The sequence below is a fragment of the Myotis daubentonii genome, chromosome 8, assembly GCF_963259705.1.
Source record: "Myotis daubentonii chromosome 8, mMyoDau2.1, whole genome shotgun sequence".
NCBI classification, from domain to species: Eukaryota; Metazoa; Chordata; class Mammalia; order Chiroptera; family Vespertilionidae; genus Myotis; species Myotis daubentonii.
In genome coordinates this window covers 36,909,453-37,036,801 of record NC_081847.1, presented here as the reverse complement: position 1 = coordinate 37,036,801, position 127,349 = coordinate 36,909,453, and the positions used below count along the sequence as shown (strand labels likewise).

Genomic DNA, 127,349 nt, shown 5'->3' with positions numbered 1-127,349 from the left:
CTATCACCCACAGAGCAGGGCCCGTGGGGGGCGGGGGGTTGGGGCCCTGCCCCCTGTCACACACAGAGCTGCAGGGCGATCAGGGGGTTTGGGCGCTGCCCCCTGTCACACTGATCCCGGTGCCGGGAGGCATATTACCCTTTTACTATATAGAATAGAGGCCTGGTGCATGGGTGGGGCTGGCTGGTTTGCCCTGAAGGGTGTCCTGGATCAGGGTGGGGGTCGCCACTGTGGTGCCTGGCCAGTCTGGCTGAGGGGATGATGGCTGTTTGCAGCTGGTCACACACCCTTCAGGGTGGGGGTCCCCACTGGGGTGCCTGACCAGTCTGGCTGAGGGGCTGAGGGCTGTTTTCAGGCTGGGACTGAAGCTCCCAACCGCTCCGTTTTTTCTTTTTTTTATTTTTATTCTGGGCCAGCTTTAGCTCTGAGGCCTCGGCTGCTGAAAACAGGTTTCTGGCCTTTGTTTACGTCTGTATTTGATACAATGTTGCGGTCTGGCTGGCTGAAGCCCCGCTGAGTAAAGCAGGTTTCTGGGGTTTTTTTAGCTTCTTTATTCGCAACATAGTTGCTTAGAGTTGCAGCTGAGAGGCCGGCAAGTCAGGCGGGGAACGTTGGAGTTCTCCGTCACTGAAGCAAGCAAGCCTCCCTGTTCGCATCAGCTGCCTGGTTGCCGGCCGCCATCTTGGCTGCCAGTTAATTTGCATATCTCGGCCCTACTCTGTGAGTGACGGGGATTAGCCAATGGGAAGGGTAGCGGAGTGACACTAATTACCATGTTTCTCTTTTATCAGTGTAGAAGATTAGATTTCTTGTGTGTGATGGTATCATGGTTATTAGGAGCATATCCTTGTTCTTAGGAGATACATGCTGACTTTTCGGTAGATTTGAAAAAATTTCCTCATAAAAGCTGAGGGAAAATAAGACAATGAAATTAAGTGCTTGGCCAGTGGTAAGTGCAGTGAAGTTTGGGTCCTAAACAGGCATATAAACTCCAGGAGGGCAGGGGTTTTGTTTAGCCCTGTATCCCTAACACCTGCAGCAGTGCCACGTAAGATGATACTCAACGAACACTTTGAAACAAATCATTGAGAGGTTGTACATTAGAAATATCATGTGAAAAATCTAATTGTACAAAGTAACACCACAGAATGATACACAGTTACATGAGACAGTTGTTTCTATGGTCTGAATATAACTGTGACGTTTGCTTTTATTAAAATGGCGTTTCTATGATTAAAAAAGTGATTTAAAAATTTGCACTTGGTAATCCATCTGCCCAACTAAGATGAGTTTAGCAAGTCATTTACAAGAAGCAATATACCAACATCATACTCAACGGGCAAAAACTAAAACCATTTCCCCTAAGAACAGGAACAAGAAAGGGATACCCACTCTCACCACTCCTGTTCGACATAGTACTGGAAGTACTAGCCATTGTGATCAGACAAGAAGAAGAAATAAAAGGCATCCAAATTGGAAAAGAAGAAGTAAAACTGTCCTTATTCGCAGATGACATGATACTGTACATAGAAAACCCTAAAGACTTCATAAAAAAATTATTATACTTAATGAATGAATTCAGCAATGTAGCAGGATACAAAATTAACGCCAAGAAATCTATGGCATTTCTATACACCAATAATGAACTTACAGAAAGAGAGACTAAAACAGCAATCCCATTTACCATCACACCAAAAAAAATTAAGATACCTAGGAATAAACTTGACTAAGGAGGTAAAAGACCTCTACTCAGAAAACTACAGGACACTGAGAAAGGAGATAGAGGAAGACATAAACATATGGAAGAACATACCGTGTTCATGGATTAGTAGAATCAAGATGTCCATACTACCCAAAGCAATCTATAGATTCAATGCACTCCCCATTAAAATACCAATGGCATATTTCACAGACCTAGAACAAACTTTCCAAAAATTCATCTGGAATAAAAAAAGACCCCAAGTAGCTGCAGCAATCCTGAGAAAGAAGAACAAAGTAGGTGGGATCTCAACACCAGATATCAAGCTGTATTACAAAGCCACTGTTCTCAAAACTGCCTGGTACTGGCACAAGAACAGACATATAGATCAGTGGAATAGAATAGAGACCCCAGAAATCGACCCAAACCACTATGTTCAGTTAATATTCGACAAAGGAGGCAAGAACATACAATGGAGTCAAGACAGTCTCTTCAATAAATGGTGTTGGGAAAACACCATGGACAGATACATGCAAAAAAACTGAAACTAGACCACCAACTTACACCATACACAAAAATAAACTCAAAATGGATAAAAGACTTAAACATAAGATGGGAAACCACAGGCAGCAAAATCTCAGACATATGCCGAAGCAATTTCTTCACTAATACTGCTCCTAGGGCAGTGGAAACTAAAGAGAAAATAAGCAAATGGGACTACATAAAAAAAAAAAAAAAAAAAAAAGCTTTTGCACAGCAAAGGAAACCATCAACAAAACAACAAGAAAGCCCACCGCATGGGAGAACATATTTGCAAATGTTATCACTGATAAGGGTTTAATCTCGAACATTTACAGGGAATTCATACAACTTAACAAAAGAAAGATAAAAACCCAATCAAAAATGGGCACGGACCTAAATAGATACTTTTTGTTTTTGTTTTTTTTGATTATCATTGTTTTTATTATTATTTTTTCCTAAATATACATTGTTTTTTCTGTTTTTGTTTATTTTATACATATTTTTGGTTGATTTTTCTTTGTTAAATGGCATTTAAATACATAAAATAAATATCAAAAATATAAATCTTTTTTTTACTATGGTTGCAAATATATAAAAAAATTATGAATATTTCTATATGTGACACGGCAACAGAGTTAAATTAGGGTTTTTCAAAATTTTGACACATGCCGGAACCGGTTTGGTTCAGTGGATAGAGCGTCGGCCTGCGGACTGAAGGGTCCCAGGCTCGATTCCTGTCAAGGGCATGCACCTGGGCCGCGGGCACATCCCCGGTGGGAGACGTGCAGGAGGCGGCCGATCGACGCCTCTCTCTCATCGATGTTTCTTTTCTTTCTTTTTTTTTTTTATTGCTTAAAGTATTACAAAGGGTATTACATATGTGTCCATTTTTTCCCCCCGCCCTAGACAGTCCCCTAGCCTCCCCTATCCCCCGGTGTCTTATGTCCATTGGTTATGCTTATATGCATGCATACAAGTCCTTTGGCTGATCTCTTACCCCCTACCTCCTGCACCCCCACCCTCCCCGGCCTTCCCGCTGCAGTTTGACAATCTGTTTGAGGCAGCTCTGCCTCTGAATAGATACTTTTTGAAAGAAGACAGAAGAAAGGCCAAGAGACATATGAAAACATGTTCAAAGTCACTAATCACCCGAGAGATGCAAATCAAAACAACAATGTGGTACCATCTCACACCTGTCAGAATGGCTGTCATCAACAAATCAACAAATGACAAGTGCTGGAGAGGATGTGGAGAAAAAGGAACCCTCGTGCACTGCTGGTGGGAATGCAGACTGGTGCAGTCACTGTGGAGAACAGTATGGAGTTTCCTCAAAAAACTAAAAATGGAACTCCCATTTGACCCTGTGATCCCACTTCTAGGAATATATCCCAAGAAACTAGAAACACCAATTAGAACAGATATATGCACCCCTATGTTCATAGCAGAACAATTCACCATAGCTAAGATTTGGAAACAGCCTAAGTGCCCATCAATAGATGAGTGGATTAAAAAACAGTGGTACATCTACACAATGGAATACTATGCTGCTGTAAAAAAGAAGGAATTCTTACCATTTGCAACTGAATGGATGGACCTGGAGAGCATTATGCTAAGCAAAATAAGCGAGTCAGAGAAAGATAAATATCACATGATCTCACTCATTTGTGGAATATAATGAACAACATAAACTGATGAACAAAAACAGATCCAGAGAAGCATCAATCAGACCTTCAAACCTCAGAGAGAAGGTAGGGGAGGGTGGGGGTAAGGGGGAGAGATCAACCAAAGGACTTGTATGCTAGCATATAGGACTAACCAATGTGTTGGGGTCCAACCCCAACAGGTCCAGGGGTTCCCAAAGGTGTGGACGGAGTCGGCGAAGAAGGAATGACACGGAGGCAGCGTTCAGTTGATCAGCATAGCAAGGTTCTCTTGTCAGGTTCTCCAGGCAGGTTCTGTCTTTATCCTCCTGTTACATCTGTATTTATGCCATTTGATTTTAATCCTATCCATTCTATTCCAAAGGTTAGGGCATTTGTTATCTCTATTCCAAGGTCACTACTCTATTGTTCTGTTAAACTACATGGAAGTAACTGAAGGAGATTATCCTAAGTAAAGATTATGTAGCTTAGGCATGATTGTTCTTTTTTTTTTTTTAAATATATTTTATTGATTTTTTACAGAGAGGAAGGGAGAGAGATAGAGAGTTAGAAACATCGATGAGAGAGAAACATCGATCAGCCGCCTCCTGCACATCTCCTACTGGGGATATGCCCGCAACCCAGGTACATGCCCCTGACCGGAATCGAACCTGGGACCCTTCAGTCCGCAGGCCGACGCTCTATCCACTGAGCCAAACCGGTTTCGGCGGCATGATTGTTCTTGTTAAAGTGATTAACTACCCGCCTGGCACTTAGTTAAGGGGTTTTACTGATTTATTCCCTTCCTTAGTCCTGTTAATCCCTAACTCCAGGGAAAAATCCCCACCTGAGGAAACAACCTTTCTCAGAGAGGTGACCTTGGTTAAAACACATAGCACTAAGAAGGGGAGCAAACATATTAAGAACAGTATGCCATATACGCCAGGTCCCTTGAAACATATGCTGTGCAGATGTTTCTTCCCTGCAGCAAGAATGGACCGGCTTCCGGCACCAATGGACACAGACAACAAGGGGGTGAGGGCATGAGTGGGGGGTGGGGTGGGGGGTAATGTGGGGATAAGGACACATCTGTAATAACTTAATCAATAAAGAAAATAAAGTATAAAATGCAAAAAAAAAAAATTCAGGAAACCTAGGCCATGGCCAAAGAAGGAATTGTCTTAACCATTAAGGTTAACTAAAATAAATAGATTAGATAGATAGATAGATAGATAGATAGATAGATAGATAGATAGATAAATAGATAGATAAATAAACAAACAAACAAAAGAAGCAATATACTCTCACATCAGTGTGTTTGGTTTAGCCATTTGGGATTATTGAAGGGGAAAATATTTGACAGTTGAGGAGCTTCATTCTTTCACTGTTGCTGACCCAAATTGACATCAACTGGCCTCTTATGGGAGGGGTACTGTGCCCTCTGGTGGTGAGAGACACTCATCTTATTTCTCTGGAGAAGGTCTACAGGACAGAGATGAAGTGGAAAAGAGGTTTCTGGGTATCTATTTCCTTATTTGCTAGTCACATTAGTGACCTTAATGACTGAATTTGACGTAAAAATTTTTGACTCAGTGAATAGTCAGCTTTGGGGAAATGTCTGGGCCAGACTGGACTGAGGAAGTTATAAATTTAGGAATGGAAAGTGGTATCTGTAATTGGGTCAAAGCTGAGATGGGAAGACTTGTCCCCAGCATGAGTCCCAAGACATACATAGGGGCCATATGAACTGTGAAATTTGTCAGGATCCTGTCTCCTGCTGTGACAAGGATGAAGGTATACTCCACCATATGCCACAGGACGAGCTCCGATCGGAATCCTGGGGCTGCAATTGCCCAGAGAAGGCTGGCTGCTGGCCAGACAGCTCGCCAATGATCAGCTTTGTATTCCTGGAAACACTTTATTTTCCTTTCTTTTTTCTTAATTTCTAACATTAAAAGACCCTTTTCCTGAGTGTAAAAATGATAGGTGGCCTGTATAAAAGATATGAAAAATATTAATGAGGTAAAAATCACCTGAAATATGTTTACATCATGCATGTCAAACTCAAAGGCTAATACGGGCCAGATAAACAAGGTTTAAGTTTATGTGGGCTGCAAAAAAAGTAAAGCTTCAGTTTTCATAGAAATGTAGGTTTATTTTGATAGAGACGTGCTGAATATAAATGAGTAATCGTTAACATAAAATAATAGAAAATTTAAATAAAAATTAGTATTTTTTCTTGAACATTAACTTACCAGATACTGAATAACTGCACAAATTAATAAGCGTAATGCAAATAAACCTATTTTTCTTGTTCTCCAAAAGCGAAATATTTCCTGTTGCACACACCAAACAAGTCAGTATAAGACTAATGACGTGGCAATGGGCTGCTAAAATATTCGCTGCTAGTGTTAGTGGAGAGAAATGGTGCGCCTGCACATAAGGTGAGTAAGGGAAATGAATGCAACACAATTATAGTGATCGGTCATTACCAAACACTGTAGTTCGTTATTAATCATTATGTACAACAGGATATTGTAAAAATTAAGTTATGAAACTTTTATTAAAACATTTCTTACATACTGTTATATTGGTTGGGCCACAAAAATATTTGTTGTGGGCCACATGCGGCTCGTGAGTTTGATATGCTTGGTGTACATTGTGATAACTACAGTTGACATTTTGATGAGTTTTCTTTCAGGTAATTCTGTGCATATAACCACATAGGGTAAGAATGTCTAATTACACATTAATGGGGTCATAATATACTTATTCCTTTATAACTTGCTGTATTTTTATTTCATGTGTGGTGAGCATCTTTCTATCTAGGTATAGATAATTTATATTTTTTTAATTTTAAATTATTAAAGTTATATATGCTTATAGTAAAATGCAAATAGTAGTGTACAAGTTAGGAAACGAATATTTCCCCCACCTCCTAATTCCATTCCTCAAGAGTAATTGCTTTAACTATTTTGTGCATAATTTCCAGATTTTGTAATGTACATATAAATTTATATAAGTAGAGTCTGGCTGGTGTGGCTCAACGGTTGAACACTGAGCTATGAACCAAGAGGTCATGGTTCTATTCTTGGTCAGGGCACATGCCTGGGTTACGGCTGGATCCCCAGTAGAGGGTGTGCATGAGGCAGTCAATCAATGATTCTCTCTCATCATTGATGTTTCTCTTTCTCCCTCTCCCTTCTTCTCTCTGAAATCAATAAAAAGATATTTTTTAAAAATTTATGTAAGTAGATAATTTTTATACAAATTGGATCATATGACACATATTGGTCTTCCATGAGCTTATTTTAACTGTGTCATGAACATTTTCCTATATAAGAGTGTGTGTGCATAATATTTCTTTTAGTGACTGCATAGTATTCTACTGTATAAATGAACCATGGTTCATTTAACCAGTCACCTGTTGATGAATATTTAGGTTATTTTCAGGATATGGTAGATAAAAACCTCGCTGAATAGTCAAGTTTCCTCTGACAGAATATGACATCGCAATTTACCAATCCCTTTTCCTTCCATTATTTCCTTTAACTTCACTGCAACCTACCCAGTTTCACAATTTACCCAGTTATTGTGCGTTTATTTATGTATGGACTTGCCGTCTTCCCGTGAAACCTGCATTCCCAATCAGGATATCTAGTCTGTTCTGCGCACCACTGTATTGCCAGTGACCTGCTCAATGCCAGGTGCAAAGCAGGCCCCCAAGAACTATTTATTGGCTGAATAGGCTCCCAATAACTGCTGACTGAATGAACTAACAAGGCAATTGCGCAGGGAGTCGAGGTCGGCGGAGAGTCCAGGGCGGAAAGACAGTGAGGAATTACAAGAGGCTTGATTCCTGGCCTGGAGCCCAGGATCTTTCCCAGGCCAGTTGGCTGTAACGCCCCCAAACAGACAAGAAATGGGAGAGTGCGCAAGCAGGACTCGTCCTAGACCTGGGGGACCTCGCCGCCGAAATGGCGCACCCAGGGTCCCGAAAAGCAACCGAGGCAGCAAAGTTCTCAACGCACCTGCCCCGTCTGGAACCAAGACTACATTTCCCAGCAGGCTCCGCGGCGCACACAGTCCCTGCCACGCGGCTTGTGCCTCCACCGACGGCCTGCTGGGGGCGCTGCGGCGACCCCTCTGCCGCCCCGTAGAAATCTCCGCGGCCCCGGGGCCGCTTGCTTCCTGTTTGTCCGACGAGGAGACATGGCGGCGGCGCCGGCGGCTGCTGGGTCTGGGGCCAGCCGAGGGCGACGGGCGGCGGCAACGGTGGCGGCTTGGGGCGGATGGGGCGGCCGGCCGCGGCCCGCTAACATTCTGCTGCAGCTGCGGCAGGGCCAGCTGACCGGCCGGGGCCTGGTCCGGGCCGTGCAGGTACGAAGCCGGCCCGGAGGGGCGGGGCGGGGCGGACCAGGCGGGAGCTGGCGGGGGACCGGGGAAAGAGGCCTTTCCGGCCGCCGCAGGACGGGCCCGACCCCCCTCGGCCGGCCACGGGGTCTCCCCGTGGGTGGCGCGCACGCTGTCAGCCGCGGCGGGTGGCGGGCACCGGCCGTCTCCAGGCCCCGGGTTGGGGGCCGAGCGGGGCCGGGCTGCATCCCGCACTGATGGCGTGTGCGAGCCCGGGGCCTGCGTCTGGGTCCTGCCTTCCCTGCGCCACGTCCGCACGTCTGGGGACTCCGGCGAGTCTGCTTCGGTCCTGCGCGCCTCGCGTTTCCGCCTCGTCCAGTGACCGGGGCGGGCGGTCATCGTTCCAGCCCCTCCGTGTCCTAAGTTTATCGTTATGTCATTCTCTCACAGAGGCCTTTCCTGGACCCCCGGCCCCAGGGAGGCCTCATTGTTGTGCAGTCACAGTCCTGAGTGTGTTCGTCCGCATTACTTTCGCACGGTGTAATTACATATTTCTTTGTTGTCTACCCCGTTTTTCTCGCCGGTATCTCATGGTAGGCTTCGCTCCAGCGGGTGCGGGGACTGGATCTGTTTGCCGATGCAGTGTCCTGGTTAAGAGTGGTGTCGGGCCCGGATGCAAAGCCTTGCTCTCGCTTGCGTGGGCAAGTGACCTCCTCTGCCTCGGTTTCCCCCATGTGTAAAATGGAGATAATAATTAGTAACCTGCCTCAGGGTGTTGTGGGGGGTCAGAGGAGTGTATTGTGTAAAGCAGTAAATGCGTTTCCGGTGCATAGTAAGGGCAGAAGGGTAATCAGTTAATATTAATGCTATATTTGATATCTGGTTTATAATAGGCGCCCAACGTATGATTATTTTTTTTAACCAACGAAGGCCATTGCATTAGGGTAAAGCAGAATGACTTAAGCTCCTTGCTCCTTCCTATCCCCCTCCATGTTCCCAGAACTTGAATTGTAAACACACCAGTAAAACATTAATTTAAAGACAGCTTTTGCATAAAGAAACTTTTAAAAATATATATATATTTATTGATTTCAGAGAGGAAGGGAGAGATAGAAACATCAGTGATGAGAATCATTGATCAGCTGCTTCCTGCACACCCCCCACTGGGGATCAAGCTGCCACCTGGCATGTGCCCTTGACTGGAATTGAACCTGGGACCCTTCAGTCCGCAGGCCGACGCTCTATCCACTGAGCCAAACCAGCTGGGGGCATAAAGAAACTTTAAGGATACACAACAAAGTAATAAAGTGGTTGGTGGGAGTGTTGTGGCAATTGTGTAGATGGAGAGAAGATGGGAGTGAGACTTTCTACAGTGTAACTTCGTGTATGTGTGTTAATCTTGAGCCATTTTGTAGTGTTTTCTCATGATTAGAAGGACAGAATAACATAAAGACTAGATGGTCACTTTGTATGGAGGTTTACAGATGAAGCCGTCTGGGTGAGCAGTATTTTCCTGGACATAGGGATAGCCATAGATGAGCAACTTTTTCCCGCTGGCGTTCTTCTCTGCCTTAAGAAGATCCTGGAAATACTTGCTCTATCCTTCTTTAAACCAAAGTGCCTTACTGAGTTGGGTATTAGGACACGCAGAAAGGGAGCTAACTCCGTTACTGATCAGATACTTTGGCTCAAGCATTGTGCAAGGTATACAATGTTTTTATTTAATCCTCAGGTTTTTTTTTAATTTAATGTCAGGACTCATTCCTTAACACAGATGAGATAACTAAGGCACTGAAAGGTTAGATAATTTGCTCCTAAACACCATCTTGATAATCCTGTATGTTCTGAGGGCAGTGGAGAGGCACAAGAGTTCTTAAGCATAGTGAATGGAGCAATTTAGGACACTTAATTTGTTTTCAGTGTTGGATTATTTGGAATGGGAGGAGACTGGAGTTCACCAGATAGAAGGCTCCTGCCAGTGGTTCTCAACCTGTAGGTCGCGACCCCTTTGGCGGTCGAACGACCCTTTCACAGGGGTCGCCTAAGACCATCCTGCATATCAGATATTTACATTACGATTCACAACAGTAGCAACATTGCAGTTATGAAGTAGCAACGAAAATAATTTTTTGGTTGGGTCACAACATGAGGAACTGTATTTAAAGGGCCAGAAGGTTGAGAACCACTGGTTTAGGCTGATGGTTGTGATGATACAGTATACCGGTGTAGGAACTATTTCAGAGGTGGAGATGGAGACACCTTTGCAGAACTGTAGTGAAGATAAAGTGGGGACCTTCATCTTTCAAATATATCCTTTCCTGGTAACTTTCCTTGATTTCTTATTTGCCACACCTCCCACCCTCTCTCTCCATATTGCAGAATAAATTAGTTCTGCAAAGGTATTTCTTTTTTAAATCTTCACCAGAGGATATGTTTTTCATTGATTCTAAAGAGAGAGAAAAGGAGGGAGGGAGGGAAGGAGAGAGAGAGAACCATCTATGTGAGAGAGAAACCTCAATTGGTTGCCTCCCTGTATTCACCCCAACCTCGCCCTGACTGGGGATCTAACTGCAACCTGGGTATATGCTCTGACTGGGAATCAAACCCAAGACCCTTCAGTGCACAGGATGATGCTCTAACCAACTGAGCCACACTGGTCAGGGCTTCACAGGTATTTCTATAGCACCGTAAGCATATCCATTATGGTATGAGCTATAATGGGAAAGACCAGATTTAAAAAAAAATTTTTTAACTGTGATATAAAAAACATAGCATGTACGATCTTAACCATTTTTAGGTGTACAGTTCAGTAGTGTTAAGTATATTCACATTGTTGTGAAACAGGTTGCCAGAATTTTTTCATCTTGAAAATCTGAAATTCTAACCCTAGATCAGCGGTTCTCAACCTGTGGGTCGCAACCCCTTTGGCGGTTGAACGACCCTTTCACAGGGGTCGCCTAAGACGATCAGAAAACATATATAATTACATATTGTTTTTGTGATTAATCACTATGCTTTAATTATGTTAAATTTGTAACAATGAAATTGGGGGTCACCACAACATGAGGAACTGTATTAAAGGGTCGGGGCATTAGGAAGGTTGAGAACCACTGCCCTAGATGGTTTCGCTCAGTGGATAGAACATCAGCCTGTGGGACTGAAGGGTCCCGGTTCTATTCTGGTCAAGGGCACATGCCCTGGTTGCAGGCTCAATACCCAGTAGGGGGCGTGCAGGAGGCAGCCAATCAATGATTCTCTCTCATCATTGATGTTTCTGTCTCTCCCTCTCCTTCTCTGAAATCAATAAAAATATATGAAAAAAAAATGGAAATCTGAAATTCTATACCCAGTAGGCAACCCTCCCCCTTACCCTTCAGCCTCTGGTAACTACCACTCAACTTTCTGTTTCTGTGAATTTGAATACTTTAAATAATTCATATGAGTGGAATCATTCACTTAGAATAATGTCCTTAATGTTCACCCATGTTGTAACATGTAACAGGAAATCTTTGGAAAAGACCAGATTTTCAAGGTGGACCTAGATTGAACCCTAGTTCTGTCATTCACTAGTTGAGTGACCTATGTTGTATTATTTAACCTCAGTTTCCTTATTTCTAAAATGGCAATAACATCTACCTCATAGCGTTGTTAGGAGGATTAAGTGAAATGATACGTCTAAAATGCTTGGCAAGTGTGTGGCACATAACAGATGTTCATCAACCTGCAGCTATTAGGGACATTATCTTCTTGAGGGACTTTTTCTTATTTTTCTTTACATCTGCAGAGACTGAAATGGTGCCAGACACTTGATAAGAACTCAGGTCTCAGTAAATCGTTTGAAATGAAATACTTTGAGGGCACAGTCTTCCTCCTCCTCAGTCATGTTCTATCTACTCCCAAACAGTCCAGTGGCTTTAAAGAATTCTGGAATCAGATTACCTAGGCTTGAATCCCAGCTCTGGCCCATGCTTGCTATGTGTCTCTGGGCAAGCTACTTAATTTCTTTATATCTCATTTCATTTGTAAAATAGGGACAGTCATGGGGGCTAATCTGTTAAGGTTAGGAACAAGTGAGTTAATAAATATAAGCACCTAAATAGTGTCTGAAACACAATAAGCATGCTGTAAAGGTTAGTGAGTATTGTTTTTAATAAGTACTCTATATTCTGATGGATCCTAAATCTATATTTCCATCCTGATATCTTCCCTTTTACTCCGGATGGGTATACCCAAATACCTTCTCATCACCTCCAGTTAGATATCTAATGGACATCTCAAACTGAATATGTCAAAAATAATATTCCTGATTCCTCTTCCACCAAAGGTGATCTTCTTTCCCCAAGTCTTGCCCATTTCCCTAAATGGAACTTAAGAGAAGTCTTGGAGAAGATTCCTGGCCACATGGTTTAGAACAGGCCTGTCCCACTTAGATTTTAGCGTGCCTTATTTCCGTCTCCCTTTCAGTTTGTCCTGTTCAGGTAAGAAAATATGCTGGTAGGATGCTTTAGCACTTACAGAGCTTATTCACACTTCTCAACACATTTGTTCCGTAAAGCAAATCAGACCTTCCAGTGCCATCTCATTGCAGTTAGAATCAAATCCATATTTCTTACCTACAACACCTAGAGATACTGCTTCAGATACTCCTGGGTTATGACATCCTTGTCCTGTTTTCCAAATGCCAGTCATTGTTTTTTAATGATTATTGCCATATCAAAATTCCTGTTTTCCCGAGTGTTAATTACTTGATATTTTTTATTTAGATGGACTCCTCCCTTAAAAAAAACATTAAGTAGGTGCTACTTGTTTTACCGTTATTCTAATAAGCATTAGTATTTGTGAAACCTTAGGGGTTTAAGTCAAATATAGTCTTCCCCTGCCGGTTAAGGTAATTTGATACTGAAAAACCCCTGGATAGGATAAATTCTCAAATTAAAAATATAAATAAATATCATTAATCTTAATAGGAAGTTTTTGTATTCACAGGCCATAAATTTCATTTCCAATTATATTGAAACAAAACAAATCCTATTAAAGTGGACACAAGTAATCATTGGTTCCCATTTGTTAGCAGAATAACGTAAGGTATTTAATCTTCATTAATTATCCTTTAAGATGGCTATTTCCTTGCACTTAATATGATATTTTGAGGTATAGATATCTTACACTTAGGATTAAACAATGTACATTGGTGTATATAGAATTCAGCCTTTAATTATTTAAAAAGAAAAGTGCAATAAAGACAAAATAAGTCCATGAAAACTATAAATGTCACATTCACTAAACAGGTTGATAGCCTTAGTAGCATGATGTAAGAGATTATCACATATAAACTGTTAAACCACAAGTGCTCCAAGAGAAAAACCCATACAGCACCTGCCAAAAATTCAAACTTTGAAGATGACTGGATGTTGGCTCTTTCATCAGTACTCAGCTGTTCATAAGGAAAACAAAATCCAAATGATTATTTTAAAATGAGAGTAGATGCCTTGTGACGTTGAATACCTAGAATATGATCGTGAAGACCTCTCAGTATCATGAGCCTTATAACAAAAAACAGCAGTGCCCTGCCCTGCCCTGCCCTGCCAGCGTGGCTCAGCGATTGAGCTTCTACCTGTGAATCAGGAGGTCACTGTTTGATACCCAGTCAGAGCACATGCCTCAGCTGTGGGTTCGATACCCAGTGTGGGGCGCGCAGGAGGCAGCCGATCAATGATCCTCTCTCATCATTGATGTTTCTATCTCCCTTTCCCTTCCTCTCTGAAATCAATAAAAATATATTCAAAACAAAACAAAAAACCCCAGCAGTGCCCTGCCTTGTTTTTCACTCCCATGTCCCCATCCCCCCCTCTCCCCACCCCCCAGGCAACCAGTATCTACTCTACACTGTAACTATTTCTTTTGCAAGGAAGGGTCCAGGAAACAGGAGAGCCAGCATTTCTAAATAGCATGCTTATAAGGCTGTTTACTGACTTTTAAATTTTAGACATCTATTTTCCTCTTGTAGAAGATTAAAATTTAATTCACAGCCACCTGTGCCACATGTTTTGTGTCCATCATTCTCCTGTTGTAGTTCTATCATAGTTTGGGGTGTTGGTGTTAAGTATTTTTATTACAGTGGTGATGATGATATTATTTACAGCAATTGTATTCAACAATTATTTTTGTTTCATAATTTTTTAATTTTTCTTAGAGTTAAAAGCCACCCTTTCCCCCCTATTTCTTAAATCGAGATATAAATATAAACAGTAAAATTCACCATTTTTAGTATGTTTTTCTATGTATACATTTTGATAGATGTGTACAGTCCTGTGACCACCACTAGTTAGGATATAGAAAATTCCCACATAGTAGTCAAATCCTTTCCAACCCCAACCTCTGGCAACTACTCTTCTGTTTTCTCTCCTATTCTAATGCCCTTGTATAGACTGTCCTAGAAATGGAATCATATCCATATGTAGCCTTTTGAATCTGGCTTTTAAAATTAATAATCTTTTAAAAATTTCCTTGGCTTTTTGTGTTCTTACAATTTATTCCTCAATTCTAAAACTCTCCTCCCCGCCCCGCCCCCCCCCCCTTTTTGTTAAAAGAAATCCTTCTTAGCCCTGGCCAGTGTGGCTCAGTTGGTTGGGTGTCAGCCTTGCACCAAAAGGTTGCCAGTTCTATTCCCAGTCAGTGCACATGCCCAGGTTTTGGGGTTTTGGACTTGATCTTGGTAGGGGGCATGCAGGAGGCAGCCGATTGATGTTTCTCTCTCTCCCTCTCCCTAAAAATCAATAAAAAATATTTTTTAAAAAGAGAAATCATTAGAATTCTCCACCCTTCTGCTCCAGTTTGAACAAGTTCCTTGCTTGGACAGCTAAACAGCTGAATTCTTGGGATTTCCTGTCACCAAATTCAGAGCATTTTATTTTTCTCATGTTTAGATTCTGTTTCCTGAATCCTGTCACCCTTTTTCTCAGGTAGTGCATTCTCTAGTAGCCTCCTAAGAAAGAATACATGGGAGATAACTTTTTCTTTTCTTCTTTTTTTTTTTAAAAAAATATATTTTATTGATTTTTTACAGAGGGGAAGGGAGAGGGCTAGAGAGTTAGAAACATGGATGAGAGAGAAACAGCGATCAGCTGCCTCCTGCACACCCCCTACTGGGGATGTGCCTGCAACCAAGGTACATGGCCTTGACTGGAATTGAACCTGGGACCCTTTAGTCCGCAGGCCGACGCTCTATCCAGTGAGCCAAACCAGTTAGGGTAACTTTTTCTTAAAAGCTTGTGTGTCTGAAAAGGTCTTTCATTCTTACACTTGTCTATTTAGTTTAGCTGAGTAAAGATTTTAATTTGGAAGTCTTTTTCCTTTACATTTTTAAGGTGTTATTCCACTATATTTAAGCATTTGGTATAACTTTGGGAGATTCTGTTCTGATTTCTGGTCCTTTGTATATGACCTATTTCCCCATACCTCAGCCCCTGAAAGCTTTTTAGGATACTCTCTCCCCCATCTCTTCTCCTCCTCCCACCTCCCCCCCTTTAGTATTCTGAAATTTAGCCATAATATGCATTGATGAAAGTCTTTCTATTCATTGCGCCCGATATGCACTATGTAGATAAACATTAAAATACTAGAGGCCGGGTGCACGTCGCTCGGCCTGGCCTGCACCCTCTCGCAATACGGGACCCCTCGGGAGATGTTGGCCTTCTTTCAATCAACATTGTTAGGTTCATCCCTGCTGATGGTGAAGCTGTAGTTCATTTTCTGTATGGTATTCTGTTGTATTAACAAACCACAATTTATTCTATTTTTGATGAGTATTTGGGAGTTTTCCAGTTTGGGGCTATTATAAATGATGTTTATAAGTACATTCTTGTATATGTTTCTTGATGTGTATATGCACAATTTCGGTTGGATGTATACTTAGAATTGCTGGGTTATAGGATATGCATAGGTTCAGCATCAATAGCCATTACAGAACAGTTTACCAAGTGGTTGTACTAATTTACATTCCCACTAGCAGTGTATGGGTTGCTGTTGTTCCATGTCCTTGCGAATGCACGGTGTTGTCAGTCTTAACTTGAACCATTCTTATGTGTGTGCAATGGTCTCATGATCTTAATTTGTGTTTCCCTATTGGCTAAGGAGGTTAAGCACCTTCTCATGTTTATTGGACATTTGGACACCCTGTTTGGTGGATTGCCTGTTTAAATCTTTTGCACATTTTTTGGTGTGTGTGTGTGTGTGTGTGTGTGTGTGGTTCTTTTCATTGACTTTAATTTTTTTTTTTTTATTGCTTACAGTCTTACAAAGGGTATTACATATGTCCCTTTTTTTCCCCTGCCCTTGACAATCCCCTGGCCTCCCCTACCCCCCAGTGTCTTATGTCCATTGGTTATGCTTATATGCATGCATATAAGTCCTTTGGTTGATCTCTTACCCCCCTCCCCTTTTGCCCCCCTACCCTCCCCGGCCTTCCCTCTGCAGTTTGACAGTCTGTCTTAGGCAGCTCTGCCTCTGTACCTATTTTTGTTCATAAGTTTATAATGGTCTTTATTGTCCATGAATGAGTGAGATCATGTGGTATTTTTCCTTCATTGACTGGCTTATTTCACTTAACATAATGCTCTCCAGTTCCATCCATGCCGTTGCAAATGGTAAGCGTTCCTTCTTTTTTACAGCAGCATAGTATTCCATCATGTAGATGTACCAGTTTTCTAATCCATTCATCTACTGATGGGCACTTAGGCTGTTTCCAGATCTTAGCTATGGTGAATTGTGCTGCCATGAACATTTGGGTGCATATATCCTTTCTGATTGGTGTTTCTGGTTTCTTGGGATATGTTCCTCGAAGTGGGATCACAGGGTCAAATGGGAGTTCCATTTTCAGTTTTTTTGAGGAAACTCCATACTGTCTTCCATAGTGGCTGTACCAGTCTGCATTCCCACCAGCAGTGCACTAGGGTTCCTTTTTCTCCACATCCTCTCCAGCACTTGTCCTTTGTTGATTTGTTGGTGAAAGCCATTCTGACAGGTGTGAGATGGTACCTCATTGTTGTTTTGATTTGCATCTCTCGATGATTAGTGACTTTGAGCATGTTTTCATATGTCTCTTGGCTTTCTGAATGTCCTCTTTTGAAAGGTGTGTATTTAGATCCTTTGCCCATTTTTTAATTGGATTGTTTATCTTCCTTTTGTTAAGTTGTATGAGTTCCCTATACATCTTGGAGATTAGGCCCTTATCAGATATGACATTGGCAAATATGTTTTCCCAGGCAGTGGGCTTTTTTGTTGTTTTGTTGATGGTTTCTTTTGCTGTGCAGAAGCTTTTTATTTTGATGTAGTCCCATTTGTTTATTTTCTCTTTAGTTTCCAATGCCCTAGGATCTGTATCGGTGAAGAAATTGCTTTGGCATATGTCTGAGATTTTGTTGCCTTTGGATTCTTCTAGTATTTTTATGGTTTCCCGTTGTATATTTAAGTCCTTTATCCATTTTGAGTTTATTTTTGTGTATGGTGTAAGTTGGTGGTCTAGTTTCATTTTCTTGCATGTATTTGTCCAATTTTCCCAACATCATTTATTGAAGAGACTATCTTGACTCCATTGTATTTTCTTGCCTCTTTTGTCAAATATTAATTGAGCATATTGGTTCGGGCCGATTTCTGGGCTCTCTATTCTATTCCATTGATCTATATGTCTGTTCTTGTGCCAGTACCAGGCAGTTTTGAGAACAGTGGCTTTGTAACACAGCTTGATATCTGGTATTGAGATCCCACCTACGTTGTTCTTTCTCAGGATCGCTGGAGCTATTCGGGGTCTTTTTTTATTCCAGATGAATTTTTGGAGAGTTCGTTCTAGGTCTGTGAAATATGTTGTTGGTATTTTGATGGGAAGTGCGTTGAATTTATAGATTGCTTTGGGTAGTATGGACATTTTGATGATGTTGATTCTACCAATCCAAGAACATGGTATGTTCTTCCATCTGTTTATGTCTTCCTCTATCTCTTTTTTCAACGTCCCGTAGTTTTCTGAGTAGAGGTCTTTTACCTCTTTAGTTAAGTTTATTCCTAGGTAGCTTAATTTTTTTGGTGTGATGGTAAATGGGATTTTTTTTTAGTCTCTCTTTCTGCAGGTTCACTATTGGTGTATAGAAATGCCATAGATTTCTTGGCGTTAATTTTGTATCCTGCTACACTGCCAAATTCTTTTATTAAATCTAATAGTTTATTGATGGAGTCTTTAGGGTTTTTTATGTATAATATCATGTCATCTGCAAATAAGGACAGTTTTACTTCTTCTTTTCCAATTTGGATGCCTTTTATTTCTTCTTCTTGCCTAATTGCAATGGCTAACACTTCCAGAACTATGTCGAACAGGAGTGGTGAGAGTGGGCATCCCTGTCTTGTTCCTGTTCTTAGGGGAAATGGTGTTAGTTTTTGTCCATTGAGTATGATGTTGGCTGTGGGTTTGTCATATATGGCTTTTATTATGTTGAGGTATGATCCTTCTATTCCCACTTGCTGAGAGTTTTTATCAAAAATGGGTGTTGAATTTTGTCAAACGCATTTTCTGCATCAATTGATATGACTATGTGGTTTTTTTCTTTCAATTTGTTTATGTGATGTATCACATTTATTGATTTGCGGATATTGTACCATCCTTGCATCCCTGGGATAAATCCTACTTGGTCATGGTGTATGATCTTTCTGATGTACTGCTGGATCCGATTTGCTAAGATTTTGTTGAGGATTTTGGCATCTATGTTCATGAGGGATATTGGCCTGTAATTCTCTTCCATGGTGTATTCTTTATCTGGTTTTGGTATTAGGGTGATGCTGGCTTCATAGAATGAGCTTGGAAGTGTTCCTTCCTCTTGAATTTTTTGTAGTAGTCTGAGGAGGATAGGTTTTAGTTCTTCCTTGAATGTTTGGTAAAACTCCCCTGTGAAGCCATCTGGTCCTGGGCTTTTGTTTGCTGGAAGCTTTTTGATGACTGCTTCAATTTCTTCCTTAGTTATTGGCCTGTTGAGATTTTTAGATTCTTCCTGATTAAGTTTTGTAATGTTCTATTTTTGTAGGAATTTGTCCATTTCCTCCAGGTTGTCTAGTTTGTTGGAGTAGAGTTGTCCATAGTATTTTTTAACAATCATTTGTATTTCTGTGGGGTCTGTTGTTATTTCGCCTCTATCATTTCTGATTTTGTTGACTTTAATTTTTTTCATTTCCTATTAGCTTGGCAGATACTTTTTCTCATTTGGTGGCTTGTCTTTTCAGTCTCTAAAAAGATCTTTTGCTGAACAGAAGTGCTTAATTTTAATACAACTCATGGTATCACTATCTTCCTTATGTTAGTGCAGGTTGTATTTGCCTAGTTCAAGGTCATGAAGATATTGTTTGTCTTTTAGAAGCATTGTTGTTTCATCTTTTATATTTAAATATTCACTCTACTTGGAATTGATTTTGGGATGTGGTGTGAGCTTTTCTATATAGATATCTAGTGTGACCCACTGTTATTTATTGAAAAGTCTCTTTTATCCCCCCTTACTTTTTAGTGCCACCTTTGTGTGTCTCATGTTATTATGATTCACTAATCTGTCTATTTATCCTGGTAGTGACACATTGTCTTATTTTCTGTAACTTTGTGTTGATTTTGTCTATAGTATATTGAAAAGGAGTAGCTTTTTCTACTTAGTTGTCTTTAAGATTCCTTGGCTCTTCTTGGCCCTTTGCCATTTTCATACACATTTTATAATGAGCCTTACAGTTTTACAACAATATTTTGATTGAGATTGTATTCAGATTGCATTTCATCTATTAAATATAATACTTTTATTCTCTTTTCCCCTGTTCCCTACTCCCCGTTTCCTTTCCTCTTCTTGTTTTCTTTGGTTTGATCTTAATTTCTTTTGATAATTTTTTTCTAGTTTTCTTGCCTAACTTATGTTACATTTATTCCTTAGCATTTGACTTTTTTTTATGATATTGTAAATAGTGTTTTTAAAATTGCATTTTCTAACTGTAGGTATAATAGAAAAACCGATGGATTTTTTAAATTGCTCTTCTATTTATATTGCTCCTATATTTTAATACATTACCTTCAAATTCTTCTGGATTGTGTATGTGTTCAATCATCTGTGAATATCACATTTGCAAATGAAGTTTTTATTTTATCCTTTCCAATCTTATATCTTTGATTTCTTTATCCTGCCTAACTGTGCTGCCTGTGCAGGGAATTGAAATGGTATGTTCCTGATCTAAGAGGAAAAGCCTCAAGCATTTCACCATTCTGTATATGTTTGCTGAAGGTTTTCTGTAGATACTGTTATTAGTTCACTTCTTTTCTGAGCTTATGAGTTTATTATGAATGAATGTTGAATTTAAAATGCTTTTCTGCATCAATTGAGATGTTCACATAATCGTTCTCCTTTGTTATTAATGTGATGAATTAAATTGAGTAAAATTTTCAAATATTAAATCAAATCTGAATTTCTGATACAAATTTTCAACCTTTTAAGATTTGTTGTTGTTAATCTTTAACCGAGGATATGTTTTCTATTGATTTTTAGAGACAATGGGAGGGAGAGAGAGAGAGAAAGAGAGAGAGAGAAACGTTGATGTGAGAGAGACACATTGATTGGTTGCCTCTTGCATTTGCCCTAGCCGGGGCCAGGAATCGAACCTGCAACCCAGGTACACCCTGCCTATGACTGGGAATTGAACCTGCAACCCTTTAGTGCGCTGGCTGACGCTCTAACCACTGAGCACACAGGCCAGGGTTTAAGGTGTGTTTTTATTTTTTTATTTTTATTGATTTTGGGCAAGAGAGGAAGACAGGGAGAGGGAGAGAAACATTGATGTGAGAGCAAAACATCAATCAGCTGCCTCCTGCACACCCGCTATTGGAGACTGAGCCTGCAACCTCGGCATGTGCCCTGACTGGGAATCAGACTGGCACCTTTGGTGCACAGGAATATGCCCAACCTATTGAGCCACACTGGTCAGGGCTAGATTGCTAAATTTGATCCAATTTTTTTTTATTAGGATTTTCTTTTTCTTTGTTCGTGATTGAAAATGGCTTATAATTTTCCTTTGAACAAGTTTTGGAATCAGGTTTATGCTGGCCACCAATGATGGCTTTAGTTGCAGCCCACAAGTTTTGATACATAGTATTTTTCACTATCATTTATTTCAGAATATTTTCAGATTTCATCTTCTTTGACCCATGCATTTTTTAGAAGTGTATATCTTAATTTTTAAACATTGGATTTTATAGTTACCTTTCTGTTGCAGATTTTAGATTAATTGTACAGCAGTCAGAGAACATAGTCTGTATTTTGATTCTTATTTAAATGTCTTGGCATTTGTTCTATGGCTTAGGAACTGATCATTTTGTAAATGCTCTCTGTGTACTTGCAAATAAGTGTAGAGAGCAGTTATTAGGTGTAGTGCTATACATTGTCAATTTTGTTTATCTTTAATATCCTTACTACTTTTGTATCTACATATATCAATTTCTGAGAGAAATTATAACAATCTCCACTATGATTGTGGATTTGCCTATTTTTCTTTTTAGCCTCTGTCAATTTTTGTGTTGTTGTTTTTTTTTAAAAATCTTTATTATTGAAAGTATTACATATGTCCTCTTTTTTTCCCCATTGACCCCTTCCAGCCCTCCCCTCCTCCCCCCATCTCGGCCCAGATTGTCTGTGTCTATGGGATATGTATATATGCATACAAGTTCTTTGGTTGATCTCTTCCCACCCACCCCCACCTTCCCTCTGAGATTTGACAATCTGTCCCATGCTTCTATGTCTCTGGATCTACTTTATTCATCAGCTTATTTTGTTCATTAGATTCCACATATGAGTGAGATAATGTGATACTTTGTCTTTCTCTGACTGGCTTATTTCATTTAGCATAATAACTCAACAGGTCCCTCCATGCTGTCTCAAAAGGTAGTCCTTCTTTTTTCCTGCTGGAGCTATTTATTAGGTACATTGTAGAACTGCTACATCGTCTTGGTTGACTTTTTATTCTTACAAAGTATTTCTAGCCCTGGCCCATATGGCTCAGTTGGTTGAGTGTCACCCTATGCACTGATAGGCCGGTGGTTCGATTCCTAGTTGGGGCCCATGCCTGAGTTTGCGGTTAGATCCCCATCTGGGTGCATGCGGGAGGCAGCAGATCAATGTTTTTCTTTCATACTGATGTTTCCCTCTGTCTTCCTCTCCCTTCCTCTCTCTTTCTCAAATCAATACAAGTATATATATTTTTAAAAAACAAAGTATCGTTAGCTCTGGTAATGCTTTTTGCCTTAAGTCTTATATACTGATTTTAAAACACTCATACCACCTTTCTTTTGGTGTGGGTTTACATTGTATATTGTTTCCCATTCATTTACTTTCAACTTTTATAAAAGAATAGTGGCCCAGTGCACAGATTCGTGCACATTGAAAGGAAATTAGAAGAAATATTTTAATATCACTATTTGCCCTTTCTCTATAATAGAAGTGTCAACCAAATTCACAATTGACAATGACAGATCGAAACACACATGTGCGATTGGCGCCAATGAGAGCTTTATATGTATCATGCATGTGTGAGTCAACTTAGCCTTTTATAGATATAGAATAAACTTGCTTAATTAGACCTGCTTTCTGGTTTAACTAAACTTTTTCCAGTCCAGTGAAGCCCCCTAACTTCTCTCTCAGGTAATTGTCAGCAACACAGCAGTAAATATCAACACGAAGCAGATCATTATTGCAGATCATGCAGGGAGAACAAAGGGTACAATATTTAACTGCAGCAGTGTTTGACTATATTCTGCACAGTGAGAAAACCTGAAGTCGTTTTCAAGGTCCACCATTTCTTTTCAGTCGAGTCAAGTTTCTAAGCTTTCTAAATCTCTGTTTTCCAGCTAATGAAAAGAATATAGGATTCCACTAAGTCTCCTATCTACCTCTTCCAGGACTTCTGTGAGGATCAAATGAGATGAGGCATGGGAAAACGCTTCACAGACATTTGGTTAAAGTGTGAAATGTTTCTACCTGGCTATAAAACAAACTGTGTTCCTGGGCTGAAGAAACTGCAGGGAGGCTAGTTGCTAGGAAGAGGAAGCCGGACATTGCTATGTGATGTCATTACCTGGACATACACTTAGCATATTAGCCTTTTATATATATAGATGTTTCACTGGAAAACAGCATAACATTGTCTTTTAATTGGAGCATTTAGTACATTTACATTTAATGTAATAACAAAGGTTTGGGGATTTAAATATGCCTATTTAATATGGTAATTGCTTTTAAATGGCCCATGTTATATCTATCCCTTTTTCTCTTCTTTTTTTTAATGTTGCTTTTAAATAAAACAGTTTTATGGAGGTATAATTTATATACTATAAAATGTACCCATTGTAAATATTCAACTTGATGCTTTTTAGCAAATTAGACAGCCATCACCACAGTTATTTTAGAACATTTCCATTACTCCAAAAAGTTCCATTATGCTCATAATTTATATTATTATTATTTTTAAATCTTTATTTTTCATTTACAGTTGACATACATCATTACATCAGTTTCAGGTGCACACACCAGTGATTAGACATTACATAACTTACTAAGTGGTCATCTTGATAAATCTTGCACCCATTTCACACCATACATAGTTATTATAATACTAGAGGCCCGGTGCACAAATTTGTGCACCAGTGGGGTCCCTCAGCCTGGCCTGCGGGATTGGGCTGAAACCGGCTCTTCGACATCCCCTGAGAGGTCCTGGATTGTGAGAGGGCACAGGCCAGGCCAGTGGTCGGCAAACTCATTAGTCAACAGAGCCAAATATCAGCAGTACAACAATTGAAATTTTTTTTGAGAGCCAAATTTTTTAAACTTAAACTATATAGGTAGGTACATTGTTATTAACTTAATTAGGGTACTCCTAAGCTGGCCTTTGCTAAAAACATCCTCAGTCTGATTGAGGTAAGTTCGCTGAGGTCGACCCCTTCCAACTCTCCCATCCACACTTGTTTTGTATACTTGTTTCGTCTATCTTTTGTCACCCGCGCGGGATTTGCGGATGCGGCTAGCACTAACCACTGCACCTGAGACTTTTGACTGACTGGCTCACTCAACTCGTGCATGAATCACATGTGCCTCCCCTGCGCTGCATATCCTGTGGCCCGCCTGCGCCGCGTCTACCGTCGCCCGACCGACCGACACCCCCCACATCTTCTAACGCCACTTCTTCAAAATAGACTCACCCAGGCCGAAAACCGACTTCTGTGCATGGGCCACGAAGTTTCAATCGCAGTGTACGTGCGCTCCCGCACGTGGTATTTTGTGGAAGAGTCACACTCAAGGAGCCAAAGAGCCGCATGTGGATTGTGAGCCACGGTTTGCCGACCACTGGGCCAGGCCAAGGGTTCCTACTGGTGCACAGTCAGGGCCGGGGAGGGACTCTGGAGGTTGGCCAGCCGGGGAGGGACTGCAGGAGGGCTCCGGGGCATGTCCAGCCCGTCTTACTCAGTCCTGATCGGCCAGACCCCAGGAGCAAGCTAACCTACCAGTCGGAGCATCTACCTCCTGGTGGTCAGTACATGTCATAGCTTCTGGTCGACCAGTCGACTGTCTGCCCCCTCGTGGTCAGTGCACGTCATAATGAGTGGTTGAGTGGCCTTAGAATATCATTAGCATATTATGCTTTGATTGGTTGAATGGATGACTGGACACTTAGCATATTAGGCTTTTACTATATATAGGATTATTAACTATATTCCCTATACTGTACTTTATACCCAAGTGACCATATTGTAACTACCAATTTGTACTTCTTAATCACTTTACCTTCTTCACTCATCTCCACAGCCCCCCTCCCATCTGGCAGCCATCAAAATGTTCTCTGTATCTATGAATCTGTGTTCTGCTTTATTTTTTTTTTTAGATTCAGTTATTGATAGGTGTGTATTTATTGCCATTTTATTGTTCATATTTTTTATTTCTCCTCCTCCTCCTCCTCCTCCTCCTTCTTTTCCTTCTTAAAGAAGATCCTTTAACATTTCATATAATACTGGCTTGGTGGTGATAAACTCCTTTAATTTTTTTTGTATGTGAAGCTCTTTATCTGTCCTTGATTTTACATGATAGCTTGGCTGAGTAGAGAGCAACCTTGGTTGTAGGTCCTTGTGGTTCATCAGTTTGACTATTTCTTGCCACTCTCTTTGGCCTGCAAATTTTCTGTTGAGAAATCAGCTGACAGTCTTATGGGAGCTTCCTTGTAAGTAACTAACTGCTTTTCTCTTGCTGCTTTTAATATTCTCTCTTTGTCCTTAACCTTTTGCATTTTAATTATGATGTGTCTTGGTGTGGGCCTCTTTCAGTTCATCTTGTTTGGGACTGTCTGTGCTTCCCAGACTTGTATGTCTATTTCTTTCAGCAAGTTAGGGAAATTTTCTGTCATTATTTTTTCAAGTAGTCTTTATTTTTATTTTTATTTTTTTAATTCAACCTGTACTTGATCTTTATTATCTATTTTTAAAAAATCTTTATTGTTGAAAGTATTACAGATGTCCCCCTTTTTTCCCCCATTGCCCCCTCCATCTGGTTCCCACCCCAGGCCTTCACCACCCTGTAGTCTGTGTCCATAGGTAGTGCATATATGCATATAAGTTCTTTGGTTAATCTCTCTGCCCCCCCCTCCCTTCCCTCTGAGATTTGTCAGTCTGTTCCATGTTTCCATGCCTCTGGTTCTATATTATTCATCAGTTTATTTTGTTCATTAGATTCCATGTTCGTTTATTTTGATTTTTTAGGTTCAGTTGTTGATATATATATATATATATTTTTTTTTTTTATGGACATTTTCGTGTTCATATTTTTTATCTTTTTATTTTCTTCTTATCCTTCCTCCTCCTCCTCTTCCTCTCCTTCCTCCTCCACTTCTTAAAGAATATCCTTCAACATTTCATGTAGTACTGTTTTAGTAGTGATGAACTCCTTTAGCTTTTTCTTGTCTGTGAAGCTCTTTATCTGACATTCAATTATAAATGATAGCTTTGATGGATAGAGTAATTTTGTGTGTAGGTCCTTGCTGTTCATCACTTTGACTATTTTTTGCCACACCCTCTGGCCTACAAAGTTTCTGTTTTGGAATTAGCTGACGGTTGTATGGGAGCTCCCTTGTAGGTAACTAACTGCTTTTCTCTTGCTGCCTTTAAGATACTTTCTTTGGCCCAGCTGGTATGGCTCTGTGGTTGAGTGTCGACCTATGAACCAGGAGGTCAGGGTTCGATTCCCCGTCAGGGCACATGCCCGGGTTGCAGGCTCAATCCCCAGTGGGGGGAGCATGCAGGAGGCAGCCGATCCATGATTCTCTCTCATCATGGATGTTTCTCTCTCTTCCTCTCCCTCTCCCTTCCTCTCTGAAATCAATAAAAACATTATATATATGATTCTCTCTTTGTCCTTAACACTTGGCATTTTAATTATGAAGTGTCTAGATGTGGGCCTCTTTGGGTTCCTCTTGTTTGGGACTCTGCACTTTCTGGACTTGTAAGTCTATTTCTTTCACCAGATAGGGGAATTTTTCTGTCATTATTTCTTCAAATAGGTTTTCCATTTCTTGCTCTCTTCTCCTTCTGGCACCCCCATAATGTGAATGTTGGTATGCTTGAAGTTGTCCCAGAGGCTCCTTACACTGTCTTTATACTTTTGGATTCTTTTTGCTCTTTTGATTGGGTGTTTTTGCTTCCTCATTTTCCAAATCATTGATTTGATTCTTGGAACCCTCTACTCTACTGTTGAATCCCTGTAAGTTATTCTTTATTTCAGTTAGTATATGCTTAATTTCTGACCGGTCCTTTTTCATTTATTTGAAATTTTCACTAAGTCCCTTGAAACTCTCATTAAGATCCTTGGGCATCCTTATAACCATTGTTTTGAACTCTGGATCTAGTAGTTTGTTTCCTTCCATTTCATTTAGTTCTTTTTCTGGAGATTTCTTCTGTTCTCTCATTTGTACACGTTTCTTTGTCTCTGCATTTTGGCTGCTTCCTTGTGTTTATTTCTATGTATTAGGTAGAGCTACTATGTCTATTGGAATTGGTAGAGTGGCCTTGTATAGTAGATGTTTTGTAGGGCTTAGTGGCTCAGCCTCCCCAGTCACCTGAGCTGGTCACTCTAGGTGTGCTTCTGTGTGGGTTGTGTGCACAGTCTTGTAGTTGAGCCTTGACTGTTATTGGCGTTACTGGAGGAATTGACCTCCAGGCCAGTTGGCTGTGAAGGCCAGTTGTGAAGAGCTGCTGTGCAGGAGACACCCATATAGAGCAGGACTTGCTTCAGTGGGGTTTTGGTGTTCATTGAGTCTGCCTCTTGAGTGTGTTGCTCCTGGATGTGTAGAGTTGTAATCTGGTATGGTCTGAAGCTGGCCACCTGGCCAGAGCTACAGAGAGATCTGCAGATGGCTGCAACTTGTGTTGGGCTTGGAAATGTCCAGATGATGCCCAGCGGTGAAGCAATGCAGGCCGGTGCTAGTGGCAGGTCTTGAGCCTCTTATTGATAGGTATGGGGTACTCTAACTCCAGCTGCTGGTTGTTTAAGAGATTTTAGGAAAGTCTGAAACCTGAGTCAGGACAGGCCATTAGTACAAAAAAGCTACTGCAAATAGCTTGGGTGGAGCTGCAAATTGGATGGGGCAGGGTCTCACTAGGGCTGAGTAAACAGTGTGAGCCAGGCTGATGGAAGTTCTGCAACAGGGGAGGTCTCAGCATAGGAACAATGACCCCTACGAGGACCCCTGTCTGGGAGAAAGCAGCCCCTGAGTTCTTGCTCCAATGCCAGATAATGCAATTCCTCTCTCTATGTCTCTGGATCCACCCAAGCTGCTGCCCCAGCACTGGAGCTCAGAGGGAGCCAGTCTGTGTAAGTTCATGTGCTGGCCCTTTAAGAGGAACTCCCCGGGTCTCCAGCAGCCTATGTGTCACATAGCCACAATCCCCACTGTTTTTTACAGCCTGAAGTTACCAGGACTTCTCTTCCCAGCTCTGTGCTGAAGGATCTGGTGTGGGGCTAGGATCCCTTGCTCCTCATGTGAGGCCTCTGCAGCCAAGATATCCCTCCCAATTAAAATCACCACATGTAGTTGTGGGACCAGCCATTCTGTGCCCCCACCCTTTCTACCAGTCTCAATGTGCTTTCTTCTTTTTTTATTTTATCTTTTAAAATATTTTTTTTTTATTGATTTCAAAGAGGAAGGGAGAGGGAGAGAGAGAGAGAAACATCAGTGGTGAGAGAGAATCATTGATCGGCTGCCTCCTGCATGCCCCCCACTGGGGTTCAAGCCCGCAACCCATGCATGTGTCCAGACTGGGATTGAACTGTGACCTTCTGGTTCCTAGGTTGATGCTCAATCACTGAGCCACACCACCCAGGCAGTGCTTCTTCTTCTCTAGTTGTAGGACTTCCATTCAGCCAGATTTTCATGAAGTTCCGAATTATGGTGGTTCTGTATTTTAGTTGTAATTTTGATGTAGTTGTGGGAGGCGGGGAGTACCCAAGTTTACCTATGCCACCATATTGGTTCTCTCCCAAATAGGTTTTCAGTTTATTTCTCTCTTCTCCTTCCTGCACCTCCATGATGTGACTGTTGGTGTGCTTGAAGTTGTCTCAAAGGCTCCTTATACTATCGTCATCTTTTTGGATTCTCTTTTCCTTTTGCTGTTCTAATTAGGTGTTTTCCTTTTCCTTATCTTCCAAATCTCTGGTTTGATCCTCTGCTTTTTCTTTTTTTTTTTTTTTCTTTTTTTTTTTTATTTTATTTTATTTTATTTTTTTAAAAAATATATTTTATTGATTTTTCACAGAGAGGAAGGGAGAGAGATAGAGAGAGTTAGAAACATCGATGAGAGAGAAACATCGACCAGCCGCCTCTTGCACATCCCCACCGGGGATGTGCCCGCAACCCAGGTACATGCCCTTGACCGGAATCGAACCCGGGACCTCTCAGTCCGCAGGCTGACGCTCTATCCACCGAGCCAAACCGGCCTCGGCGATCCTCTGCTTTTTCTATTCCACTGTTTATTCTCTCTAATGTATACTTCATTTCAGTTAGTTTATTCTTTATTTCTGACTGTTTTTTTTTTGCTGTTCTATTTTTTATATTTCCTATATCTTTGTTGAAGTTATAACACTTTTATTGAGATGTAATTTACGTGCTATACAAGTAAGCCATCTATAATAATAAAAGCGTAATATGCTAATTAGACCGGACAGCCAAATGACCTTCCAGACGTTATTCTGGACACCCTTCCGGACAATGCCGCGGCAGCAGGGGCTGAGGCAGAGGCGGTTAGGGGCGATCAGGCAGGCAGGTGAGCAGTTGGGTGATCAGGCAGGCAGGCAGGCAAGCAGTTAGGGGCGATTAGTCAGGCAGGCTAGTGGTTAGGGGCTATCAGGCAGGCAGGCAGAGGTGGTTAGGGGCAATCAGGCAGGCAGGTGAGTGGTTAGGAGCCAGCGATTCCAGATTGCGATAGGGTGCAGGCCGGGCTGAGGGGCCACCCTCCCCCTTCGTGCACCGGGCCTCTAGTTTAAATGTACAAGTCAGTGTTTTACCATATACATGAGTTATGCATCTATCACCACAATCAATTTTAGGATATTTCATTACCCCAAAAGAAACACTATAATCAGTTGGTAATCATTCCCCATCCCCCCCCCCCCCCCCCATCATCTCTCAGGCCCTAGGCAACCACTAATTTACTTTGTGTCTTTTTGGGCATTCACGTTATTTGAATCAAACAATATGTGGCTCATTGTGGCTGGCCTCTTTCACGTAGTATAATGTTCTCAAGATTTGTCCATGTTGTAGCAAATATCAGTACTTCCATTTCTTTTTATGTTCCATTATATATGTGTATTATATTTTTTAAATCCATTCATCAGTTGGTAGACTTGTTTTCCTCCCACTTTTGGGTTATTATGAATAATGCTGCTATGAATATTTGTGTACAAGATTTTGCATGGATATCTGTTTTCATTTCTTTTGGCTCAGTATGGTAATTCTATATTTACAAACTGCCAAACTCTTTATCTAAAGTGGTTGTGCCATTTACATTCCCACCAGTAATTTATGAGGGTTCCAATTTCTCCACACCCTTATCAACACTTGTTATTATCTGTCTTTTTATTTTATTTATTTATTTATTTAAAAATATATTTTATTGATTTTTTACAGAGAAGAAGGGAGAGAGATAGAGAGTTAGAAACATCGATGAGAGAGAGAAACATTGATCAGCTGCCTCCTGCACATCTCCCACTGGGGATGTGCCCGCAACCAAGGTACATGCCCTTGACCGGAATCGAACCTGGGACCTTTCAGTCTGCAGGCCGACGCTTTATCCACTGAGCCAAACCGGTTTCGGCTGTCTTTTTAATTATAGCCATTCTAATAGGTATAAAGTTGTATCTCATTTTGGATTTGATTTTCCTGATGACTAGTGATGTTGAGCATCTTTTCCTGTGCTTATTGGCCATCTGTATATCTACTTGGTGTGCCACAGAATTTTATTAATTACTTTGTGTGTTCCATGAGATGAAAAAGGTTGAAAATTGCTGATCTAGGTAATCAAATTTGTGGGCATGTTATTCATAGTATTCCTTATTATCCTTTTCATGTCCAAGGGATCAGTAATGATGACCCCTCTTATATTTACTTTTATTAAAAACTAGAGGCCCCCCAGAGGGCCTGTCTCTCTCACAGTCTGGGACCCCTTGGGGGATGTCCACCTGCTGGCTTAGGCCCGCTCCCCAGGGGAATCGGGCCTAAGCTGGCTGTCAGACATCCCTCTGGCAGCCCAGGAGCCCTTGGGGGATGTCCACTGGCCAGCGGGGAGCAGGCCTAAGCTGCAGTCAGACATCCTTAGCGCTGCTGAGGAGGCAGGAGAGGCTCCTGCCACCACCGCTGTGCTGGCAGCCATCAGCCTGGCTTGTGGCTGAGCAGAGCTCCCCCTGTGGGAATGCACTGACCACCAGGGGGCAGCTTCTGCATTGAGCATCTGCCCCTTAGTGGTCAGTGTGTGTCATAGTGACCAGTCATTCCCAGTGGTTCTGCTGTTAGGGTCAATTTGCATATTACCCTTTTATTGTATAGGATAGAGACCTGGTGCACGGGTGCACAGGCTGGCTGGTTTACCCTGAAGGGTGTCCTGGATTAGGGTGGGGGTCCCACTGGGGTGTCTGGCCAGCCTCGGTGAGGGGCTGATGGCTGTTTGCAGGCTGGCCACACCCCCTTCAGGGTGGAGGTCCCCACTGGGGTGCCTGGCCAGCCTGAGTGAGGGGCAGATGGCCGTTTTCAGGCTGGCCACGGCCGTGGGCTGGAAGCAGGTATCTGGGATTTATCTTCTATAATTGAAACTTTGTAGCCTTGAGCGGAGCTCAGGGCTGGCCAGGGCAGGCGGGAAGCTTGGCTTCCTCCATCGCCAGGGGCAACCCAAGTATCCTGCTCGCTCCAACTCCATGGCCACTGCCATCTTAGTTGCGTTAATTTGCATATTTGCTCCTGATTGGCTGGTGGGGTGTGGCTTGTGGATGTGGCAGAGGTACTGTCAATTTGCATGTTTCTCCTTTATTAGATTAGACTAGAGGCCCAGTGCACGAATTCGTGCACAGGTGGTGTCCCTCGGCCTGGCCAGTGATTGGTCCGATTGAGGGGGCTGGCCGGCTGGGGAGGGACCGCGGGAGGTTGGCTGGCCACAAGAGGTTGGCTGTGGGAGCACACTGACCACCAGGGGGCAGCTCATGCATTGAGTGTCTTCCCCCTGGTGGTCATAGCAACCGGTCGACCTGTCATTCAGTTGCTTAGGCTTTTATATATATAGACTAGAGGCTCAGTGCATGAAATTTTGTGCACTGGGGGGGGGGGTCCCAGCTTCGTCCGGAAGATTGTCCGGAAGGATGTCTGGTCTAATTACCATATTACGCTTTTATTATTATATATTATGTTCTATTAAGATACAGCTTTAGTTCAGAGGAGTACGTATGGTATTTCATTTATATACTCCAGAAATGGCATGTCCAAGTTAATTAGTTATGATTCTGGGCATTGTTCTGGATGCATTGATATTCTTGGAGAAGGAATGCATGTTTTTCCACTGTTTTCTCACTACTGATGGACCAGAAGTCATTTAGAGTCATCTTGGTTTTTCTAATAATTATATCTGAAGAGAACAATTCAGTGTTGTGCAGTTATATCACTAACAAGTGAAGTTTTTCTTCTATTATAAGATCTATTGTCTGAAGAAAAGATAATTAAATTACCATTGACTCCATCTCATTTTATCTTTTGTCACATTTTTGTTGATTATTTACATCAATAATGACAAGAAAACAATTTTTTACATGTAGAATTTGTCATTATTTCCATGTAAAGTGGAGCCTGATTGCCAGAATACTATTGGTAGCAGCAATTACCATGGTTCCTTGGCTTACAAAAGATTTTATGTGAGAGATCATCACAGCAAATCTATGATAAACCTTCATATCCAGAAAGACAACCCCAAGATAGCACACGGTTTTGACCTGGAGGATCTGGAGAGATAAAGCTGTGTACTTGCTTTTGGAGGTCAAAAGATTTTATTCTGTGATGGATCTCACACAAAACACAATAAAGCTCAGTCATCTTTATTTTAAACTAGAGGCCCGGTGCACAAAAATTTGTGCATTCGGGGGGGTCCCTCAGCCAGCCTGTGCCCTCTCTCAGTCTGGGACTACTCGGGAGATAATGACCTGCTGGCTTAGGCCTGCTCCCGGGTGGCAGAGGGCAGGCCCAATCCCTAGGTGCAGCCCCTGGTCGGGCTTAGAGCAGGGTCGATTGGGGAGTTGGGGCGCCGCCCCCTGTCATGCACAGAGCAGGGCGGATTGGGAGGTTGCGATGCCACCTTCCGTCACGCTCAGGGTAGGGCCGATTGGGGGGTTGGGGCACCGCCCCCTGGCACACTCAAGGCAGGGTCGATGGGGAGGTTGCGGCGCCACCCCCTGTCATGCACAGAGCCGCAGGGCGATCAGGGGGTTTGGGTGCTGCCCCCTGTCACGCTGATCCCGATGCCGGGAGGCCTCTCGGCTCCGCTGATCCCGGTGCTGGGAAGCATATTACCCTTTTACTATATAGCATAGAGGCCCGGTGCACGGGTGGGGGCTGGCTGGTTTGCCCTGAAGGGTGTCCTGGATCAGGGTGGGGGTCCCCACTGGGGTGCCTGGCCAGCCTGGGTGAGGGGATGATGGCTGTTTGCAGCTGGTCACACATCCTTCAGGGTGGGGGTCCCCACTGGGGTGCCTGGCCAGCCTGGGTGAGGGAATGATGGCTGTTTGCAGCTGGTCACACACCCTTCAGGGTGGGGGTCCCCACTGGGGTGCCTGGCCAGTCTGGCTGAGGGGCTGAGGGCTGTTTTCAGGCTGGGGGTGACTGAAGCTCCCAACCGCTCCTTTTTTCCTTTTTTTATTTTTTTTATTCTGGGCCAGCTTTAGCTTGAGGCTTGGCTCCAGCTCTTAGGCCTCCGTTGCTGAAAGTAGGTTTCTGGCCTTTGCATACAATGTTGCGATCCTGCTGGCTGAAGTCCGGCGGGAGCCGCAGGCGGGGAACGTTGGTTTTCTCCGTCACTGAGGCAAGCAAGCCTCATATTAGTTTCAAGCTGCCTGGCTGCCGGCTGCCATCTTGGCTGACAGTTAATTTGCATATCTCGCTGATTAGCCAATGAAAAGGGTAGCGGTCGTATGCCAATTACCATGTTTCTCTTTTATTAGTGTAGATATTTTTTTCTGGTATTCCAATTATACGTATATTATACTCTGTATAATTGTCTCACAATTCTTAGATATTATGTTCTGTTTTTTGTTTTCCATTATTTTTTTTCCTCTCTGTATTTCAGTTTGGGAAGTTCTTATCTTGAAGATATTCTTTCCTTGGCCATGTCCAGTCTGCTGATGAGCCTGTCAAAGGAATTCTTTATTTCTCATAGTATTGTTGTTTTTTAATTTTTAGCCTATTGTTTATATTTTAATTTGGTTATTGGTCTTTATTATTAAGTTGTAAGAATTCTTTATACTGTCTAGACATTAGACCCCTATCAGGCCCTTATATGATTTACAAATGTTTTCTCCCATTCTGTGGATTGTCTTTTCACTTTCTTGGTAGTGTCCTTTAAAGCACAAGCTTTTTTAATATTAAAGAAGTTCAGTTTATTTTTATTTTTCCTTTGGCTGCATATGTTTTAGGTGTCATATCCATGAAACCGTTGCTTAATCTCAGGTCATGAAATGTATACTTATGTTCTCTTCTTGCAGTTTTAGCCCTTATATTTAGGTCCTTGATTTTGAGTTCATTTTTTAATATGATGTGAAGAATTGTCTTGATATTATTGTCAAGTGGCCATAAATCAGGTGGCCATAAATGTTAAGTGTTTATTTTTGCAGTCTCAGTCCTATTACGTTGATCTAAATGTCTACCATGGGGCCAGTCACAGACTTATTATAGACTTGTAATAATTTAGAATGGGAAGTATAATTTTTTTTCCAACTTCATTCTTCTTTTTCAAGATTATTTTGCCTATCCTGAATCCCTTACATTTCCATATGAATTTTAGAATTAGTTTGTCAATTTCTTCTGTGGAGTCAACTTGGATTTTGATAGGAACTACATTGAATCAATATGGGAAGTATTTGCATGTTAGCAATATTTAATCTTCCAATCCGTGAACATTAATGTCTTTGCATTTATTTAGGTATTTTTAAATTTCTGATGTTTTAATTTCATTGTACAAGTTTTGTATTCCTTTTGTTAAAATTACTCCTGAGTATTTTGGGGTTTTTTGATGATATTATAAATGGAATTATTTTCTTAATTTTGGTTTTGGGTTGTTCATTGGAAGTGTATAGAAATTCATCTGGTTTTTGTATATTGATTTTGTATCCTACAATCTTGCTGAACTTACTAGCTTTAATAGTTTGTGTGTGTTCCTTAATATGCAGGAGGGGACGAAAGTAGATTTACAGCTGTGAGTACACGTAACACAGAGTATATTCTGGTATTATTATTTAATTACTGTATTTTCCATATGAACAACTCTAAACCTACTTTTGCCCCACCCTGTATTTTATGTACAAGATCATGTCATCTGAAAATATAGTTTTGCTTTTCCTTTGCAATCTGGAAGCTTTTATTTCTTTTTCTTGTCTAATTGCTCTGACTAGAATTTCTAGTACAATGTTAAATAGATGTGGTGAGAGTTAGCATCCTTGTCTTTTTCCTGATCTTAGTGGGAAAGCATTCAGCTTTCACCATTAATTATGGTGACAGCTGTGGATTTTTGGTAAATGACCTTTATCAGATTGATTACATTGATTGTACATTGAACCAACTTTCCATTCCTGGAGTACTTGCGTGGTCTTGGTGTATAATTCTTTTTATATATTGCTGGGTTTGCTTTACTAGTATTTTTCTGAGGATTTTTATGTCTATTCTCATAAGAGATATTAGTTTGTAGTTTTTGTGTGATGTCCTTCTTTGTCTGATTTTTGGTATCAGAGTAATACTGGCCTCATAGAATGAGTTGGGAGATGTTCCTTTGTACTTAATAGAAGCATCTCTATTTGAGCTTTTCTTTGAGGATAGTTTTCTTTCTTTTTTACTAAATTGCTAACTTGATCTCTTTTAGGGCCATCACATGTTCTGTGTGTGTTTTTCTTGAGTCAGTTTCTTTTGGTTGCATCTTTCCAAGAACTTGTTTATTTCACAGCAGTTTTCTAATTTGTTGGCATACTGTTGTTCCTAGTATTCCTTTATAAACTTTATTTTGGTAAGGTTGCTAGTAATGTTTCCTCTTTCATTCCTGAATTTAGTAATTTGAGTTCGTGTAAGTTGGTCAGTGGAAGTAAAGTTTTCACTCTTTTTCAAAGAACCAGCTTTTGATTTTGTTGATTTTTCTCTATTATTTTTCTGTTCTCTATCATTAAATTTACAATAATATTTTTTATCTGCTTGTGCTTGGTTTGTGTTTGGTTCAATCCTTATTTTCTAGTTTCTTTTGGTAGAAGTTTGAATAAGTGATTTGAGATCACTTCTTTTAAAGATATAAATGTTTACAGCTATAAATTTGTAAACACTACTTTTTCTAAGTTCTATAAAATCATGGTGTATGTTTTTTGTTTTCCTTTCAAGGAAAGGAAAAGTGTTTTTCCATTGTTTTTGGATTTGCATTGATTTCAGCTTTAGAATGATGAAATTCCTAATATTTGATCATTTTTTACCTACAGAAATGGTAATTTCCTATGGTTTATCTTTATCCTAATACATTACTCTCACAAACATTACCTCCCATTATCCCAGTATTATCTTATTTTTACAATTAAAATATGCTCTGGAAGGATAATGGCACTTGTCTAGGTATTAGGACCAACATGTATCAGGATAGACTAAGACATTATTGAAGACTTGCATGTCCTATACTAGTAATAACAGTTACCAGGAGCTTTTACCAGATTGAGGGACAGGTGTACATGAAAATAATTCACATCCGGCCCCTGATAGTGGTTTGTCCCACTAGTGTTAGTGGAAATTGCCATAATTGATTAATGTACCTATCATTAAGCCAGTACCTGGCATTCTTTGAGAGAAGGTATGCATGACAAACAGCAGCTTGGTACCTACTCTAAAGGAGTTTGTAGGTCATAGGAGGAGGTGAACACATGAGCTATTAATTATGATACAGTAGGATAAATGTTAGATACGGGCCCAGCAGAAGGGCACCTACTCTTTTAGAAAAGAGAGGCAAAGGCCAGTCAAAGAAATTTTCTGGCTGTTTGGTTTGCATTTTGAACATGGAGAAGAAGCATCCAGGTAAAAAAAGACAGGGAGAGGACATTTTAGGGGAAGAACCTGTGCAGAGGGGCAAAGAGAAAGAACGTGTGTATTTGGACTCCAGAGTGTGCATTGGGAAGGAGATGAGGCTAGAAAGGAAAGTAGGTGATAGAATATGAAGGGTGTTGTATCACCAGGCAAGAGTTAACTTTTAACTTATAGGCTACTGAGGAGCTTTTGAAGGTTTCTAGAAAGAGGTCTTTGAATTATTTGTCCGGGAGGGAGGGTGGGGGTTGGGGAGGCAGTTGCTCTTCTTTGCCCTATATGCTAATACAGTTGTCCCTTAGTATCTATCTAACGGGGATTGGTTCCAGGATCCCTGCAGATAACAAACAGATACTCAAGTCCCTTTTATAAAATGTCAGAGAACAATGCATATAGTTGCCCCTCCACATCTGTGGACTCCCAGCCACAGTTTGAAAATATGATACTATTTTCAATCCTAGGATAGTTGGATCTGGGGGTGCAAAACCTGGGTATACAGAGGGCCGACTGTGTATTTACTGAAAAAATTCACATATAGGTGGACACACACAGTCCAAACCTATGTTGTTCAAGGTCAACTGCAGTTCTTTCCTCACCAGTAAAATGTGTATTTTTTTTTTTTTTAATCACAGTTCACTGAGACATTTTTGACGGAGAGGGACAGACCGTCCAAATGGAGTGGAATTCCTCAGCTGCTCCTTAAGCTCTATGCAACCAGCCACCTTCACAGTGACTTCGTTGAGTGTCAAAACATCCTCAAGGTAATTCTTTTGGGCCTTAGAGGAGCTGTATTCAGGGCCTCCAAGTGACACAAGATATCTGCTTTTTAAAAAAAAAAACTCAATCTACTTTTAAAAAGTGTCTGTTTTTATTTTGTAAGCTATAGAAAATTTGGGAAGTTCAGAAAAAGTGCAAAGAAGAAAATAAAACCCCCAACACCAAAAGTTCCCTGTGGATGTCCTTCTGGACTTTGTCAGTGCTTGCTTAATTTGGGAGGTCAACACTGTGCCCTGGGATTGAGATGGCATTCTTTTTGAATAGGGTTTAAAAGATGTTGGTAAATTTAAAGGGTGTATTAAAATTATCATTTATCATAATGTGAATCTTAAATCTTAATTAAACTGTTATCCTTTCAAAAAAGAAAAAGATCCCACATTTCATGGAAGTGGCCTTGTGGTTATTGACAATTATCCTATCCTATATAAAAAAAGCCTAATATGCTAAGTTTCCGGTTGTCTGTTCAACCAATCAAAGTGTAATATGATAATGATATGCTAAGGCCGCTCAACCGCTCGCTATGACATGCACTCACCACCAGAAGGCAGACAGTTGACTGGTCGACCAGTCACTATGATGTGCACTGATCACCAGGGGGCAGACGCTCCGACCAGTGGGTTAGCTTGCTGCTGGGGTTCAGCCAATTGGGACTGAGCAAGATGGGCCAGACACACCCTGGAGCCCTCCTGCGGTCCCTCCCTGGATGGCCAACTTCCCATGTCCCTCTCTGGCCCCGATCATGCACCAGTGGGGTCTCTTGGCCTGGCCTGCACCCTCTCGAAATCTGGGCTGAGGGAACACCCCTCCCTTCCCCCGAGTGCACAAATTTCATGCACTGAGCCTCTCCCTCCCCGGCTGGCCAACCTCCCATCTCTCTCCCTGGCCCCGATCTTGCACCAGTGGGGTCCCTCAGCCTGGCCTGCGCCCTCTCGCAATCTGGAACCCCTCGGGGGATGTCAGAGAGCCGGTTTTGGCCCGATCCCGCAGGACAGGCAAGGGACCCCACTGGTGCACAAATTCATGTACTGGGCCTCTAGTGACTAACATAAGAAGATTGAAGGGACTCGGCTTGGTGTTTGGAAGAGAGATGGAAAGAATGCAGAGAGCTATAGTAAGACCATTCTCAAACTTAAGTGTGTGTTAGAATAACCTGGAAGGTTTGTTAAAACATAGTGCTGGGCCCCATTCTCTTGAGTTTCTTTTTTTTTTTTTAAATATATTTTATTGAGTTTTTAAAGAGAGGAAAGGAGAGAGATAGAGAGTCAGAAACATCGATGAGAGAGAAACATCGACCAGCTGCCTCCTGCACACTCCCCACTGGGGATGTGCCCGCAACCCAGGTACATGCCCTTGACCGGAATCGAACCTGGGACCTTTCAGTCCGCAGGATGACGCTCCATCCACTGAGCCAAACCGGTTTCGGCTGTTGAGTTTCTGATTTAGTAGGTCTGGGGTTACTATATCTAAACTTTAACTTGGGGGGATGAGAAGGGTGGGTCCAAATTTGAATTTAGAGCACCAGCTTTAGCTGCAGTTAAAACCCATGCAAATTACATTTGGTCATAATGAAACTTAATGATACACTGTTCTTCAGAGGTGAAGTTTTGATTATTATATCACACTAGTGACCAGGCACGTGAAATCACGCAAATCCCGGAATCTCTCCCCGCGCATGCCTTCCCACACATGCAGCCCCGCCATCCCACACAGAAAGGGTCCCACTGCTGCCGCCCCCACCACCGCCCCGGGAGGTGGGACCCAGAAAGAGTCCCGCGACCACTGCTGCTGCCACGGGAGGCAGGACCCAGAAACCAACCCACCGCCCCGGCGGGACCCAGAAACCCACCCGCGCCTTCAGTCAAGTCCTCCAGAGTCAAGTCCCTGCCCACCCGCACACACCTGCTGTGTGCACAGCCTCTTGCTGATCAGTCGTTACAGTGTGAGGGCGTCATGACCATTAGCATATTAGCTCTTTATTACATAGGATAAGTCATTCTAAAATATAATAGGTTCCAGAATAAGCTTAATCTTTACCTTTAAGAAGAGGTATTTTGAGCTGAATCCACTGTGAGAATGAAGACCATTCTGAGCAATCACAGTCGACATTTCAGAAAATGTGGACATTGCTCTGAAGGGACACACAGTTATTGTGAAGGACCCCAGAGGCACCCTGCTAAGGGACTTCAATCACATTGATGTAGAACTCAAATCTCCTTGGAAAGAAAAAGGAGAGGCTACAGGTTGAAAAGTGGTGGGGAAATTGAAAGGAACTGGTGACCGTTTGTACCATCTGTAGTTATGTACAGGACATGATCACGGGTGTTACACTGTGCTTCCATTACACAGTGAAGGCTGTGTGTGCGCTCACTTCCCCATCAATGTCGTTATTCAGGAGAATGGTTCTCTTGTTGAAATTAGAAATTTCTTGGGCAAGAAATACATCCACAGGATTCAGATGAGGTCAGGTGTTGCTTGTTCAGTATCTCAAGCCCAGAAAGATGAGTTAATTCTTGAAGGAAACGGCCTTGAATTTGTATCAAATTCAGCTGCTTTGATTCAGCAAGCCAAAACAGTTAAAAAACAAGGATATCAGGAAAAATGTGGATGGTATCTATGTTTCTGAAAAAGGAACAGTTCACCAGGCTGATGAATCAGATCTACGTTTTTCAGCTATAGAAACAAAATGCTGGATGGTTCCTTACACTTATATAAGACATTTTAAAGATGCAATAAAAGTCGTGTATTGATTTGAGAGGGAATAAAAGAAATGTTTTGTATTTTTTATCTTCTCATAGTCTGACTAGGGTAGAAATAATTACAGTCTTTTACACTTGTTTAAAAACACTTTGTAAAGAGTTATATATTATTTCATTTGATTCCTGCAAAATTTGAAATATGAAGGAGGAAGAAAAAGAAGTAGAATGAGGGAAATTAATAGTGAGTGCTTGCTGTGTGATCATCATTTCTTTATTCATCCAGCAAATGCTTATTTGAAATTTACTGTGTACCAGGCATATTTAATTCTTAGGGTAACTCTGTGAGATGGGTGGCTTTTCCTTTATAGTAGTCTAGAACAGTGGTTCTCAACCTGTGGGTCGCGACCTCTTTGGCGTCAAACGACCCTTTCACAGGGGTCGCCTAAGACCATCCTGCATATCAGATATTTACATTACGATTCATAACAATAGCAACATTACAGTTATGAAGTAGCAACGAAAATAATTTTATGGTTGGGTCACAACATGAGGAACTGTATTTAAAGGGCCAGAAGGTTGAGAACCATTGGTCTAGAATATTTTGATTGTAGGTGACAGTAACTCAGAATAGCAAAAAAGAAAAAAAAACCCCTTTATTGTATTACATAATTGACAAGGCACAGATGTGAATTCAGGAACTGAACAGTTAGACTGTCCATTTCTTTTTTTATAATTCTTTATTTTTGAAAGTATTACATATGTCCCCCTTTTTCCCCCATTGACCCCCTCCAGCTCACCCCCAACCCCCGCCTCAGGGCCTCACCGCCCCATTGTTTGTGTCCATGGAGGCTGTCCATTTATTATCTTGACATCTTTGTGTGACCTCAGGTTCCTCCATGTAATCATAGGTCTTGGGTGACATTTCTGTAACATGGGTTAGCCACTCAGGTGAGGGGAATGAGAGACTGTTGGCTAGGGGCTGGGACTGAGTTGCTTGTTGACAACCTTAGCAGAACTATGTAGAAAGTGGGGAGGGGCATTTCCTCTAAGGAAATGCAGTTGTTACCTGATGAGAGAAAGCTGCTGGGCAGACAAAATCCAGCTGTTTTTTATATTCTCTTTTTCAGTTGAAAAAACCGAGACTCAATAGTAACCTGCCCAAAACCTTGTGGCTACTATATGATGAGCCCAGATTTGTCTTATACAAAGACCAGCTTCCACTGTACCAGGTTGCCAGCAGGAAGTACTTCCTGGTTTTATGGATGAGAAAAATAAGATCCAGAAAAAGTGCTTCAGTCACTTACTAATTATGTGACCCTAGGCAACTTTGTGATTTGAGTTTTTTGCCTCTAAAATGAGTAAAACTATACTTATTTCATTGAATTATTTTAAGGATTAAATGAACTAAAGTGTAAAAGCCCAGTACCTGGCATATAGCAGGTGATCTGTAAAAGTGAGTTCTGCTTTTTCTTGATGTGTGGTGCTTGGACCAGCAGCATCAGCATCACTTGGGAACTTGTTATAAATGCACATTCTCAGGCCTCTCTCAGACCCATTACAACTCTGCAGGTGGACCCAGTAGTCTGAATTTTAAGAAGCCCTTCTGATGATTCTGATGCTCACCAGTGTTTGAGCATACAATGATTGCTCTTGCCTATTGTGTCCATTTTCCCTCACAGGTTCCTGAGGGGAGGACATAATGAGTAGGGTCCTGGATTCTTCCTACTCTCTCCCCTATTTCACCCAAAATAGTTCTGCTTTACAAGCACAGACTCTGGAGCCAGATTTCCTACACTTAAATCCTGTCTCTACCACTGTGTGACATTGACAACTTCTTCATGCCTCAGCTTCCTTATCTGTAAAATTTTGGGATAAGTTACTATTATCCTTTACAGGGTTGTGAGGATTGAAAGAGGTAATACATGAAGTACTGAGACCCAAGCATTAAATAAATTAGCTATTACTACTATTATTACAACTTTTATTATATCAACTTTTCTGTAAGTTATCATTTTTTTCTATTAGCTCTGTTCCATATGAACAAAGGATTCTTTGGCCCCTCCAAATTTGAGAACCTCTACACTGTATTGACTGTATTGAATACCTGCAATGTCATGAGACCTAGGGAGAATACAAAGAGGAATCTGTTTATCTTATCTTCATGGAATATTTAGTCTAGGGAAGAAGTAACATACGTTTGTAAAGAGGTACAAAGTAAAATGCTAAAGGCCACAATGAATTACAGATTTCTTTGGGGGTTCAGAGGTGCATCAGAATGCTTCTGCTGAAGGGAATCAGAGAAGACTTCCTGGAAGAGGAGACACTTGAGCAATGTTTTGGATACCTATTGCTGCAGAACCAGCCACCCCAAAACTTGAGATAATAATTACTGTATATCTATAACAATCTTTTTGGGTAAGGAAACTTACCCAAGAAACCACTTATCCAAATACATATATTTTTTACTTGTTTGGAGGTGTTGATGTAAGTAGTTGTTTATCATTTCTACTACTATTATTATTGCATAATGGTTTGATTGAGTGGTTCTTTTGCTCCTTGTGTTGGCTAGGTATTGAATTATCTGGAAGGTCCAAGGTTGGTGCTATCAGCTGAAGATCAGCTAAGGCTATCAGTCCTTAGCCTCAGTTCTCCTCATGGCCTCTCTAGGTATCTATGTTAGACTTCTCACAACATGGTGGTTGGGTTGCAAGATAGCAAAAGCCAGCTTTGCCAGTCTTTCTTAAGAATTAGGCCAGGATTGCATAGTGTCACTTCTGCCACATTCTATTTGTTGAAGTGAGTCACACCAGCCCAGATTCAGTGTGGGAGAGGATTCTATAGGGCAGTGATGGCGAACCTATGACACGCGTGTCAGAGGTGACACGCGAACTCATTTTTTTGGTTGATTTTTCTTTGTTAAATGGCATTTAAATATATAAAATAAATATCAAAAATATAAATCTTTGTTTTACTATGGTTGCAAATATCAAAAAATTTCTACATGTGACACGGCACCAGAGTTAAGTTAGGGTTTTTCAAAATGCTGACACGCCATGCTCAGAAGGTTCGCCATCACTGCTATAGGGAGTCTGAATATGAGCAAGTGTGGTTTATTGGGGTTATCTCATGGGGATTTAAGTTGGGATTAAAATGCAGACTGATGCTTTGGTGTCTGGTTGTGTTAGATACAAAAACTGAATGTCTCTCTGCATACTGTTTTTAAACTAGGAAATTTCTCCTCTTCTCTCCATGGAGGCTATGGCATTTGTTACTGAAGAGAGGAAACTTACCCAAGAAACCACTTATCCAAATACATATATTTTTGACTTGTTTGGAGGTGTTGATGTAAGTAGTTGTTTATTATTTCTACTACTATTACTACTGCTTAATGGTTCGAGAAGTTAACTCTTAAAATGGGAGTCAGGAAACTTTTCAGAATATATAGCAAACATTTGAGAATTTTAATCTTTAAAAGCTCATTAGCACTCACCTGTTTTGAAGCAGCATAGCTTTTACTTTAGAAGAATTTATTTATTTGAATTGATAATGTAGCCACCTTTTTTTGTGTGGTGTTTTTTTTTTTGGAAAGCACAAAGTTAAAGAGGTATGTGTTGTACTTTCTCACTTTCCCAGTATCCTTTCTTCAGAGGCAGCTCTGATTACCAGTTTCTTCTATGTCCTTCCAGAGATGTTTTGTGTGTGTGTGTAAATAACCCCACTTCCCCACCTTAGGTTTATTTTCTCCAAATATAGAGGTGACACGTGATATATACAGGTGTATTGCTTTGTATCTTGCTTTTTCCATGTCATTCTCTAGCTAGGGGATAGTTTCATTTGAGTACATGTAAATCTACCTCATTATTTTAAACAGCTCTGTAGTATTCCCTGATATAATTGTACCATAATTTATTTACCCAGGCCTCAGTTGATGGGCATTTATAGTTTTCTCATACCTTTGCTATTACAAACAAAATTGAAGTAAAGGTTTTTGTACTTACTCTGTGTACATGTGAATATATACCTTTGGGATCAAAGCATCTGTGTCTTTTATTGTTTATAAACTTGTCAGTTTACATACGTAAGAGGTTTTTTCAACTTACATCCCTAGTAACAAAGTATGAGTGTCTGCTTACTCACTTCATCACCAAAATAGTATGTATATGTGCTTTTTTTATGGACTTTGTTATTGAAGTGTAACTAGCATAAAGAAAAGCACACAAATAATAATCCCAAAATAAGTTTATGTTTGTCATTTGTGTACAAGTTTCTGTGCAGGCTTGGAGTTTCAATAATTTGGGGTATATGCCTACTAGTGGGATTACTGGGTCATGCCGTAACTCTTATGTTTAATCCTTTGAAGAACCGTCAGATTGTTTTCCAAAGCAACTGCACCATGCCCACCAGCAGCGTATGAGGGTTCCATTTTTTCCACATCCTCATCATAACGTGTTATATGTGTTTTTGAATATAGCCATCCTAGTGGGTGTGAAGTGGTATCTTATTGTGGTTTTGACTTGTATTGGCTAATGGTTTTCAACATCTTTTTATGTGTTTATGTGTCATTTGTATATTTTCCTTAGAAAAATGTATTGTCTCCTTGTCTCATTTTTTTAATTGGGTTGTCTTTTTATTATGAGTTTTAAAAGCTCTTATTTTCTTGATAGTTTTTAAAATTTGCATTCTTCTTGAATATCTTTCTGTTTCTTTTCTGCCAGTTGTCTGTTAGTGGCTTTTGCATCCTTTCTATCTGGTTATTAGACTTTTCTCTTATTGATTTTCTATCTCAGTTCTTTCAGGTTACTATAATGTTACAAACTGTGTAGGTTATAAACAACAAAATTAATTTTCACACTTCGGGAGGCAGGACAGTATAAGATCATGGCAAGGGCAGATTTGGTGTCTGGTGAAGGCCCTCTTTCAGGTTACAGATTCCCAGCTTTTTTCTATTTCCTCATATGGGAAGGGGCTAGGGATCTCTCTGAAGCCTCTTTTATAAGGGTATAATCTCATTCATGAGGTCTCTGGCCTCATGACCTAATCATCCCCAGAAGCCCTACCTCCTAATGCCATCACATATTGGATTTAACATGAATTTTGGGTGGTCACACACATTCAGATTGTATCAATTTGTAGCTACTCCTAATTTCTTAAAGTCCATTATCTTATGTGTTGTATTCTTTTTCCTAGTTAGAGAATTAAATTTTGACTTTGTTTGTGGTACTTTAAAATGGAGAAAGTTTGCCCTGGCAGGCATTGCTCGGTGGTTAGAGTGTTGGCCTATGCACTGAAAGGTCTCAGGTTCAATTCCTGGTCGAGGGCACATACCTGGGTTGCAGGTTCATCCCTGGCCCCTAGTCAGGGCACATGTGGGAGGTAACCACTCCGTGTGTCTGTCACATTGATGTTTCTCTCTCTCCCTCCCCTCTCCCCCCCTTCCACTCTCTAAAAATCAGTGGAGCCTTTAGCCAGTTTGGCTGAGTAGATAGAGCGTTGGCCTGTGGACCAAAGGGTCCCAGGTTTGATTCTAGGTCAAGGGCACATACATACCTTGGTTGCAGGCTCCTCCCCAAACCGTGTCTTGATCAGGGCTTGTGCAGGAGGCAACCAATCTATGTCTTTTTCTCATATCGATGTTTCTCTCTGTCTTTCCCTCTCTCTGTCACTCTCCCTAAAAATCAGTGGAAAAATATCCTTGGGTGAGGATTAACAAAGAAAATAAGTAAATAAAAATAAAAATCAGTGGAAAAAGTATCCTCAGGTGAGGATTAACAACAAAAGAAAGGTAGAAAGGTTTACTTTTTAGTTATGGCTTCAGAATTTTGTTTCTTGCTTTTCTGTTTCCTTCTAATATTTTAAAGTTTTTATCACATATGTTTAAATTTTTGCACCATTCTGAATTTATTTTGCTGTAATGAGTGAGGGACTGGGATCCTACTTTCCCCCCTAGATATCTGTCCCTTACATCCGTCACTTGGATAGAGCATGAGGGAGGCTTTCATGTGGTTATTCTGTGTCTTGGTCTGGGTGTTGATTGTATAGGAATGATACTTGGTAAAAACTGGGGCTGTATCCTTAATATTTCTACTCTTTGCTGTATCATACTTCAGATTTTTTAAAGTTTTCTTATATTATTTTGATTTTATTTTTTATCTTTTTAATTTAAATTCTTTATTGTTGAAAGTCTTACATATGTCTCCTTCCACCCCCTTCCCCCAAAAAAGTTTTCTTCCCTTAGAGATGCCATTTTCTACAAAAGTAAAGCTTGAACATTAAACATTTGTATATACATCATTTGCCATAAACTTTATTCTTTAATTTCTACTCCTCAGGAGTCCCATTGGCTCTATACTGTTTACTTACTAGTCAGTTCAAGGGACCCCCCCTTCACTTCTGTATCATTCATCAAGGAATTTACTTAATAGACACCAATGTGTTTATGAGAGGAAAAAGAACAATGTGGATCTCTAGCCTCATGTCTATTTTTAGTGAAAATGTGTCTTTCTATAGCAGGTGTCTGTGTCACCTTAGGACATCTTTGGATCAATGATTCTTGATTTTATGGGGTTTTCCTCTTCTGCGTTCTCCAGGAATCCCAGTTTGTTCATAAATATGGGCTTTTGCCTGGGTCATTTGCCCATTCACTGACCTTTAGTAGGGTGCTTTTTTCTTGCCAAACCCCCTGTTATTGGTTTATTGTGTTTAAGTCTTCTGTTTCTTCGCTGTTGCCCGGTTGTCTGTTATTGAAAGTGGGGTATTGAAGTGTTCAACAATTATTTTTGAATTGTCTGTTTCCTTCAATTCTGTCAGCTTTTGCTTCATTTATTTTGAGGCTCTGTTATTAAGTGCATCTTTGTTTATAATTGTTATATCCTCCTGCTGGATTGACCCTTTTATAGTTGTAAATTTCCTTCTTTGTCTCAATAGAATGGGTTTTTTAATGCATACCTATTGTAAATAGTTTAAACAAAATTATGTGTTGTATTTAAAGTATATAAAATGAAAAATGAATGCATATCATTCTTACCCCCTGTAGAAATAAGTATTAACAGTTTATGGTATATCCTTGAGATTATTTTTATGTTTATAAGAGAAAACAAATAATTCTTTAAGCAAAAGAAGAATCGTGGTGATATTCTGTAGCTTTTTAAAAATTAAAGCCACATTGGATCTCATAGATTACCTAATCTAATATGCCTATTTTTTTTAAATGAGAAAACAGAGGCTATGTTGGGGCATTGACCTGCCCAAGTGTACATGGGGAATAGGTGGTTAAGCTGGGACTAAAACCCAAGCTTTCATTTCAGACTCTTGGTATAGAGCTCATTTCCCTGAACCTCACTGCCATCTGCCTATATTGGGAATAAGAGGCTCTTGGAATACTGTTATAGATATTTGGGCCATGAGTTAGCATAGCAAAGATTGTTTTATAAGTTATGCTTTGAATTAATTTTGAAGATTTTATCTAAAAATATATTTTTTATAGCTCCTTGTAGAAATTCTTATGAGGCCTACAGTCTCTCTCCGGGGACAGAAACTGAAAAGTAAGTATGTTTGTCAACCACTTCCCCTTTTTCCAACCTGCTGAGATGATGGTGGTTTCCAGGAGTTTCTCTTCTTCTCTTTCTAACTCTAATGGTGAGGACATGCCTTAGATTCAACTGCAGGGTACTCTCTCCAATCCTAACTAAGCAGCTGTATTTATACATTTTATATTAGGTAGAAATACAGGCTGGTGCTTTAAAAGAAAAAGTGTGAAAACCACTGGGCTAAAAGAATTATATCTAATAATCCTTGGGTCCAGTTTTTATGTTCTATTTGGTAATTCTTACTTCTCATATACAGTTAAGTGAGAAAGTAAGCAATAACCTAACCTAGTAAGATCACTGTGTGTGTTATGTCTTAAACTATTTTTTATTGTTATAAAGGTGATATACGCTCTGTGTAAAAAGTTCAGTCATTATCAGAGTGCATATAGTAAAAAGTAAAAATGTTTTTGGTGGTGCATTATTTCTTAAGTTCGGTAGTGGGTATATGGGTATTAGTCTTATTCTTCCTCATAATTTATTCATATTACAAATATTTTGGGGGTATCAAATATTTAATTTATAAAAAGAATAAGTGTACTTTTCTTGGCATTAAAAGCCAGAGATCACTTAATATTTGATGAATGCTCATCTACAAACATCACTTTATTTTTTTAATTAAAAAGTGTTTCCTCCCTAATATCAACATGACATACTATATAAGACCTCATTTTGTAGGTATAGTGATGGTTAAGAGGATTCATATTCATCTTTGAATATCCATATTCAGATTTTCTTTCTATCTAAATTGGTTCTTCTGTTCTGTATATACTGGTCTGGGTATTCCAACCTGCTTTAAAGTCATAAAATAAAAAAACCAAAAAGCCTCAGTAGGTTGAAAGGTAGTGATAAGGGATACAGGACACTTGCATTATCTCAGGATTATATCAGATAACCCATCTGGTCCAGCTACCTTGGTAGGACTGCCCATTGGGATCTCAGAAGGAGACCCACATTTTTAGAGGTATTGTAGCAGCATAAGATTAAGTGGAAATAGTTTTTGAAAATAAAACTATGCCAAACAAAACACTTTGTCCATGGTTCATATTCAGTTTTATCACCTCCTAGTTTTAGTTTTCCTTTTTATGCTGCTTTCTGTTCCTACTGACAGAGAAGTAAGTAGCTAGTTCTTTATTAGGCTTGATAAACCAGGCATTAAAAGCCATTTTCCTAATATAAATAACCAAATTTATAATAAGAGGCATCGATATTCTTATACTTTGGATTCTAGTAGTTCAGGTTTTGGAAATGTTTCTTGAGAACCCAATTCAACACAAGCATCAAAAGGTTTAAATTGTTTATTTTTTGTCTATTTAAATAGCTATAAAAACAAACTAAAACTAAAAGCTTGGATATATTCTAAGCAAGCTACAAAGTGAATATGGCTTATTTTAAATAATGATATCAACATAGACTGAAATTATGAAGACTGTGGAGCATAATGAAAATGGCTACTGTATCAAACCAAAAGCAGTCTACAAATTGATTTGTGGGTTCTGAAGGGCACCATGAAAATCTTTGGTAAATAAAAATTGAAGGGAGATATGCTTATAGGAAAATAATCATCTTGGAGGAGATTATGAGAAATTGTTTTTATTTTCAAAAAATTTAATACAGTTATACTGTCTTTTCAATGAGAAAAATAGCCAATTACTTCCCTTTTGCTTTCAGTAAGTGATGAAATGTCCAAGGACTGTTTGAGCATCCTGTATAATACCTGTGTGTGTGTAAGTACCCTGCCTTTGGTGCTGCATTTATCTCCCCACCACATCTGCAGTCCTTGAGAAAGGACGATTCAAGGGAGGGGGTGGGCCTGAGAGCTATCTTCAGACATTGAAGGAATTGGCCTTATTTTATGTGTGTCTGAGAACCAGAACCAACAGGTGGAAATTATGGGGAGGCAGAGTTTCATAGTATTGTTGACCTTAACATGGGCTGCACAGATTCACTTTCATATGACCCATGCAGTTCAAACCCGTGTTGTTCAAGACTCAACTATATTTTCAACCTGCTGTTGGGAATTTGTGGATGTAGAAGGCTGACTGTAATTACAGGTTTTTGACTGTACATAACTCCTGTGTTGTTTAATGGTCAACTGTAATTGTTAAGAGCCATGGTTACTTCAGCAGGTACTGAACTCCTTTAACCCTAGAGGTATCCAAGCAGAGACTGAACAATTGGCAGAAGGGGACAAGCATTGGAAGAGTGTCTATGACCTCTAAGATACATTTTAACCTCCTTATGCCCATTCCTTCATTTTCCTTGTTAGAAGACAAAGTAAGAACCAGAAGCCTCACCCACGATTTAGCAGGACACTACTACATCGAGCAGTGAGTGAAAAAGGATGGTGAATAAAGAAAGCAGTTCAGTAGAAAGGAAAGAGCATAGCACTTAGTACTAGAACTTGATTTTGAGTTCTGGTCTTTGGCTTAGTGCTTATTAGTTCACCTCCTGAGCTTTAGTTTCTTATCGGTAGAGTGCAGTTAGTAATCATACTAACATCATAGGGTTGTTGTGAAGACTAAATGAGATGATAGATGTGAAAGTACTTTGTAAAGCAGTATACAAATGTAGTTTTTATGAGACACAGTACCTGTCTTTAGGAACTTATTTGGTAAACTTTAAACAGTGAATCATAATACATAGCAGGATGAAACAAGTGCTGTTGGAGATGTGAAACCTGCATGCTAGGAAAATGCAAAGGAAAATTTAATTTTATTTCTTGCCTCATTCAAAAAAGACTTCAGGCATCTTACAGGAGTATGTAAAATCTATCAAAATCATAAATTTAATTCTTTTTAAAAATATATTTTATTGATTTTTACAGAGAGGAAGGGAGGGAGATAGAGAGTCAGAAACATCGATAAGAGAGAAACATCGATCAGCTGCCTCCTGCACACCCCTCACTGGGGATGTGCCCACAACCAAGGTACATGCCCTTGACCAGAAACGAACCTGGGACCTTTCAGTCCGCAGGCCGACGCTCTATCCACTGAGCCAAACCGGTTACGGCAAAATCATAAATTTAGAAGTATGAATTTAGAAGAATGAAAGGATAACTAAGTTAAGGGTATAACATACATCTAAGAAATGGGCTAATATAAAAATGTAGAGCATAAAATCATCTGTATTATGGATGGTGCACAAATTTGGGTTTAAACTTCTTAGCAGCCAACACAAATAGGGAGATATGTTTTAACATTTACACAGCTCAGCATCTGTAATAGTGCTGTGCACTAGAAATACAATGTAAGCCACTTAGGTTACTTTAAATTTCCTTGTAGCAATATTTTTTAATAAGAAAAAAATAGGGATAAGTGAAGTTCATTTTAATACGCTTAAAATTAAATATCAAGTTTTTTTTTGTACTGATCTTTCAAAATCTGGTGTTTTTTACTCAGCACACCTCAGTTCAGACTAGCCACATTTCAAGTGCTTAATAGCCACATGAAGCTAGTGGCACAAATAGGCACAGACAGAGCTATAAGTAAAAATAAACTAATTTTCAGGAAACATACAATTATTCTTGGAGCTGAGGCCACTAAGAAATTGTCCTTATTAAAAAAATGACTGTATGATGTTATTAACTCCATCATTGATTGGCTTTTAGAGTTGAAAATACCAGTACTTCAGGGACTGGGCAGAAAACAAGAAATGTTTGAAGTTGCTGGTTTTTGGAGTGGGGACTTGTACAAATTGTGACAATCCTGGAGTAGGCACGTCTTTGCCTGAAAAATATTTACATTCAAAATTTTAAAAGTACTGCTGGTTAAATAAAACTTGGACTATTGTATGCTAGTTATAGCTCCTGATTTAGATACCAAGCAGATGCTAGGTCACAAACCTATAAGATTATCATGAAAACACCCCTTCCCAGAAAAAAATGCATTTGCACACAGTGTTTTGTATATTGTTTTAGGATTTAAGACCTAAGCCAAGAATTTCAGATGTAATGTGGGATTGTGTTTCCACTGTCTGGAAGGGATATCTTGCTCTTTATATATTTTTTTTCATATTTATAACTTATTCTGCCTTTTCTCTCCTCCCTATGATAGACGGAAGGAGTTACAAAGCGTTTGGCAGAAAAGAATGACTTTGTGATCTTCCTGTTTACACTGATGACGAGTAAGAAGACATTCTTACAAACAGCAACCCTCATTGAAGATATTTTGGGTGTTAAAAAGGTATGTCCTCCGACAGGTGGGTAACCAGGTGGGAGAGAGTCTCAGCTAATTGAATTCTGGAACCTTAATTAATGTACAGAACCCTTTTAAAAGAAAAATTCTTCCGTACTCCTAGTGTTAAATAATTTTTTTGTGTTACTTAAATACATCTGTATTCAAGTAAAAATTAGGTTATACTTTTTATACTAATGGGTCTTATATGACTATAAAACCTAAACAAATAAACAAATTGAAATCAAAGTAATTATAAAACTCAAAAGTTCAGATTGACATAATGAGTTTAATGTGATGGCTAATGTCACTTTGCCAAAATCAAATTGCCCTGCACTCACTAATTATTATAATGCAGATCTTTTTAGCATACCTACTGCTACATGCTGTGTGACTTCATTCTCTTACCACTTTATTTGAACTGCTGTGAAACCTTCATTTATTAGGATATGTTTCCCTTGGTGATTTTTGACTTTCACTTTTACTTAAGTTTACCTGTGTTTTTCCCCCATTAGTTGTCAACAGTTAATGTTAATTGACACCAACACAGGAGACACAGGTAGTGATCACTGAAGTGTGGCCAATTGGTCATAAGATGTACATTCAAATGATCCAGAATATGCTTAAAAAAAACTAACTATGATTGAAATGAAAGCACTAAATTAAAAACTTACCATTGCAATCTCCCAGACCCTAAAAACATACCAGACATCTGTTAGAGAACCACTATATTAGATTTTTGGTGTTATGCCTCTTCGGACCTGAAACTTCCTTCCTTCCCCAGTATTTGTCCCATATATCCATGCTGGTTGCAATTTGGCAGAATTCTTTTACTACTCGGGAAGCAGGAGCAGCCTCTTAGCGTTGGCATTGCTAGGAAAAGGGCACCCCGTGCATTGTGTTGTCCCCAGCTTTCACTTCTGTCTTTTCGCTGTACTTTCCTCAGGTCCTGTTTGTTATCTCCCAGGCGGAAGATGCATAAGTGGCCCATTGTCTATAGGAACACATTGGAAATGTGTGCAGGTCCCAGACAGACCCTTTGTGTCCTTTGATAAAAAGGCTTTGTTGTTTTTCTACTAACTGTGCTCCAGCCAGTGTGAGAGAAGGGGCTTCCAGTCTTCCTGGCAGTATCAGCATAGGAGTCTAGAATTGCTTTTCCTGTGTTGCCAAAATGTTGATGAGTTCTGTTAGATATTATGGGTATCTTGGAACATTTTGCAAGGGAGGCAGACACCATAAGAAGGAACCCAAGCCACAAACTGGGAAAAGGTATTTGCAACCCATGCAACTGACAAAGGATTGGTAGTCAAAATTTATCAAGAATTCTTACAGATTGGCAAGAAAATGAAATAGTTCAGTAGAAAAATGGACAATGATATGAACACGCATTTCACAGGGGAGAAACAAATGGTTCATAAATATAAGAAAGGATACTTAACCTCATTGATACGTAGGGAAATGCAAATCAAGACCACAGTTAGAGAAAATAGAGCAAATTTGGTGAGAATGTATATCGTTGACAACACTTTTCTAGTGATGATACTGTTTTATATCAGCAGAATATCTTTACCTTTCTTCTGTTTTCTACTTTAACATGCATATACCCTGTGACCCAGTACCTAGGTATGCACTGCCCTGAGGGCCAGGAAATCAGAACCACAGCTTGAGTCTCAGGCATGCTCGTGGGAAAGCTCATTCCGAGAACAGTGATTCTTAGAAATGAAAACACTGAACTGAAGCCAAGAGGTTGTGCAGTCAATTCAGTGGGTCTGCCAGCTAAATAGAAAAGATCAAAGTGTATCATGTAAGGGTATTGTTTGAAGAAGTTTTTGTTTCTTATTTATACATGTATCTATGCATTCACATATGTATGTTTACTGGGTAATTATGGATATTTCTAATTCTTGGGCATTGTAAGAATGGTTTGTAAGCCATTGCCCCAGAAAAACTGCACATGTGCATCAAGAAACACAGAACAAAAAACTGAAACCAAGTCTGTGATCTGTCTTCAGGAGAAGGGGTAAATAAATGTACTCCATTCACACAATAGAACACAGGCAGAACTCCGAGGTACTGCGGGTTCAGTTCCAGACCACTGCAATAAAGCGAGAGTTTCACAAAGTGAGTCGTAGTCTTTTTGCTGGTGGAAATTTTTCCTTCTACTTGTTAAAACTGCAACATCTGTGAAGTACAATAAAGCAAAGCGCAAAAAAACGAAGTATGCCTGTGTTAGAAAGTGGTGGGAAAAAAGGAGCTGTTGCTAAAGGCAACAGCACAACTGAATCATAGAAATTATTGCTAGAAGTCAGTTGCAGAAGATTGGATATAGAATATCATTTTTATGAAGCTCAGAAATAACTAAACATAAATCATATGATAAAACTATTTAAAGGCAAAGTAGCAATAAAATTCAGGATAGTGGTCGTTGCCTCTGGCAGAGAGGCATGGAGATGTGATAGTAAAGGCATGTGCGGCTATTCACTTTGTTATGCTTTATACCATATGTCGTATGCATCAAATAAACAAAAATTAAAATACATTTGACCCTTGAGCAACACAGGCTTGAACTGCATGGATCCATTATACATAGATTTTTTAATTAAATATTTTTTCTTTAAATCGTGTATTACATGAACTTTTCTCCTTTTGCAACATCTTTATATTCCTCAGATAATACCTGCTACTCTTCCTCCCACTAATTTACTTAACTTCTGGGTATTTCTCTGTCACAGAGAGTACTATAATCACATAACAAAAAGCATTTTACAAAATTTAATACTCATTTTATCTAGGAATAGAAGGAAAATTCCTTAATATCTATTAAAAGTTACAGCAAACATTAAACTTAATGTTAAACTTTGGAAATAATTTTATTAAAGTCAAGAAACAGGCAAGAATGCCTATCACTTTCTCTAGATAATTGGTTACTTGTGCATATACAGAAGGAGACACCTATAGGAATGTTCATTGCAACATTGTCTAATAGTGAAAACTTGTAGTTCATATATATACTAGAGGCCCGGTGCACAAAAATTTGTGCACTGGGGGGGCGGGGAGAGGGGGTCCCTCAGCCCGGCCTGTGCCCTCTCGCAGTCTGGGACCCCTCGGGATATAACAACCTGCTGGCTTAGGCCTGCTTCCGGGTGGCAGAGGGCAGGCCCAATCCCTAGGTGCAGCCCCTGGTCGGGTTCAGAGCAGGGCCAATTGGGGAGTTGGGGCGCTGCCCCGTCATGCACAGAGCAGGGCAGATTGGGAGGTTGTGATGCCACCCTCAGTCACGCTCAGGGTAGGGCCGATTGAGGGGTTGGGGCACCGTCCCCTGTCACACTCAAGGCAGGGTCGATGGGGAGGTTGCGGCGCCACCCCCTGTCACGCACAGAGCAGGGCCCATCAGGGGGTTGGGGCACTGCCCTCTATCACCCACAGAGCAGGGCTGATCAGGGGGTTGGGGTGCCGCCCCCATTACACACAGAGCAGGGCCCATCAGGGGGTTGGGGCACCGCCACTCTCACACTCAGGGCAGGGCCGATGGGGAGGTTATGGCTCTACCCCGTCACACACAGAGCAGGGCCCATGGGGGCGGGGGGGTTGGGGAGCTCCCCCCTATCAGGCACAGAGCAGGGCTGCTCAGGGGGTTGGGGCCCCGCCCCCTGTCACACACAGAGCCGCAGGGCGATCAGGGGGTTTGGGCGCTGCCCCCTGTCACGCTGATCCCGGTGCTGGGAGGCATATTACCCTTTTACTATATAGGGTAGAGGCCTGGTGCATGGGTGGGGCCGGCTGGTTTGCCCTGAAGGGTGTCCTGGATCAGGGTGGGGGCCCCCACTGGGGAGCCTGGCCAGTCTGGGTGAGGGGCTGAGGGCTGTTTTCAGGCTGGGAGTGACTGAAGCTCCCAACCGCTCCTTTTTTTCTTTTCTTTTTTTTTATTCTGGGCCAGCTTTACCTTGAGGTAAAGGCCTCCGCCCGAGGCTGAAAGTAGGTTTCTGGCCTTTGCTTACAATGTTGCGAATCTGCTGCTGAGCGGTATTTGTTACAATGTTTCTCAAACTGCCCGCTCAGAGGCCTGCAGTGGCAGGCGGGAAGGTTGGTTTCCTCCGTCACTGAGGCAACCAAGCCTCATGTTAGTTTCAAGCTGCCTGGCTGCCAGCTGCCATCTTGGCTGACAGTTAATTTGCATATCTCGCTGATTAGCCAATGAAAAGGGTAGCGGTCATATGCCAATTACCATGTTTCTCTTTTATTAGTATACTAGAGGCCCGGTGCACAAAAATTTGTGCACTCGGGGGGGGAGGGGGGGTCCCTCAGCCTGGCCTGTGCCCTCTCGCAGTCTGGGACCCCTCGGGAGATAACGACCTGCTGGCTTAGGCCTGCTCCCGGGTGGCAGAAGGCAGGCCCAATCCCTAGGTGCAGCCCCTGGTCGGGCTCAGAGCAGGGCCGATTGGGGAGTTGGGGCGCCGCCCCCTGTCACACTCAAGGCAGGGTCGATGGGGAGGTTGTGGAGCAACCCCCTGTCACACACAGAGCAGGGCCCATCAGGGGGTTGGGGTGCTGCCCTCTATCACCCACAGAGCAAGGCCCATCAGGGGGTTGGGGCGCCGCCACTCTCACACTCAGGGCAGGGCTGATGGAGAGGTTATGGCTCTACCCCGTCACACACAGAGCAGGGCCCGTGGCGGGGGGAGCTCCCCCCTATCAGGCACAGAGCAGGGTGGATGGGGAGGTTGTGGCCCCGCCCCCTGTCACACACAGAGCCGCAGGGCGATCAGGGGGTTTGGGCGCTGCCCCCTGTCACGCTGATCCCGGTGCTGGGAGGCATATTACCCTTTTACTATATAGGGTAGAGGCCTGGTGCATGGGTGGGGCCGGCTGGTTTGCCCTGAAGGGTGTCCTGGATCAGGGTGGGGGTCCCCACTGGGGTGCCTGGCCAGTCTGGGTGAGGGGCTGAGGGCTGTTTTCAGGCTGGGGGTGACTGAACTCCCAACTGCTCCTTTTTTCCTTTTTTTTTTTTTTTTTTTAATTCTGGGCCAGCTTTAGCTTGAGGCTTGGCTCCAGCACTTAGGCCTCCGGCTGAAAGTAGGTTTCTGGCCTTTGCTTACAATGTTGCGAATCTGCTGGCTGAAGTAGGGCGTATTTGTTACAGAGTTTCTTAAACTGCCAGCTCAGAGGCAGCGGCAGGCGGGGAACGTTGGTTTCCTCCGTCACTGAGGCAACCAAGCCTCATGTTAGTTTCAAGCTGCCTGGCTGCCGGCCGCCATCTTGGCTGACAGTTAATTTGCATAACTCGCTGATTAGCCAATGAAAAGGGTATCGGTCGTACGCCAATTACCATGTTTCTCTTTTATTAGATAGGATATATATATATATCTACACTAATAAAAGAGAAACATGGTAATTGGCGTACGACGATACCCTTTTCATTGGCTAATCAGGGCTATATGCAAATTAACTGCCAACTATGATTGGCAGTTAACTGCCAACTAAGATTGGCAGTTAACTGCCAACAAGATGGCGGCTAATTTGCATATGTAGGCACAATGCAGGGAGGCGAAAGGGAAAGCAGGAAGAAGCCCCCTGCCACTGACAGTGATCGGAAACCCAGGGGGGAGCTAAGAGCTGGGGGAGAATCAGCCCCCCAGCCATGATCGGAGAATCAGGCGCCTTTGCCGCCCTGGCCAGTGATAGCAGGAAGTAGGAGTGGAGCCAGCGATGGGAGCTGGACACGGTCAAAGCTGGCAGTCCCAGGAGCTAGGGGTCCCTTGCCTGGGCCTAAAGTGGAGCCCACGATCGTGGGGCTGCTGCAGCTGCGGGTCCCCGCTGCCTGGGCCAGACGCCTCAGTCAGAGGCGTTAGGCCTGGGCAGGGGTGGAGCCTGCAACCGCGGGGAGCTGGGGGTCCCCTGCCCAGGCCTGACACCTCTGCCAGAGGCCTCAGGCCTGGTCAAGGGGCCGATCCGGTGATTGGTGATCGGAGGGTGATGAGGGTCAACTCCTCTGGCCGAGGCATCAGGCCTGGGTGGGTGGCGGAGCCGGGGATTGGGGGGATATGATGGTCCCCTTGCCCAGGCCTGAAGCCTGGGTCAGAGGCGTCAGGCTTGGGTGGGGGGTGGAGCAAGTGATCAGAGGGAGATGGGGGTCCCCTGCCCAGGCATGATTCCTGGGCCAGAGGCCTCAGGCCTGGGCGGGGGCCAGAGCCAGTGATCGGGGGGAGATGGGGGTCCCCTGTCCAAGCCTGACACCTCTGGCAGAGGCGTCAGGCCTGGGCAAGGGGCCGATCAGGTGATCAGAGGGTGATGGGGGTCTACGCCTCTGGCCGAGGCATCAGGCCTGGGCAAGGGGCAGAACCAGCAATCGGAGGGGGCTGGGGGAAGAACCAGTGATGGGGGGAAATGAGGGTCCCCTGCCCAGGCCTGACACCTCTGTCAGAGGTGTCATGCCTGGGCAAGGGGCCGATCCTGGGATTGGAGGGTGATGGGGGTCAACGCCTGAGGGCTCCCAGTATGTGAGAGGGGGCAGGCTGGGCTGAGGGACACTCCCCCCCAACACACACCCAGTGCACGAATTTCGTGCACCGGGCCCCTAGTATATATATAAAATAAGTTGTAGAGTAAAACAATGAAAAACAAGTGAACTAGAGCTACTTGTATCTGTAGTTAAATCTCAGTGTTGACTGATAAATAAGGTGGTATATGATGCCATTCACACTACGGGCAGAATAGTACCATATGTTTTTATGGAAATATAAGTATAAAAACATGGGAATAACAAATACAAAGTTCAAAATAATGATTACCTCTGGGGAGAGAGAAGGGAATACAAGTAGGTGGAGAAACACGGTCCTTCAGCTATATTTGCAATATGTTACTTCTTCAAAAGAAACCATCTGTGGCAAGGATGGCAGCTTGATTCATACAACTTGAGTGATAGGTATTTTGTTTGTTTGTTTGTTTAAATAGGTAAAATGAGCAAAGGTAGAAAATAAGAACAGTGGTGCTCAAAGGGTTTAATCCTCAGACTAGTCCTAGAAAGTAGGTTAGTCCCATTTGACAAATGAGCAAACAGACTTAGAGAGGTTCTATAACTTACTTCAGCTGTAAATTGCAGAGCTGGGATTTGAATCTTAGTGGCCACATTCTTAGGGGAATGCAAGAGAGGAGCACATCTAATTTCTAATGCACTGAGCACAGGGATTGTTTTATTTGTGTCTTCTGTAGGAAATGATCCGGCTAGATGAAGTCCCCAATCTGAGTTCCTTGGTATCCAATTTCGATCAACAGCAGCTTGCTAATTTCTGCCGGATTCTGGCTGTCACCATTTCAGAGATGGATACAGGGAATGATGACAAGCACACACTTCTTGCCAAAAATGCTCAGCAGAAGAAGAGCTTGAGCTTAGGGCCTTCTGCAGCTGAAATCAACCAAGGTAACGTCTCTAAACTCTCAGAAATTTAAGATTGTAGCTCTGAGACACCTTTCTAAATCATGTAGCTTTTTCAGTATCTCTAGAGCTTAATCCGTGTGAGGGTGTTTGTTCATCATTGGAGGGCCAAGCCTACAGTATTCATCAGATTTTTGAATGGATCAGAACCTCAAAAAAGTTAAGAATCATTGTTTGTCAGAGTCACAAAAATTTTTGATGCACTAAGTCTCTCTGGGCCTTTATTCTATAGGTTATGCTCACGTGTGTGCGCACGCACACGTATATACAAGATTATTCATTGCAACATTATAATAACAAAAGGCTAGAAATAATATAAATGTTCATTAACAAGAGACTGCCTAGTTTAAAGAATATTTATATAATGGAAAATTATTTAGCTTTTAAGAAAAAAGAATGAAGAAAATCTCTATATACTGATACAGAAAAATCGCCAACGTGTATTAATGGTAAAAAGGAAAATGCAGAACTGTGTGTATAATACTTTTTGTATTAAGGCAGGGAGGGGGGACTAATATCAGATGTATTTGTTTGCTCATATGTAGTATGCATAAACTGAAAGCATACACAAGAAAACTAAAGTGGCTACCTGTTAGGCATAGGTGTATTATTTTATGTATGTTTGATTTTAAACCATGTGGACATATTGGTTATTTAAATAGAAAAAAAAAAATACAATTCTAACTCATCTACTCCATCTATTGCTTTTTGGTAGCAAACGAACTCGGTTCTATTGTCCTGGCCTAAGCAGGTTTTGGGGGAAATTAGGCATATATCTGTTTGGTCATAAGAGTATAGATGATTTATATTTGAACTAAAACGTTATGTCTTGCCCTAGACGGTTTGGCTCAGTGGATACAGAGTCGACCTGAGGACCGAAGGGTTCCAGGTTTGATTCCAGTCAAGAGCACATGCCCAGATTGCGGGCTCCATCCCCAGTGTGGGGTGTGCAGGAGGCAACCAATCGATGTGTTTCTCTCACATCAATGTTTCTTTCTCTCTTTCTTTCCCCCTCCCTTCCACTCTCTCTAAAAACCAATGGAAAAAATATCTTCGGGTGAGGATTAGCAACAACAACAAAAAAGCTAGTTCTAGAAATACAGTTGATTAAAAAAAATCTCCTGTTTACCATAGGGTTAACCAAATAACCAAGGTAGAATAATAAAAATTTAACATTAAAAACAGCAGTAGGAAACTACAACCATTTTACAGCAGCCCTAATGATGCTTTGAAAACAATACTCTGTTTCTAAAGTCCAGTTGACTGGATGAGTGCATTCCCAGGCCTATCTCTGCAGAATTGCTACATGCTGCCCAGCAGCCTTCCTTCTAAATACTGTGTCTGAGTCTTCTACTAACTCCACTAATGTTCTGGTTTTAGTTATGAACATATGACTATAGATCAGTGGTTCTCAACCTTCTTAATGCCGCGACCCTTTAATATAGTTCCTCATGTTGTGGTGACCCCCAACCATAAAAATTATTTTTGTTGCTACTTCATAACTGTAACTTTGCTACTGTTATGAATTATAATGTAAATATCTGATATGCAGGATGTATTTTCATTGTTACAAATCGAACATAATTAAAGCATAGTGATTAATCACAAAAACAATATGTAGTTATGTATATGTTTTCCGATGGTCTTAGGCGACCCCTGTGAAAGGGTTGTTCAACCCCCAAAGAGGTCGTGACCCACAGGTTGAGAACCGCTGCTATCGATGGTCATAACTATACTTGTAGGTTATTAAGGAATGTAATTTTAAACTTTTTAGTCATGTGAAAACAGAAGTGTGTGAACTCTGTGGACCCCTGGTTAGTGGTTCTCCCTTCAGCTTGTTTTTCTGAGTCCTTAGCCTTCCTTGGTCTGTGTAGGCTTTTCTTATGACTGGAGGAGTACTCCGTTAGTAACTCATAAAATATACATTCTTAAAATCATGTTACCTCAAAGCTAATTTAAACATACACATACATATACACTGACAAAGCTCACATAGCTTAATCTCCTACTATATTGCAGATATTGAGCCAGAAGAACATTTACCCAGAACTGATTTTATGTAATCCTTCAAGCATCTCTGTGAAGTAGAGATTAGTATCTCCATTGCACAGATTAGGAAACGGGGGTCATAAAAGTTCAGTATTGGATACCTGTGTGTGCTGAGGCACAAAGTAACTTTCAACTTTTAATTTTCCATTTAAGTAATCTGTTTTATTCTGTTAGTATTGATTACCTTCATGTACTTGCTTGTAAGCTGACTTAAGTAAAACCAGCACTACCCATCATCCTTGGGGAATGAGGTTTTCTTGTCACTCGGTTTTTTAATTAACTGAGTTTTAACCCCAAAGTAGTTTTCTTTGATTTGGGAGATTAAAAAAAGAAAGTTTTGCCCTAGCCAGTGGGTTAAGAGTCATCCTGTGCACTGAAAGTTCCCAGGATCAATTCCCACCAGGGCACATGGTTGTGGGCTTTTTCTCTCTCTCCTTTCATCTCTCTAACAAAAATAAAAACATTAAAGAAGAAGTCTTTATGAAATACTAGGTTCACTTTCATACCTGTGTGGCTAACATCCTGTATAATAAAGCGGTAATATGCAAATTGACCCTCATGCCCTCGCGTCACAAGATGGCTGCCCCCACATTGTCACAAGATGGCCGGCAGGGGAGGGCAGTTAGGGGCGATCAGGCCAGCAGGGGAGCAGTTAGGTGTCAATCATGCCAGTAGGGGAGCAGTTAGGCATCAATCAGGCTGGCAGGGGAGCAGTTAGGGGGCGATCAGGCTGGCAGGCAGAAGCGGTTAGGAGCAATCAGGCAGGCAGGCAGGTGAGTTGTTAGGAGCCAGCAGTCCTGGGTTGTGAGAGGGATGTCCGACTGCCAGTTTAGGTCCAAGATCAGGCCTAAACCAGCAGTCAGACATCCCCCAAGGGGTCCCAAATTGGAGAGGGTGCAGGCTGGGCTGAGGGACACCCCCCTCCCCCAAATGTATGAATTTCGTGCACCGGGCCTCTAGTATGATATAATCTCCATGTGATGTCTGCTTATATCTTTTGGAATAAAGCTTTATTAAATGTATTTTAGCACATGATGTACAGGGTCTAGGCCTTCCCAGCTCTCTGACCATAATTCTATTTCTACTCCCACATTCCACACACATTCTTCCCAGTCAAATGCACTGAGGCGGCCAAGGTGAACATAAGTAAATCACATACAGTAGATGAGAAAAATCTTAGTCCTCAGTGTTATCATTCTTTAATTGAATTCCAATAATGTGAGTACTTTTAAATAGAGGTATGTGTAGCAGTCAGCTCTGGCTGCCATAACAAGGTACCATAGATTGGGTGGCTTAAATAACAGAAATTAATTTTCTCACAGTTCTGGAGGCTAGAGATCCAAGATCAAGATGCCATCAATGTTGGTTTTTGGTGAGGCCTCTCTTCCTGGCTTGTAGCCAGACACCTTTTCACTGTGTCCTTATGTGGCCTCTCCTCTGTGTGCACAAAGAGAGAGATGTTTGGTGTCTCTTCTTATATAAGGACACTGGTCCTATGGATTAGGGCCCTATCTTATGACCTTACTTAATTACCTCCCCAAAGGCCCTGCCTCCAAATACAGTTGTATTGTATGTAGATCAGGGCTTTCAATGTATGAATTTGGGAAGGGGACGGGGGAGATACACAATTTGGTTCATGATGGTTTAGACAACTGAAGCATGTAGGATGCTGCCAAAAACTTGGTTTTGTTCTTCAATATACTGTAACTCTGAACTAGTTTTCTTGCCCAACAAATTAATGCTTCATCTTATCTTCCTGGAACTCCGATAATTTAAATGTTAGAGCCCTTTTGGGGATTCTCAGAACTACTAGTTGTCCCTTTTATCAATTCAGATGGAACAGATGGCTCCATTGGGGTGGGGGGGGGGGGATCATTCAAGATTTTAGAGATACAGATGAAGCTACAGGGCCAGATAGTTATCAGCTTATAGGTGACACTGAGCTGAAAGGAGCTGATTTATGCAATACATGAGTTAGGATGGAATTCAGAATCATCTCTGAGCTAAAAAGCAGGGCCTAACCTGTGAGAGGAAAATTTTCAGGAGTATTTTGGACATACTGGTGTTTTAACTAGAAGAGAGAAGAGGTCTGCTTTTGCAGAAGTTCTCGGAAGTAGTGGGTGTTTTGGTCGTCAGCCAGTTTAACATTAACAGTGTGTTAGAGCTACTGATAGGCTGTGAGAATACAAAGACTGTAGAGTGCAGGGGTGCCAGTCCCCTGAGACTGTATATAAGTTGGTGAGTTTAATTGGGACTGCCTTGTGGGAGCGAGGGGGAGTCCATTGCTTTCATCAGCTTTTCAAGAAATGAGTGATTTCATAAAAGCACAGGAATCAGTGGTGGGAGTCAGAGTGTGAGAACCCTGCCTCCTGGGCGGGTCACATCGGAAAGACTGTATTCAGTGTGCAGGTCTTAGGAACCGTCTTGTGAGGAACAGCTAAAGAAACTGGAGAGAGGTTCCTGCGTCCGCTGCCGACGGTCCCACCGCGCTCCAGCTGTATTTTTCTGAACAAAAGTTGCCTCAACATATGTTTTAAGGATGGCTCTCCCTATCATCATAAAATGGGGTGGACAGGAATATTCAGTGACCACACTTTCAGAAGATGATACTGTGCTGGATCTCAGACAGTTTCTCAAGACCCTTACAGGAGTGCTACCAGAACGACGGAAATCACTTGGACTTAAAGTTAAAGGCGCAAACCTGCAGAAAATGATGTTGAGCTTGGAGCTGTCAAACTGAGACCAAATACTAAAATAATGATGATGGGAACTCGTGAGGAGAGCTTGGGAGATGTCTTAGGTCCGCCTCCAGACAACGATGATGATGTCAATGACTTTGATATTGAAAATGAAGTAGTCGAAGTAGAAAATAGGGAAGAAAACCTGAAAATTTCTCGCAGAGGAAAAGAATACAAAGTGGAAATTTTGAATCCACCCAGGGAAGGAAAAAAGCTTTTGGTACTAGACGTTGATTATACGTTATTTGACCATAGGTCTTGTGCAGAGACTGTGGTAGAATTAATGCAGCCATATTTTCATGAATTCCTAATATCTGCATATGAGGATTATGACATTATTTGGTCTGCAACAAATATGAAGTGGATTGAAGCTAAAATGAAAGAGCTGGGAGTGAGCACAAATGCAAATTATAAGATCACCTTTGTTTTGGGCAGTGCTGCTATGATAACAGTGCATATGCCAAGGAGAGGATTAATAGATGTAAAGCCTCTTGGTGTTTTATGGGGGAAGTTTTCAGAGTTTTACAGCAAAAAGAACACCATTATGTTCGATGATATAGGAAGAAATTTTCTAATGAACCCACAGAATGGACTAAAGATAAGGCCTTTTATAAAAGCCCACCTAAATCGAGATAAAGACAAAGAACTTTTCAAATTAACTCAGTACCTCAAGGAAATAGCAAAATTAGATGACTTTTTGGACCTAAGTCACAAATATTGGGAAAGAGACCTCTCAAAGAAGCAAGGACAGTAGTTCCAAGTTATGCTGGCAGTTATTGAAGATACTTGAGATCCACGAACTCTTGCTTTTATGCTAGAAATCTTTATAATAGTGCTGGACACTGAAGCAAATACCATACTGCTTATACTTGGTCTTCCAGTATTTTATAAATTTAACACATTGTTTGCGGGTAGTTTTTATCACAGGCTAACAGGTGCTGCGGGCCATTTTTGCTAATTTTTTGCGCAAATGGCAACATTCAGTAAAATTACGATAACTTTAGTTTTACATATTTTTTTTCAATGAAACTTGTTGTGATTTACTATAAAATGTATACTGAATTATTTTTCTTAGAATCGCACTGAATGCTTGGCGAGGCAGAGAATTGTGTGAAGGGATGACTCTACGCAATTGAATAGATTACCGTTATACCTGGAAGTACATACATAATTCACCATTGTATGTGTTAGAGACACAAATTTTGTCGTTTGGAATTTGTATATCTGCATGTTAGCATCCCTTTAGAGCAATAAAAAAGTATAAAAGTAAACGTATTTACACGTTACCCGCATTCTACCGCTAGTCTATAAAAAACGTATTAATACGTATCCCGTGCTCTACTACCAGTCAGCGTAAAACGTATAAATACGTTTCCCGCATACAATGTGTTAATTTTATATTTTTTGAAGATCACAGCAATATGCTAAAAATATTCTCTCTTTTTCCCCTGTGTGAATATATTGTTACTCTTGAAAAATATTTTCTCCAGGATTGAGTACTGAGGTGTCCCCCTCCCCCCACTCACACAAAAAAAGTGGACAGAAATGTAGTATACTCAACAATATCATTTTGAGATTTTGGAAACAAGTTATGTGTTATGTTCCTGCCTTATTTGGGTTGTTGTTGGACTAAATCTAAGACCAATTCCGTCTTGAAACTATTGCTTTTCCTTTTAAAACAAACAACAAATCTATCTCTCTATCTATCTATCTCCCCCCAGTAAGGAACCTAGTTTGGTATGCTTAAAATCACCATTTTTTTAAAAAATTCTTTTGTTATAGACGCAATTTCTCTTCTCATCCACTGTTGACATCTCTAAATTGTGAGCTTTCTGTTTGGTTGTATGTGTGTCAGTGTTTGAGTAAAACTGGAAAATGTCAGCTGTAATACTGATATATCATAGTATGAAAAATAGAAAACATAAGATTGAAGAATAAAAATAAGGAACAAGAATGTTTCTTTTTGGTGGCTAAGTAGAAACATTTATGCCTAAAAGTATTGTCATAACAGCAGAGGCAATACATTTCAAAATGAGACATATCACTGATTCAGCCCTAAAATGCATGAACAAAAGTGTGTGTTCTAACTATATCTTGCCTAAGTGCAACACTGTTTCAGTGAAAATATCTAGCCATAAGCTTAAAAAAAAATTGTTTGAAATGCTTAAGCCTGCAGATAACTAATGTGACCACTCTTTTGTGTTGACAGTATTGGTTTATACAATTCTTGTATTTGAAAGGAATCTGATCCTTTTAAATGAACATGGTGTGTATTATTCTTACGGGACTATTTCAGTGGTGTAAATAATAAATACCTTTTCTTTTTTTTAAAAAAAGAAGAAGCTGGAAAAAAGAGGTATGAGAGTAAGAATCCAGCTTTGTGAAGATTTTCATGTAGAATCCAATCTCATTTATTCATTTTTGGGAAAAAGTAATTTATATCTAAGGTTTAAGAAATGTGTAAGGTACAAAAGGAACAACAGATTACAGTAGAAAGTTTGTTCCCCTCCCCATGGTAACTGAGTACCATTTTTTCGTGTATCCCTTCAGAGATATTGCCCAATCATGGGGGTGGAGGAGTGAAGAGAGAGATTGACTCCCTGTGTGTACAGATGGTAAAATAAGCATCATTCCACCTCTGGCTTTTAACTTTATTTTGCAAAGTATTCCATTCCCGTACATTTGGAATTATCTTATTCCTTTTTACAGCTACATAGTATTCTTTTATACTGTAACTACAGGCCCGGTGCACAATTTCATGCACGGGTGGAGTCCCTCGGCATGGCCTGCAGGGATTGGGTCAAAACCAGCAATCCAATGCCACTTGCCACACCTGCCTGCTGCTCCCGCTCATCCCGGCCCCGCTGCGCCTGCCTCGGGCTCGCGCCCAGTCAGTCCTGATCTGGAGAGGCTCGCACCGCCCGCAGTGGTGCTTGCCAGCCATGAGCCCTGCATCTGGCACCCGTCCCAAGGGCCAGGGGCGGGGGATGCAATCGGCCCTCCAGGCTGGGCGGTGGGACACCCTTGCCGGCCTAGGATCCGGATCTGTCCTGCTGACGTTCACGCCAGTTGTCAGGAGTCACCTGGCGGCCGCTTTTATATCATTTCTTGTGGAGTGTCTAGGGAGGGGAAGTGGCCACAGTGCCTGAGGCTGACTTCCAGGAGGCCAGCGGCTCTGTCGGGATTGTGCCGGTGGCACTGGTCTGTCGGTGCTGGCAGCACCCGTCCATTGGTGCTGGCAGCACCAGTCTGTTGGTGCCTGGCCCATTCTCTGGAGATTGGACCTGGACGACTACTGAGCAAGGGAGTGGCTGCTGCCTAGCTGGTGGGCCACCAGGACAGGTCGGTCAGCTGAGCAGCTCTCCCACTGTGGGAGCACACTGACCACCAGGGGGCAGCTCCTGCGTTGAGTGTCTGCCCCCTGGTGGTCAGTGCGCATCATAGTGACCCATTGACCAGTCATAACGGTCGCTTAGGCTTTTATATAGATAGATTTATTTAGTCCCCTATTGATGGGAATTTGGTGTGTTTCAAGTCTTTGTTCCTACAAATAACAACCTTGCGCATAGCTTATGATGTGCCGGATATTTGCCTTTTAAACTTTGATAGATGTTGACAAATTACACTTCCAAGGAACTGGTTCATCTTCCCACTCTGTATACCCTTCCCAGAACAGGGCCTTTTTAAACTTCCTGGTATTTGTCAAACTGATAAGTAAACATTGTTATCTCAAAGAAAAACAAAAACCAAAAAAGCTATCTCAGTGTATTTTTTTAAATTGAGGTGAAGGTAACATAAAGTAACCATTTAAAGTTAACAATGTGGTGGCATTTAGTATATTTATAACTGTGCATTTATGTTTATCCATCTAGTTCCAAAACCGTTCATCGCTCCAAAAAGAAACCATACACATTAAGCAGTTATTTCCCATTATCTTCAACTCCTGGCAATCACCTGCTTTCTGTCTGTGTATTTGTCTGTTCTGGAATCATACATATGTGACCTTTTGTACCATGTATCACGCTTCTTTCACTTAGCATGATGTCATTCACTGTAGCATGTCACTATTTCATTCCTTTTTATGGTTGAGTAATATTCATTGTATGTATATAGTACAGTTTGTCCTTTTGTTGGATAGACATTTGGGTTTTTATCTTTTGGTTATTGTGAACATGTGTGTACATGTAGTTTTTGAACACCTGTTTTCATTTCTTTGAGGTATATATTCAGGAGTGTAATTGCTGGATCATATGATAATTCTGTGTTTAACTTTTCAAGGAAAAGTTAATTTGTAGTTTTAATTCACTTTTTAAAAATGAGATCAAACATTATTTTCTAGACACTCACTAATGTATAAAGGATGGAAAGAGGGCTAAGATTATTTGCTTAGCTCTGTGCTGGGACTGAATTTATATGACTTTATATAATTGTCCTAATTACTTTGTTTTAAAATTTTTAAAGAATTTTCTTTAATGTAATATTTTTTTGAATTTTACTTTAAAATTTTTCATTATGGGGAACATTCCACATATAAAAGTAGAGACATATATGACACACATGACTGTATACTGATCTTCATTTATAACTTAGACATTGTCAACTGATGGCCTGTCTCTATCTCTACCCCAATTCACTCCTCCCTTACTCACTTTAAAAAATATATTTTAAAAAAATTTATTTCAGACAGGAAAGGAGAAGAAGAGATAGAAATATCAGTGATGAGAGAGAATCATTGATTGGCTACCTTTTGCCTGCCCACCACTGGGGATTGAGCTCTCAACCTGGCATAAGCCCTGACTGGGAATCGAACCATGACCTCCTGGTTCATAGATAGATAGTCAACTACTGAGCCACACCAGCTGGGCTTCCTTTCCTCACTTTGGATTATTTTGAAGCAAATCCCAGACATCATAAAAATTTCACCTGTACATATTTTAGTGTTTCCACAAGATAATGACTCTTTTTAAACAGAACTCCAGTACCATATTATACACTACCAAATTAATAGTAATATATTGATATTATGAAGTATTTATTATCTTTGAATTAGATGACACGTTTGCCTGTTTCAAAAAAATCTATAGATTCAAAATGGTGTTCATGGAAACATTTCCCTCCCACTCTATTCCCATTGGCCTAATTCTCATTGCCCTCAGCAGCTGCTATTTTCTATCCTTCCTGGAAGATTTAATGCACATACAAGCAAATATGTAGATATTAGCCTTATTTTAAAGAAGGTTAATGATATTGACAAGATTTGAACCCAGATTTCCCTGCTTTCAAAGTTTATTATGTTCTCTTATGCTGATCAGGATTTCCATCTTACTCAGAGGAGTTGAATAATTATCCAGTTAGAGGAGTTGGGTTAAGAAAAAAAAAAGGCTTAACTGTGATCAATAATAGATCCAGAGACATAGAAGCATCGAACAGACCATGAAACCTCAGAGGAAAGGCAAGGGAGGGTGGGGGAGGAGGGTAACAGTTCAACCAAAGGACTTGTATGTATGCACATAAACATAATCAATGAATACAGACAGTAGGGGTTGAGGGCACGTCCTGGGGGGTGGGAGCAGCTGGGGAGAGGTCAATGGGGGAAAAAGAAGACATATGTAATACTTTCAACAATAAAGAATTCAATTTTTTAAAAAAAAGGCTTACCTTTTTTTCTTCCTGCCTTTTTTCTTCCCTGTACTTGCTTATTACAGGAAAATCAAACTATAGATAAGTAGTTTTAAAAGAAGCACTTATATGCACTTCTACTCAGAAACAACCACAGTAAATGCCTTAGAACATATCTTTTCTTTATGTACATATTTAAAGAAGTAAAGTTTCAAATTTTTTAAGAAAACAGACCCAAGCCGATACTGTTTAACATTTAAGTACCTTTTTGTAAGTAAATTTAAACATCTTTTGGAGTCACTGTATAGAGAGGTATGTGTCATCATTCTTAGTGTCTGTGTTGTATTCTGTTGTTTGAATATATCATATTTAATCAGTATGCTATTAATGAACATGTAGTTATTTCTTTTTGTTATTATAGAAACCACGCCACTGAACATCTATGTACAGCTGTCTTTGTATTATGTAATTGGTTATTTCCTTATGGTAAATTTCCCCCATGGTAATAGACCCCATGGCTCAAAGACACACAGATTTAAGGCATAAGTTATTCTAATTTATATTTCCACCAGTAGATATAAGAGAGTGTTTTTCCTTGCATCTACTAAAATTATGTGTTTCTATAACTTTATTACTATTTTACCGTTGTTTGGCCTTTCATTTTAAAGGGAGACTGTGGCTGAATAGCTGCTGTCAGGTTAGAAATCATTCCTGTCATGCAGGTGAGGGGCTGGTAGCTTGTTCAGGGCTTTAGAGCTGGTCTCTGTTTTGAACATTTCTTCTTTTGTTCTTTCTTCTGCAGCGGCCCTTCTCAGCATCCCTGGCTTTGTTGAGCGGCTTTGCAAGCTGGCAACTCGAAAGGTATCAGAGTCAACGGGCACAGCCAGCTTCCTTCAGGAGTTGGAGGAGTGGTACACATGGCTCGACAATGCTTTGGTGCTAGATGCTCTGATGCGAGTGGCTAATGAGGAATCAGAGCACAGTCAAGGTACTTGCAGTGGGTCTCCTGTGAGGTGGATTCCTGAAGCCATGCTTGACCTCTTTTCCAAAGAGGATAAATTGAAATTTGCTCAAACTAGACTTTTTCCTCAGGGAATCCTAGAGCATGATTATTAAGATTATTTTGCTAGCCTAGTGACAGAAATCTCTTTGAACTCCCTCTAAGGCAGCAGTTCTCAAACTGTTGGTTGCGACCCCTTTGGCGGTGGAATGACCCTTTCACAGGGTCGCCTAAGACCATCCTGCATATCAGATATTTACATTATGATTCATAACAGTAGCAACATTACAGTTATGAAGTAGCAACGAAAATTTATGATTGGGTCACAACATGAGGAACTGTATTTCAAGGGCCAGAAGATTGAGAACCACTGCTCTAAGGGTTCCAGTCTGATTGGAGGGACTATGGCTTGGTAGCACAATCAGAGAGACTGTTTGGAGCCAATAACCAGAGCATTCTTAGGAACCCAAAGAGTTCTTGCTCTGTCTCCTTTTTCTTTAGTCTTCTCTTTTTTTTTTTTCTGATGAGTAGGCTGCCTAGTAAATGTGTAGGGTTCTAGTCTCAGCTCCAGCTACATGGTGAAGGAGTCTGGCCCATCTTGGGTCATTTGCCCAACCCTGAAGAATTTGACTCTAGCCAGCAGGATGGGGTCAGATTGTACAAACCTAGTAATTCTCACTAATCACATGCAGATAAAATTGAAGGGAGGAAAGTCTGGGGTGTTATATGGACTTGCCTCCCCAGTGAAACTATAAACAAAACTTATTTAGATTAGGAAGTAGTAAAACTATATTTATAGATGACATGATCTTTTCTATAGAAAGACCTAAAGAATTCACTAAAAAACCACTAAACTAGTAAATGAGTTCAACGAAGATATAAGCTTAATTTCAAGATATGAGCTCAATATACAGAAATTAATTCTATTTCTCTACAGTAGCAATTAAACTAAAATGAAGTTAAAACAACTTATAAGAATATCAAAAAGAATGAAGTACTTAGAGATACATTTAATAAATGCAAAACTTATACTCTGAAATTTTTAAAACATTATTGAAAGAAATTAAAGAGACCTAAGTAAATGGAAAGACATCTCATGTCTTGTGTTTATGGATCAGAAGACTCAGTATTTTTAAGGTAGCAGTATTCCCCATCTTGATCTACAGATCCATCTGCAGATTCAATCCAGTTCCTGTCAAAATCCCAGCTGGTTTCTTTGCAGAAGTGGACTAGCTGGTCCTAAAATTCTATGGAAAAGCAAAGGTTCCAGAAACACCAAAACAATCTTGAAAAAAACAAAATCGGGAGAGTCACACTTCATAATTTCAAAACTTAACTGCAGAGCATCAGGAATCAACAGCGTGCTACCAGCATAAACAGAGACATACTAATATAATGAAATAGAATTGAGAGTTCAGAAATAAACCCTCACTTAATATGGTCAATTGATTTTCAACAAGAATTCTAAGACCATTCAGTTTGGGAAACAGTAGGTAGTCTTTTACACAAATGGTGCTGGAGCCATTAGTTATCCACATGCAAAAGAATGAAGTTGAAACCCCCTACTTCACATCATATGTAAAAATTAACTCAAAGCCATCAAAGACTTAAATATATGAGCTGAATTTATAAAACCCTTAGAAGAAAACAAAGAATTAAATCTTCATGACCTTGGATTTGGCAATGTTTTCTTAGATGCCATCTAAAGCACAAGCAACAAAATTAAAAATAAATAAATTGAACTTCATTAAAATGAAAACCTTTCTTACTTCAAAAAACCCCCACCATCAGGTCCTGACCAGTGTCTCAGTGGTTAGAGCACTGGCCTGTGCACTGAAGGGTTGCAGGTTCGATTCCCAGTCAAGGGCACGTATCTGGGTTGCAGGTTTGATTGTATGCCAGAGGCAACCAATCAGTGTGTGTCTCTCACATTGATGTTTTTTTCTCTCTCTTTCTCTCTCTCTCACCTCTCTGCTCTCCTCCTTTTCCCCCTCCTCCACCTCTCCTCCCTTCCAGTCTCTCTAAAAATCAATGGAAAAAATATTCTCTGGTGAGGATTAAAAAACAAACAAACACTATCAGGAAAGTGAAAAGACAACCCACAGAATGGAAAAACTTTTTTTTAAATATATTTTTATTGATTTCAGAGAGGAAGGGAGAGGGAGAGGGAGAGGGAGACAGAAACATCAATGATGAGAGAGAATCATCTGTCAGCTACCTCCTGCACGCCCCCCACTGGGGATCAAGCCTGCAACCCAGGCATATGCCCTTGACCGGAATAGAACCAGGGACCCTTCAGTCCACAGGCTGACGTTCTATCCACTGAGCCAAACCGGCTAGGACTGGAAAAATATTTTTGAGGGTAGAGAACATTTTTATAAACCATATAGCTAATAAGGGACTTGAATTTAGAATATGTAAGGAGCTCCTACAGCAGTGATGGTGAACCTATGACATGCAAACTCATTTTTTTGGTTGATTTTTCTTTGTTAAATGGCATTTAAATATATAAAATAAATATCAAAAATATGTCTTTATATAAGCATAACCAATGGACATAAGACGCTAGGGGTTAGGGGAGGCCAGGGGATTGTTAAGGGTGGGAAAAAAGGAGACATGTAATACTCTTTGTAATACTTTAAGCACTAAAACAATTAAAAAATAAATAAATAAAAATATATAAGTCTTTGTCTTACTATGGTTGCAAATATCAAAAAATTTCTATATATGACACGACACCAGAGTTATGTTAGGGTTTTTCAAAATGCTGACACGCTGAGCTCAAAAGGTTCGCATCACTGTCCTACAGCTTAGTAATAAAGAAGCAACCCATTTCACAATGTGGGAAAAGGATCTGAATAGATATTTCTCTAGAGAAGATATATAGATAGCCAATAAGTACATAAAAAGATACTTTAACATCATTAGTCGGTGGGGAAATGCAAATTTAAACTGCAGTAAGATACCACTTCACACCCATCAAGATGCTTATCAAAACGACAGATAATAACAAGTGTTGGCAAGGAGCTCTAGCCAGTTTGGCTCAGTGGAAAGAGCGTCGGCCTGCGGACTGAAGGGTCCCTGGTTCGATTCCGGTCAAGGGCATATGCCCAGGTTGCAGGCATGATCCCCAGTAGCGGGTGTGCAGGAGGCAGCCAATCAGTGATTCTCTCTCATCATTGATGTTTCTCTCCCTCTTCCTTCCTTTCTGAAATCAATAAAAATATATTTAAAACACACACACACACAAACAAGTGTTTGCAAGGATATGGAGAAATCAGAACTCTCATTCCCTGTTGGGGGCATGTAAAATACTGCAGCCATTTTGGAAACAGTCTGGCAGTTCCTCAAAAGGTTGAACAAGAGTTATCATGTTACCAGAAAGTCCATTCCTAGGTATATACTCGAGAAATGAAAACATGTTTACAAAAGAACTTATACATGAATATTCATAGCAACAGATTTATAATAGCCAAAACATGAATCTATCCAACTGCCCATCAACTGCTGAATAGATAACAGAATATGATATATGATAGAATATTGTTGAGCAGTTTAAAAAATGAAATACTGATCCATGGTACAACCTGAATGAACCTTGAAAACGCTGTGCTAAGGGAAAGAAGCCAACAAAAGAGCACATGTATGATTCCATTTGTACAAAATGTCCTGAATAAGCAAATCCATGGAAACAGAAAGTAATTTCATGGATGCCTAGGGCTGAGGAGTTGGAAAATGGCGAGTGGCTGCTAATGAGGGTAGGATTTCTTTTGGGGGTAATGAAAATGCTCTAAAATTGATTGTGTTGATGGCTGTACAACTCTGAATATACTAAAAACCACTGAATTGTACATTTTAAATGGGTGAGTTGTATAGTATGAATTATTCATCAACCCAAGTACCTATTCTGTGCTGGGGCTGGAAAGGGGGTGTGTTGGCCACTTTAATCAGTTTGGTGGAGCTTAAGAGATTGGAGGGAAGCACAGGCCTCTTAAACTAGTTTTCCCGCCCTCGTCATTGGGACTTACCTTATTACTAAGCTCTGGCCATTACTTTGGGGACTGTTTCTTGAAAATACCTATCCTAGGGGCTCTTATAAACCTGGCACCAAAGGTTGGCAGTGACTTGGGGAAGAACCTGAGCTGCCTGTGTCTCTTTTTCCACGGGCGTTTATTACTGAGAAGGACTTTTATGCCATATGCTACACCTGCTCCTTCCAGAGACATCCTCTCCTCAGTCACCCCCAGGACTCCCTGAGCTAGGTGATGAGGATGCCGAGGCTTTCAAGGCCACACAAGCGTACAGCAGAGGGAGGAATCTACATGATAGCTCTTTAGATTCTTGTCACAGATTAGTTGACTCTTAAATTGTTCCGGGAGATGCGCCAAGGTATCCCAACATAGAAATTGAGTACAGGAGGTCCTCAGGTTACGTCGGAGATTACGATGCGATGTAACGCGATTACGCCATAAGTCGGAACCCACCTACATAAGCACCTACATCACTCACATGGAGCACATACACAGCAGTAATGAAGTGAAACAGTAAAAAACAATTAAAAGAAAGATAATTCCTGACCTTGTGGTAAATAAATAATAAAAAACATAAAGCACATATATAGATATGTCGAAATAACGGAACTTTTCTTTTTTAATAAATGGGAGATGGCGACGTAACCACGAAACAACATACGTTGAGTTCAACATAACCCGAGGACTGTCTGTAATTATGGTTTTTCTTCCAATCTGCAGAAAAATGTATGAGAATAAAATAGAATTTTCTCAATTAGATTTTCTCCGGTAAATTTTTCTTAAGTCTTTGCCCACTGTAACTTTAGTTGTCATTAAAAGCTTGCAGATTGCCCTGCTGGAATGGCTCAGTTGGTTGAGCGTCGTCCTCTTTACCAAAAGGTTGCTGGTTCGATTCCTGGGTTGCAGATTAAATCCCCGGTTGGGGCACGTGTAGAAGGCAAAGAATTTATGTTCCTCTCTCTTTCTCTCCCCCCCCCCTCCCTTCTTCTCTCTAAGTATGTCTTTGGATGAGGATTTAAAAAAGAAGAGCTTGCAGATTAAAAAGAAAAAAAAAGCGAGCAAGCATCAGAGTTTGTTTTTTATTTCTATTTAACGTATGTGTGCGGGCATTGTTTTAAGCACTTCCAATATATTAAATCCTTTAACCTTTGCCAAATTGGTAAGAGACAGGTACTATTGCCATTATCTCTGTTTTACAGATGAGGATGGATAGGGGAGCATAGTGACATCAATAAATTTATCCAAGGCCAGCGACCCAGCTAGTGAATGGTAGAGCTCAGGTCCAGACTCAGCAGTCTGGCCCCAGAGTCTTCTGTTAACAATCATCCTTCATTCAGCAACTGGTCTTCTTCAGAATTATAATTTTATATTATTGACATAATATGGCTGGAAAAAATAGTTTCAGTCTATAGGGTAGAGTAGGTTAGGTTTTTATATCATGATATCAACATGCAGAAATCACCGTGACTTCTGCATGCATCTTGCCTGAATATATCTGATGTCCAACCACTGCTCTGTACCATGCGTTTTCAGTCCAAAAGGAGCTTGAAAGGACCTTAGTAAGTAGTTCCTGACTCACCTTTTCACATTTAAAACGAGGGCAACTGATGGGAAGTAACTCCTAACGTCTCCTGACTCTGACCAGTGACCTTTTAAAATAACAGGGACCTAAGAGTGGGGCTTCCCAAGAATCGGGTGGGGGGCTGTTCTTGTGTTCTTATTCAATCCTCAGTCACCCTGGCCATCCACTGTGGCACTACAGTTATTCCCGGTTTACAGAGCTGTCTAAGGCCTAGTGAGCAGGTGACTTGCCCAGCCAGCAAGTTGTAATTCCAGAGCCATCAGTCTTTATCACTTCGCTGTACCGCCTTCCCAACACTACACTCCTCTGTGACCTGCGTGACCCGTGGAGACTTTTCATTAATTGGGTCATAGAAAAAATTAGGTGGTTTACCTGAAGCCCAAAACACAGTACCCGGACCATATCAAATGATAAATACTACGTAGTTGCTGCTATTGTTACTAACAATGAAATTGGGTGAAATGATAATCTGCTAGTAGAGAATATGTTTATCTGTATCACTAGCAGCAATTGTGATGCCCAGGCTGCCTTAGAAAGATGAACCTTAGAAAAGTTTAGAAGGTTCTTTGAAAAATGGGGTGGAAACATCTTCAAAAAGAATTCCTCCCAGTTTTCGGCAGTGCCCCTTTGTGGAATCTAGGTAGAGAGGGACCAACTGCTCAGAGTCATTTTTGACCTGAGGAGGGTGTGACCCAATTTGTTGCTAAACATCTGTCTGGGCACTTTTTGGGGTGGTGGGGAAGTTGGGGGTCATTTGATGGTAACAGGAGAAAGGAATGTGTGGGCTCACGTTACTGCATTGGCTGTGTCAGAACATTTTTAGTGTATGTTAAAGTTGATGAGCTGGAACTGCAGAGTCTATTTTCCTAAGTTCCTAAGCTTGCCTGGCCTCTGGGGGCCTGGAGGGGTTTTGTGGCTTTCAAATTCTCTGTCAGGGTCTCAGGGCCCAGGGTAATGGCTACAGGTTTGAGGGACAGAAACATGTTTCCTCACAGGCAGTGACTCAACCCTCTCTCCTGGTGGCTGTCTCAGCCTCCATTGTGTTCTCTCCTCCAGGGGCTTCTGAGGAGAATGGCCTGCCTCACACTTCAGCTCGGACCCAGCTGCCCCAGTCCATGAAGATTATGCACGAGATCATGTACAAACTGGAAGTGCTCTATGTCCTCTGCGTGCTGCTGATGGGGCGTCAGCGAAACCAGGTGGGCCTCTCCCCCACATCTCAGGCAGGGAGTCGGACGCCAATGCTTCCTGGGCGTTGTGGTACGCCGCGCACTCCACGAGGCTGCCTCTCAGAATGGCTCTCTAGCCCAGCAAGCATTAGGTTTGATTTCCTTTTCCCTGAGGAAACCAGTCTGATTCCAGAGCTCACAGTCTTTCCTCTGTACTTTGCTGTGGGCAGCATTTCTAGGCAAAGCATTGGTGCCCTGAAGAACAGACAGTTTAGCTATGTTACCTGACCTTAACATGAAGAATAAATGGTCAGTGACTGGCAAGATGACTGCTCTGTCAATGCACTGGTGGACTTGCCAGTCTGATGGGGGCTAGCGGTGTGGGCCAGAGCCCAGCACTGTGTCACATTATGAAAACTGGGCAGCTACCAGGGGACTCCAGGTGTGCTGGGGTTCCCTAAACCTTCAAGTAGTTCCAGGAGGGAGGAGCAAGGGCCCGTAACCTACAAAGGAAGATAGAGGGTCTTGGAAGTATGCAGCATCTTCTTTAAGGTAGAGAAGGAGCCCTCCCCTGCCAGCTGCATTATTCTAGGGATGAAACGAGGCATAGGGGAGGGGGAGTAAAGGGGAGTGGAGGCTGTGCTCACGGGTCCTTTCATACCTTTTGATTCAGACGCCGGACCATCACCCACCTCTGTGTGAGACAGGTGCAGTTTCCCCATTGTACATGTGAGGAACAGTTCTAGATGGTGTAGACGGGGAAACTCACTGAAGGGGGACATCTGGCATGGCAGTGTCCTGAAGAAAGAGGGGAGCCAAGCATGCGGACCCCCAAGGCAGCCTGCCTGGTAGAGGGAGCAAGCCCCTGAGGTGGGAGCATGCCTGGTGGGTTGGGAGATTAAATAAGGAAACGGGAGGCTAGGGGCATGGGGCTGGACTAGAAAAGCAGTGAGGAGAGGAGGGCTGAGGGGTTGCACGGAGCCAGATTGCATCAGCTTTCATCGACCACGTTAAGGACTTTGGTGTTTTACTCTGAGTGAAATGGGAAGCTGACCCTGTGGCTGCCGTGTGAAAGATGACAGCTAGGACCTGCATAAGGTGGTAGGTGTCATGAGGAATACTTGCATTCTGGATCTGTTTTGAAGGTAGAACAGGTAGGATTTGCTGATAGTTTGGGTGTAGGCATAAAAGAGAAGACTTGAGTATGACTTCCTTAGTTCCTTCCAAAGGTTTTGGCCTAAGAAGCGGGAGGTTGGATTTGCCATTTACTGAAATGGCTAAGGTGGCAAGGAGTGGAAGGGTAGGCGTAGGGAAGAAGGTGAGCAGTACAGTTTGAACAAGTTAGGTGTGAGGTGTCTATTAGAATCCACACCTGGAGTTAGGGGAGAGGCCAGCACTAGAGGTATCGCTTTGGGGGTCATCCGCATATAGATGGTATTTAAAAACCAGGCACTCACTGGGTGAGATCCCACCCTGACGTCCACAGCACTGGGGCTCCTTCCTTCAGTATGGGATAGTATTTGTTATAAAAAGTAATAGTCATAATGTCTTACATATACTAAGTGCTTTACTTTTTTGAGGTACTTTCACAGTTATTTATGTTTGAATTTTCAGGTATTTGGTAACTTATACAACATGTGGTGACCCCTTTTTCTCCCTCACTTGATGCTTGAGAAAACCAAGGTGCACAAAGGGCCCTGCTCTCAGGTGCCAAGCATCGGTAGAGTCAGGATTTAAATTGCTGCCCTGACTCTTCTGTCCCAAACATAGCAGTTCCCTGCTTCCTGAGCCTTCCTGTTACCAAGTTTCTGTGAGTCATGTGGTCTTCAGTTAAACTGTGATTACACTGCTTCCTGGGTGGGACCATCGGCTGGTCTTGGAATCCGGCCCAACCGAGAGCCAGTGCTCTGCTGGCTCGTCCTTTGCACAGTCAGCAGTTACTGAGCGCCTGCTGTGTGCCAGCCCTGTGGGCACATGGGCTCACAGACCCTGCCTAGACCAGGATAGCAAGGGGAAGGGTTTCCTTGGCAAGGCCCAAGAGTGGCCTTCTTACTGTGCTTTTGGGCCAACTTCTGTGACTGGTCTTGGGTAAATTGAATCATTAGACTGGAGGAAATGCTCTCCACATCCATAAATTCCATCCCCCATTCATCATCATGAATGTAATCAATAGAGCAGTCTTTTTTTTCTTCTTTTTCAGCACATCCTGTAAGTCAGGCCCTGAGCTTCCCCTATATTACTTCATTGAGTCCTTTCAACAATTCATTTCCCATCAAGAGACTCGGCTCAAAGAAGAACACTGCCCAGAGTCACAGAGCTTTGTCAGATTCTGGTGTCCCCAGATAAATGTGCCTGTGGGGGGCTGGGAAGGGGCAGGCTTTAGGATCAGGACACCTGAGTTAGGTTGGCATCCTCACCACTGCCTTGCCCAAGGCAGTCCTGCTGAACTCCCATTTCCCCTTGCAAAGAGGGAATTAATGAGCACTGTTGCTGTGCTCAAGTATTTACATATCCATTCTGACTTTATTTATATAACAGCCTTGAAAAGAGGTAATAATAGCTTCATTTTGTGTTATGTGAAAAATTACTTTTAGTAGGTGAATAATTCATATAGTTCAATGTTGAAAAGTAGTTCTAGCCCAGCCGGTGTGGCTCAGTGGTTGAGCATTGACCCATGAACTAAGAGGTCGCCAGTTCGATTCTGGTCAGGGCACATGCCCTGGTTACAGGCTCAATCCCCAGTAAGGGGCGTGCAGGAAGCAGCTGATCAAAATTCTCTCTCATCATTGATATTTCTCTCTCTCTCCCTCCCCTTCCTCTCTGATAGCAATAAAAATATGTTGTTTTTTAAAAAGGTAGTTCTATATTAAACGGATAAATAATATCAGTGAAGGCTTTCTCCCCTCTGATCCTAAACATTCTGATTCTTCCGTAAGCATCTAATTTTACCAGTTATTAATGTATCTTTTTAGATTCTGTGCTTATAAAAGCAATATATTCCTCTCATTTTTTACATAATCAATAAATATAGCATGTGCACACTTGCTTTTTTAATATTATGTTTTGATGAATGTGCAATTCACTACATGTTAAAAAACCTTCATTCTATTTTACTGGTGTCAAGTATCCCATTAAGTGAATGTACCATAATTTATGTAACTATTCCCCATTGTTGGAAGTATAGGTTATGTCTATTTTGGTATTACAGATAATGTTGCCATGAGTAAGTTTGTACATGTGCCATTTAGTATTTATATGTATTTGTCTTTGTATAAATTCCTAAAAGAAGAATTGCTGGTCAAAGGGAATATGCATTTGTAATTTTTAGGGATACTACAAACTGTTCTTCCTCTCCAGGTAGCACCAGTGCCCTCCCACCAGCAGGGCAGGAGCGTGCCTGAGGCCCAGCTCACCAACACAGGATTATAAAACTTTCATTCTTTGCCAGTCTAAAAAAGTACAAAATTAGGTGTTTCAATTTCTGTTAATATTCTAAGTGAGGCTGAGCACTTTGCATATATTGAAGAACCTTTTATGTTTTCCTGTCTGTATCCTATGCCCATTTTTTCTGTAGGGTCGGTCTTTTTGTTTTAGAGATTTGTAGGATTCCTTATGGAGGAAATTAGCTTTTTGCCTGAGTGTGACATAAGATTTTGAGTATGGTCTCATCGGTCATATTTAACTTGTGGCTTTCCTTACTATGAGTTTTGCCACGCAGAATTTTAAAAGGTTTGTGTGGTTGAATTCAACACTCTTCTAGGCTTCTAGGTTTGGAATACTACTTTAGGAAGTCTTTCTCAGTGTCATTTTTAAAGCTTTTGCAGCCCTTCCTGGCTTGGCTTAGTGGATAGAGCATGGGCCCATGGACTGAAGGGTCCCGGGTTCGATGTTGGTCAAGGGCACATACCTCAGTTGCAGGCTTGATCCCTAGCCCCAGTCAGAGTGCATGCAGGAGGCAACCAATCAATGACACATCAATGTTTCTCTGTCTCTCCCCCTCCCTCCCACTCTCTCTAAAAAAATGAATGGAAAAAATATCCTCAGGTGAGGATTAACAACAACAACAAACAAAGCTTTTGCATAGATTTTTCTAGGATTCTTAGAGTTTCATTTTATTATATTTTTATCTTGCCTCCACTTGAAATTTATCCTACTATGAAGCATGAGGGGCATTTTTATTTTAATAACTAGAGTCCTGGTGTATGGATTTGTGCACTGGGGTGGGGGAGGGACTGAGGGAGATTGGCCGGCAGGCTCCGATCAGGCAATCTGTGCTGGCCGGCCAGGGGGAGGTTGGCTGTGGGAGCACACTGACCATCAGGGGGCAGCCCCTGCATTAAGCACCTGCCCCCTGGTGGTCAGTGTGCATCATAGCGACCAGTCATTAGATCCTAATGGTCGCTTAGGCTTTTATATATATAGATATGCAGAGGCAGGGAATAAATCAGAAAGGTTAAGGAATTTGCTTACAGTTACACAGTTTGTATGTGGTGGAGTTGAGAGACAAACCCAGGGCTATCCGAGTCCAGAACGCATGGTCTTAAAAGAGGTCCTATTGTACAGTGTGACTCCTAGGATATTGTGAGAATTAATGAGCAGGGTAGGGAATGTGTGGATGTTTTCTGTAAGCCACAACACTCCCTACTGACTGTTGCTTTCTTTGTCCTGAAGGTTGTTATTATACCAGCACGAGGCTTTGCTACATCTTTTCCTCACATTAGTTTTAAAATGCTTTTGCCTTCCGACCCCATCCAGGTTCACAGGATGATCGCAGAGTTCAAGCTGATCCCGGGGCTTAATAATTTGTTTGACAAGCTGATTTGGAGGAAGCATTCAGCATCTGCCCTTGTCCTCCATGGTCACAACCAGAACTGCGACTGTAGCCCGGTGAGCAAGGGACCCTGGGGACAGATAGGCTTTATTTGCCAGGAGTAGTTGTTTCAAGACCTGCTCTTGACCCTTTGAAATCTCAGTCTTTGAGAGTAGAACAGAAACCTCCAGTCATAACCTATTAATCCCATAACTGGAATCTACCTTGGGGAGGGACCTGACCCCACCCCTCCACCTATGCAGAAGTCCCTCTTGGCCTCCTCTTGCTTCCCTTTATATGCCTTGGGGGTGGGGGGCTCACTTTCCTCGAGGCAGGGCCACCCACTACATTATCTAACAACAAGATTGTCCTCATTCTGTGCTCTGCTGCACTATAATTATATCCATTGATAGTTTTGCCTTCAAGAACCACACACCACCTATGCTCTGCATCCAAAAAGGGATTTAGGATGCTTTCCTTTTTTAAGGAATTAAGGGCTCTCCGCTCCCTTGTCTCTGTCACGGTACCCTGGAGCGAGCAATGAACTGGGCGTTGGGGGGCCTGTTGTGCCACACAGCTTGTTGGGAGAGCTTGAACGAGTCACTGAATCTCTGAGCCTCTGTTTCTTGCAAAAGAAAGATCACTCTTCCTTGCCTGCTGGCCTCACAGGCCACATGGAGGCTCAGCCACCAGCAGGAGGAGGACAGTGCTCTGGGACCTTAAAGCGCACAAAACTGTCAGGGTCTAGCAGGGGTGGGCAAACTTTTTGACTCGAGGGCCACAGTGGGTTCTTAAACTGGACCGGAGGGCCGGAACAAAAGCATGGATGGAGTGTTTGTGTGAACTAATATAAATTGAAAGTAAACATCATTACATAAAAGGGTACGGTCTTTTTTTTCAATAGTTTTATTCATTTCCTCAGGCCCGCGGGCCGTAGTTTGCCCACGGCTAGTGTCATGGCTCCCCTTTGGTCTCTGCACTGTGTTCTGAGGGTTTTCCTCTGTGCCTTATCTTCCTGTTCACCATATTTCTCTCTGGTCTTGTTGGAGTTGCCTTTCAGCCCATCCATCTGATGTTTTAATTTCAAGTGAATATATTCGGCATTTCTAGACATTCTGTCAAAAATTACTTGATTTTTATTCAGATTATGTTAATGTTTTGTTCTGTTGCATTTTATCTCTTTTTAATTATTTGTAACATACATGTTTATGGTCTCTTTCAGATTGTTCTTGGGGTACTAATACTTGTGTTTGAGTCTTCAGACTCAACTTTGGGTAGAGTCTTGCCTCGGGCTCTGTAATGTATGGAGAGGTCACCTTTGGGGGGTGGGGGGTGGGGGGGCGTGTGTTGTTTTCCCTCTGAGTACCTGCGTAGCCTGGGCCCTGGGAGTGACTAATAAGCACTTTGCTTTGTCTGCCAGGTACTTCAGAGGCTGTTCTCCTGGGGCTCTCTCACCAGCAGCAGCCTGGCAGAGAAACCCTTCTTTCGCCAAATGTATGCACTTCCCAGGCTTTATGTGGGCCCACAGCTCTGTCTGGTCCCGCAGGGCATTAAAACCCAAGCCCTGGCCTAGATGAGTCTCATGTTCACTTCTCCACCATCAGTACTGTGCTCAGAGCTCTGAACTCAGTCCTTCATTTCTGAGTTCTTTTTTTTTTTTTAATTAAATCTTTATTGTTCAGATTATTACATTTGTTCCTCTTCCCCCCCCCCCCATAACTCCCCTCCTCCCAGTTCCCGCCCCACCCTCCGCCCTCACTCCCCACCCACTGTCCTCATCCATAGGTGCACGATTTTTGTCCAGTCTCTTCCCGCATCTCCCACACCCCTTTCCCCCCCAAGAATAGTCAGTCCATTCCCTTTCTATGTCCCTGATTCTATTATAATCACCAGTTCATTCTGTTCATCAGGTTATTTATTCACTTGATTCTTAGATTCACTTGTTGATAGATGCATATTTGTTGTTCATAATTTGTATCTTTACCTTTTTCTTCCTCTTCCTCTTCTTAAAGGATACCTTTCAGCATTTCATATAATCCTGGTTTGGTGGTGATGAACTCCTTTAGCTTTTCCTTATCTGTGAAGCTCTTTATCTGACCTTCAATTCTGAATGATAGCTTTGCTGGATAAAGTAATCTTGGTTGTAGGTTCTTGGTATTCATCACTTTGAATATTTCTTGCCACTCCCTTCTGGCCTGCAAAGTTTCTGTTGAGAAATCAGCTGACAGTCGTATGGGTATTCCCTTGTAGGTAACTGAGTTTCTTTCTCTTGCTGTTTTTAAGATTCTCTCTTTATCTTTTGCTCTTGGCATTTTAATTATGATGTGTCTTGGTGTGGTCCTCTTTGGATTCCTTTTGTTTGGGGTTCTCCGCGCTTCTTGGACCTGTAAGTCCATTTCTTTCACCAGGTGTGGGAAGTTTTCTGTCATTATTTCTTCAAATAGGTTTTCAATATCTTGCTCTCTCTCATCTTCTGGCACCCCTATAATTCTGATGTTGGTACGCTTGAAGCTGTCCCAGAGGCTCCTTACACTATCCTCGCATTTTTGGATTCTTTTTTCATTTTGCTTTTCCGGTTGGATGTTTTTTGCTTCCTCGCATTTCAAATCATTGACTTGATTCTTGCGCTCCTCTGGTCTGCTGTCGGGAGTCTGTATAATATTCGTTATTTCAGTCCGTGTATGCTTAATTTCTAGTTGGTTCCCCAATATAACATCGAGGGTCTCATTAGTTTTCTTGTAGATCTCATTAAGTTTATCGGCGGCTTCTAAACAGTTCTTGAGAGACCTTAAAAGTGTGGTTCTGAACTCTATATCTTCCATTGACAATTTTGTCCTGTTTCTTTGTCTCCGCATTTTGTTATGCTTCCTTGGTGCACCCCCTAGTGGTCTTTGTTTGCAGTCTTATAGTTAAACCTTGATTGTTGTAGCTAATACCAGGGAGGGTTTGACCTCCAGGCCAAGTGGCTATGAGAATCAGCTGTGTCAGCAGTGAGAGAACTTCTGTCCTCTAGGGAGGTGCTAATCTAGCCTTTGCCTGAGGCTATCCGGCAAATGCCTCTGTGCAGGTCTTGGGCAGGGCGGGTCGCACAGGATCAACAGGGTGGGCCGGAGAGAGCAGTTATGACGGCTCTCAGTCCTGTCCCCAGGGGCTCTGCCTCTCTGAGTCCCAGCACCCGCTGCAAAGCTCGGAGAGAAAGCTGCACTCGCTCTGACCGAAGCCAGACAGTCCCGCTTCTCCCGTTTGAGTCTGGGTCCCTAAAGACTCGCCTGTATCTGGAGCTCAGAGTCTGCGACTCCCTCCCAATTGAAAACGCCAACCATGCCCTCCGCCGCCAGCCCGCTCCGCGCACTCCGCACCTCAGAATTTGACTTCAGCACTGCGCCTCCTCTGAGTGTCCGTATGCGTTTCTCTTTCCTCCTAGTTGTAGGACTTCCACTCAGCCAGCGTTCCTGTGGTTCTGGGTGATGTCCGTTCCGTCTTTTAGTTTCACTTTTGAAGTAGTTGTTCAAAGCAGCAAACTCCTGCGTTAACCTATGCCGCCATCTTGGTTCTCCTCTCGTTTCTGAGTTCTATGGATTTTCCTTTCTTTCTTTTGAACTTAGCCTCATATTTAAAAGAATTTCAGTTACTTTTTAATCCAGTATGTTGTGGTATTTTTAGCAAGAAGAGTTCACATTAGCTTAATCTGCTATTGTCCAGGCATGGAAGACAACAAAGGGTTTTCTGACTCAAGAAAAGTCCTCATTGTGCATGAGGACAGAGGCTCAGAGAAGCAAAGCAATATGCCCAGGCTCTCACCAGAGTGTTTGCTTTCTTTGGAACATTGTGACTATGGTTTTAACATCAAGGTGCGCATCTATTTTAGGACATCACCTTGAAGATACAGTTTCTGAGGCTTCTCCAGAGTTTCAGCGACCACCACGAGTAAGTACGAGCTGTCCCTGGAAGGAGAGTTGTTGCTCTGTCTTCTCTCCTCTCGTTGTCCCATCGCTGACCCCGGCTCAGGAGGAGGACCTGGGAGCCGGGACAGCCACTGTCACCACAGTGGCTGCACTTCATGATACTGTAATAAGAGCTGCCAATTGTCCTGCCCTTCCTTTATGCCAGGCACTGCGCTGAGCTTTCCCTTAGTCCTCACTGCCACCCTAGGGAGTGAGACAGGAGAAGTTAGCCTCTTATTACCCTTTTTTGCTGGTACAGGGTCTTGACTTCAATTTGTTTAAAAAAGCAACCTCTGTGAAGCACACTAAAATGAGGTATGCCTTTAAAATGATGAGTTTCGTTTGGACATGTTGGGGGGAAGTGCCTTTAAGAAATCAAGTAGAACGTTCAGTGCAAAAGAAAGGCCTGGGATGCTAAGGGAAGAGGACTTGTTAGTGAATGTGGCAGGCAGAGGGGTGGGGATTGGGGCCATGGAGACTCCATGCCTCCCTCTGTGCCTGCTCAGGGGGTACCAGGTGTTGGGGAAGGGTACTTGGGGGATTCTTAGATCCTCCCTCTCTACAGGAAAAGGGCAGGGGACTACCCAGTGCTGACCTGGCAGCCTCAGTCCTGTCCTTAAGCTCCCTGCAACCCATTGGTTTCAGGAACAAGTACCTGCTGCTCAACAACCAGGAGCTGAATGAACTCAGTGCCATCTCTCTCAAGGCCAACATCCCCGAGGTGGAAGCCGTCCTCAACACTGACAGGTGAGCATGGATGGGGTACGGCTTTGGCCCACAGCCACCCTGGCTGCTTGTGTGCCCTGGGGCACACAGATGGGTTCACGCAGGTATGCAGACTTGTCCTTACATGTAGCTGCAGTGTCCTAAAGGTTCCTGTGTATAAGACATTCTTCTTACGTCACCTGCCCCTCCCCTTGCTCTCACCTTTGCTGACATCCTCCTTGATTGCATGGTGGCAGTTGCAGCCAAGCAGGACAAATAGAAGCAGCCCCCTCACCCTCAGCAAAGTCCCATTTGCTGGGTTATGCTTGCCTCATCATCTGGTTCTGGGCAAGGAGGTCACAGGCTCATAGGGTCAGGGCAAAGGAGGACTATATCCAGCAACACGAGTCATAATCCTCAGGTTTTTTGTTGTTGTTGTTGTTGTTTAAGGGAACAGAACTCTTGTTCAAGTGAAATCATAGTCTCACCATAATGTCTGTAGTGGATAAAGTAGAGCTTCCTTATTTGAAGAGAACATTTGAGAGTCCAAAACTCCTGCCTGCTTCTCCTTTTTTTCCCCATGATGAGGCCTGAGTCATTTTCTCCGAGGCACGGGTACTTGTTCAAGGCTGGCTGCAGCTGAGCCAGGGGCTCAGGGCACTCCCTGCCTTACCCTATTGGCACAGACTTTGCCCCATCTGGTAGATTCTGTCATGGCCTATTCGCAACCCACTTTTGGTGTAAATAGCCCTTCTTCCAGTAGGTCTGAGCCCTGTCTGATTCTTGGATGTGTTTCTGGCCTTTGATCACTTGCCAGTGGGTCTGAGAATGGAAAGCTGGCCTGAGATAAGGTGTGAAAGCACTTGGCTATTCAGTTCTAAGACTGCAGGGTGCCATGGGACGCTCTGGACACAGGTAGAGCGAAAGGGCAACCTGGCAGCCTGGAAATGTCCCCTTGTTTTTCCCCACCTAAGTCAGTGGGAATACCAGTCTCAGTGCCCCTGTTAGCTTCTCAGATCTGCCACCAATGTCCCTCTCTATTTTATTTTAAACTGGAGGCCCGGTGCATGAATTCATGCACCAGTGGGGTCCCTCAGCCTGGCCTGGGAGATTGGGTGGAAACCGGCTCTCCAACATCCCCTGAGGGGTCCTGGATTGTGAGAGGGTGCAGGCCAGGCTGAGGGACTGCACTGGTGCACGATTGGGGCCAGGGAAGGACACAGGAGGTTGGCCAGCTGGGGTGGGACCGCAGGAGGGCTCCAGGGCATGTCCGGTCCATCTCGCTCAGTCCCGATTGGCTGGACCCCAGCAGCAAGCTAACCTACTGGTCAGAGCGTCTGCCCCCTGGTGGTTAGTGCACATCATAGCGACTGGTTGACCAGTCAGCTGTCTGCCCCTGATGGTCAGTGCATGTCCTAGCGAGCAGTTGAGCAGCCTTAGCTTATCATTAGCATATTATGCTTTGATTGGTTGATCGGCATATTAGGCTTTTATTATATAGGATTTTTTCAGTATAAAATGGTTATTTTCAGCATTTAATTTTGCATTTAAGTGTTTTAGCTGTTACATATTGGGTGTAGATTTTTTGAAATCATTCTTTAATTTTGTAATTAAAGTTGACATATATTAGTGTATATCCCATTGATTAGACCTTATATAACTTAAGTGAGCCTCCTGCTATATCTTGTACCCATTTGACACCATACATAATTATTAGAATATTATTGACTATATTTCTTATACTATACTTTACATCCCTGTAACTATTCTGTAACTATCAATTTGTACTTCTTAATTGCTTCACCTTTTCACCCATTTCCCTAACCCCATCCCCATCTGGTAACCATCAAAATATTCTCTGTATCTATGAGTCTGTTTCTGTTGTGCTTCTTTGTATATTTTGTTTTTCAGATTTTTTTTTAGATTCAGTTGTTGATATGTATTTATTGCCGTTTTATTCATATTTTTTTATCTTTTTTTTCTTCTTCTTAAAGAAGACCCTTTTACATTTTATTTGATACTGGTTTGATGGTGATGAACTCCTTTAACTTTTTCTTGTCTGGGAAGCTCTTTATCCTTTAACTCTAAATAGTAACTTTGCTGGGTAGAATAATCTTGGTTGTAGGTCCTTGCTTTTCATCAATTTGAATATTTTTGCCATTCCTTCTGTCCTGCAAATTTTCTGTTGAAAAATCAGCTGACAGTCTTATGGGAGCTCCCTTGTAAGTAACTAAGTGCTTTTCTCTTGCTGCTTTTGAGTTTCTCTCTTTGTCCTTAATCTTTTGCATTGTAATTATGATGTGTCTTGGTGTGGGCCTCTTTGGGTTCGTCTTGTTTGAGTTTCTGCACTTCCTGGACTTGTATGTTTATTTCCTTCACCAAGTTAGGGAAATTTTCTGTCATTATCTTTTAAAATAGATGTTCAATTTCTTGCTCTCTTCTCCGTCTGGTACCCCCATGATGCAAATGTTGGTACACTTGAAGTTGTCCTAGAGGCTCCTTACACTATCTTCATTTTTTTGGATTCTTTTTTCTTCTTGCTGATTGGGTATTTTTTGCTTCATTATATTTCAAATCACTGATTTGATTCTCGGCTTCATCAACTCTGTTGTTGATTCCCTATAAATTAATATTTCATTTCAGTTAGTGTATCCTTCATTTCTGACTGGTTCTTTTTTATGGTTTCCATGTCCTTTTTTATGCTGTTGAAGTTCTCACTAAGTTCATTGAGCCTCCTTATAACCAGTTTTTTGAACTCTGCATCTAATATGATTGCTTGTCTCTGTTTTGTTCAATTCTTTTTCTGGAGTTTGGTTCTTTTCTTTCATGTAGGACATGTTTCTTTGTCTCCTCATTTTGGCACCTCCCTGTGTTGGTTTCTATATATTAGCTAGAGTTGCTACATCTCCCAAGCTTGGTAGAGTGGCCTAATGTAGTAAGTGTTCTGTACTAGGTGTACCAGTTAATAATGCGGATTTTTTTCAATAGATGGAGTTACACATATGTTATGTAAATGCGATTTGATAGGTATGCTATTTTGTTGTATTGACAGCAAGCTTCAGAACTTCTTATGTCAAATTTTCTGAAGGTGTTAACATCATAGATACTTTGACGCTTAAAAATGTAGAATTTTGTGCCAAAAAAAGAGAGCATTTCTGGGAAGTTTTAATTCATTATTTTGAAAAAGAGTGCTGCTGAAAGTTATCATATACTTCGGGAAGCTTATGGTGAACATGCTCCATCTCAAGATACTTGCGAATGCTGGTTTAAACGCTTCAAAAGTGAGGATTTCGATGTGAAAGACAAAGAACACCCAGGTCAACCGAAAAAGTTTGGAGACCAACGATTACAAGCATTACTGGATGAAGATGCGTGTCAAACTCAGAAACAACTTGCAGAAAGATTAAACGTTGCTCAGCAAACAATTTCTGATCATTTACAAGCAATGGGAAAGATTTTAAAGGAAGGAAAATGGGTGCCACATCAACTGAACGAAAGACAAAGGGAAAACCGAAAAGTCATCAGTAAAATGTTGCTTCAGTGGCATGAAAGAAAGTCTTTTTTGCATCGAATTGTGACTGGCGATGAAAAGTGGATTTATTTTGAGAATCCCAAACACACAAAATCATGGATTGATCCAGGTTAACCATCAACATCGACTGCAAGGCCAAATCGCTTTGGAAAGAAGACAGTGTTCTGCGTTTGGTGGGATTAGGAAGGTGTGGTATTATGAGCTTCTGAAACCAGGTAAAACCGTTAATACTGATCGCTACCAACAACAAATCAATTTGAACCACGCTTTAATCGTGAAACAACCAGAATGTGCCAGAAAACACAGCAAAGTAATTTTGCTTCATGATAACACACCATCACACACTTCAAAACCAGTTAAAGACACGTTAAAAGATCTTGTCTGGGAAGTATTAACCCACCCATCGTATTCACCAGACCTTGCTCCTTCAGATTGCCACTTGTTCTGATCGATGGCACATGCACTTTCTGAGCAGCACTTCAAAACGTGCGAAGAAGTGGAAAATTGGGTCTCTGAATGGTTTGCCTTAAAACAAGAAAAGTTCTATTGGGACGGTATCCACAAATTACCTGAAAGATAGGGGAAATGTGTAGCTAGTGATGGACATTACTTTAAGTAAAGCACTTTTGATGTTTCTCTTTAAATTATCGTGTTTTCTTTGATTACAAAATCCACATTATTAACCAGTACACCTGGTAGTGTTCAGTGGCACAGCCTGCCTATTTACCTGAGCTGGGTACTCTATGTGCAACCCCTGTGTGGGCTGTGAACCCCCTCCATTGTAGTTGAGCCTTGCTTGCTGTTAGCATGTCAAGGGGAGAGATTTAGCCCCTGGCCAATCAGCTGCAAGGAATGGAGGATCAGCTGTGCAGGGGCCCTCCCTATGGAGCAGGACTTACTTTAGCAGGGCTGTGGTGCCTACTGAGTCCACCCCTTGAGTGTGTCACTTGTGGAGATGGTTGGGTGGTGCTTTGACGTGGTCTGAAGCTGTCTACTGGGTGCGATAGCTCTGGGACCTCCCGCAAGGTGCAGACCAAGGTCAGCTGCCACCTGTGTTCTGACTGGGACCTCCTGACATGAGCTACAAAGCGATGTGCAGATGGCTGCTACTTGTACTGGACTTGGAAGTGCCCAGGAAAGGCCAAGCTATGAACCAAGGCCAACTGTAACTAGTGCTGGGCCTGGGGTCACTTTGCCCGAGGTACGGGGCACACCAAGGCCAGATGCTGCTTGTTTGAGAGATTTAGGAAAGTCTGAGACATAATCCAAGACAGCCCATTCGAATAGAAAAGCCATTGAAAAGAGCTTGGGTGGGCCTGAAAGTTGGGTGGGGCCTCAGGGAATCACCAGGGTGGGATGAACAGTATTAGCCAGGTTGATGGAGACTCCGATATGGTGCCTGCCTGCTGGCTCTGTGGAGAAAGGGCTCAGAAAAAGAACCATGGCTTCTGCCAGCACTTCTCTCTGGAAGAAAGCCCTCCCTCCAGCCATTACCATGATGCCAGACAATTCAATTCCTCCCTGTATGTCCCTGGTGCCCTGCAAGCTGCTGCCCCAGCATTGGAGCTGAGAGGGAGTGAGTCTGAGTAAGTCTATGCATGGGCCTTTAAGAGGAACTGCCTTGGACTCCAGCAGTCCTCTGTCTCACTCAGCCACAATTTTGACTGTTTTTTACAGCTGGAAGTTGTGGGGACTTCTCTTCCTGGTACTGAAACCCTGGGCTGGAAGGGCCTCACTCCTCGAGGGACCTCTGCAGCTGAGATATCCCTCCTGATTTTTATCTGCTCCATGTGGGTGTCTCCACCCCCTCTTCCAGTCTGTGTGTGGCTGCACCTTCAAATTCCTAGTTGTAGGTCTTCCATTCAGCCAGATTTTAGGCAGTTCTGAATGATGGCTGTTCTGTAGTTTAGTTGTAATTTTGATATAGTTGTGGGAGAATGCTAGTACTATGTCTACTTATGCTGCCATCTTGACTGGAAGCTTGTGTCTTTGTCTATTTTATTTCAGGAGTTTAGTGTGTGATGGGAAGAGGGGCTTATTAACTCGTCTGCTGCAGGTCATGAAAAAGGAGCCAGCTGAGTCATCTTTCAGGTAGGTCTGGGGACAGGCACCTGTCACTCTTGAGGGGCCCAGGAGCCATGTGTTTCTCAAGTGGTTAGAAATACCTCCTTTAGGCACCAGCTTCCACTCCAACATCTGGTTACTATGAGGTAAAAGGGGTTTGATTGCCATTTTCCCTGTGTGGCTTAGCAGGTTTGTATTAACTTTTGCTGCATGCCAGCAGTGTATTTCAAGAATTGACCAAGCATTCACCAAGTACCTATTCTGTGCTGGGCTGGAAAGGTGGAAGAGAAAAGCAGATACAGTCCCTGCCCCATGGATTCCCTGGCATGTGGGAAACAAGCATGAAAAGAATCTTGTTTCAATGCAGTGTGGAAAGCACGAGGCCAGGGCCTGCCCCAGGAGCTGTGGGGACAAAGGAAAACCTTTTCCCCAACGGGCTGGTGGGGTGGGCATGGACAGGGAGGTGGGCATGGACAGGGAGGTGGCATGGACAGGGAGGTGGGCATGGACAGGGAGGGCTTCTCAGCGTTCCTTAGACTCATCCGAGACCTGAAGGCTATGGATAGGAGTAGTGGGAGGCCTTCCATCAGGGCTGGGGGTGAGCTGTCAGTAAGCTCCATGCCCAAATGTGCCCCTGTCTATTCTGTCTGTCCAGCAGGCGTAAACTCAGTGGCCCGTTCACACATGTCCACACATGTCTATCAGGTTCCCTCACGCATCCCTGGCACCCCTCTCTTCCATGTCCTCCTGTCCTTCTGAACGGACAAAGGCTAGAGTGGCATTTTCACGTTACTGGGGCTAGCCCTTCTCTGAGACACAAACCCCTTCCAGACAGAACAAAATAGAAGACTGTTCCTCACCATGCTGTCAGCTCCATGAAGCTGGGGACTCTTGCTGTGTCCCCAGTGCCTAGTAGAAGCCTGATGCCTGATAGATGGTCTATAAATGTTGAATACGTGAAAAGTCAGCAAACATCTCCCAGTACCGTGGGGAATGGAACATGGGCCAGAAGAGGGCAGCCTTAGCCACCTGGGCCAGGGGTCAACATTTGGGTCGCAGGTTTTGGCAAGCCCGGGCTGTGGAGAGTTTCCTCCGAGGGACCACCTCCTATGCAGACCAGATGTTCCTGCTGAAGCGAGGCCTTCTGGAGGTAATGGCCTGGAGGAGCCAGGGTGTTGGGTGTCCCGTTCTTTCCCCAGCCCTATGCATTGCTTTCCTGTCCTGAGACCTAGAAAGCTGGGCAGGAGATACTGGATCTATTTTAAATGCCAGTGCAGATTGCCTTGGTATGGGCCCTGAGTCTCCAACCGTGGGTTCCCGATGGGTGCTTCCCGGATGATTGGAGGGCCGAGGGGTGGCTGTGGAGGACATAAGCATCTGCAGAGTCACCCAGCAAGGCCTTTGGACCCTGAGGATATGTTGCTGCTGACTAAAAGTTTATTTCCCTTTATTGAAAAGTGGCCTTCAGAAAAAGCTTACAAAATGGCCAAAACTATAATTGATTTAAAAAAGATATATGAACAAGAAACTGACCTAGCAATTATTGTAAAATCTATATGGAAAATAATTTATCCAAATCAGTGTAACTTCAGGAAAAAGAAAATGAAAAATGGAAACAATTTAACTGTCATAGAGAACCTTATCAAAGAGATAAATTGGCTTTTTGTTCTTGATAAACTCATTTATTTTAGTGTAAATGTTTTCATTCATAAACATAAATACTAACCATAGGGTCAAAATGTGCTTCCTGTGCTTAAAGCCTGTGCTTCATTTATTTGAGTGGCCTCAGGTGCTCGGGCAATGGCCAATGTTACATCTGGAGACACCTCCCCTCGCTGGCAAGCTGGAGAGCCCTGGCCATCTTGGTGCCCACAGAGCAGGTCACAGGCTTTAGTTCTGAGCCGTGGGCAAGCCAGAGAGGTCGTGGCTACATACCCCACCAACCCCCACTTCCTGGGAGGTGTCGGTCCTGGTCCTGCCCTCGGAGCCACCAGCATCCTCAGATAAGCATCTAGAAGGGAAAGCAGGTTTCATTGACCCGGATGCTTTCTCAAAGCAGATGTCGTGTGGCCTGAGCTACATGCCAGGCCCTGGTGGGAAGCCGGTAGCTTAGAAGAGTGCGGCCTGGGGGTGGCAGCCACACCTGCCTGTGGGCCCCAGAGCTCAGCTGCCTTCCTGCCTTCATCTGTCATTCCCCACCCCCAGCACATCTTGTACTGCATCGTGGACAGCGAGTGCAAGTCCAGGGATGTGCTGCAGAGCTACTTCGACCTCCTGGGGGAGCTAATGAAGTTCAATGTTGATGCATTCAAGAGATTCAATAAGTACATCAACACTGATGCAAAGGTAAGACTAACAGGGCGCTGTGGGGTTTGCTCTATTGTTCAGAAGTTACCTTGGAGCCCTTGTCCTCACCAGTCTCTGGTACTGGTTTTAAATTGGAGACTACTAGTATTAGGGAGTCAATGGACAGCCTTGAGCAGGCAGTTACTAGCATCTTTGTGCTGGACATTAAAGTGTCAGCCGCTTGTGAGCAGGTGTGATGGTTGGGAGCAGGTGGGCTGTGAAAACGGCTGTGTGGTGGGTGCCATCATGAGCTCCAGATAGATGGGCTGGGCCTAGTGTGTTAGGCTCAGAGGGTGTGACAGAAACCCAGTTCAGACTAATGAAGTAGAAATGAGGAGTTTGGCATCCTTCCTTCAGTGGAGAAAACACTGGACGTGGTGTGAAAAGATCTGGGGTAGCCCTGCTGGGGCAGGTCAGGCAGCTTGTCTGCGCCTCTGTTCACTGGCGACAACTGGGCAGAGGTAGGTCAGTGCCCTTGCAGTGACTCCACCACTGCAGGCGCCTGCCATCTCCCGTCTGAGCCGTGTCTCCCCACTTAGTTCCAGGTGTTCCTGAAGCAGATCAACAGCTCGCTGGTGGACTCCAACATGCTGGTGCGCTGCGTCACTTTGTCACTGGACCGATTTGAGAATCAGGTGGACATGAAAGGTAAGAAAAGGCCAGAACACCAATGCAAATGCATCCAGGGTGGCCTCGCTGGTGTCAGACACCCAGCTTTCAGCAAGGAGACAAGAAAGGCTGGAAGAAGCCCCACCAAACATTCTGTGGCTGGGGTCAAGGTGGTGGCTCTCCGGGTGATTTTCTTTGCTGCTTTTACTTTCCTCTACGGTTCATGCTTCCTTTACTGAGCATGTACAACATTGTAATAAGGTGAGAAACATTGTTGCCACCAGCATGCATAAACAGCCTTCCTCTCCTGGGCTGCGATTGCCTGGGATGAGGGGACCCAGGTGGTGACACCAGGGGGAAGGCCTCGGGGAGAGGTGGTCCCTGAACACGCCTGAAGGGAGAGGGGCTGAGCTCCCATGTGGGGCTCGAGTGAGACCGCAGGCTTATTGGGTGGCAGAAGAACTGGAGATTGTTCCTGCTGCAGTCAACCTTTTCATTCGTTGTCTTGACAGTAGGGGCTCCCAGCTTCAGAGTCAGGTCCCCTAGGGCTTGACTAGTGGCTTAGGTGGCAGCCCCGGCCTGAGCCACGGACCAGCGTCCAAGCCTGCTGCTCACACCTCTGCCTCTCCGTCCCCAGTTGCCGAGGTCCTGTCCGAGTGCCGCCTGCTCGCCTACATATCCCAGGTGCCCACGCAGATGTCCTTCCTCTTCCGCCTCATCAACATCATCCACGTGCAGACGCTGACACAGGTGAGAGGCCCTGCAGGCGTGCGATGCAGGAAGAGTCCCGGAGCCCAGCAGAGCTGCTCTCTCCCACACAAGGAGTGCACCTCCCTGAGGCCCATCTCAGTTCCTCCCAGGGATTCTGAGGATTTTTTTCCCAATAAGGAATCTGCCCCATTTTACAGATGAGGCCTGAAGAGGGAGCAGATCTCTGAGATCACAGACGAGTTGGGGAGGAGTCAGGGTTGACACTTAGTTTTGACTCCTAGTTCAGTGCTCGCCCCACCCCACTTCTGTGCAGGCTTTGGGCTTGGACCTGACATTAACTCCCACTTCCCTCAGCTGTGCAGTCCTCAGTCTCTGGGCTTCATGCCCCTTCTCTAAGATGGGGTCACACTAACACCTCTTAGAGGTGGGTCTTTTATTCCTTCACCTGACATTGATTGAGGCGAGGCCCTGGGCTCAGGATGCAGAGTGAACAAAACAGGCCTCGACTTTTCCCTCCTGGTGCTCAGTCTAGTGCCAAATGAAAGTTAGCAAAGTAAATGCTGCATCTAAGGTGTATGCCCAGCCCTCCCCAGGGATTGAAGCTTCTGGAAGAAGCAATGCCTGAGCTGATTGAGGAGACTGGGAAGACTCTAACTCAGGGATCCTCAAACTACGTCCCGCAGGCCACATGCAAATACAAATATTGTATTTGTCCCCGTTTTGTTTTTTAATTCAAAATAAGATATGTGCAGTGTGCATAGGAATTTGTTCATAGTTTTTTTTTTTAACTATACTCCGGCCCTCCAATGGTCTGAGGGACAGTGAACTGGCCCCCTGTTTAAAAAGTTTGAGGACCCCTGCTCTAACTAGACAGATGATGGATGGTGTTCCTTCAGAAGGTGGGGGGTGGCGGGGGGGCGGGGAGCAGGGACCAGGAAGGTGCTCAGGGCGGGATGCTGGCATCACTCCTTGCCCCAGCCCTCCCTCAGGTTTATGCAGGGGCAGCTCAGTGTGGTCTCAGGGTTCTGCAGGGTCTGGCTTGGGCCACCGCCTTCCCTGGCCAGTAGCAACCCAGGTCCACCAGAGGCTGCTGGGGCCTTGCAGGAGAACGTCAGTTGCCTCAACACCAGCCTGGTGATCCTGATGCTGGCCCGTCGGAAAGAGCGGCTGCCCCTGTACCTGCGGCTGCTTCAGCGGATGGAGCACAACAAGAAGTATCCCGGCTTCCTGCTCAACAACTTCCACAACCTGCTGCGCTTCTGGCAGCAGCATTACTTGCACAAGGACAAGGACAGCACCTGCCTGGAGAACGTGAGTACCCCACCCAACTGGCTGGTGGGTGGGCTGCGGGCACGTAGACCCAGGGCCCTTCAGAGGGCTGTTCGGGGTGCGTGGTCCCTGCCTGGGTCATGTGGTGGGCAGCTCTTTGTCCCCTTACCATGGCCCTCCCCACGGGGTGCTGGGCTCGACCTGGGTCCTCCAGGCACCCCCCAGCCCCTCTCTCTTTGCCCAGAGCTCCTGCATCAGCTTCTCATACTGGAAAGAGACCGTGTCCATCCTGTTGAACCCAGACCGCCAATCACCCTCTGCCCTTGTCAGCTACATGGAGGAGCCCTACATGGACATAGACAGGGACTTCACTGAGGAGTGACCTTGGGCCAGGCAGTCCCTGGGAGACTGCTGGGCCAGGGCCAGTGCGGGTGAGCGTGGGTATGAGTGCCATACGCCCTGCCATGTCTCCACCCCTCCCCTGCCTTCCTGCTGCTCTCTGCCTGCCCCAGGTCTTCAGATACAGGCTTGGTGGGAGTGTCTAGAAGCCCTTGGGTCTGAGGGCCTAAGGTCATTGGGGAACCTTAGGTCCTTCAAGATCCTCATGATGAGGACAGGGGCACTATGCCCACCCTTCCTTCAGAAACTTGGGGTCCTGGCCCACTCAGAGGTAAGGGGACTTTTAAAAATAGTTCTGTCTGAGCTCCTGCCCAGTCTCTTGGCCATCAGTCCTGGGTTGGGGAGGGAGGTATGGGGACCCTCCCCCAATCTGTGAGCCAAGCTTGCCCTGGGCTTTGGACCCAGGCTTCTGAGCCCTGGGCAGGGGTGGGGGGTACCAGAGAATGCTACCTTTCCCCAAGCCTGCCCATCTGTCCCTCCCTCGTTTTCCTTTAGTTCCTCTGGTTCTGTGTGCTCTTTGGCCACTGTGTTCGTCCCAAGGGGTGTCCCCAGAAGCGAGGGACCTTTCCCTTCCATTCCTTGGGACATGGGGTGGCTGTGTCTTGCCCCCTTATGCCCCAGGGCAGCTTCTCCTACCTGAGCCCAGACACATAGGAGCCTGCCTGGGAGCAGAGCCTTGGCCCCTCCTTGTGTTGCCAATTTATTAACAACAAATAAACCGATTAAATGGAGACTATTAAAGAACTTTATTTTAAATGATTGATGTGGACCTGACTTTTGTCTGTGGGACCGTGTGCTCCCCTCCCCTCCTGAGTCCCAAAGAATGAGAAGGAAGCAGGCTGGAGCTGTAGATGTGGCATTTATTCAGGGTTCAGCAGATGAAGAGAGGTGAGGGGGCGGACAGCAGGCATCATTCCTTGTGCTGAGGGGGAAAAGGGTGGCTCAGTGAACTATCCCACCTGCCCCCCTCCCCTTGCAAAGGGCAAGGTGGTGCCCCAGGCTACCCCTTACCTTAGGGCCCAGGGCATCCCGAGTCCGTGCCCGCAGCTTGTTGGCCTGGGTTTCTGCTATGTCTGCCCGCTCCTCCGCATCATCCAACTCGTGCTGGGCCTTGCGATACTTGGCCAGGTTAGTGTTTGCCTGTTGCTCCTGGGGGCACAGGCAGGCTGGGTCACCCTTTGGTGACCGAGATGGTCAGTCTGGTCCCACCCCATCACAGAAAGGGTCTGGCTTCTCTCTGTCTTCCACTGTGCTCCCACCACCACTATCCACGTTCCATCTACCCCCTCACCAGCACCCACAGCAGGAAGGAAGGGGTGTGACACCTCTTCAGGTACCCATGTGCCAGACCTGGGCCAGAAGGGGAATGCACATGGGGTCCCTTCAGAGCCAAAGCCGGGTCTCATCTCTTGTCAGAGCTGTGAGAAACACTTCCTGCTGGGACAGGAGGGTCACGAGCTAGGTCACTGCCCATGAAGGCAGCCTGCCTACCCACAAAGCCAACATTGGGAAGGCATGTCCCAGAGATGGAGTAGGGCTGACAGCTGCTGGCCTCTTGCCTGGGGCCAGCTTTGAGTTGGGTTCCACAGGCGTCCTGACCCGGCAGGACCTGACCCCCAGGGTCCAGACCCAGTACACTCACCGCCTCCTCAAATTGCCGTTTGTAGCTCTTGACCTTGCTCTGCAGCTTTTCCACCAGGTCCTGCATGCGAGCCAGGTTCTTCCTGTCCTCCTCGGCCTGCGCATGTAGCGGGGACTCAGGTCTGGCCCCAACCAGACCAGCTTTCGGGCCGCCCCTTTAGAGGTGGACCTGTCACCCACCTGGTACGCAAGCTCCTTGACCCGGCGCTCATGTTTCCGCACCCCCTTGAGGGCTTCGGCATGCTTCTTCTGCTCGGCGTCCAGCTCAGCCTCCAGCTCCCGCACCTGTGAGCAGCAGATGGGCCTGATGCCCTGAGCCTGCCCTCGCACTGCCCACTGTGCAGGGGAAGGGATGGGGACGCCACACGCACCTTGGCCTCCAGCTTCTGCACCTGCTTCTTCCCACCTCGGAGGGCAGCTTGTTCCGCCTCCTCGAGCCGTGCCTGTAGCTCCCGCGCCGTCTGCTCCAGTGTCTTCTTCATCCGTTCCAGGTGTGCGCTTGTGTCCTGCTCCTTCTTCAGCTCCTCGGCCATCATGGCCGCCTGTCCGGGTGAGATGGATGGTCGGGGTGACTGGCCCCGGTGGAAGTCCCTTTGGGCTCTGTCCCCTCCACGGCTCCGGCCCAGCCTCACGTCAGTGATGGCCTTTTTGGCCTTCTCCTCAGCTTCCCGCCTCTCCTGGGCAGCCTCCTCCACCTCTCCGCTCAGCTGGGCCAGGTCCACCTCCAGCTTCTTTTTCTGGTTCAGGAGGCCAGTGTTCTGGGGGGAAGCAGAGCCTCAGAGTCGGCCAGTAGGCAGCCACCCTACGCATCCCTGTGAATTGCCGCCCTCACCTGTGAATGCAGGAGGTTGAGGCGCTCGGTGGCCTCCAGCAGCTCCTGCTCTGCAAGCCGCCGGCTGCGCTCGCCCTGCTCCAGTGCAGCCCGCAGCTCTTCCAGCTCCGTAGCCAGCAGCACGCCCCGTCGCTCCAGGGCCTGTGCCTGCTCCCGGAGCTCCGCTGCCAGCCGCTGCTCCTCGTCCCTCCCCGCCTGCTCCTCCTTGAGTTGGGCCTGTAGCAGCCGTGTGGCTGCCTGTGCCTCCGTGGCCTGGCGGGTGGCGTGGCCCAGCTGCAGCTCCAGGTCATTGAGGTCACCCTCCATCTTCTTCTTGAGCCGCAGTGCCTCATTGCGGGCCCGTGTCTCTGCATCCAGGGAGGCCTGCAGGGACTCCACGGCCCGCTGGTGGTTGCGTCTGGGGGAGGGAGAAGGTAGTGGTGTCTGGGCCATCGAAAGCAGGCGGGCACAGCACCACACCTGCTCTTACAAATGTCCAAGGAACGCTGGAGACATGAACCTATTTTGGGAATAAGGAACATCCCTCCCTGATTTCAAGCCCCATGTGACTTCCTGTTCCCCATCAGAGCAAGTTCACAGACAAGAGTGAAGCTCTGGAGCAGACAGTTGTTGGCTGAACTCTGGCTCCACCCTGACTGTGTCCCTTGAGCAAGTCCTGTAGGCTCTCTGAGGTTCACCTCCAGACTGGACAATAATCCTGACCTGAGAAAGCTTTGTGCGAGGCACAAACTACTGTCCCTGCCGATCTGTGTGCACAGCAGGGGCTCAGCAAACACTGCTTTCCTCCCCTTTTCCCACTCAGGTGGCTGGGCTGGGAGGGGCAATTATCCTTGAGAAGACAGGTGGACCCCTGGGAGTGGTGGTGGGTAGGGATGGCCCTGGCCCCCATACCTCAGGTTAGTGCACTCCTCGTCCTTCTCTGCCAGCTTCCGGTCCACTTCTGCCTTGACCTGGGATAGCTCCAGCTGGATCCGCAGGGTCTTGGTCTCCTCCAGCTCCAGAGCCCCCTGGGGTGCGGAGTAGGCAGTGTGGGCCTTGGGGCCCTGAGTGTGTCTTAAGGGAGGAGGGAGGCCAGGGAAGCAGTGGGTCAGTATCCACCCCACCCCTGTGGCCAGCCCCTGACCTCGGCCTCCTCCAGTGCGGCCTGGAGCTCACTCTTCTCCCCTTCCAGCGCCTTCTTGGCTTTCTCCAGTTCCTGGATGCTCTTCCCACTGAGGCTGACGTGGTCTGTGAGGTCACTGATCTCCTCTGCAAAGTGGACAGGGCACTGAGGGGCCACCTCAAAGCTCATGCTCCAACCCAGGCCGCATCATTCACCCTAGCTCCAGGGTGACGGCTCCAGGACACCCTGTGTGGCTCCAGGGGCTCCCGGGGCCCCAGGGCCGCTCTCTGACCCTGGGCTGGCCGTACCCTGCAGGTTCTTGTTCTCCCGCTTGAAGGTCTCCAGGGCCTCGAGCGCCTCCTCGTGGCTGTGCCGCAGCCGGAAGAGCTCCGTGCCCAGGCTGCGAGCCTCCCTCTGGGCTGCCTCTAGCTCCCGCTGTGTCTCCTCCTCCTGCCGCCGCCGCTCCTCCAGTGCCCGCTCCAAGTGCCGCTGCTTCTTGTCCAGCGCGGCAGCTGCCGAGGTCGCCCGCTCCAGTTCCAGGGTCACGTCCTCCGACTCCGTCTGCAGCCGCAGCTTGGCCTTCTCCAGCGATGAGCACTTGGCGTGTGCGGCCTCCACACCCTCCTCGGCCTCCTGCAGCCTCAGGGCCAGCTTCCTCCTGGGCCCCAGAGCAGACGGGACGGACTGTGCAGCAGAGCGAGGCTGACAAGCATGGCCCCCACAGCTCCCCTCTCCCATCAGGGCTGAGGCACGGGTCACCTGTGCGGTGACGGCCTGGCCAGCAAGGCACTTACTTGGCCTCCTCCAGCTCCTCGGTCCTCTGGATGGCATCTGCCTCATACTTGCTCCTCCACTGGGCCACCTCCGCGTTGGCCTTGGACAGCAGCCGCTGCAACTCGGCCTGTGCCTCGGCCTCCTCCTCATGCTGCTCTCGCAGGAGGTCACAGTCGTGCCGCAGAGCCTGCACGGCGTGGGCCAGCGCGTTCTTGGCCTATAGGGACCCCAGTGACCTAAGTGTCGGGCCTGGCCAAAGGCCCTGAGGCCCACACTGCCCTCTCTGTGCCAGCCAGTGGCCAAGCCCACCTTGCTCTCCTCCTCCAGCTGCCTCCGCAGCTCCTCCAAGCTCTGAGTGGCCGAGGCCTTCCCACGGCCCAGCTGGCTGATCAGAGACTCCTTCTCCTCGAGCAGGCGGCTCAGCTCCCCTGCAGCCAAGGGGTGAAGCAGCACGTCAGGCTGGCAAGGGGGAGCGCTGAGGCCCCGGGATGGCCCGTCTGAGCCCCTGACCTCACCGTTCTCCGTCTGCAGCCGTCCACGCTGGGTGCTCGTGTCCGCCAGCTGCCGTTGCAGCTCCTCCACCTTGATCTTGGTCTCACTCAGCTGATCCTCATAGGTCCGGCACAACTTCTCTGCACTGGCCTGAGACCCAGGGTCAGAGGTCAGGACAAGTTTGTGAATCAGAGGACAGGATCTATGACTGCCAGTCAGACAGGGACCTGGGATGGGGAACTAGAAGGCTAGACATGGCCCAGGAATCAAAGAGAGAACAGGGCCCCAAGTTCAGACAGATTCCACTATTGCTTAAAAGATGGACATCAGAAGTGAGAAGGCAGCCCTGGCCGGGTAGCTCAGCATCATCCCAATATACCAAGGTTGTGGGTTCGACCTCCAGAATAATGCATAGATAAGTGGAACAATAAATCAATGTTTCTCCCCACCCCCCCCCTTCCTCTCTAAAAATCAATCAATAAAAACATCTTTAAAGTGAGAAGGCTGGACCAGTCCTGAGGCCAGTGGGTCAGGATGAAGTTGGGATACTAGAATCTGAAGTCAGGTAGGGACAGAGTCCAGCTGTCAGGATTAGGTGGTACAAAGGTCAAGGGTCAAGATTGGTTGCTGGATTCAGGACAGAGTTCACAGGTCAAGGGCTAAGTTAGAATTGGACATTGGGTCAAAAATGACTTATAGTCAAGACACTGAGTTTCAGAGCCAGGGTTTGAGGTCAGGACTGTAGTGGGATTGGGGTTAGATGCCAGGTGAATGGGTCAGAGATCAGGATCTACTGGGATCAAGATTAGTGTGGGGTCAGTATTGGCATGGGGTGGTCGGGGTTCAGCAGTTGGAGGCAGCATTGGTCTGGAGTCAGGATAGCTATGGGATCAGAGTCTAGGGGTCAGGTGAGGATGCTGAAGGGGGGTCAGAGGTCAGGATCAGGAAGGAGGCAGACACCTTGCCACGGGCCAGGGTCTCCACACTGGTGCCCAGGTCGTCCACCTCCATGCGGAGCTCACTCTTTTCTTTTTCCAGCTTCTGTCGCACCCTCTGCAGACTGTCCACCTGCTCGCTCAGCTCGGCCGCGCTCTCCGCCTGCTTGCGCCGCAGGGCAGCCACTGTGGCCTCGTGTCGCAGCGCAGCCTCCTCCAGTTCCCGCCGCAGCCGCCCCAGCTCAGCCTCGCGCTTGCGGCATCCCTCTCGCTGCCCAGCAGACGCGCCACCTGCCTCCTCCAGCCGCTCACTCAGCTCCTCCAACTCCCGGGCTGCCTCCGCCCGCTGCTTCTCCACACGGGCCCGGGCCGCCCGCTCTGCCTCCAGCTCCTCTTCCAGCTCCTCTGCCCGAGCCTGGGGACAGCGGGAGGCAGCGGTCACCTCTGTAAGCCTATCACACTGGTCCCCACCCCCCATCCCCCACACACCTGCAGCTCCTTGATCTTCTTCTGCAGCTGCGCTCCAAGGAGCTGCTCGTCCTCCACCCTCAGGTTCAGCTGACTCAACTCGGAGTCCTTCCTGGAGGCCACAGCAGAGCATGAGCCTGCCCTGGTCCTAATTTCCACCAACCTGCCTGGGCCCACCACCCCCAGCACACACCCTGCACCCAGGGCAGCCCTAGGTGACCTCAACCCTGCCTTCCCTCTCAAGCCCTGGCCTCAGAGCCTGGTCAGGGCCCTTGGTCCAGGGAGGACAGGACACTGCCCCCAGCACCTAGTAACCCCCATCTCAGCCCTCCATGTTCAACCTCTGCTGTCATGTGGAACCGGCTAGAGTCCAGCAGTGAGAAGCGGGTGTAGGCTCAAAGGCCCCTGCCAGCCGGGGCCTGGTCTGCTGCCCACCCCAGGCCTACTTTTTGAGCTTCTCCTCCAGCTGCTGCTTATCCTGGGCAGCATCTGTCACTGACTCCTGTGTCAGCTTCAGGTCACCCTCGAGCTTGCGCTTGGCCCGCTCTGTGTCCATGCGCAGCTTCCTCTCCTGCTCCAGGGAGCACTCCAGCTGTGGGGTGGGGGGCGCAGACATGCTCAGCCACCAGGCCCAGCCAGGCACCCTCCCAGCTCTCCCGGCACCACCACACAGCCCTCGGCTGTGCCCGACTCACGTCTTCCACCTGCTGCTCCAGCCGCAGCTTGGCCTTGGCCAGTGCGCTCACACGGTCCTCCTCAGCCTGCAGGTCACCCAGGACCTGCTGGTGGGCCTCCTGCAATGCCTTCTTGTCCTTGGTCAGCCGAGCCACCGACTCGTCCAGTGCAGCCATCTCCTCCGTCAGGTTCTTCACCTGTGCCAGGGCCAGGGCCACGATGGAGATGTCCCTCCCACACCCCGGTTTGAGTAGCCACCCCTTCCAGTGAGCAAGCAAATCACTCCACTCTGAGCCTCATCCTCCCTGAATGAGCGCCATGGAGCTGTTGAAAAGGTTCAATGACAGGCGGTATGAGAAGGCACCTGGGGGTGCAGAGCTGGGAGCTGGGGTTCCTGCCCTCAGGGAGCTTGCAGTCCAGGATGGGTGACAGTTGCTGGCATTTGCTGAACACGTACCCATGCTGGGCCCTGTGGTGAGTGCCAGCAGACTCGTTACACAGGGAATCCTTGCCCACCCTAATGGGGCAAGTGCTGCTATTAACCCCATGTGACAGCAGGAAATTCAGGCCCACAGAGAAGTGACGTGCCCAGGGCTCCATAGCAGGGGCCTGGCAGAGCCAGGAGTGGGACCTGCAGCTGCTGGCCCCACCTTGTTCTCAGTGGCTTGCTTCTCCTTCTCGGCTTTGGCCAGAGTCAGCTCCAAGTCATCGATGTCCTTCTTGAGCTCCGTGCACTCATCCTCCAGTTTGCGCCGGCGGGCGGCCAGGTCGGCATTCACCTCCTCCTCGTCCTCTAGCCGCTCACTCAGCTCCTTCACCTTCCCCTCAAGCTGCACCTTGGACTTGATCAGCAAGTGGCAGCGCTCCTCAGCATCCGCCAAGTTGTCCTGCTCCTAGAGGGAACGGGGATGGGGCAGAGTGGAGGCAAGGCCAGGTAAACAAGCAGAGGGGCACCAGGCTGGGTCCTAGAGAAGGAAGTTAATTTGTCTGTGCAAAGGTTTGACTCAGCTGGGTTCTGGGGGCCACGGAATGCCTATGGCCTGCTCTTGGCCCTGAGGGGCTCAGTGGGATGAGGGCTTAGGCGGAGGGATGGGCAGGGGCAGAAGTGACACCTGCAAGAGGGGGATGTTAGGCCAGGGACAACCCAGAGTGAGGCCCAAACAAGGCTTCTGTGGAGGTGGGTGGGAGCAGACCTGCGAGCCCTGCACACTGGAGGGGCTCTGGTCTTCTCTCCCACCTCACTCTTCCTCACTGTGCCGGCTGCCTAACGTTATCCTGCACCTGCAGGTGAGTTTTGTAACCACAGGCCCATCTGTCTTCCCACTTGTGTATCTCTAGCGCTTGTCTGGCACGCAGGGGACAGAAGGACTTGCTGAAGGACAGAAGGGCTCTGTGGGCTTGGGAAGATCTGGACCCTCGATCCCTGCCTTCTGGTTATTACTGTTACCTGCGACCTGGGTTCCCGTGGGCCCTTCACCAGAGAAGGGAGCGGGGTCTGTCTGTTTCAGGGATGGCAAGGAGGGAAGAGCTGGGAAATGGGGCTCAGCTGCAGTGGGAAGTGGACAGACAGCCCGTGGCTGGGCAGGCTGGGAATGTGGGAGGTGAGCAGGGACGGGAGCCCACAGCCTCACCTTGTGGCCCATCTGGAGTAGCAGGTAGATCCAGGCAAGCTTGGGCACTCGGACCACACCAGGTCCGCCCTGGCCTGGGATCTGGTTGGGGTGTTTCCTTGGAGCAGTCGGGTTCACCGTGGCATCAGGTCACTGAGGGGAACCCCGCCCCCGCCCGCACTCACCGCCTGCAGCTGCAGGGCCAGGTCATGCTTTTCCTGGGCGATGCCGACGTGCGTCTCCTCCAGCTCCTGTCGCTTGGCCTCTGCAGTGGCCAGCGCCCCTCGCAGCCCCCGCAGCTCTGCCCGCAGGGCCGCCAGCTCCTCCTCAGCCTGTGCCGAGCGCAGCAGCGGCTTCATCTTGAAAAAGAGCTTCATCCATGACCAATTCTTGACGGCATTGAAGGCGCGGATGTTCCACTGGATGGTGAACAGGGCGTCCCTGGGGGGGGGCAGTAACGGACGGCCAGCAGCTCGGGACAGCCCTGATGTTCCCTGAGCACCTCCCTGGGGCAGGCTCTTCAGTGTGTGATCTCACTTAATCTTCCCAAATGGCCTCTCACGTAGGTCCTAACGCCTCTGCTTTGTAGGTGAGATGGAGGGAGAGGCCAAGGCATGCAGGTGCTACAGGGAGGGGGCTCACAAGCCTTGAATGTCCTGGTGGCCCTTGCAAATGTTCCAAAGACACCAGGAGTGGTAAAGCCACCTGGCTACCACCTGGGCTCACATCCACCTCCTGCCTCCTCCCCCCGCCCCCATTGGCCAGCTGTGACAGGATGGCTCTGAATGGAGATCATCAAACATGCCCGTCTCAGGACCATCCCATCCTTTAAACAAGACAATGCACATAAATTCTCCTGCCTGGCATTTCAGTCATAACCACTCTGGGCCACGCTCTGGGATGGCCCGAGTGGAGAAACAGGTGTTCTTACCCCAACTTTTGAGGTGACAAATGGAAGCTGGGAGTTGAGGGGCACGAAACAGAACGTTACCCCTCAGAGACACCCATAGGGGTAGCCTGACCCACAGAGAGTATGACTGGGTGCTCACGAGGCGCCAGGCATGATGCAAAGTCTGGTCCACACAAACCCTCAGTTCCCAAAGAGCCTGGTGGTTCCCTGAGTGGACAGTCGTCCCCCCCAAAACCCCGGTCCTCCATCTCGGTCCACACCCACCTGCCTCCAAGCAGACGCTGGTACTCAAGGCGCATGAGGCGGCCCCGGCCCCGTGCCTGCAGCAATGTCAGCACCTTGGCCAGACGCTGGTCACGCAGCTCCTCCAGGACGCCCAGAAGCCCCGCCTTGAAAAACACCTGGGTGGGTGGGGCCACAGGTGTAACTCCACCCACCAGCATGTCTCCTGTTCAGTGTGACCACCCACCCGAGTCGGCCCTCACTCCTGTGCCCTGACCTTGGTGTGGCCGAACTGGTACTGGGTGTGGTCGATGTCCAGGGAGCCCAGCAGCTTCTCTGTGGCCTTCCTGCTGTCCATGAAGGTGTCATCAGGGATGGCGCTGGGGTTCAGGATGCGGTACCTGGGACGCAGGGAGAACTGGTGAGGAGCGGCTGGGCAGGGAGCCAAGGACTGAGGAGGCTGGTGGGGAGAAGGTGGGAATATTCCTGGACCTCTCCAGGCTGGAGCAGAGTCCCAGTGGGACACATACTGAACAAACTGGGGGGGGGGGGGGGGGGCGGTGCGGGCAGTGTGAGACTAGGAGGTAGGTGTGTTCTGCTGAAAATCTCGGTTCCGTTTAAATGCATCCAGCAGAGAAGTTCTTTCAGGGGCTGCAGTGCTTACAAAAGGCATGCAGCACTTCTATAATTGCTTAAGAAGGCGATACGGTGTAGCACATCTCAACCTGAAGGAACATTTGGGAGAGAATTCTAGCCAATAAGTGGACACATTCGCATGTGTGCACAGGGCAGTGCAGGTCAGGTTGGCTGTGGCCACACTGTGAAGGCAAAACCTGAGAAACACAAAAGCCTGCACTAGGGGCTGACGGGAACAGCAGGCACTAGACGACGGGATGTTTCCAGCGTGATGCTGCGTCGCTACACATTCATCCTCAGCCACAGCACGGCCGGCACCGAGAGACCCCCAGTGCCAACTGCGGCCTCAGGTGGTCGTGATGAGTCCGTGCAGGCTCAGCAGGGGGAACACTGTCCTACCCGGCAGGCGATGTTTAAAACGGGAGGCTGTGCGTGTGCGGGGATAGGGAGAACATGGGAGATTCCTGTACCTTCCTCTTAATTTTGCTGTGAACCTAAAACTGCTCTAAAAAATAAAGTCATAATTTTAAAAAAAAGGATGATGATACAGACTTATTCCTATTGATAAGGAAGAATCTCCAAGACATATGGTTAGCCCGACCGGCGTGGCTCAGTAGTTGACCGTCAACCTATGAAGCAGGAGGTCATGGTTCAATTCCCAGTCAAGGGTCAGGCACATGCCCGGGCTGCAGGCTCGATCCCCATTGGGGTGTGCAGGAGGCAGCCATCAATGATTCTCATCACTGATGTTTCTCTCTCCCTATCCCTTCCTCTCTGGAATTAATAAAAATATATTTTTTTAAAAAAAGACATGTTTACATGAAAAAACAAACCCATAGACTCGTGTGTGCCCACGTACAGTATTTGTACATACATACGTCAGCGTGGATGGCCAGTTACTTCTGGAAAGGAAGGGAACTTAGGCTGCTAGTGGCCTGACAAAACCAAACTGAGGAAGAGAGGGGAGGAGCTACTGACTGGGTGCTCACGTGGGGCCAGCCATGATGCAAAGTCTGGTCCACACAAACCCTCATTCAGTTCCCTGCCTGCCCCCATCTCCAGACTAAAATCCAGTCTCGCCCAGGACTTCTCTAGAACATCTGCTGGAGACATTTCAAATTTATGGGATTTGGAGGGATTAATCCACTGTCTCCCCAACTCCCCGAAATAAAAAACCCTGTTTGGTATCTCAGTAAACCTACCACCAGCTTCCCAGCTGCTCAGGCCAAACATCTGGGAGTCACCACCCTTGTCTTTTCTTTCTTATTCTGTATCCAAGGCCTCAGCCACCACCATCTCCCACTGGACTCCTGCCCAGCCGCCTCCCCGGTCCCACTGCATCCTTCCCAGTGACAGGAATTGTCTGTTTGACTCTAAAATGTGTGCCCTTCTCATCCCCTCAGGCTGTTGCCTCCACCAGGGTGGAGGACGAGGGGGCAGGTGGCTGTGTAGGGGGAGCTGGGGAGGAGCCAGGGCTGGGGCAGGAAGACACCCACCGTTGCCGGAAGTCAGCGTAGAGCAGCCTGTTGGGGAATCCTTGGCGGCAGATCCGGATGCCCTCCAGGACCCCATTACAGCGCAGCTGGTGTAGCACCAAGAAGGCGTCCATGACCCCTGGACGGGTGGGAGTTAAAGGAAAAGGTCAGAGGTCTCCTGCCTCGAAGAAAGACCAACAGTCCACATGGGGGGCTCTGCGAAGGGCGAGGTCCACCCGGACCCCTCCCTTCAATGTTCCCCCACTGCCACCCTGGCCCCAGGGCAACTACCTGGCGTCTTGTTCTCATTGGGGACGAGGCAGCGGACAAAATGAGGCTGTGTGGACCGCAGGTTGGTCATCAGCTTGTTGAGGTTCTCCTGGAGGTGGGGAGCGGGGAGAAGGCACACAGGGCAGGAGGCAGAATTGGAAACCGCAGCGGACCAGCCCGCTAAGGGCTGGGGGGCAGGCCCCTCCACACATCTGTCACCCTTTCCTGTGACCCTCTGCCCTCTTCTGCTTGACTGGGTCCCTATCTCCACAGTCTTCACTCCCCACCCAGTCCCCCTCAGGCCCCCACTTCACCCCCCCACCCCAAACCCTGCCCAGGCAGCGCGGGGACGGGAAGCAGCACAGACTTGCTGTGATGTTCACGTGGAGAGGAGTTAAACATCACTGCAAGTCTTAACGGCCGCCCGCCCAGGGTGCAGGGGACAGATCGGGGAGCGAGAACGGGCTGGAGGCCAAGGGGTGAGGCCTGCATAGGCCCAGGCTGGGCCTCACCTTGTGCAGCTGGGACACCGTCTGGAATGATGCTGCCTTTTTACGCTTCTCTTTCACACCAGACTTCGGGGGCTCAGCTAGGAGAGACATGGGGACCAGTCACTCCGGGGACATCACTCTGAGTCCCCACGGATTGGCAATCTAGTCCCTGGGCACGGCACGCACTGGAGCAGGAGCCTGCATAGTTCTCGTAGAGGGTGGCCAAGAGCTTGTTCTGCGACTTTTGGAAGATGGGGACCACTGTCTCATTCAGGGGATCCTTGTTTTTCTCCAGCCAGCCCACGATGCTGTAAGGCACCTGGCAGAGATCAGACAGGCGCTGAGCCAAAGCAGAGAAACCCAGAGGGAGGAGTGGTCAAGAGCTGGGGTTCCCATAGGCACCTACCACGCCCGCATAGTGGACCACCTCAAAGTGGGCCTGGTATTTGCGCTTTTTGTCAGGCCTTGGCTGCTGGAAATTGGGCGACTTCCCTGCGTGGTTATCATAGAGCTTGGCCCGGAAGCTGGCGTCGGAGGCCTTGGGGAACATGCACTCCTCCTCCAGGATGGACAGGATGCCGAGCGGCTGGGGACGGGGAACAGGATTGAAGGACCTCCACTGCGCCAGCCCATCCTCCCGGAGCCCCTCCTTCTGGAAGCCTTTCCAGATGCCCCATCTCCGCCACCTGCTCAGAGGGCAGAGACCAGACCTGCACCCAGGAGCCCTGTCTTCTAAGACAGAAAGAACATTTTGGTCTCCATCCCTCTTCTGCACAATTCGCAGCTCTGAGTTGTCCTCTTTGCTTATGAGAACTGTGCAAACTCAAACTGGCATCTTTGTACCCATCAGCCCCCAGCTCCATGATCTCACACACACTCACAGGGACAGTAAAAAAAAAAAAAAAAAAAAAAAAGCAGCCGAGTTCAAATTTTGGCTTCCTGGGTTCAAACTTACTGGCTGTGGGGCCCTTAAGCCTCCCTAAGCCTGTTTCCTAACCTGCAAAATGGGGAAATGCATAATTTGTGCTGCTTTAACAGTGAAAAACAAACAAAAATGAATGTCAAGCACCTAAATGAATGCCCAACAGGAGATTCCAGAAATGCATTGCCTGAAAACCATCTGCTGCGTGAACTACTGTGCCCTCCTCGTTCAATGTTCAAAGCCCATTTTAGAGAAAAAGAGGAGACCTGAGTTTGAGCGAAACCCGATGCCCAGGACACGGGACTTGGAGGAAACTAACCAGAGGGTCAAGGTTCTGGTGGTGAGGGGATTGGGGGAACATCATTTCCCCTTCACTTTTCACTTTTCTAATTTTCTGATTTTTCTTTCTCCCATTCTTTGCACAATGGGGACATTTATATAATGTTTCACAATCAAATAAACAAATCAGCAAACACATCCTACTCCTCTCCCAGGGCAGTTCTGAGGGTCCAGTGAAACTGTGGCTGCAATAGGACCTTGTGAACTTCAAAACTGTGTCCACCCATGAGGGGCTATTGTCAACAGTGCTGGGATGCACACTCACATTGCTCACACATGTTCACCAACACGCTTTTACAGTCTCCAGCGCACCTGTCACACACAGGCACGCATTCCCATTCACGGCACGTACAGAGAGAGTCAGAGCCATACACAGGCACAAGCTCACTTCAACGCACAGGCACACACTTACACGCACACTTGCACATGCTCACTCACTGCACCCACACCCTCCCCGCTGCAGTGAGCTTGCACCAGGCTCCACCTTCTCGATGAGGTCGATGCAGGGCTGCAGGTCCAGGCCGAAGTCGATGAAGACCCAGTCAATGCCCTCCCGCTTGTACTCCTCCTGCTCTAGCACAAACATGTGCTGGTTGAAGAACTGCTGCAGCTTCTCATTGGTGAAGTTGATGCACAGCTGCTCAAAGCTATTAAACTGTAGAGGGAGAAAAGAGAGGGAGGGAGGGAGGGAGGGAGGGAGGGAGGGAGGAAAAATAAAACTGCAGAAGGTGCCGGGCTCAGCAGCTGCCCTGTGGATGGGGACAGGGAGGCCCAGAGACGAACAGGAACGTGTATGAGTTCACCCTGCCCCCGGGCAGAAGCCCCGGCTCCTGCCCCCACCCACTCAGGGGCCTGGGTGTGGGCCTGCCCTCACCTCGAAGATCTCAAAACCAGCGATGTCCAGGACCCCGATGAAGAACTGCCGCGGCAGCTTCGTGTCCAGAGTCTGGTTGATCCGAGACACCAGCCACCGGAACAGCCGGTCGTAGGTGGCCTTGGCCAGAGCCCCCACGGCAAACACCACCTGGAGTTGTGGGGATGCTGGGCTGGGACCTGGCCAGGAGGACCCTTCCCAGCTGTCCCGGGTCAGCCCTGGCCTGCGAGCAGCTCACCTGCTCCATGCTCTGGCCCTTGGTCACATACTCGTTCCCCACGCGCACTCGGGGGTGCAGAAGGCCTTTGAGGAGGTCCCCACTGTTGACTCCCATCAGGTAGGCAGCCTTGTCAGCACCTGGCAGGGCACATGGGTGGGATGAGGAGGTGGAACCAACAATTAGAGCACGGGGGCTCAGCCTGGCCTCAGGGAGGGGGGGCCAGGGAGGGTCAAATTCAGGGCCAACAGACTGCAGCTCAGGAGGGTGAGGGTCTGGCGTTGAGAGTCAGGGGTTACACTCAGGGCCAGTTAAGACTGAGGTCAGAGGCTGTGGACAGGGTGAGGGCTAACGGTCATGGACAGGACTTTGGGATCAGGCCAGGGCCCCTCACTCTCGGTGCCGTCGGCCTCGGCCTGCTCCTCCCGCTGCTTCTGCTTGAACTTCATGTTTCCGAAGTGCAGGAGGGCACCCACGATCTTATAGCAGGCGCACTTCTCGTCCACGCTGAAGCCCAGGATGTCCATGGCATGCTGCGGGGGCGGCGGGGTCAGAGGTGCCTGGGCCCCTCCAGGCTCCAGCCACGCTCAGGGCACTGCAACTGCTCCCTCATCCCCACCCAGCGTGGCAGGGCCCCACGCTGCAGGCAGCCGCTCTGCTCCCACCCGACATACGTCAGTGGCCATGAGCTCCTCCCCATCATCGATGTTGTCCACGGTGATGACGCCCTGGCTGCAGAAGTGGTAGTCGTAGGGGTTCACAGACAGAAGCAGCATGTCTGGGGACACAGGCGAAGAGGGTGGGTCCAGCTTGCGCACCTGGCTATCCTCCTACCCCATCCCAGCGTGGTGGGTCCTGGGGGCCAGCCCCACAGGAGAGTCTAGGGCCCTCCCAGGACTTCCACACCCCCATGTCCATGGCTTCTCTTTCCTTACGGTTCTCTGAGGCATGAGCCCATCCCTATATCACATCCATCCCTCCACCACTGCTCATGGCCACCCCTCTGGTCCACACCCTGTGCTGGGGCACAGCGAGGACCAGGCTCTGCCCTCAAGGAGCTTGCAAGAGAGGGGGGCTGGGTCTAGACAGAGCCATTGGCCCTTCCTTGGTCTGAGTGGGGTCTCTCTAGCTGCCGGACCACAGGAGGGACAACTTTACAAGAGCAGCGGCCAGTTCCCTGCATGAGAGAGGGCTCAGCAATAACCAGAAGTCCCAGGAAGGGAGTGGGAGGGAACAGAAGGGACTCAGAAGAAAGACAGGATGTCACAGACCCCAGAAGAGTGAGGGAACAGACATCCCAGGACCTGGACTTAGGGGGACAGGCAGCTCTCACTCCCACCCAGTCCTAGGTACTCCCACCCTATCCATCCCTGGCCCTTACCCTGCAGCTCTGGCTTCTTCCCCGAGAGGATCTGGTAGTAGACATGGTAGCCACGCTCTCCAGGCAGCTGGAAGATCACCCGTGACTTCTCCAGGAGATCTGGAAGAAAGGGAGGCACTGGCCTACCATCTTCTGCACCTCCCCAGAGCGGGTCACCCCAATAGGGCTGAAGGGGCAGGGTTGTGGGAGAGGGGCAGGGGTGTGTGTAGAGGCACTGTCTGTATATATCAGCATGTACTAAAGTGTGTCTCTTGCCCCAGTTGGTTTGGCTCAGTGGATAGAGCGTCAGCCTGTGGACTGAAGGGTTCGATTCCAGTCAAGGGCACATGCTCAGGATGCAGGCTTGATCCCCAGTAGGAGGCATGCAGGAGGCAGCCGATCAATGATTCTCTCTCATCATTGATGTTTCTATCCCTCCCTCCCTCTCCCTTCTTCTCTGAAGTCAATGAAGTGTGTCTCTCCATCTTGCCTGTCACAATGTGGGAATGTGTGTGCACCCCCATGTGTGACTGTGTGTGGGTATGTGAATGTGGTATCTGTGGGGGGGTATTCATGTGTCCATTCTTACACCTATGCTTTCATTCCTTCACCCACAACCACACTCCTTCCTCCAGAGCAGTGCTGGTGTGTCAGCGTGTGTGTGGGCAGAGCTCCACGTGTCTGCACGTGGTCAGCGGGGCATGAATTATGGTGCCTCCTGCCCATCACAGTGTCTATGCTTATTCATCAGGATCTGGCCAGGAGTCCCCAGGTGGGGAGTGTCAGTGTGGCGGCCCCTCTGCGCAGGTGGCCTGGGCACCTGGTGTCTGTGCGGCTGGGCTGGGTGAGGCGGACGGGCAACAACCCGACAGGCGTTAGGAGGGGCTCCCAGGAAGGATGAGGACCCGATGTGCGGAGATGAGGCTGGGCCGGATGGGCACAGGCCCACCCTATTAGGGCCAGAGAAAAGACTGGAGTGGGGTGAGGGCCAATCATAAAGAGCTAACTACCAAATAAGGATTTGGGTCTCCATCTTAAGGTGATAGGATCCAGAAAAGATTTCTAAGCAGGAACACAATGTGGTCAGATTAGTCTCCATGAAAAGGTCATTCTGGCTAGAAGATCCAGCACAGGAATGGAGGCTGGGAGACCACATGGAGGCTGGTGGAATGTTCCAGGTGAGAGCTGAGGGGCCTGAGCGGGCAGTGGCCTGGGGGTGGAAAGGAGAGCCTGGAACAGGCAGGAGCCAAGGACTTGAGGGACGCTCCGTCTGAGCAGAAAGACTCAGGCCGTGGCCTCTGTCCGGTCCCCGCCCTCCCCCCTCGCCCAAACTCACAGCTGTCGATATCCGAAGATGCCAGCTTCCCCGAGGGACCAAAGTGAATGCGGATGAACTTGCCCTGTGGGCAGGGGTGCGGTCTCAGTCAGAGGGGCCGGCCATGCTGATCCCGCTCCACCCGCCCACCCTTCCCACTGCGGCCACTCACGAAGCGGGACGAGTTGTCATTCCGCAGGGTCTTGGCATTGCCAAAAGCCTCCATAGCAGGGTTAGCCTCAATGATCTGATCCTCGAGGGTACCCTGGAGGGGTGAGTATGCTCGCTGACTGGGACCCAGAGCAGCCGCCCTCCCGGGTAACAGCCCATCCCAGACTCCTCTGGTTGGGAGGGGCAGGGCAGGTTCCCAGGACCTCATAATTGTTGCCTTCCCCACTCACACTGGCCCCATGCTTACCCCAGTCTTTGTGGCCAGAAATTGCTGGGGGGAGAAAGAAGACAGTGTTAGAGGGTGTGAGGTCTCAGCTGGCCAGGGTGGCAGTAGTTAGCAGGACAGTGAAGGTTAGCCCCCGCCCCCGCCTCACCCTCCCAGGACTGTTACAAGAGGACTGCTAGAAAGTAGGAGCAAGCATGGCGGGGGGCTGAGTCTGGGGGAGTCTACAATTAGCAGCCCGTCCTCTCCCCCAGCTGTCTCTGGCCTCGTCCATATCCCATCATTTCCCACACTCCAGGAAGTGGCCCTGCCCCAAGCGCTAGAGGCTCCTGACTAAAATCCTCTTCAGAGCAACAGCTCAAATGCCCCCTCCTCTAGGAAGGCTCCCCTGATACTCTACGGCTGGAAGAGATCTCTTTCGCCTGGACCTTCGTACCCTCACCTCCGTGAGCCCTTCTCCACACCTCTCCTTTGCACTGTGATCAGGCACATCTTCATGGCGCAATTAATTTGTACACCCACTATTATTTAAAGTGGCCCTGCCAGGTGCCCACTATTACCCTACTCTGCAAATGAGAAAACTAAGGCTCAGAGCAGGGAAGTAACCTACTCAAAGCCACGCAGTAAGTGGGAGAGCGAAGGCACTGAGCCCAGGCACCTGCCTCCCACACACCCACAGCCACCCATGCCTCACCTAGAGAGACTTATGGAGGGTCCCCACCGCTGTCCTCTCCTAGCCTCATCCTTGTCTTCCCTGCACTTCCCTTTCCTTCTATCCCTCCCTGGGCCCTAGCAGCCTGGAAGAGGCAGCCCCAAAGCGCTGGCTGAGGTTATGTGGAGTGGAGCTCGGGAACATGCTCTTGCCATTTCCCTTCTGCCTCTGTCCCCCCAACAACATCTCTGGGGGGACTGAAAGGGAGAGAAAGGAAGAATGGATTCTAAAGTGGCAGATACCATGCCACCAGCGGGCTTTGGTTATTCACTCACCTCCAGGGGGCCCACGACTGAAACAATCCCCCCGGAGATATCGTGGGGGGACAGAGGCAGGAGGGAAATGGCAGGAGCTCATCCCGAGGTCCTTTCTGATCAGAGGCCTCCCTGCCCCTACCCTGCTGGCTCTGGCCTCCTCCTCCCCACCATTCCCATTAGTGGACCAAGCCCCAACTTTCTGCAGCATCCTCACATGGGGTTTGGAAAATGGGGTGGGGAGAGGAGGGAGGAAAGAGTACCAAAAAGTCAACAGCAAAAACAAAACAAAACAACAAAAACAACCACCACCACAACAAAAAACAAAACTGAAATAAAAATAAAAAATCAAGAAATTCAAATGGGGAAAAGAAAAAGGCAAAGAGAAAAAAGAAAAAAACCTTAAAGTGTAGAAAAGAAAAAGAAAATTAGAAAAAAAAAGGCCCCAGAATAAAGCAAGGCTCAACAGGACCAGGAGGGAGGACTGACTGTGGGAGGCGGCCTTGGGCTCTGGAAAGAAAAGGCAGCCCCTGGGGGCAGATGGGAGAGGAGCTACCCAGAGGCCTGCATCACTGGCCTGGGGCTAGGAATGGACGTTGTACTTCCAACACAAAAACAAAACACAGAAACTTTCAAAAGCCACACAGAAATCAGGGGGTGCGAAATCGTCCCTGCCCCTGCTGCTGGGGGTGCTGCCAAGTGCCTTTGGCTCTGGCTAAACTCCTCATAAGCCCGCTTGTTTGACTGACAGCAGGTAACTCTCTTTGGTGCATGAAAACCAAGGAAATAATCACTTCTTAGCAAAAAACGGCCTATTCGGTAAACTCTCTCAAAATATGAAGGTCCCAAAGGGAGGGAAAACTACATGAAAAGTTTAGGAATGGCGATGTGGTCCCACCCCTCTGTGTTACAGATGGAAACACTGAGGCAGGCCTGGGACTGGGTGGCACAGCATCGCAGAGGTGGCCATAGCTTCTTTGGTCAAGCCTTGCTCAGGCCAGAGTCCCCCACCAAGGTGGAAGGCTCAGGCGGGGCTGGAGACTCTGGGGAATCAACATAAAAAGGAAAAAAAAAGGGGAGGGGAACAAAGAGAAAAACAGTGAGAAGCAGTGGTGAGCAGCGCCCAAGTGGGCGAGTCTTACGGCCTTCTTGCCCGGCCCGTCTCCCAGGGCAGCGACGATGGCAAAGTACTGAATGACCCGCTTGGTGTTAACCGTCTTACCGGCCCCCGACTCTCCGCTTGGATGACACAAACATAAGTCACCAATGCCCACTTGGCCACTCTAATTCCTCCCATCCCTCAGCGTCCCCCTCCACAAGCAGGGCCCTCTGCCCTCCCCAACCCAGCTCCCAAGTTAGGACCCCAACTCAAAAGACAAAAACCAGAAGAGATCAGCCCTCAGAGGCATTGAGTTGTTTACAGAGCAGGCCAGTGTAGATCATAGCCCTCCCCCCCCCCCCGACCCCCCCCCCCCCAGAAATGAGAACACACAATGCCACCCTTTACTACGTGCAAATCTAGTGCCAGGCACTGGGCCAAGCGCTTTCTTTACCTGTATTGGCTCATTTAAGCCTTAGAAACAAAGGATCAGAAATAAGACCCAGAGATAAGAAGGTAAGAAGGAGAAATGGAAAAGGCAGGCACCATCATCACCCCCGTTTTATGCAGAGGGAAATGGGGCTCGGAGAAGTTATGTGACTCCCTGCTGTGTGCCCAGTGTGTACATTGACACGCTGACTCCTTGTAGCTCTGCATGGTAGGTGGGCAGGATTGTTCTGTTTTTACTGATGAGACTCAGAGGCCTAAGGGCATCAGCAGGAAGAAGGGAACCCAGAACATGAACCCAGTTCTATCTGGTTTCAAAGGCCTTGCTCTGAAACCGGCTGCACCTGCACGTACACACGCACTCGTACACAATGTCCACATTGGCTTGGCTGGACATGAACTTGGCATGTAAGAATTCTATCACTTTCCCATGGAGACAAGCAAAGGACCAGAAATAAGACCCAGATTTAAGGAGAAGGTAAGAAGGAGGAAAGGAAGAGGAATGCCCCTTCCCCTTAAGCCACAGTCAGAACTCCCAGAAGATCAAGGTGGGGGAGATTCCAGCCCTGGAAAGAGGGGCTACCAGGCTGGTGGTCACTCTGGTACTTGGGTCTCCCTTTCCTGCTTACTGTCCATAACATGTCTCCCCAGAATGGAGGCAGAGAACATGCTCTCATTTAGCGTCAGGTGGTAAATTTAGCTTAGTCTTGCCCTAAGCACTTTAGAACCAACCCTGGGATATGATTTTAGTTCCACTCCCTTCCTGCCAGCTGGCCAGCCTTTCCCACCCCGTCCCCAGAGCCGCACACTTACGTGATCAGCATGGACTGGTTTTCTCGGTCTGGAGGAATGGGAAGGAGATACAGAAGTTAGCCACGATGGGGGACCAGCCACAGGCGGAGCACACTGGGTATCCATGGCACTGGGGCAGCCCCTCCAGCAACCAGAGCCAGAAATGGGGAGGACCAGACAGGACCCTACAGCCTGCAGGCCAGTTCCCACGTGGAGAGACAGTGGCTATGCTGGAGCGTCTGGCAGCATCAAGGAGGGCCATGGAGCGGAGGGAAGGGGGCCTTTGAAGAAGCTTCCCTGTAGCTGGGGCAGGGGTCTTGGGTGGGGACAGGAAGAGGAGTCCAGGCAGCCCTTACTTCGCAGCATATCATTGTAGGCGTTATCTGCCACCGCATATATGTGGGGTGGGGCCTCCGAGCGGCGCTTTCCCTTGTAAGCGGCCACCACGGAGGGCGTGTAGACCGGGAGCCATTTGTAGGGGTTGATGGTGACACAGAAGAGGCCCGAGTAAGTCTGAGGAGAAAGCGTATAGATAGGTTGTTGGGGGCCAAGTTCCCATTCCCAGGCCCCAGCCCTCACAAACCATGACCTTTGCAATATTCCCTAATCCAGCCTTCACTCCTGCCCACAGCCCATGTCCCCTTCTCCATGGCCCCACTGTGGAGCCTCCACCCCCGCCCCCCCCCACCCCCCCGGCCCCCCCCCGCCCCCCCCCCCCCTGAAGCTCCAGCCCCATCTCCAGCGCCGTCTCAGCCCGTAGCCCCACCTCTACAGCCCCATGACATCACCCGGCTCCACCTCTAGCCCCGCCCCTGCTGCTCTGACCCCGCCCCAACCAGGCCCATCCCGCCACACCCGTGGTCCCTCCCCAACTCCTGGCTCACGTAGATCATCCAGCGAGCATAGCGCTGGCGTAGGTTGTGCAGCACTGAGGCTTCGTTGAGGTGCGTCATCATGGCCATGTCCTCCAGCAAGTCAAAGCGGGGCGGGTTCATGGGCTGCAGCTCTGCTTCCCGCACCATCAGAATCTGCCAGGGAGGCCATGCAGTGGAGTACAGACAGCTGGCCAATAGCTGCACACTGGGGGGGGGGGGGGGGGGGGCGGGGGGAGCTAACACCGGGGAAAGGGGCAGCAAAACCTTCTGGTCTTTGGTCTCCACGTTGACTCTGCCCCCAGTAGCCTCTGACTTGACCTCAGCCTCCACGTAGGCGTCCTGTTCATCAGGCACCCAGACCCGCTTCTTCCCTAGGTTGAGGGAGAACATTGGGGCTATGAGCGCGGCCGAGGCACACTCAGAGGCTGGGGGTCCATACGCTGTGCCCCTCCCAGTGTCCCCTCTGTCAGGACGCAGGAATTCCCAGAGTAGATCCTTCCAGACTCGGGCTCCTGTGCAGGCAGAGCTGGGAGGGTCTCTAAAGATCTTCTGAGGGGATTCCCTGACGGGTAAGTCCTTCACTGCCCTGATTACACACTTGGGCTCAGATTCCTGCTTCTGCCACATGTGCCCTGTGACCTGAGGAAAATCCCTCATCCTCGCTGGGCCTGTTCCCTCAATAGCAAAAGTGTGGGCATCTCCTGGGGTCCCATGTGGAGCGGCCCTCGATGTCAGGCACGTAATTCTAAAGGGGATTCCACCTCCTCCATTCCACTGAAGGCTCAAGCACAGGTCTCCTCACTCTGTGTCTTGTGCATCCTCCTGCCTGGCCAGCTGGTCCCAGAGCTTCAGGGAGCCCCTATGTCATGTTGCTGAGAGGCAGGGACTCGGGCTGCAGACCACCGGGTTCTGTTCCCTGTCCTGCCACTTACTAGCCAAGTGCTTCAAGCAGGACCAGGTACATAACTTGCAGGCCCCGGTGTTAAAGTGCAGACCCCTTGTTAAAAAAAGAATATTAACAATTTCAAGATGGTGACAGAGAGTTAAGTCAAACATGAGGCCTTTCTGAGGGTAGTGCCCTCTGCAAATGCAGGGATGGCACACCATGACGCTGGCCCTGGCCCGGGTCCCCACCTCCCCAGGTTGTTGAGCTCATGCATGGAAGGTCATCTGCTCTGGGCCTGGCACACAATGGGCACTGCCTATTGTTATTATTGTCCTATGAACAAACCAGGTCATAAATAGTAGTCTTTATTCCTGTCCCTAATAAACAGAGGCTTTGGCTCTATGGAAAGCACTAAAAATAACTCCAGCACAGGTTTTTTGGACACGTGGAAGCAGCCTGCACCCATACCAATCACTCTCACCTCAGAGGCCTCAGGTTCTAGCCACAGACTGCAGCGCTGACACTGTCCCATTTTACAGAGGAGCAAACCGAGGCTTGCTCACAAACACTGATACACACAGAACTTAGTCTCAGGACCCCAGACTCCGAGAGAAAGACCCAGGGCTGACGCTGTCAGGCCAGAGTGCACGCTCCTTCAGCCTGAGCTCAGTGTCACCCTCCTGGTCTAAGCCCATGGAGGCTTCTCTGTGGCTGTGGCCCCTCTGCCTTCACTTACCATCCCATGCGACAGTGTGCACCTTCATCATCTCCTGGTAGCCCTGGCGGAGGTAGCGGGCAGACTCCCCGAGTTCACTCACATCCATCATGGTGGTGGTACTGAGAGGTGGAGGATGAGGGACTAGAAATCTTGGAGGTTTAAGGTGGTCCAAGGCAGCAGACACTGGAAGATGGCAGTGAGAGAGGAACTGAGGGACCAGGGGCCCCAAATGGGGCATGACCCAACAATCCACAGGACCTAGGTGATTTCCTGGGGCTCCTCACTCAGCCTCCCTGGTGAGCCCCCAACACCCCCTTCCCCCCCCGCCCCCCCGCCACACACACACACTCAAACATCAGAGCATCCTCTTCCACAGATATGAGGAGACTCATACCAACTCATCGGTACCCTCACCCACTGGCCCACCTGTACCTCCTTCAGCTCCAACCCCAGCCCTGATCACCCACCTCAGTACCACGGTGAGGGCTGGGAGCTGGGCTCCCCCTTTTATTGCCGCCGTCAAGGTCAGTGCGGAGGAGAGCTATGTCAGCAATCTCCACGTGTCACAGCCCCCCCAGCCTGGCCACAGGACACAAAAGTCAAATTCCCTTTTATCTCCACCAGCACAGCCCCTGGGCTATTTTTACCTCCCATTGTCAGGGGAGCACAAAGCCTGAAGAGAGACACTCCACTGAGAGAGAGGGAGACTGGGATGCAGAGACTGACACAGGCAGGGACAATGCAGTGAGAGATGTGGGAAAACTGAGGGGCTTGGGAGGAGAAACTGAGTCACAGGGAGTATGATATACCCAGAAAAAGACCCACAACTCCAGAATGGAGAGCAAGGAGACTCAGACTCTGGGACTATTTAGTCCAACTTTCTTTACACATCCCAGGAAACGGAGGCCCAGAGAAAGGAAAACACTGGCCAAATTTCACAGCTAAGCAGTGTCAGAAGCCAAGTCAAAAAGAGAAGCAGAGAGAGTGAGCCATCCCTCTCCCAGCACCTGGATGCTGTCTCTTTACCCACCTCTACCCCCCTCTCCGGAGTCTCCTGGGGAAATTACACATAAAGAAAACCAGACCTGGGACCACAGACATACAGGAATGCTTTGGCTAAATAGAAAGGAAGTCGAGGAAATTTAGACCAATTAAGAGCCCCTTCATACTCTGACATTCAAGATTCACAGGAAGCCTACTTCCCACTCTTAGCCCCCTCCTGCACCCTACTTTCAACAAGGGTTGGGGGTGCTGGCACTCAGCCTGACAGGGGCCTTGGAATGTGTCAGGGCACTTCCAGGCTCCCCTGTCCATCATCCCATCCGGGCCTGGTGACACGACAGAATTTTAGTCAGAGAATCAAAGGGTCCAGGAGCCTTAGACACTGGACACCCAGACACTGGGCACACACTGGACAGAGCCCCAGAGCCAGGATTACAGGCAGATGTCAGGCTGACTCACACAGAGAAATCCTCTGTACCAACAGGCTACCAGCTCCAAATACACAGATGTATCTGTATTCCACAAAATGCATAGAAATAATTTCAAAGATACATTTTCAACCATACATATTTCAAAACAGGCAAAACTACTGTATGATAAAAATGGAAGAGTGGTCCTTCGAGGGAGGGTAATGACTGCAGGGGGCACAGGAGCAGCCGCTGGAATGCAGGAAACGCTGTGTGTACTGTGCTGAGTGGCGGTTACACAGGTGTGTTCATTCTGTAAAACTATTTGAGCTGCATGCTCAAGATGAACTTTACTGCATGTATGATACATGAAAACCGTGCTGCAAATACATACCATATTTAGCAATATCTATCAAAATTTCAAATGCCCAGACCCTTTTAGGAATTCATCCTACAGATATTTCCCCATGATATGAAATGACTCCTTCGGTCGGACATGTAGATTGTTCTCGGTCATCCTGCCATAATAATCAGGGCTGTGATGAATATTCTGTACAGTCCGATGAATTTTCACACACACCCTGTTCAAGAAACCAAAATTACCAGCATCCCACTCACATCCTCTTCAATCATCCCCCCCTCACCTACTATCCCTACTTGTAATGTCACAGATTAGTTTTCCTCATTTAGATGAATGGAATCCTACATTATGTATTCCTTTCTTCTTTCCACGTTATATTTGTGAGAACATCATTTGGTTTCAATTCTTGCCATAGAACTTAGATTGTTTCTTGCCTGCCTCCTCACACTAACCAGCAAGAGCTTGGTCTAGATCAGTGGTTCTCAACCTTCCTAATGCTGCGACCCTTTAATACAGTTCCTCATGTTGTGGTGACCCCCAACCATAAAATTATTTTCGTTGCTACTTCATAACTGTAATTTTGCCTCTGTTATGAATCGTAATGTAAATATCTGATATGCAGGATGTATTTTCATTGTTACAAATTGAACATAATTAAAGCATAGTGATTAATCACAAAAACAATATGTAATTATATATGTGTTTTCCGATGGTCTTAGGCGACCTCTATGAAAGGGTCATTCGACCCCAAAGGGGTCGCGACCCACAGGTTGAGAACCGCTGGTCTAGATGCCCAGTACCATGCAGAGCATCTGCACACAACAGAAAGTCAATACGAAAATTTGAAATGTTGAATAAGAAAATTTAACAAAATTGATAGATCATTTATATTTTAGGGTCTTAATCTCCTTATGGGTCAGAGGCTAAGGATCTGGGCCTGAGCAATTTACAGAAGACCCAGAGGAAAACTGTGCTCACTGTTCAAACATGCTCAAAAAGCAGGGCTTCTTGCCTAGGGCCCAAGCAATACAATTAGCCTGGAGAATCAGAACTTCTAAGAAGCCCCGCTGATATCAAGAATAATGTTGGTCTGAATTCTAGAAGTACCTGCCCAGTGTATAAACTTGGGGCTGAGAAACCAACCAAAAGAAATGGGTGTAGACCAGCCCTGTAAATTCACTCTAACTACCCATGGCACACCTTCTGCTGAGATGAGCTCACAGACAAATATGACAGAGCAATGAGGGAATCCAAGATGCACCTGAGTGAGGCAACAAATGCTACAATCTCAAGGACTTAAGGTACCAACTTCATTTATTTATTTTCTAATAATATTTCTTTTTAAAATATATATTTTTATTAATTTCAGAGAGGAGGGGAGAGGGAGATAGAAACATCGATGAGAGAGAATCATTGATTAGCTGCCTCCTGCAAGCCCCACACGGGGGATCAAGCCTGCAACCTAAGCATGTGCCCTGACCAAGAATCAAACCATGACCTCCTGTTTCATAGTCAACACTCAACCACTGAGCCACGCCAGCCTGGCTTAAGGTACAGACTTTAAATACCTCAAGAGCTGTTCTGGAGCAGAGGGAGCCTACGTGACTGGTGTAAACTCAAGAGCAGAGCAATGGGGCAGTTACAAGGAAGCAGAGTTTGGATGTACACACAAAAATGGCTTTTTCACACTTGGAGCCATTTAGCGATTGAAGATGGGGCCTAGGAAGAAAGTAAACCTGCCAACAGCAAGGAAGAGTCAAGCGGAGGTTGAGTCTTTGGACTGGACAACCTCTGAGATCTGCTCCAACTTTAGGACTTGAGGATTCTAAGCATTTAGCAACTCTGGAAGCTTTGTTTCTTGATAACTACCCTCTCATCCCAATAAACTCATCCACCGAGTAGCCACGGTAGAGAGCCCAAAGTCTTTCTTGCTGCCTTCTCTTTCCAACATTATCAGTACAGAGCCAACACATATGTGCACCTAGGTTTAGAATTCTGGGGTGTTGGAATCCCGGGTCTTTAGAATCCTGGGGTACTGTAATCTGGGATCATTAGAACTCTGCAGTGCTAGAATCCTGGTACAAAAGATTTGAAACAAATAAGACCAAATGTGTATAATGGTTTGTTCATTATTCACTGTACTTTTCTGAATCTTTTACATTGCTCCCTCCATTTTTTTAAAGACTCCCAGAGCATCTAGAATCAGGAACATCGGGGCTGGAAGGGAAATTGTCTGATCCAGGCCCTCAGCTTAGCTGAGGACACCAAGGCCCTGGTGGGGGGAGAGGGAGGCCAAGGCCGGACTCCAGAATACACTCCCAAGGTGCACTCTCTACCCCAGCACATGAAAACCAGGAAAGGAGGAAGCAACTTTGGTCAGGACCAGCATGAGGGCAGCTGGGTCACCTACAACCTGGCCTATCACGTGTCCACCCTCCTGGGCTGGAAAGATCCTCCCCAGAACCACCATCGCTAGGCACTAAGGTACAGTGCTAGGAAGGGCTGCCAGAGAGGGCTGGGCCTCAGGGGCTCCGGACAGGCCTGTCACTGCCCTTAAAGACTGAAATGTTATCAGCCACCTACACCGCCCACGGCAGAGTCAGGGAAACTTGGGCCCAGCTAAGAACAGAGTTGTAGGGAAGGGGTAGGATCCAGGGTAGAGACTAAAGTGGCCAAAGACAGAGACTGGAAGTCTTAGGATGGGGGGGGGGGGGGGGGGGGAGGGGGGGGTGGAGCCAAGCTAGACACCAGGACCTAGGTGTCTCCAACTCCTCTCCACCAAAGGCCTCAGAATAGCAGGTAGTGGCCAAGAGTCCTGAGCCCACAGCTTAGTATCAGCCAGACCTACAGACAGCTGCTGAGCCGGGGCTATTTTGGGGGAGATTTCCATGAGCAGTGAGCAATGGGGCAAAGCCCAAAGGGGCATCGTGCCTCTGGCCTCTCCTCTTCTAGCCCGAGATGCCAGGCAAAGAAGGAGTGATTTAGGAACTAACTCCAGCCCCAAACATATCTGCCACCAATGCACCCCGGTGTCTGGAAGTCCTTCTTTGGAAAAGGCATTGAAGAACTCGGTTAAAATGCTACAACTAGGAGAGGCAGATGAATTCAATGCACTTTGCATTTGACAGACAGCATCTAATCTGTGCCTAGAAAAGGAAAGGGACTCAAGAAAGATGTTAGAATGAAAGAGTTTAAAGAATAAAAGCAAATTTGACACCAAGGCTGGCAAGGAGAGGGGCATGACAACAAGGTCCCTTCCCTCATAAAGGCGCAGTAAATAAACAAGCAAATACAGTTTTTAAGGCCATGAAAGATTGTGGCGCATGCTGTGAAAGAACTTAACAGAGCCATGCTTTGGAGAGTAATGTGGCTGGACTCTATTCTAGCTGGACAGGGTGAGCCTCTTTGAAGAGGTGACTTTCAAGGTGGGACCTGAAGAATGAGAAGGAGACAGCAGGCTAAGAGCCAAAGGAAGACTATTCCAAGCAGCAGGAACAGTAAATAAAAAAG

The 127,349-nt window shown here is 45.5% G+C and overlaps 2 protein-coding genes and 1 pseudogene across 4 annotated transcripts; 2 read left to right on the top strand and 1 right to left on the bottom strand.

Annotated features, from left to right (window-relative positions):
- The first annotated feature begins 8,033 nt into the window (after positions 1-8,033).
- TRPC4AP (transient receptor potential cation channel subfamily C member 4 associated protein) lies at positions 8,034-99,091 on the top strand. Of its 3 annotated transcripts, none has more exons than XM_059705966.1 (19): positions 8,034-8,241; positions 37,725-37,853; positions 43,794-43,910; positions 48,049-48,106; positions 49,820-49,875; positions 52,204-52,332; positions 59,533-59,740; positions 70,964-71,149; positions 77,807-77,973; positions 82,699-82,830; positions 86,622-86,680; positions 87,343-87,444; positions 92,942-93,025; positions 94,058-94,148; positions 95,204-95,344; positions 95,884-95,992; positions 96,591-96,703; positions 97,769-97,975; positions 98,148-99,091. In XM_059705966.1, exons 1-19 carry the CDS (start codon positions 8,074-8,076, stop codon positions 98,313-98,315), a joined length of 2,424 nt encoding a protein of 807 aa, XP_059561949.1. In that variant the 5' UTR covers positions 8,034-8,073; the 3' UTR covers positions 98,316-99,091. The 3 variants fall into 3 exon arrangements, with proteins under 3 accessions (XP_059561949.1, XP_059561952.1, XP_059561951.1); XM_059705969.1 differs by having other exon boundaries at positions 8,035-8,241; positions 77,831-77,973; positions 98,178-99,091; XM_059705968.1 differs by having other exon boundaries at positions 8,036-8,241; positions 98,178-99,091.
- On the top strand, positions 62,740-65,450 carry LOC132239547 (ubiquitin-like domain-containing CTD phosphatase 1; annotated as a pseudogene).
- An 87-nt stretch (positions 99,092-99,178) lies between the features above and the next one.
- MYH7B (myosin heavy chain 7B) lies at positions 99,179-122,202 on the bottom strand. Its single transcript, XM_059705970.1, has 41 exons — positions 122,088-122,202; positions 120,730-120,836; positions 120,475-120,618; positions 119,947-120,103; positions 119,612-119,639; positions 118,395-118,491; positions 116,311-116,334; positions 116,065-116,157; positions 115,914-115,977; positions 114,599-114,697; positions 113,892-113,995; positions 113,612-113,750; positions 113,239-113,357; positions 113,001-113,150; positions 112,611-112,781; positions 111,272-111,451; positions 111,052-111,184; positions 110,887-110,963; positions 110,396-110,483; positions 110,126-110,243; positions 108,271-108,394; positions 108,036-108,172; positions 107,047-107,302; positions 105,902-106,144; positions 105,272-105,448; positions 105,023-105,168; positions 104,598-104,688; positions 104,134-104,523; positions 103,197-103,323; positions 102,991-103,109; positions 102,702-102,898; positions 102,216-102,565; positions 101,929-102,053; positions 101,697-101,812; positions 100,806-101,202; positions 100,606-100,731; positions 100,345-100,515; positions 100,154-100,258; positions 99,975-100,070; positions 99,344-99,481; positions 99,179-99,254 (listed from the first exon to the last, which is right to left on the bottom strand). The coding sequence occupies exons 1-41, from the start codon at positions 122,176-122,178 to the stop codon at positions 99,243-99,245; spliced, it is 5,826 nt and encodes a 1,941-aa protein (XP_059561953.1). The 5' UTR covers positions 122,179-122,202; the 3' UTR covers positions 99,179-99,242.
- Between the last annotated feature and the right edge of the window lie 5,147 nt (positions 122,203-127,349).

Bases quoted from the DNA above. Each gene is read 5' to 3' on its own strand.
- TRPC4AP (XM_059705966.1), top strand. From the start codon at position 8,074: ATGGCGGCGGCGCCGGCGGCTGCTGGGTCTGGGGCCAGCCGAGGGCGA. The intron at 43,911-48,048 runs GTAAGTAGTTGT...TATTTTTTATAG, and splicing joins ACTTGTTTGGAGGTGTTGAT to CTCCTTGTAGAAATTCTTAT. The intron at 52,333-59,532 runs GTATGTCCTCCG...TGTCTTCTGTAG, and splicing joins ATATTTTGGGTGTTAAAAAG to GAAATGATCCGGCTAGATGA.
- MYH7B (XM_059705970.1), bottom strand. From the start codon at position 122,178: ATGATGGATGTGAGTGAACTCGGGGAGTCTGCCCGCTACCTCCGCCAG. The intron at 113,751-113,891 runs GTATGTCGGGTG...CCGCCCCCGCAG, and splicing joins AGGAGCTCATGGCCACTGAC to CATGCCATGGACATCCTGGG. The intron at 110,244-110,395 runs GTAGTTGCCCTG...CCACCCGTCCAG, and splicing joins CAATGAGAACAAGACGCCAG to GGGTCATGGACGCCTTCTTG.